Source organism: Pogona vitticeps, chromosome 3 (assembly GCF_051106095.1).
Source record: "Pogona vitticeps strain Pit_001003342236 chromosome 3, PviZW2.1, whole genome shotgun sequence".
Taxonomy (NCBI): Eukaryota; Metazoa; Chordata; class Lepidosauria; order Squamata; family Agamidae; genus Pogona; species Pogona vitticeps.
In genome coordinates, this window is record NC_135785.1 from 83384636 (window position 1) to 83528814 (window position 144179).

Genomic DNA, 144179 nt, shown 5'->3' on the forward strand with positions numbered 1-144179 from the left:
AACAGTCACTCCCATTTTAGGCAGTGTGGGGTCAGGGCTTCAAACAGTAGATTCAGGGACTGTTATTGATTTGTTACTGCATGTTTACTGCTTGAGAGAGGAAAGGATCCCTGAGAAGATTTCTTGAGGAAGACGTCCTTGTCTGCTTTATAGCTGGTACATCCTTCCATGCTAATGAATCTACCCTTTGATAGAAACTTGACTTAGTTTATGTGCCAGCCTATTGTCGGCTGTCTGAAAGCACTAAAGAGTCAGCATTTATGAGCCCATAGAAGTGTCACCATAAGCTATTGCCTTCTTGGTCCCACGTCATTTGCACATTGTGAAGCCTTTGAGAAACACTGAAGGAGACCTTCTTTCCCCAGGTTCAGCTTGTTCCTTTTCCATTATCAAGCAAATTAATCAAAATGTTCTCAGAGTACACAAATGGAATTAGAGCTATTGCAGCTTTAGAGTCATGACTGCAGTTTTACCTGCAGTCTCTTCTAACTCCCGTATGGACCTTTGCTCTTTTACATTCAATGTCTCACTGCACTTCTATACCACAGTATTGATCATTCAGTTATTTCAAATATGTGATGGACAGCCCTTCTCAGTTTGTCCAAAGAATATCAGTCTACCTAAATATAATTACCAACAATTATATTTAAAATCTTGTCTTCTGCCCAGTGGCTTACTCTAAAAGCTTGCCCAGTGTTTCCTTTCATTAATAAATTATAGGGCCAAGCTGTACATGAAGACCATGGATAAGGGACTGTGATGGATCAGGGCCCTAATTTTGTCTCTTATGAGCCATATCCACCCCGTCTGCAATGGGCACACCTACACAATTCAGCAGTAAACAATACAGCAAATACCCACCAAAAGCTTGAATTTAAATTGAGTTTTCCTTGGCTACCCAGAAAAATCAGATGTACAAATCACCACCACATTTTAGTGGAACGGTTTTCAGGGATGGCAAAAGGGCTCTCTCTGTATGTGTGCGCGCATGTGTGCGTGTCTGTGCGTGTGCATGCTCTCTGTGTTTCCTACCTGGCTATAGGAAAACCCAGAGATGTAACTAGGCAAGTGGGACCACCTCCATGTATGTGATTTCCTCTGAAAAGAACATGTATGCTTTAAAAAGAGTGAATAGCGCCAGGAGGTGTTGCTATTTCTTCTCCTAACACTGGCCAGTAGATTGATTGACCTTTACATTTCAGTGCCTTCTAAATTTTGGTGCCCTTGGGCAGAGCCACAGGTGCTCCATCCTAATTACAGTCTTGGATAAGTCATGTGAGACAACATAGTTGACGCTGCAAACGGGGAACACATAGCTGAATATTCTTCTATTTTGAAACACTCTGACTTTATGAGGGTTAAAGAGAATGCCATGTACCTACCAGTTGTTGGGTATTTTTTTCTTTTTAATTAAGGGGACACCAATTAATCTATCAAAGAGTGTGACTGCATTGACCCTTTTGGTGAGGGATGATGTAGTCTAAATAGAATTTTTTGTATACTCGGAATGGGGGAGGACCAATATGACATTTGGCACGATGCTAGTGTCCAAATGACATATCAACCTCAAATGTCCCTCTGACTCCTTCCGCTGTCAATTGAAGACTTCCCCTGCTCCTCCGCTAGATTATTTTTGTCTGTTCTAGATCACCCTTAATCACTTAGATTAAATTTAGGAGTTTTTTATTTGCCTTGTGTTTAGCGCCGATTGAGAAACTGCTCATAGCCACAGTTTCGACTGGTACTTCACACAAAGACAAAGGAAAAAAAATAATCTAAATGATTCAGCATGACATCAGTGATCTAGCAAAGTCAAAATAAATAATTGATCCACCCTAGCAATTACGGTATGTAATGTGGTCACCAAAAAAAAGAGCAAAACAATCCCCCCACACACACACACCAAACAGAGGGACAAATGCCTGTCTGAACGAGCCCTTAGTACGATGACTTGGAGAAGGCACTGCATAATAAACCTCTGAAAGGAGACCTGTATTTGACTTCTGGTGCTTCAAGAATGGCTATAAAAACTTCAAGGAGCGTATAATATTATGGAAGGCAAATTTTGTTTTCTGAATAAAAGAATTAGCCATAACTAAGGTAACTTTAGCTGACATGGATATCACTGACAGGACTTTTTAGGCCATTTTTAAAGTGATGTGTAAAGCGGGAGAGGTCTACTTGTAATTTTTTTCCTATTCTCCGTCTCTTATTCTTTCTGTATCATGTCCTCTAAATCCTAGGTTCCCAACCTTTGTTACTTGGATGTTTTTGAACTGCAACTCCCAGAAACCCCAGCCAGCACAGTTGGTGGTGAAGGCTTCTGGGAGTTGCAGTCCACAACTCCTGAGTAAGCCAAGGTTGAGAACCAGTGCTGATAAATCTGTGGACAAGTATTTTCTTGTATTAATAAGATGTAAGCTACTCCAAGACCCTATTTGAGTAAGAGGCTCAAAGCATTTTGAATAAATAGAGTAAATAAATATTAGCAAGTAGCTTTGGAGAAACCAGAGGGCAAATTGCATAAGGAGAATGATTGTGCTTGGTCTTTCTGACGCAATTCAAGTATTTTCTACTGAGAGCTCCAAGAGGGGAAAAACATGGCATAAGGATTTCACTGGGTGTCTGCTGCATGAAGGATTTGGCCCTCTGTTTTCCCCACTAATGCAGAGTTTTTTTTTGTACTAGTAACAAATCTAAACACTGAGCATGTATTAATGCAGAAGAATTAAGGAACTAGCAGCTTTGCAGGATTATATGAAACAGATGCTACTTCCCAGTTCTGCTAATGGTTGGCTAGGCTGTATCATGTGGGAAACCAAAGAAATGCTTGAAATAACTAGAGAATCGGAGACTTGATGAGGAAATTGCAGTGGCCCTGAAATGGATAAGACAATGTAAATGAGGGCTGGAAGCTGTTGCTAGGCAACACAAGACCTCTACATGAATAGTGAAGGAAACTCGGGAAGCTCGGCCTGCTTCGAGTTTGACGGTTGCAAACCCCAGAGATAGGTGGTCACATGACCCTGTTTAGGCAACAGCTCCCAAAAACTTTGATCTGTTTGTTCCTTTGTTCTTCTGTGAGCACAATGGAAATTGATTGGTCCCAAGGCCCCACAGTGATTGCTTTGGCACCAAAATGCTCTAACCCCGAACCAGTGTGTGCTTTTTATTTTTTTAAAGGGCATAATGGCTGGAGCAAGGGTGAAAAAAAAGGAAAGAGGGTGCTACTGATGGAACAAAATGTGCTCCTCAGTCTGGACATGTAATTTTCCTGTAAGTGCTTCAGGATGTTAAAATGTTTTGTCTGTCTTCTTAGGCTGGATGTAGGTAATTTTGAGCTCTGACCCTGAATGACATTTACTTGGACGTCACTGCCATCCGCCCTCCTCTACATACCCCCCAATATGCTTATGTCAACTGTTGTATCTTTTCCTGAGCATATTGCTTGAAAGCAAGTTTGGTTTTTATACATAAAGGAAGGAAACCTATCACCTACCACCCAAAGGGAAACTGCACCAAGCACTAATACATTCAGTTTGGCCCCAGGTGAGTCTCTGACAGAGCGCCACCCAATAAATCTGTACATCCTTGAGCCCCGCCAAATGTTGGAACTGCATTCGTTGCTCTGCTGGTCAAGGCTGATGGGGAGTTCACACCCATACTACTTGGAGAACAGCACCTTTTTCTCTCTCACTCCCAACATATGACAAGAGACAGATCTCTGCGCTACAAGGACTCTTGTGTTTACAGAGATGGGAACCCACCATTTTCTCTCCACATCAGAGGCACTGCTAAGTACTTGAAAACCTAGCAGTGACCCATCAAGTCTGCATTCTCCATCTTGGGACTTAGTTTAACTGCAGGCTATCTGTCTTAGGTCTGTCCAAATATTTGGACTTTCTTGTGGGTATACCTTTTTTCTGTTACAGGCATAACGAGAGGATAGAGGGGAACTGCGGTGTGTGGGCTGGGTTTTTAAAACTTCTTTTCATAGAAATGACCTTTCAGATGGCTTCCCCTCTCTGATCATTTAAAAGTGGCCAAAAAACAAACAAACAAAAACAAAATCTTCTTGATGTCATCAGGATTCTTCCCTCCCCCTTTTCGTGGCTCATTGCCATGTAATGGAAGGGCCATTTTGTAGGGACACAGCTGGACAGTGGTGGAATACCCTTTCTCTTCCTGCATGCTTCGTTCTCCTTAAAATGTCACTCCCCCTATGACTTCAAGAATGAAAGTAAACAAAGACAGATCTGCACAATGTGTAGAAAGTCTGACCCACACCTTGGTCTTGAGTGAAATCTCCAAGCAAAGAATGGACAGGTCTTCCTGCTAGCACATAATTGTGAAGGTGTGAATTGAGTTGGCTCCACTTCACACTATAGCAGTTGGGATGTATCTTCCAAATCTAATAAGATAGCCAGTTGTAGAGCAATTGTGTGCAAACAAGTCTATCCTGTGCTGCCAGGTGACCTCTGGCTGCTATATTCCTTAGCTTCCTCACTTCTTCAGCTTTCCATCTTCTGAGATTGGTAAACTGAGTTCCTGGCTTGGGGCGGGGGGAATGTGTAGCCTGCATAATTAAATTGTAAACTGCCTGGATAACATTTTAAGCCCTATGGCACAGTATGTACTGTAAGCAACACACACATCTAGTAAGTAGTTGTACATCTACTTATGCACCTGGTCACACGATGGGGAGAAATGGGGGATAGGGAGCCATTGTGTGATTGTCCTTCAGCAAATTATGGCTTTTCCTTTCAGTACTTTGGCTACAGAAGCCAACTGTAGGGGCTTCTGTACTCAGGTCTAGGCTTTACCCAATTTTGTTGGATTTATCTATTGGATTTCTTACAAGAGAAATGCACTGCCATTTGCTGCTTGTGTCTTCAGTGACACCTTGGGTCCCCAGATGTTCTTGGACTGCAACTTCCAGAAGACTTCACCATTAGCCATGCTGGCAAGAGATTCTAGGGGAGTTGCAGGCCTAAAATGTCTGGGGACCCAAGGTTGCGAACTACTGCTAGCTGAAAGACTATCTAGACCATGAGTGATTTTAAAATTAATGAACCGTAAGAAAAGGATCAGGGCCCTTGATGTTGCTTATCTCCTCAAAAGGAACTGGACAAACGCAAGATTGTCCCAGTTCTTACATGTTCATGCTTGTTCTTCTCTGAAATTTTGGAGGGATCGGATATATTTGTAACATCTGTCTTTTTACAACAAGGATCACCAGAACTCCTCCATTGCCTCCACTATTGTGGATTACTGGAGGCTCTTTTGTGTGATATAATTCTCTATATTCTGTACAAGGCAAGCCAGGGACCTACAGTTTGAAAATAGAATATTAAAATAGCTTTCAAAAGTGTGTTAGAAGAACTCATGGAGAAATGTCCACCAGAATGCAACTAAATTCTAACAGAAAATGAATAACAAATGTGTCTATTGATGCATCCACTCCTTCTCAAGCTAGTAATAAGTAAGTATGTCTAAAAACACAGTTGTTCAAATTCATGCCTGGACAAATTTGTAGAAAAATAGATCTTGTTCTTTTTGTTTTGTAAGGTCACATGTAGTTATAATATTCATTCACACATTTTATTTATGCTGAGCTTGAAATCTGATTTTTAAAAAGTAAATTGTTGTTTGCTAGATATTATTGTTTAAATACACCACTGTTATTATTGTTTAAGAATAGTTTATTAGTTACTTGATAAATTTAAATATTAGTTACACTTTTAAAGATTAAAAATATGTTTTTACGTGTAACAAATTGTTCTGTATTCTTACCATCTTTTACAAAATCAGATGGTTGTAGAATGAAAAGTCAATAGATAAATGGAGTAAGGAGACCCATGGATACAAACTACACCAGACAGCTGGATTTTCAAAAGTGCAAGGAATTGCACTTGGACTTTTCTCTATCTTGCTCTGTGGCTGCTTTTGTGAAACACAGAAATGGTGGTGCTGGCAGGGAGGGAGGCAGAATAAAACAAGAAGCATTTCCATCACGGGCTTTCCAGCCTTTTTTTCTGCATTAAACAAGTTGCTTGATTCATTTTGGATTTCTGGAGATTTTATATATAAACACTATCAAGAGTGAAAGAACGCTGTTCAGCTCAAAGTGCTAGAGGCGACGGCTAATTCTCTTGGCTCACAAATGTTTCATTATTGAAAGGAATCCCTAACACAGCAAGATCCTGTATACAATATTAAAGAGCTTTAGAACTAATTTGGCATCTTAAGGCTTTAACCATTCCCTGTCATTGCCCTTCCAGCCCCACTACGTGCCTCACTTGGGGAAGAAGTAGCACTGTACATGATTCCAGGGACAATATTTCATTCTGTTGGTCTCAAGTGTTCCAAAGGTTAATTATGCCTGTACCTTTGCAGGGGGAGAGCATGGGAGGGAAGGCTGGGCCACCCATAACCCAGCCCACTTTCCACTTTGCTGAATAGAGAAAGTGGCCTGATGGGTATGGTGTGATTTTACTCATCAGAGAGCTCGCCTTCCCACAGGACAGGACCCTCCCCTCCTGGCCCTTGTTGTAGTCACATCACATTCCACTTGACTCACAGGCAGTTCTCTGTGTGACAAAGGCCAGGAGAATTCCCAGGGCTGGAGAGCCTTGGGGGGGGGGGCGGGGGTGAGGGTGGAATGGAGCAAGGGGAGCGCACATGCTACGTCAAAAGGCTCAACCAAAGGCCGTATCTAGACATGAATATGTTTCTTGTCAGTGTTCCATTCCGAGATGCTTCTTGCGGTACATTCTGTCCTTGTGAAGTTGAGTTGAGTACAAAAAGGCACGTGCTTGCCATCCATTGCAGAAAGAGAAGAAAAGAAAAAAAAAAGATTTTTAAAAGGGCACATCTATGTCTGTTTAAGATTTTCTGAGTGGAATACATAGGATCAGCAGCTAGAATGAGAAGCCTAGCTCATGCATACTAAGAGTAAGGAAGCATTCTTTTTGGGGAGGGGGACAATAACTCCCAAAATGCCCCGGTAGACCCCTCCACAAAGTAACTTTTCCAAGATATTTCATATTGATCACTGAAGACACAAGCAGCAAATGGCAGTGCATTTATCCTAGAGATGGCAATTCCTGTGATGCAGAGCGGTCTCACTCATGGACCTTCATTTCTGTAGAAGGCAAAAGGAGTTGACATAAAAGTGCTCTATAGAAATGCCTTGAAAGGCCTTCTGTTGCTGGAATGAACGTCATTTTAAATTAATGAGAATGAACACGAATTTTATGTAGAACTCATAGTCTGTGACTTCTAGTCATAATTATGCTCAATTTCAGAACCATAATTAGCCATTTGGGTACCTGGACCAAGCAGCACCTTTTTGCACCCACTCTGCCATTAGCTAGTGGTACAAGCACACACACACACCCATGAAAAAGGAGAAGGAGGATGTTGTGTTTCCTCAAAAGAAAGAGAAAACTCCTGCTTTCCAAAAAGAAAGAAAGAAAAAAAAGGAAGGAAGGAGAATGGGGACATTCCTCTTTAGATTTTGGTGCCCTCTAGATTTTGGTGGCCTGGGGCAAAGACCCATGGCTCCACCTTGGTTAGTGCCCTAGTTAATCTATTTGGACCCAGCAGTTTCTAAAATGCATTGTGTTCAAAATAGTTCGCAAAAACAAATAAATGCAGTAGTTATTACTACAGCTGTAAAACATCACAAGATTACACACACCATCATAATGTTAAAAATGTAAATAAGAATGATGTAATCCACTATTATAGTTAACAATATGGGAAGCCAGTATTAAACAATTTATTAGAATGGATCTAACCATTCTCTCTGCTAGCAGCTACCTTTTAAGGGTTTCTCAGGCTGAGAGTGTTTGGCAAGACAGGTGGAAAGAACCAAGTCTGTCTCACTTCATTGAAAGAACTCCTTAAACCTTTCCTGTCTATAGTAATCTAAATACTGTACAGCAAATAAGTGAATATAATGTGGAGATACAGTTATCCAAATATTAAAAATGGACTTTTTAGAAATAACTTCACAGACCATTCTCCCAATCATACTTGAGAAATCCTTGTGAACAGATGTGAACAGAGTTGTGGGTTGTGTGGTTTTAATTATTAGAAACTGTCTTGTGTCATCACTTAAGAAGTAAGAGATACTGACATTAGGACTTTCACAATGTTACCAACTGGCCAGGTTTGTACAACACTGCGTCAGAGTAGAATTTTTGCCTAGACAGGGGTTCCTTCCAGCTCTGCAGTTCTAAGATGTTGATGGTGATTGTGTATGCCACAGACTTTTAACTGAAAAACGTGTGAGGCCAAGGATAATAGGTTAAAAACAATGGCAGAGAAGAAATAGGCTCAGGTTTCAAGGTGAGCCAAGCTCTCAAAGAGGAAATGACAGGAATATATCTCTAAACCAGTGGTTACCAAATTTGGGTAATCCAGGTGTTTTTAGACTTCATTACCCAGATGTCTTCACCACCCAAAATGTTGGCTTGGGGGGGGTTCTGAAAATTGCAGTCCAAGAACACCTGGGCTACCTTAGGCTGGGAAGCAGTACTCTAAATCAGTGGCCCCCAACCTTTTCTGAATTGCGAACTGGTTGTGCTTGTGGGTGGGATGCTGGGGGCAGTACATGCGGGGGGCAGGAGAGCTGTCTTCATGGCACAGTCCTGCCATAGCCATGGACTGGCACTGTGCTGCAGACTAGGGGTTGGGGACCTCTGCTCTAAATGACTTCTATTAAAATTATATAGAAGACATGAATGCTCAAGCCAAAGACTCATCTCACAGAACAGCCTTCCTGTAGAGAGGCCAGAAAAACTGAATTACCTTCAGCCTTTTGGCTAAGATCAAGTGTAGTATCTGTTCTTATCAGTTTAATATCTGATACGTCCTCTATTTGAGGAAATTGGTACATACTTTCATATGTGGTGGGAATGTGAAAAAGTACAAAGATTTTGGAAACGAATCTTTAAAGAATTAAGTGACACATGTGAAAAAGATATAGAATTTAATCCTGAGATTGCTTTGTTATCAATATTTGAGGATGTGGAATATGATAAGATGACTAAAGAATTGATTACCAATGTATTAACAGCAGCTAGGCTAATAATAGCTAAGCAATGGAAATCAAAATCTGAATTTTGAATGGATGAATGGTATAATGAAATATGGAATATAGCTATAACAGATAAGCTAACTTATCTAAGGAGAGTTGAAAAAGAATAATTTTTATGATATATTGGGTAGATTTTTGGAATATGTGTTAAAAAGAGGAAAAGGGAAAGCTCCAAATCAAGAATCAATGCTGTTTTGGAGAAAGGGACAATAAAAGAAGAAGAAGAATAGATGGAGGAAAAAGATTATTGCAAGAGGTCCCGACTATGGTGGTGGGGAACACAGTCTATTTGTATTTTGGTTTATGTATTTTATGTTTATGTCAATGTTATAGTTAAAATAAAAATATTTAATAAAAATTAAAATAAATGGCTCCTATTAAAATTACATAGAAGACATGAATGCTCAAGCCAAAGACTCGTCTCACAGAACAGTCCTCTTGTAGAGAGGCCAGATAAGCTGAATTACCTTCTTTTGGTTTTAAGCTAAAATGATTTTCTGGAGTTCTTGGCAAGCAAGCATCCTAGAGTGGTTTGCATTTTTGGAAGCAAAGTGCCCCATCTTCTTCCTGTTTGGTCAAATGGCCCATTCATATTCATTGTCCTTGGATTAGCCAAGTGGGAAGATAATGACCCAGGTAAAACATGACTAACAAGGGCCCAGATCACTAGCCAACCTGTTGAGAAACCATATGTGACAAGGTTCAGTCATACTTTTGACAGTTCCTCTTCTTACAAATGAAACAACTAATTAGGAGTTTCATTAAAAACATTTTTATTAACATAACTATTGAGCCCTTCTTTACTTAATATAATGGTTTCATTCAAAGACAACTGAGAGGGTGAACAGTCCCACAATAACATTAAAGGTTTTTTAACTTTATATTCTTTTAATGATACGTTTTCCCGTGTTTCTCGTGTTCTGTTGGTTTCCTCAGAAAACCACTGCATACAGCATAGATGGTCTCGCAGCATGGGTACCGAGACCATTCTCCCTCTGGAGGTTTCTCGTCCAGAGCTGGAATTCTTGGATGATGGACAAATTTCACCAGCCTCTAACTCTTGGGATAAACTAATACTGTCCATTCTTCTGGCTGCAGGTTCTCTATAATGGGTTTTGCTCTTCCTGTTCCGTATGACTTCTCAACACCAATATCTCTATCCTCTCCTTGTATTTTCCCAGGTACTTTAAATAACTTTGGTTCCTCTATATCTTTCTCTTTCCCATCCTCCTCATAAACTGCAACTTTCTCCATTTCGGTGGGTTTGTTACCAACTTCTGTGGTAAGAAAAATATCTACCTTCTGCCTTTCAGGTTTCCCTTCCTCGTCCGTTATCACTACCCCTCTAACGTCTCTCTTGTCTCGCGCCTCTCCCATCTCCTTCTTTTTCCTTCTCTCACGTTCCTACTTCTGTTCCTTCTTTCTCCTCCTTGTGCCTTTCCATCTTTACATATTCTTGACTATCGTGCACATCTCTCTCTTTTCCTATCTCTACCTTTCTTTTTTCCTCTGACTCTCCTATTTCATCCCTCTCGGTCTCCTGTCCTTCCTTTATTTGTACTTTATTTTCTCTAGACAGCTGAGGGGACGGCACACTCCTTCTTGTTCTGCCTTCCACTCACACCATATAAAAGACAAACAGTGGCCATATTAGTGGCTATTAGTTGTTCTGTGAATCACAGAAATGGTGGTGCTTAGTTTCCCACAGCGCCACCAACGTGACCTTGGGATGGATTAAAATAGTAACTTCCAGATCCAGCAACTTCATGTTCTTTGGAGTGCCAGACTGCTGGATAAAGTCACCAAAGGAGCCAGTGACTATAGGTAGGGTCCCACACACGAGACCTTTGCTGTTGAGTCCTTTGAATCTGATGCTGTCCTTACAGAGTCTTGGAAAGAGGCAGTTCTGTTGGACATCCCAAAGACAGCATTTCGTTTTTTATTCTCTCTGTTTGTGTCTTACTCCTCATAACACAGTATATACAGTATACTGAATAGGGCCTGTTGTACACAATTATATACCTGTTTGGAATGAATATACACATGTCTCGGGATCCATTAAAATGTGTGTGTGATATGAACCAGAAGCATGCATGTTTGTAGGTAATGTGACACCAGAGGCCTCAGTCTTTGTAGGTCTCTATAGAATTGCCACAGAAATAACAGAAAGGAAGAGCCCTTAGAAACAATGAATAAAATTGCTCATCACATTTGGTTGACAGGAAAGAGATAACAAGAAGGCCACACAGAAACATGTTTGTAAATGTCAGGGATTTCAAAACGAGCCATTGCCTTGGTCCAAAGACGCACAACGTTAAAATTATATCAGTGTTTTTGCTCCAGCTCTGACTGTGGATTAAAAGCTATTTGATGTTCTGCTCTTTAATGTGATTTGGGTTGAAATGGTTGCTTGCATTTAAGCTACTTTTTAATATGAACTGCAAGACTATGAGCAGCTTTTTCGGGGAAAGCTGTGGGTGTTGCTAGGGCGTATGTGTGGTCCTTTATATGAGGCAGGTTGTGTTTTCATTCCCCCACCCCCACCCTCTTTGCTTCTATTCTTTAGCAACCATCAGCAGATATTTAGGCAAACTGAAGAACCTATTGAACATAAGGCATGATGTCATGCCACCCAGAGAGAGACCAATAAGGACCCTGCTTTGGATCCTCACAAAGAGTGATGTGCATATTGACAACAGTCCTGCAGCCTCTGGCACCGTTCAAGTCAGATTCAGCTGCTGAAATACCTTTGCTACAAAATACTAACCTACATGTTGCAAATGTGGGAACAGTATTATAGACCTGCAAATAATCCCTCCCCCCCAACAGCCTGTGAAAATGAATATTTCCACTACAAAGAGTAGGTCATTTCTTTTAAGAATGAACAAAAGGGAAAAGAAAAGAAAACTTCCTATGACTGTAGCTGAGTGGTACGGGACCTATTCTAAATGGCAAAGTTCCCAGGTTCAGTTCCAGGCCCCTCTCACTATAGCAGCATCAAAAAGCTCTTGTGTGAGACTCTGGAAAGCTGCCATTGGTCAGAGTTTGAGAAAGTTACTTTTTGGACTACCATTTCTCAAATTCTCTAGTCAGAATAGACTAGAAACAGAAAGTTGTAGTCCAGCTTTACTGAACTATGAAAAGTGCCTGGCTAGATTTTAAGTATGGTGTAGTGGATAGTGATAGACTAGGACTCTGGAGAACAGAGTTCGAATCCCCATTTGGCCGTGGAAACCGACTAGGGGAGTGGAACTAGTAAAACCACTCCTTAAAGCCTATTAGGGTTGCTAAAGTTCAGTTCCAGCTTGATAGCACAGAACACACACACTTCTCTTAAGACAGCTTCCTGCATTGATCCCAGGTAAGTTTTTTGCGCTTAAGAATGGATGTGACTCTGCTGCGTACATTTTACTTCCACTCTGGCAGAGACAGAGGGTTCATGAGAGGTTAACCAGAGTCCAGGTGTAGGAAAGCTCAAGCAAAAAGAGAGAAGCAGCTTACTTGAACAAAATCAGAATCAAAACAAGGGAACAAGGCCAAGGGATAAGATGTTACTGTTATTATTACCACTTCCTAATTCCTAAATTCCTGATTAGTATTTACTGTGACACAGACGTATTTCACCTTAACTGCTGGATGGATGTGGACTAGCTCTGCTTATTCAATAGACAGCCCTTCTTCATAAGCTTAGAAAATGCATTCTGTATTTGTTTTCATTCCATTTCACTGGCTGGTTAGCTCAGTGAGTTGTGAACATGGCTATGGAGCCAAGCCAGAGATTTGATTCTCCATTCTGCTTCCCACTGTACCTGTATAGGTTTGGGAAAGCTGCACAGTCATGAAAAGCTCACAGAATGGAATGGTAAACTACTTCTTACTCAGATACCTAGAAAATTCTGAAACAGGTTGCCTTACATTGGAATTGACTTGAAAACATATAATTATAAATTAGAGGAAGTTCATGTGTGATTTCCTGCCTCAAATACCAAAATAATTTGGCTGTGCTTGAGTACTCTGTACCTTTATTAAATAAATTTATTTTGGATGATTTTCTCCTTGGCCCCAGGCAGCAAAGTATCTTGGCCTAGCCTTGTTACAAGTGTCAGCTGAGGTTCAAATTAATTACATTAAAGGAGGAATTGAATGAGAAATTGATGATACTGCAGAGCAGACTGCATAGGAAGACAGCATTTGTGTAGAATCATGCTAGCGAATAAATAAGCATAGTTTTTAAATAGCATTTAGCATTTTATATAGCATTTCCCCTCCTAGGTGCTGAAAGCAAAATGTTCCCACAATGTTAGAAAGAAATCTGTACGCAGGGTGATGCTACAAATCCAGCTATTACAGATTCCCTGTAGTAAGATGAAATGCAGTTTTGCACATGTATTATTTCTAGGGCTATATAGAGATCCTTCCCATACTAGTGCTTTGGTATCTACTAAATTTAGTAGAATAGAGAACACCAGACTGAAATCCACTTCAGGCTGTCATTTTAAGGCGGCCTCTGCATTATTTACTCTCTTGGTGGACAACAAAAGGATGTAACAGCAGCGGAGGGGCAGGGAGAGTGAACGGGTGAAGAGGCGGGGAAGTGAGGGTGGGAAGCATATTAAAATGAGCCCTGAAAACAATACTGATGTGGTAAGTCAGAGCTGGATGCAAAAGACCCTTGCCATAGAAAATCTAATCCTATCAGGAATGCCCAAGATGTTAATTTGCCCATCTTTCATGAGTCATAAATCTACCCCATTGGAAAGCCAGCCTGCCAAATGCCATCACGGAGGGTTGCTTTCAGGCTGGCAACATCAGGGTAGCTGCTTGGATCACGCCTCAGTAAAGACTCATAAAGACTTTTGTGTGGGGAGGGCTTGGGAGCAGCTTCTCACATTTGGCCTCAGCAGAACAGAACAGTGTGAAACGTGGAATGTCTGATTGTCCGGACTGGTGGTCTCTGTTGCAGGGACTTTGGAATACGGAGACATGGGCTTCTCTTTCAATCCAAGCCCTTTAATCAGCCAGCAAAGCTGTCTAGTCTCTAAATAGTTAACACCCTGCAAGAATACTTTGGTCTTCGATATTATCCCCATGTAGAAAACGCTTGTGGTTGAAGAAGAGATTTTCAAAAATGCCATGTAGTTTTTAAACCCAAAGGTTTTGAATAGACTGCAGGTCTAGTTATTTTGCTTTAGCAGCTAAGAATCTTTAAGAAAGCAAACAAGAAACAGAGGCTGCATTTTCCTAAAATTATTGTTCTGTTGAAGGACAATAAAAACCCATTTGACACTAGAGTGGAGCAAGAGAGATACCAAAATCAAATCCACTTACAGTACAGTACTTCCTTTCCCCCTGCCCTGGAAAGTTTAAACTGTCTCTTTATTTTGGGGAGACACAACATTCACTAGTTTTCATTGAAGGGGGCCTATACCCATGCCTTGGGACAATGTGGGTGGGAGACAGTGCTGCTTCTTCCCTGTGACAAAATGGCTAGTTGCAGCTCTGGTTTGACACCTTAAAGGAATCTGTGTCAATAATATGAACAATAGAATAGATCATTGCCCATTTCCTCAAATGAAGAATAGTTACCAGGATTTTGTACATACATTGTACATGCCTGGGTGGATAATGAGGTCAGAGGAAAATGAAATGGAGGAATTGTATTTAAATTCCCTTAACTAAAAATGTTACCACTGGACTTGGTTGTTTTGCAAGCAATATTAACACAGCAACAACTTTGGTCTCCTTCAGTGAAGGTTTGCAGTAAATTGTCTTTGTCACTGAAGCTGAAAGAGCATACCCTGGCTGAGATTACACAATGTGGTTATACACTACTGGATTTATCTTGTGAAAAATCAAGGACTTGTTGATACAGGCTTACTGGAGTGGGCTTGATCAGGCTAAATAGGGTTGCTAGAGGATGAGTTAAGGTCTGACATGCCATTTGGTGTAATCTTAAAATCGCGCATGCACCTCACGTAATTCTATTTGGCCTGGCTCCTTCCTCTTCAAACTTCTCATATTGCAAAGTGGTTTAAGAAGACAGCCATTTTACAAGATTGGGAAATTAAACATTCTTTGTTTAATCTGAGCAAATATTTTTAAATTGTTTTATTTATTTATTTATTTAGCTGCCTAGAGTGGTCCTCACCCGACCAGATAGGCGGGATATAAAATAAATAAATGAATAAACAAACAAACAAACAAATAAATATTTAACTTATATGCCGCCCATACTACTCAAAGGTCTTTGGGCGGCTTACAACAATTTGAATACAATCAAAAGATAAAACAATTAAAATACAATTAAAAATACAGTGCTCTAAAAATTGCTATCAGGACTCACAGTTGATATTAGGGCATTCTTAATGCATCACTTACAAAAAAAATAAAAGAAAAAGTGAAAGCATCTGCTTGGAGCCTACTCAAAGCTGAATCTATCATCAAGTACTTACCGTGGGATATGGTAAATACAAAGAAGAAATTCAAAGAGGAAGGAAAATTGACAGCTTGAAGGCTTGCTCTGGTTCATTTCCAGCAATTGCATATGCTGGAAAATAACTAAAATAGTGATCCCACAGACACCAAAAAAGTAGAAACCCTGACAGAGACCCAGTATGGTGAAGGTAGGAATGTTCTGGGGACAGGCTGCTTTGCTTTAGCAAATACATCATCTGATCAGTATATTCAGATGAACCAGCCAGTCCCCACAATGGACCAAACAGTGGGCTAAATGACCATGTAATCACCCTCCTAGGTCTCAATATTGAACAGGAAGGTTTTGAGGAGAGCCTGGGGGAAAATGATGGTATAGAGAGAGTAATAATAGCTCAATGAATTGGAGCACCTGGCTGTGGAGCTAGGAGTCAGGCATTTGCTCTCCTATGGTATCTTGTAGAACAGACAGTCTGTGCAGCCTGAGGCAAGTTAGGAAGAGACTGGTGAACCATTTTAGGGCCGCCATATCTAAAAACTCCTGAAAAGAGTCACTGTAAGTCAGAATCAACTTGAAGGTGCAAAATTTAATTAATTATAATTCCAGAGTAGTCAAGAGGAAACCATAAATCTAATTCAAACTGTTGGAGATGTTAAAGTTGGGTACAGTACTCATTATGTTGCTCAAGTGTCAAGGGAGTTACATTGTTTTTGCCTCTTCCTTGCTGCTGAGTTAACATGACCAACTCTGAACAGTGCACCACCATCAGCACACCTTTGATGACAGTGAAGAAGAGCCACAGCAGGGTCTCACTGCCACTTTATTATTCATGATCCAAGCAGGGGATGTACCTCATTTCGTTTGCAGCATTTATTTCTTTGATTTATTTTTCTCACAGATTAGGGCCACTGCTGGGTTATACCAAGATAAGGAAAATCATTACTGGAGTAGCCTGATTACCCACACCTAACAGACCAGTCTCAAATAAAGGAGCTTACAAACATTGGCCAAAATCCTCTTACATTGTTACACTGGGATAACACAATCAGCATAAATCTCAGTGGCTAATTGTTGCAAGTTAAGAAGCCAGCATGGCTTCTGCTACAGGGCAACATTAAATGTATATGGTGAGTGGTAATTTGCTGCTGAGATTTATACCAATTGCATTACACTGGTGGCTTTAAGCAATAGGATTTTGACCATTACTTTTAACGGTAACATACTTGTGCTACTTTAAAAAGCAATCTTTTATCATGACTAAGAACGGTTTTAATTTTAAAAACAATTACTAACATTACTATCATGTTCCTTTTACACAAAAATAAGAATACTCAAAATGATCTCAAATTCCTTCAAATATAAAAACTTATAGTAATGATAAATGGTACTTATTCAAAATTGAAACAATGCTGTTACTGTAATGGTAAAGCAAATATGTTGTCTTTTTAAACAAAAGCAATCATTTTTTTTCTAGTCAGTTACTTCCAAGCTTTGAACTAAAATTTCTGCATGTCTTATATGTAATTATGGCTCCTGTTTCAGTTCAAAACACATGTGACTATAACACGAGCGTAGTGGGAGAAAAACTTTTCCCTTTTCCTCAAAGGCCAAAATTTCCACATGCTTAATGAAAGCAAATGTTAATTGTCCAAGGTGTTCACTTACATATTTTGCCTAATAATACCGGAAAAATAGGTTCTAAATACAGATACTAAAATCTACGACATATTTTAAGTGTTTTCACAATATTTCAAAATAAGATACATGTTTGAATGCTGAGGGTCAAATACATGATCCAGGAAGCAGAAGACAGCAGATTTTGCCTGGTAGTGGTGTTTTCTAGACAGACTAACAAGCAAAAACAGGTGCTGGAGGGTGCCAATGAGGTACAGGAGGAGACAAAGGGAGGAAAGAGTACATGTTGTAAACATTTTAAAATTTTAATAAACGGAAATAATTTATTGTCCTTGAGGAAAATTCAGGTCTTCTTATACTTCCAGTTATAGCCCCTTCAGAAACATGCTTGGTTTGCTGTGTTAAATGTCAATAAAACTAGGAAGGGTGCTGGTACTGAATATCCTGCTTCTCCTCACCTATCATTGTTCCTGATCTCCTAAGCAATCTAGAGGTATGCATCCTCTTCCTATTCCATCTTAGGGCTTTTAAAGAATGTGCAAAACAAGGTCACAAGTTGCAAGGACTATATGCACATTACAGTATAGGTTCCAGTTAGAGTGTGTTTGGGGAAGGGAATCTGCAACGCCACATACATATATTCATCCAGTACACAGAGCCCCAGATATCCTTTCAAAAGGGTCTCCTGCTTTTCATGAATGCATAGAGATTAGAATTGGCCTTCTGGCTTTGCACCATACTCTGCTTGTTCACTGAAATGTGTAAGGACTTCTACTCTTTTTGAACAGCACCCAGTTCACTTTGGAAAAGCCCATGTGTGCATTACAACACATGCAAAGAAACAGATTTTACATCTTCTATTGGATGCAAGGGAAGTGGGAAAATAGCGAAACAATTCTCATCCTATCTACAGATGTTCAGGGAACACAACAGGTTGGAAACATATTTCTTTACCCTGTACCTTCCAGAAGAGAGACCAATTGAAGAAGAGACTGGCAAACCATGTCTGATTCCTTTATACCCAGAAAACCTTGGGAGGTCACCATAAGTTGGACTCACCTTGATGGCACATAATTATTTTTATCAGTAAAAATAAATTGAATATTTAGCCTTTATATTTCTTAGCTAGCTTTCAAGATTGTTTTGAGATGAAGAGTAGTGGCATGAATAAAATAACCCTTCTTCACCCATTCTTGATTATAACTCCCAATGCCTGTTTCACATTTTTAATTACATTTTACTATTAGAGTATTAACTCAATTTTTCCAGTGCTTTGCCAGTAGAATTCTGGCAACTTCCAATCAGGTTCCAAGACTGTTAAATTTAGTTTGTGACTCCTACTGAATGCATCTCTCGTTATGTTAACATGTTGGAATCTGGTGCCCCCTAGTGCAAATCTAGCTGCTCAAGTTCTCAGTTTTGGACCAAGAGACTTTTTCCTTCTCGGATGGAGTTTATTTTTGCAAATGTTACAGGTTTCTTCTTTGCTAGCACCATGTCTCTTGTGCTGCACAATGCGAAGTATGTACACTAGGTTTTTTTTTCAAGAAATGAAAGCAGATATTTTCACAAATGTTAGCAATCAATTCGTGTTGAAGCATAATTCCAAATTGCTTCATGAGAATAACACCAAGAAAAAGGAAAATACAGGGTGCATGAAAACCTTGCAGCAATGTCAACGTTACGTTAGGCATCTGGTACAAACCCCAATTTGACAGCTGAAGTATTTCAAAATTTATAATTAGGCTTAAATGGCTGGCTATGCCCATCCCCAGCATTAGAATACTAAAGGAAAGTTAGACAAATCTGGATTTCTAATAAAAGAGGGCCACCCTCTCTAAGCAACATATGCAAATCTTAAAAATCATAAGTTAAACTCCACAAAATGGAAGGAAATCTTCTAAAATAGTTACAATGACTTTACTGGTTGGGTAAAATTCTGTAATAAAAACTTATGCATGTGTAATCTGGATCAGGCACTGGAAGTATTTAATTTAGACAAAATGAAAGCTTCTTAGAAGTCTCCTTAGGGTTACCTTTTGCATTGGAGAAGCCTTTGGGAGCTTCTGGGCATGGGATAAGAGGGCTTTAATAGTAAGCAATTACTGCCATGTTGATAGGACCACAATTGGGAGCCCCAGCAGAACCCTTGAAGCAGTTTTTATTATTAAAAGTTCCCCCTCCCCCCGTTCCAAGAACTTCCTCGGGCAAAAAGAGGAGTCCTGGAAACCTCAGAAACTGAAAAGGGGGGGGGGGATTTGTACACTTTCTATTAGTTTAAATTAAATATTTCCAGTGGCTAATATTTGGGTTACACTGGCATAAATTTGCACCAAAGGGTTTTGCCCACTGACTTGGGCTGCTGAACCAGAAGTATGACAATTGGGAAAAATGGATTCCTCTGAAAAAAAGCTGCAAATGTCTCTTAAGTGTCATTCTCTACCAAGGACCTTGCTACTTGAAAAATTCCGCTCACTTGTTCTGCTTTCATAGTTATTCAACAAACAGTATTATTATTGTTTTATACTCTCAAATACTGTATGAGGTTTTTTAAAATAATGAATAAGTCTTAAGTGTTTGGGGAGAGCAAGGAAATGTCTCCAGCTATGTACTGTATTTTTCTGTGTATAATACGGGTACTGTACATAGTATAAGACCCCACCCTTTCTAACCCAGAATTTCTTTCTTCGCAAAAAATGGAGGGGGAAAGCAGGAATCAAAGGACTTTGATGATTCCTGCTTCCCCCCCTCCACTTTCTTGTGACGAATGAGGAGGGGGGTCCTCAAAATTTAGGGTCTTACTTCCGTGTATAAGACCCTAAATTTTTAATCTAAATATTTTAGGGAGAAGTATCATCTTATACATGAAAATATATGGTATAATGTAGAAAAATGTGGTATGTTCCGTTTAATTTGAAGTCTCCTTTAATAAAAATTGTTGACCCCAAGAATAACAATCTGCTGTATTAATTCAATTTGTAATATGCTGCCAAAAAGATTGTGAATAAAGTTTATTTAGGGTTGAGTGGGATGGAATGTGATACAATACATATAAGATACTTTCAAGATGAGTGAAGCATTAATTGCATGGTAGGCTAGCATCTCACCTCAAATGAACACAATCAAAACCATTATGTTTTTTGCCTTCAGAAAAAGATACCTTGTGGTACCATACCAAATGCTACCAATACCACAATAATTTACATCACACTAAATCATCATTCACAAAGAATGAAATATTTCCAATAATGAAACAAAGTTCTAAACGCTTAAATCAAAGTAATCAGATTTTGCATGAATAACTTGTCCCAATATTCGTCCAAGCCAAGTGAGTGGAAAACATGCAATGAAAGAGTACCATACAAATCAAGACCCCTTTTATTCTACTATACTGTTGACATTGCTTGCAGCAATGACCACATAAAATAATGTCCACTCTTATTTTCTACATGCTTTTATAACTTTCCATAGACAGGCATCACAGGTAACCCAATTATTTAAGATTCAAGTTTTGAATTGCCATAAAGGCCAGAGTTTAAACAGTCTTGGCAATTATTCTAAAATCATAACACGACAATGATCCACAATGAAATTATGGGTCACAGTCCTATACCCTGAAGAATGCCAATCAAAACACTAATTTAAAATTGGACTAATGAAATCGCTTTTGATTTTTATTTACATAATAGTCTTTGAAACAGATGGTTAACCCTGGAAGAAACTGAGTAAGGAAAGCAGATATCAGGAAAGTGTGTAAAGAAGCTGTCTGTGACTTGAAAAGATGTAGCTGCTTCCTTTGCTGTCCTTTCATGAGAGATCTAGACACTGTCTACAAAATGTACATGACTTATAGGTAGGTAACTATATGCACATCCAACAAAAAAAGTGGGAATGTGCAATCAGCATAGACTTCACTCAAGGAGCCCTGCATGCAAAAGGAGGCTTAAATTTTATCTCATATCTTCTCTGCATTTAGCCTTGTAATGCCAGACAGAGAACAGATAGGAGTAGCAGTAGGTAGGTGTTATGTGTGTGCATTGTCTGTTATAAAACATCTTGCCTTCATAAGAAATGCATGCCCAACTGTTTAGCTCTCTATATATATTCAGTTCAAATTTTAAAATTGCTGGGTTTGTCGAGATCTGGAATGTTCTGCCTAGTTTTTTTCGGGAATATATGTGACTTTCAATTTGGTGGAACATTTTTTTCAATACATTTTGGTTATTTAGATAAAATTCAAGTGTATGCTGTTCCTTCTTGACTATGGGGTGCTCCAAACTACTGCACAGAATGAAATGCAGATGGATAAACATAGTGTTTGTATAAGTTGCAGTTCTGAAATATTTATATTACAAAAACAATGTAAATAAATACCAGGCTAGTAGAAAAACTCTTATTTACAGTTTTACAAATGTAACTGTACTTTGTAAATGCAGTGTTTTAAAGAACACAGTATTAGTAAAATGAGTTCCTGTATAGCAATAGTTGTTAGATTCCACTGGCATAGGCTATAGAAAACATAGTTCAAGTTAATACCTGTTTTATAATTTAGTACAGACAAACCCAGTGTCACTGGAATGGTATCTGTTAAAGTGCTGAAAAAGGAAGTTTCAGAATTCTTCTTTAGAAAATTTACTATACATTTATTAAAGCTTTACCATGTTAAACTGTTAGATTTTATTCACATTTTTACCATAATGCCTATGGAGGAGAGATTATTTTTTTCTGCAATTTGAATACTCTTCACTTTAATCTCTACAAAACTTCTGAGGTTCACGCTTCTGTGGTGGCTTCAGGCTTCACAATTTGATAGGTAATCAAATATTCTGGATATGCCTGAAAAATACAAGTTGACTAACTTATTCTTCTATATTATCAAGCAGACATTCATACTTATGAGGGAAAATCATTAGGTAGAGGATGACGAAAAAAAGTATGTACCACTTTTAAAGAAGGTCTTGGGCTGCAACACTGTGCCCACTGAAAGCCCACCTGGTATCAGTGGGAGTGACTTCTGAGTAGACATGTGTAGTAGTATTCAATAACATGTATCTCTCTCATTAAACAACTATAAAAAGCAGGGCATAAAAATCCAAAACAGCTATGTATGGTAAATTCAAATTAAAAAGGAAGCATTTGGGAATTAAAACCAAAAACATACTCCTACCTGCTCTCCTCTGTAGATGACATATTCTGCTAAAGCTAGTCCATTTACACTAGGCCGCCCAGTAACGGAATGGTGTCCTGGAGGAGAATGAGCCATTTTCATTGCACTAAACTGCAGAAAAGACTTGCCCAGTGTAACACGACAAAATAGCAACTGTCTGTATTAAAGGAAATACATTGTTTATTAATAAATATGTCATTTGATATGGCAAATGGTAAACTGAACAAGAGAAGTAATAATGATGATGATAAGTGGTAGCGATGAATGGGGGATCTGTTTCCTAACAGACAGGTAAGTTGTAAGAAGAGTTACAATGTAAGAATACTGTACTATGAAAGATGGTTGTGTAACTCAGGCCCTTTTTATTACTTCTGAAATCGTGAGAGATCAGTATTCTTACTGTGTGGCATAAGTACAAGTATAAATATGTCATATTCACTACCACTTTGTATTCATTTGGCAACTCTCTTCATTTCTCAATAGCAAGTAAATATCAGTTGATACTTATGGGGCATCAAACAAGGGAAGGGTAAGAAGAAATACATTTCTAGCTAGTTGTTTAACTGATGTGGATATTGGATTGAATCTACTTTCTGTGTAAGTCTAAGCTGCTCATACAGCTGGACTTCCTGCTCTCTCCGATTCGCTGCAGCCTCCTATGCCTTTCAAAAAGACTCTCTAAGATCCTATATCAATAGCATAGTACTTCCCTAAATAAATGAATAAATAATAAACTACTACTACCGAATTTTACTGTAATCTGTACCATTACTGGAACTTACCTATGACAGATATAACAAGATCGGTCTTTGTGAATTGGGCAACCTGTGCCACCTCCAATGCCATATACATACTGATTACTTTTGGATGAGTTTTCAGCAAAATAGATTCCAGCTCCAAACATTCCTCCTATGTAAGCATGTCTCTCATCAAAACCTTTATGGATAATTGCATTCACAAAAGGGGAGCCTGCAAGCACAATAAAACAGAAAACATTGCCATGCTGTAGATAAAGGTCTGCCATCTATTCAGAGAATATACTGTTCTGAAAGTTTTACTGTGAAATACAGCAATTCTTACATAATTTAACCTCCTGAAGCAACAGGGCTGCATCCAATCCCCCCTTCCATTTCACTTTTGAGCAACATGGCAAGAGTATTGCATTTCTTATTTTTAAGCTGAATTATGCTCCTCTGTCAGCCTTTTAAAAGCTTCTGGTATTCCTTGCTTTCAAGTGAAAACTGCAGGATGCTTGTGCTGCAGCACTAAACTGGCAATGGCAGTAGCAGCTGCAAAAACTGGTGGCGGGATCACATGCAGCCTGTGGGCCATAAGATCCCCATCAGTCATGCGGCAAGTTCTTCCCTGATGTCTCTTAGCACCTTTCCGAAATACTGGCCATTCATGTTTCATGCTTCTCATCCTTCTTTTTAAGACAATTCCTAGTTAGGTAGTTATGGCTGAATACAGTTCTTTGGACAGTAACCTGTTTGTTCTGAACTGCACATGGAATGATTTATTCTGCATCCAATTCCTTTTCTCCTTGTTTAACAGGGAAGTGGAGAGCCCCACTGCTGTGAATTGAATAATTCTGGGCTCAGGCAATTGTGAGCCACAGATAGAGCAGAGTGAATGTGGAAGTTATAATTCACATATGGCAACAGAACACTGCCTTTTATTTTTTTATTATAACATCTATAACAGAAGGTCTTTAAACATCTTAACCATGGCCTACTGTTTAAGAACTCATGGACAATTCTTTCCTTTCAGGCAACCTTGGTATAAACATGAAAACTCTTTTAACCAGCTACTGTAAACGTATTCTAATTATTAGATGGAACTGAACTTAAAATCTGAGAGTTAGATGTTCAGGTAATATTAAAATAGCAGTAACTGAGATGAGAGAAAAAATGTGGAATACCATGGAACAACATCCTTTCATTAGCATGATTATGATTCTCTTCTGAAACTTCTTTCCTCCTATGAGTATACCTTTCCCAAAGCTTTTTGTTACATACTTTCTGTATCTATAGAAAGAGAGAGAGAGAGAGAGAGAGAAATTCACTATCAGTTCTTCTTCTGTTTTCTGATACCCAATGCATTTCATAGCTGATACCCCCAGATAAAGAGAGGTTACTTACCTGTAACCATAGTTCTTTGAGTGGTCCTCTGTGAATCCACACAAATGGGTTTTACTGCACCAGCACAGGACTCCTCAGAATATTTTAAAGCTTAAAAAGACGTAATTAGTAGGCTGTTGCCCCATGGCGCGCATGCTCAGCCCACCCGAAATACCTCAGTTCCGGAATGTCTGCCGCTGTCAAGGCTCTGACTCCAACACACTCAAGACACTAGGTGACGGACAGCAGGGAGCTTCAACGCCACGCAACCAAGCTGTAGCAATTGCCATAGCTCTCGTGGAATGTGGCTTTTGCACTCTGGCGGAGTCTTTCCTGCCAAGTCATAAGCCAAAGTAATAGCAGAGACAATCCACCTTGAAACTGTCTGCAAAGAGGCAAGAGAGCCTTTTCGTGGGCCATGAAAGCATACAAAGAGTCTAGGAGAAGTGCTAAATTCCTGAGTCCTGGAAATATAAAATGAAAGGCATGACGAACATCGAGGGAGTGGAGCATGTGCTCAACTTCAGAAGAGGGATTTGGAAACAATGTTGGAAGGATTAACGGTTGATTAACATGAAAATCTGAAATCACTTTGGGAAGAAAGGGTACATCTGGATATAATACAACCTTGTCTGGGTAAAATTGAATACAAGGGGCATCAGCTTGAACTGAATATAAGGGGCATTGTTGCTCGACGCGCAGAAGTTATAGCCACAAGGAACAAAGTCTTGATGGAAAGAAGTTTGAGATGCGCAGAGGCCATGGGCTCAAATGGAGGATGAGCAAGTGCACAGAGAACAACCTGGAGAGACCACTGCAGAAGTGGAGGCTATGTAGGTGGGCGCATGTTCCGTGAACATTTTTCAAGTTAGGATGAGAAAATAAACAAGAGGCCTAAGACCCCACAGGCTGATACGAAACTATAGCAGAAATATAAACTTTCAACACTGAATGAGCCAAACCTTGGTCAAACAGATAACAAAGGAACTTGAGAAGGGTGTCCAAGGAAACTGGAACTGTGGGCAATTTCCACGATGCAGCAAATTTGATGAAAGCGTTCCACTTATACGAATTTAATAATTGAGTAGAGGGCTTCCCAGCCCTATCTAGAACTTCAGCCATGGCGGGAGAATTCTCTACACTGTAAGGTAGAGAGTCGAGGTCGGGATGACAAATTCAGCCTTCGTCCTCAGTCAAAAGGGACGGTTAAAGAGGTAATCTCAGGAAGTCGGTAGCCATGGCTCTGAGAGTGGTGAACCATGGTTGTTGAGGCCACCATGGTGCTACTAGAATGTCATTGGAGCTCAGCTGACGGAGCCTGACTATCGTTCGCTGGATGAGAGGAATGGGCAGAAAGAGATAAAGAAAGCTGTCGCCCCAGTCCACCATGAAAGCATCGCCTAGAGAGTTATCTTCTCTTCCTGCTCAAGAGCAGTACCTGTTGCATTTGGAGTTGACCTGAGTGGCGAAGACATCAAGACCTGGTGTTCCCCACTGACTGCAGAGACTAGAGAAAACGGTATAGTCGAGGGTCCACTTGTGGGTTTGATTGGTAAGATGGCTCAGACAGTCTGCAACCTCAATTGTTCTCTGTAGTCACGTGAAGAGCCACAGGAAAGACATGGTGATCGTAACATCATTCCCACAGCTGAATCGCTAAATATAGAAGATTTAAAGAATGAGGGTCACTCTGTTTGTTAATATAATACAGGGTGGTCATATTGTCTGTGATGACCTGGATGCCACAACCTGCTATGAGAAAGTGGGAAGCTCGGAAAGATTTAACGACTGCTAGCAACTCTAGGTGACTGATGTGTAGCAGTCTCTCTGAGCCTGATGAAGCGTGGATCTCGTGATGATTGCAGTGTGCACCCCATCCTATCTGATTGGCATCTGTTGTGACCTGTAATGTGAGCTAGAGAAGCCTGAATGGGTGGCCCACCAGGAGGTGAGGGACAAAGGTCCACCAGGCAAGTTGGTAAGCTAACTCTGGGATCACCAGTAGATGCTTGGAAGGATGGTCTAGCAAAGGGTCGAACTGGGACAGGTACCAAGCCTGTAAGGACCGCATCTTCAGTCATGCGTGTTGGAGTACAGACATAGTTGAAGCCATCAGACCTAGCAGGTGCTGTGTATGCTAAGCGGTGAGTGTGGCACAACGGGGAAAAGGGGCGAATGGCTCGCCTTGAGTATTCTTTCTGAAGGGGGAAATACCCTGGCTGTGATGGATTCGAGATGTGCCCCAATATAATCCATGGTCTGAGATGGCTCGAGATGAGATTTTTTTGAAGTTGACTTGCAGGCCGAGATCTGCCAGGGTCTGAAGAACCAAGGTAGAATCCCTTTGGGCTGCACTGTATGATCTTGCTACTATCACCCAATCATCTATATACGGAAATACTGTGATGTTGTCCAGACGAAGATAAGCAGCCACAGGAGCCATACACTTTGTGAAAGTTCTTGGAGCGATGGACAGCCCGAAGGGTAGGGCACAGAATTGGTAAGCTCTGTCCAAGAAGAGAAAATGAAAATACTTGAAGTGACGTTCGTGGATGGAAGTATGCATCTTGTAGATCTACGACCACAAACCAATCGTCTGGAGAAAGAAGTGGAATAACAGATTCTAGGGCGACCTTGTGAAAACATCTCGGACAGATGTAGGTGTTGAGAAGCTGCAGTCCAGGATGGGGCAAAGGCCTCTATCGCGTTTGGGGACAGCGAAGTAATGAGAATAAAAACCGTTTAGAACATCTTGGGAAGGTACTCGTTGGATAGCATGTGTCTGAATGAGAAGAGAAATTTCGTTCTCTAGGGCAGGTGAGTAAGCTGTATATTGGAGACAACCAAATGGAGGGGTGTCCGTAACGTAAACTCTAATAGGTAATCGTAACATATGACAGCGAGTACCCAAGCGTCCCTGGTAACAATGGACTACTTGTCGAAAAAGGGAGCCAGCTGGGGATGATGTGGACAGTCGGGAATCAGATTTAGAGAAATCAAGTCAAAGATACTGATTATTTCTTCTTGCAGGTCGATGGAAGGCTTGTCTGGAAAGGAGGAGCAGAAGAAGATGACTGAGGAAAGCTGGATCTCTCAGGAGCCGGAGTTGGAGGTTTGTAAGGGCAGTAGGGCTGCTGATATGAATGAATGAATGTGAAAGGCCTACGCCACTGATTACGTTGATATCTGGGTTGTTGAGTTGAATAAGAATGGGCAGTCTTGCGAATTTTATGCAAATTATCCATCACCTCGTTGGTTTTATCGCTGAAGAGGCCGACACCATCAAAGGAAAAACCCTCAATGTGGGTCTTCATCAGTGATCCCTGTGGAATGCAGTCATGCATGCCGAGGGCAATAGCAGAAGCCAAAGACTGAGGCAGCATCAGCCGTATGGCGAGATGCTAAACATTGCTGTTTAGCCAAGGTAGTGGCCTCAAGGTGAGTATTGAGGGCACTGGATCTAGTCTCGTCAGGAGTAGACTGAAGGACCGGAAGGATCTTGTTCCACAGTTGCCTGTGATAGGCCCCCATTGCAGCCTGGTAGTTTGAGACCATCATAATGAAAGATGCCAGAGAATACTGATGACAACCTAGTACGTCCAGCTTTCTCGCTTCCTTGTTAGTAGGAATTACTGAGGACCGATTACCGGCTCAGGACTGATTTGATTGTACTATGATGGAATTAGGCGGAGGATGTTTGACAAGAACGCTGTGTCTATCACGTGCATGCGGTAGTGGTTCTCAACACATCTAGAAATCTGTAGGGATGCACAGTGGTGCCTCGCATAGCGACGATAATCGGTGCAGCAAAAATCGCTGCAAAACAATTTCATCGCTATACAATACTAAAAAGCCCATAGGAATGCATTGAAACCCCTTCAATGCATTCCTATGTGCTTCAGACTCACCTTTAAGCGAAAATCCTCCATACGGCGCCATTTTTGCTGCCCGGTAAGCGAGGAATCCGTCCCAGAAAACAGCAGCCATTTTTTTACCCGGTGGCCATTTTGGAACCGCCGAACAGCTGTTAAAAATCATCACTTTGCGATGACTGGTAAGCGAAACAGGGTACTGATCATCGCAAAGCGATTTTTCCCCATAGGGAACATCGCAAAGTAATCACAAAAAGTTAATCGCTATGCGATTTCATCGTTAAACGGGGCGCCCGTTAAGTGAGGCACCACTGTAGATGGTTTGTCCCATGATTCTTCAACAAAGTCCACATAGCTGGAATGAATGCCAAGTTCAATGGGGGGGATTTATCTTGGTTTATGTGAACAAAGACAAGGCCGTGTTTGGGAGGAGGAGTTTGTTCGATATCAAGCTCCAATGATTTGGCCATGCGAAGGATGAGCTGAGAGTAAGACGTAAAGTCCTCAGATGGGGACGAAGGATGAACATCTGCAACATCCAAATCAGAAGTTGGTAAGTTTGAAGGAGACTCCCTGGAAGCCTCAGAGGGAGGATCATGCTCAGAAACCGGCAAAACAGAAGAATCTCCAGAGATGGAAAGAGTTGTAAAGGAAGAGTGATGACGAGCCCGAGAAGTTGGAACAAGAGGGATTGATGCTGGGAATTGATGGGCAGAGCGAGATCCAGGTAAAGAAGTAGTCGGGTCCAACGTCGAAACCGATTGCACCGTAGAAGTGCTTGAGCGCTTGGATGGGACAGGCTCGTGTCGAGATGGCTTGTGAGATGGAGCTGGATCGTGTCACAGTATTTCAGAGCTAGACAGATTATGTTTAGCAGACTTCTTAGAAACCGGTACCATAGGATTGAGCTCATAACAAGCTTGGTGTTGACTCTGAGGCAGTGACGGTGATGGACAGGACTCAGATAGAACGTAAGCATAATGAATACATTTGGGACACTCGTAATAGTCCTGTTCACATCGTGGATCAAATTTGTCAAAATGGTATCGGCAGTGATCACCGTGCCAACCAAACTCATAAAAAGGGTCTCCATATTCAGAAAGGACATGGTGTTGAGACGGATGCGGGACAAGGATTACTTCCCAATACTGAGAAGATGGGGAGATGTGGTGACGCTTTGCTGCCCTCTTACACAGAGGGGACTGTGAGACTGATGCCTCCGAGTTCGAGAGATGGATGACAGTCGCCCACTCAGTCGAAACACGGTAGAATGGGCCGAGGCCGGGCTGGATATGACATCAGCCTCGGAACGGCCATGACTTGGAGACAAACTCGCAGAACAAATGAAAAAGAAGAGATAACTCACAGGGAAACATCCGTAAATAAAAAACTTGATTAAGTCCGTGATCCAAGAATCGAAAATGTTAAGCATTCCGAAAGATCATTAAAACCGTAAGATCATAAAATCACACAATTGCTCTAGAAGTCGCTACAGGAGTCCGATTTCAGTGGTGGCTAAAAGGAACTGAGGTATTTCGGGCGGGCAGAGCATGCACACCACAGGGCAACATCCTACTAATTACGTCTTTTTAAGCTCTAGAATATTCCGAGGAGTCCTGTGCAGGCACAGTAAAACCCATTTTTGTGCATTCACAGAGGCCACGAAGAACCATGTTTTCTAATAACTTTGTTCTGCTGCTCTAAATGCTTAATAAATTCTCATCAAAACATAACAGTCAACCTTTTATTTGCTCAAACATATTTAAAATAGAAAGAACAATACTTGTAGCAGTGTCTAATATCAATAGGACATTTTTTTTTTTGCATTCTTCAGAATAACATTCCTATATAACCTATACTAAGCTTACTGGAGTGATGTGAAAATTATATGTATCTGGTTATTTTGCTAATTACTAATTGATGGACACAGTAAAAGCCTATTACTGCCATCAGATTGTGCTTTAAGTCTCACTGCTACTAGTTTTCAAATACCGTAACATTCATTAAATCCATTTCCCCATTTGGACAATCCATTCCTTTTTTCTGATACCCATTAACTATAATGGCTTTTCAAGAAACATTGCAAGGAAGGAGTTTCCACTCTCATGTCATATATTTTTAAGAGTCAGAGAAGAATATCTACAAACTGTGAATGAAAAATATATATTCTTCATGGGGTGGACGAGGAAGGGCAAAAGTCAAGGTAAACTAGAAGACACTATTTCAAGCGCTTTACCTGCAATCAAGGTCATAGACAATGAATTCTGAGTGAGTGATCTCTATATATTACCTTTAAGATGTTGTATCTATTGAAAACCCCACCAGCATGCCCACCATCTCTGTGCTCTCGAACAGTACTCTGCATCTGCAGATTAAGTGGAAATATTTTTTTAAAAAACACAATAAATTAAGATCTGCTGAGACTAATCTATGCTCCTATAATACTGTAGATGTTATGATTCTTCTGTCAAACTTTATAAGCTGAATGCAAACAGCCAGCAGCTATGTGATGTGGAAACTATTTCACATGGGGAACTGATTGTGTGCACACACTGACTCTGTGGGACCTGCAATTCACAAGTGGGCAAAATGTACCAACTCCAATATTGTCGGACTGTAACCCAGAACCCTCACCAGCACAGCCAGTGGTAAAAGGGAGCTAAAAGCAGTTGCAGTCCATCCACATCTGGATGGCTGTACTTTGCCCATCCTGCTCAAAACTCATCTTCACATATCATAATCATTAAGCATTATGTTGGTCTTTGCTGAACGGTACTCACAAGGTAACAACATGTGTTCGTCTATCAGTGCATTATTTCAGTTTTGTGCACCTGCATACAGCACCTTTTCTCCTTCCCCTTGAGTCAGGAAGCTTTAATTAACTACAGTGGTGCCTTGCATTGCTACGTTAATTTGTTCCAGTGAAATCGCTGTAGAACGAAAACATCGTAATGCGAAAAGAAAAAACCCATTGAAACGCATTAAAATCCGTTTAATGCGTCCCAAAGGGCTGTAAACTCACCGTCCAGCAAAGATCCTCCATAGGGCGGCCATTTTCGCTGCCTGTGCAGCGAGGAATCTGTCCCAGAAAACAGCGGGGGGCCATTTTGTTTACCCAGTGGCCATTTTGAAGCCACCGATCAGCTGTTGGAAAATCATCGTTTTGCGAAGAATCGGTTCCCGAAGCAGGGAACCGATCATTGCAAAGCGAAATTCCCCCATAGGAAACATCGTTTTGCAACTGCAAAAAGTTCATCGTAATACAGTTTCATTGTTAAACAGGGCAATCGTAAAGCGAGGCACCATTGTATTAATTACTATGACTTTTGAACAAGTCTGGATCTGAAACCATGATTTAAAACTCGTTTCCAAATCCCAGATGGTTTGGAAGCCACTATCTGGGTCCCTGGTTAAGAAGCGATGCAAAGCAACAATCAACTGTAGCTTCCCAGTTTATTTGCACGCTTGTAGAAAGGATGGAAGGAAGTGAAGCAAAAGGCCTGCACATCAGGACTTCTGTATAAATGTGGTTTTGTCTTGGAATTCTTCATATGGTTAAATAAATCAATGCAAATGGGAAGAGGAGCACTGTAGGTGTAAAGTGGAATTAGCCATGGCAGAAAAATGAGTTAAATGAGATTATACTATATAGGAACAGAACTGAAAAATACTAGAGGTAGTTTTCTATGTGGAATACGAACCAAACTATATATACCTCTTCTTCTACTGACTGAAATTCTTTATCATCAAGAGAGAGATCTATAAGGATTGTTCCACTTCCCGAAGTATTGAGAGTTAGGTATGGATTAAGACCTACAAGAAAATACAATGTGATAATTTTAGCAAATATTTAGATGTAGGTATCTCAATTACAAATAATCACAAAACAAGGTGCACTTTTAAAACAGCAGCAACAAAACAAGAAGTGCCTCTTTAGATGTCTCGAGTATATGACTATGTAAGAAAAATAATCTGACACACAAATGTGTGCATAGCCGAAATCCAGCAGTAAAACACAGTTAGAGTAGGCCCAGTGAATTTGAACCAGTAAGGTCTTTGTGTGTCAACACCTATGTAAGTTCCATTGATTCAATGGACCTACTCTACTAGATTTCGGCCTGTATTTATAAACAGCAGAATTTAACATAAGTGGGCAGATCTCCAGAACCTGGGTTGAGAATAAAGTAAACAGAATATAGTGTGGTTCTTGCAAATCTAATACAAAACTCGCAGAACAAATGAAATTCCCTTTGCTACAATTACCAAATTATGTATATATGTACATTATTTAATAATATATGTAGTTGTAACAACATACCTTGTTGTCCTGAAATCAGTCTTTCAACACCCTTAATTATTTTGTGCCTATGGCCATAAGCATTAATTCCAATTTCCTTTAATTCTTTGTGACCCATTTCAACCAGCACATCTAATGTTATCTATTTAAAAAAATATATGAAGTTTTGTATAAATGCCTCACAATTAAATACGTTATGTATATGAAAACATTGCTTCTAAGCACTAACGTGGGGTAGGCGATTTGAGTGGTGCTAGAAGCCACATTTACACATGCAGCACTCCTGAGGTCTATAGCAGACCTGGAAATGGTGTGTGTGCAAAATGGCCTTGAGACCTCTCCTGCACTAAAGAAGTGCTTAAAGAACTAGTTAGCTAGAATTGTCAAGCTAATATCTAGTCTTGTAACTGTCTGCATGTAGAAACTAACAATCACTACTACTACACCAAAACTCTTCTTCCTATTACTGCTAGAACTATTAGAATTTATATTCACCTTCCAAAAGAGAGGGAACTCAATTTACTTCATGCAGTGAAAAACTGCTACATGTAAATATACTTTGCTCATAAAAAAAATCTCCAGTAAAAAGCCAGTACAGCAGGAAAGTAGGGATCCTATTACCATTAATGGTTGGATTAAGAGATCAACCTCAGAACTGAGGAAATGTAAACTGTCTCTATCTCTGCATACATAACTTGAACTAAGCCTGTGGTTGCAAGAACTGTTCAATGTGGAACAGAATAAGAGAAAAGTGTGCACAACTACGACTTCTCTCAAAATAAAAGTCCTCATTTGTTTCCCTAAAAATACTGTACATACATTGTTTCATTCACTGTAGTGACTTACTTGCTCTCTCTCAAATACGTCAATCAGATGTTCAAGTCCAAGATTTCTCACAAATTGATTTATGCTAAAATCTACCCCTGGAACTGAACAGAAAAAAAAATATAGAAGCCAAGTACATACTGACTGAACAAGTGCTTTTACAGGCTTTGCCAATTACATTAATAAAGAGTATCTGTAAGGAACAATTTCATGGATGTATCCAACATCGGGAAGATGCAGCATTTGTTGAAAGAAATAAGCTTAAGTATAAGCTTGTCATAGATGTAATACAAGCAAATCAAAATGCATCTAAATGCAGTCAGCTTAATAAATTTGATTGTAGTTTTATTGTCCACAAATCCAGTTAACAAAGACTAAAAACTACTTCAGAAATAACTCCAAATATGTTTTTGAATGTACATGATACTGTGACTGAAAACCAAAAGTAAATTCAACACATAAACCTTCCAATCCCGTTGAAATTTCAACATATTGCCCAGATGATACATGAGATGTGAAAATGTCACAAACTGAAGATATGATTTCCTAACATATATATTTATGTAGGATTCAATTAGACACATATATTTCACTGAATATATTGCAGCTGAATATCTGAAGTATCTAAAACTCTGTATCTATCTAAAGCTAGACTATACTGAATCGGTGGAAGATAAATTATCAGGTGTGATGACAACGCATGATGGTGCAGTCTTTTACTAGTGATGTATTTTTGAAGTGACTAACCCAATGCAATGGAAAAAACAAGTCTTACCTTCTTTCTTCTCTAAACCGGTGGCTCCCTCAGCACCATTTGTACCAACAACAGAGAGTTCGGGAAAGCTACCAGACAAGTTGTCAGCACTACTAGGAGCGGACAAATTAGATGGGCTGGATGGAATGGAAGACAGTGAATCAGCTGAAGATCCTGTATTCTGAGACACGTTGATAACCTGAGGCTTATAACAAGATGGCAAGGCAGAAGGTGGCATGGCAGCTGTCAATAATGCACTTACGTCATCTGCCTGAAAATTGCAAATAAACAAATAAACATTACTATATAATTAAAATACTCAGAAATGCATTAAATAAGTTGAGTCCTCCAGAGAGAAATGCAAATCTCACAATTGTGCTGCAGAGATAACAGAAAATTTATTTTGTACTCTGCAAATAATATGGTAGAGTATTAAATCCCATGACTCAATGGGACTTCTCAGTAGACAGTGACAGGATTCTACTTCTAAGAACATCCATAAATTCCCATCGTACAGAAGTATATAACCTGTGACATGACAGTAAAACAGTAATCCTGCTTGTTTTTTGGATCCAGATAGATGTATTTATTAATTTCACAGTGAATATATTTCAGATGAATGAAGCTTGTTGCAGTGAAAGTATAGATTCATCTGATGAATTAATCTCATGTACCTGCCACATAAACTTCTGAAAGGCGAAAGATCCTTTATTTAAATTTATTGTAAAACGTCTTTAGTCCAATATGATCAAATACATAGATTTCTACTTTGTTATGGACTATCAAATGTTGCATAATTTTAAAAGATTTTAATTTGGGTTACGGTTATATTTGCACAAGACGTGTGACACAAAACAAATACACCTCAATAAGAACGTGCAGTGGCTTGGTAACTTTTAGGGGAAGTTTCGGGTACGTGGTACATGCAAGAGGTTTATCAAGACCTAGCAGACCAAACATAATTGCCACGTTGCCACTAATTCCCCCCCCCCCCCCATATGCCAGGCTTAAGGTAATGGTACTTTTAGCAAAAGTATTTTTAGTTCAAACAGGGAGGGCATAAAATGACCCAGAACATACTAGGCAGAACACTGAGAGTTAAAGTAAACATAATACAATGACCAGAAATTCCATAATCTGTAGTTTCTTACTTATTCCTTTCAGAACAATATAATTCCAAAAGCCACACCTTAATGGAATTCCTTGTGTCATTTCCACATAATATTGAGGAACTACTGAATTTGTTTTAGCTTATAGCTGAACACAGCAACTGGAAGTTTACAAACTCACAAATCTGATGTCCTGATTAGTAGCCAGGAACTGAAGCTTAATACAGACGTCTCAAAAAATCCCATCACTTACGGTGACTAGGTCTAATGGCGCTTGTCCTTCCTGGTTTTTCAGAGTAGGATCAGCTCCATGTGCCAATAATAAGGCACAAAGCTGTGTCCTTCCTTTCTGGGCTGCTTCATGCAAAGGTGTGAAAGCCCATTTGTCCGTAGCATTTACACACGCATTATACTTTATTAGTAAAGCTGCTACATCTACATGCTGGAAAATAAAATACATTTATGTAGTGGAACCCTCAGGGAAAAAGGAAATCTTCCTTTTGGACTTCCTAAACAATGAATGTTCCAAAATACACTCAAATTAAAGTGAATAGGGCAGTTCAGAACACAAAAGTGTACTATACAATTTTAACCTACATTTATTATTTTGCTTAGTACTATAAACTATCTGGTTGGTATCTGGGAAAAGCCAGCTTCCACCAAACCATCACAGAATAAATTGCGAGCTCGTATGGAAATGAAGGCACTACTTTTCTATGTCTTCTCACAACCTCCTTCTTCATGCAAGGTTATTTTTCTACCATTATGGGAACAAAAATGGGCAAGGCTAGTCAACCTCTACACCTTCAAACAGAATGTGAAAATCAATACTGAGATACCCTTCAATAACTTTTTTTAAAAATAAGAGCCTTACATTTGTAATAGCACTTGAATCATTTACAAATAATTCTTTTAACATACAAAATGCAGTATGTATGTCATGGCTAGTGAAGTGGTGGCCTGATAGTTATTTGAAGGCTCTTGGAATCTTTGACTAACACCCATCAGTACAGATGAAAGACACAGTGAAAGAGAAGAACCAATAATGGAAGCAGAAAGTCCTACTGAAGACAAATCTCTGCAGAAAACTGGAGAAGAGTGATAAGGCTGTATCTTCCAAGGCATCAACAAACACATATACTTTTCTAGGGGTTACAAGAGCAAATACAGCTTGAAGACCAAACTAAGGTCATTACATTTTATCCTCCATTAAATTAATGAAAACAAAAAGTCATTACTAATTTAATTAACAATGAAGGAGGACTAACTTTTGTCTGAATCCCATTCCAAGATGATATATTATTTATGTGCAGTGTTAAGAGAACAGTGGGTTCAATTATGAAGAATAGCCTCAGGTTGCCTAAACAACAAGCAAAACTTCAATACAGTGGTGCCTCGCTTAGCGATTGCTCCGTTTAACAACGAAATCGCTTAGCGACGACTTTTTCGTAGCGTTTTTGCGCTTCGTTTAATGATGGTCCCTATGGGCGATTTTTGCTTAGCAATAGTGGGACCATGCTTCGCATAGTGATTACATTTTGGGTCCCTTGTTTCGCTTAGCGATGATTTAAACAGCCTGGGGGTCGTGCTTAGCTTAAATGGCATTTTAACGGTCGCTGTTTTGCAATGTGACTGCCTCCAGGGTGTTTTTCCCTGTTGTTGTTTTCTTTCAAATTTAAACAGTCAATACCCAGGATGCATTGTGCCTTGTGGGGGGAAGGTTTAAAAATCCTTCCCCAATGCATCCTGTGCTATTTTACACATGGAGTTCCAGGGCTGACTTGGTGAGGAGCAACTTTGGTCTGTTCTGGAGAACTTGGCCAGCAGAAGGTAAGTTTGCATTTGTACTCCTGTGTGGGTGGTGGGTTTTATTGCATAAGTCCTCCAGGTATTTATATTTTCTTATTTTTGGATACAGTAAATTGCAAGGGGTTTTTTTGTGCATGCCTTTTCCTTAATTTTCCTGCTGTTCTATGCATGCATGGTTCTTGGATTTGGAATTTTAGATTTAAAACCTGCAATTAAAAATTTTACTGGCTGTTTTTCTTCTGGGTTGGGAGGGGGGGAAATGTTCCATGAGTCTCATTTTAATTTTCCTGCTCTTCTGTGCATGCATGGTTCTTGGATTGGGGTTTTAAATTTAAAAATTTTACTGGCTGTTTTTCTTCTGGGTTGGGGGGGGAATGTTCCATGAGTCTCATTTTAATTTTCCTGCTCTTCTGTGCATGCATGGTTCTTGGATTGGGGATTTAAATTTAAAACCTGAATTTAAAAATTTTAAAGGCTGTTTTTGTTCTGGGTTGGGGGGGAAATGTTCCATGAGTTTCATTTTAAATGGTTTTTCCTGGGAGAATTTGGATCTGCTATTGCATTCATTCTGTTTGGGAGAAGTGTGCAGAAATGTGATTTAAAATTTTGGGTATCCTGCAGGGGAAACTTAGGGGCTACAGTAGCTTCTGTTGTGGGGGTTTGAATGAAAAAGTCTGATGCCAAGTTTGATTTTTTTTACTGTAGTCATTCCTTTCTGTCGTGTGGTGTGGCTTTTGGTGGACTTTTCCAGAACATCTGGGACAGCAAGAGGTAGGTCTGCATTTCTTCTCCTGTGGTTTTTTTTTCTTAGCTTGTGCTGGGGGGTGTAGTTATGCTAACTCTAATTTTTCTCAAAATTTCTTTGGTCAGGGATCCTCCTGTGGTGTGGTGTGGCCTGCAGTGGAGTTTGCTCCTTCAGGGACAGCAGGAGGTAATTTTTTCTCCTGTTTTTCTTCTTACCTTGTGCTGGGGGGTGTAGTTATGCTAACTCTAATTTTTCTCAAAATTTCTTCGGTCAGGGATCCTCCTGTGGCGTGGTGTGGCCTGCAGTGTAGTTCTTCATAGCTTCTGGGACATCAAAAGGTAGGTCTGAATTTTTTTTTTCCTTAGCTTGTGCTGGGTTTTTTTATGCCACTTGTTTGTCCAGGGCAGTTTTGGCCAGGTGTGGGAAGGTGAAGTGGATGTAAAGCACTGACTTTTTTTTTTTAATGTAGCAACAGCTGACATGGGTCCCAAGAAGCCTGCTTCTGCCGAGGTCGGCAAGCCGACCAGGGAGAAAATGACCCTGGAGATGAAAAAGGAGATCCTCCGGAGGTACGATGGAGGCAAGCGCATTGCAGACATCGCCAGGGAGTACGGCAGGAATCCATCGACCATCGGCACCATTGTAGCGATGAGGGAGAAGATCCTTGCCACGGATGCAGCGAAGGGTGTCACCAGGATCGCAAAGAAACGGCCAGCTGTCCTGGAGGAGGTGGAGAAGCTCCTTGTCCTCTGGATGCAAGAGAAGCAGCATGCAGGGGACACAGTGACTGAGGCTGTCATCTGTGAGAAGGCCAGAGCCTTGTATGCGGACCTCATGGAGCAGCAGCCCGGAACCTCAGCCGAGCCAGAAGAGTTCAAGGCAAGCAGAGGCTGGTTTGAACGCTTCAAAACCAGATTCAGCATCCACAGCATGGTGAGGCACAGAGAGGCTGCCAGCTCAGATGTTACTGCAGCTGAGGACTTTGCTGTGGAGTTCCTGGAGGTCGTGATGACAGAGGGGTACTGTCCAGATCAGGTCTTCAACTGTGACGAGACTGGCCTGTTTTGGAAGAGGATGCCCAAAAGGACCCTCCTGACACAAGAGGAGAGCAAGCTGCCTGGCCACAAGCCCATGAAGGACCATCTGACCCTCCTCTTCTGCGCCAACACCAGCGGGGACATGAAGATTAAGCCCTTGCTGGTGTACCACTCTGAGAATCCATGGGCTTTCAAGAAGCACAAGGTGGACAAAGCCTGGCTGAGGGTGATGTGGTGATCCAATGCCAAGGCTTGGGTCACACACGTCCTCTTTGTGGACTGGGTCAATCACATTTTTGGCCCAGCTGTCAAGAGGTACCTGCTGGACAACGGCCTGCCACTGAAGGCCCTGCTCCTGAGGGACAATGCTCCTGCCCATCCTCCAGACCTTGAGGACGACTTGTTGGAGGAGTTCAACTTCATCAAGATTATATTCCCGCCGCCTAATACCACCCCGGTATTCCAGCCGATGGATCAGCAGGTCATCACCAACTTTAAGAAAAGGTACACAAAGGAGCTTTTCCGGCGCTGCTTTGAGGTGACCAATGCCACCAGCCTCAACCTGCATGATTTCTGGAGGGAGGGGTTTGACATCGTCACCTGTCTGAAGTTGATCGCCACAGCCTGTGACGGGATCAGCCAGAGGAACCTGAACTCTGCTTGGCACAACCTCTGGCCAGACTGTGTGGCGACTGGTGTTTCTGTGCCTGCACCAGAGTCCACAGTGATACAGGACATTGTGGCCTTGGGGAGGAACATGGGCCTCGAGGTCACAGAGGAGGACATTACTGAACTGGTGGAGGGCCACGACCAGGATCTGTCCACCCAGGAGCTGGTCGAGATGCAGGCACTGGCTATGGAGGAGCAGGAAGAAGACTCAGAGGAGGAACATCTGTCCACCAGCGACCTGAAGAAGTTCTTGCACTGCTGGCAGTTTGTGCAGACTGTAGCACAGCGGCAGCACCCGGACACGGCTGTGGCACATCAATGTTCCAACACCTATGATGAAAGGGTCATATCCCTTCAGAGGGATGCTCAAAAGGATGCAGAGGCAGCTGACCATGGAGAGGTTCCTCACGAAGAGGCCAAGACAGGAAGAGGAACCTTCTCCTTCCACCAATGGTGCCCAGTTGCCTTCTTCCTCCCCCTCGTCCTCCTAGAAGACTGCTGCTTGCTGTGATGTGGGGACAGTTCTGTGTGCCTCCAGGTTCCTGCATTGAACACTGGTCCTGGTGGTTTAGAGACTTCAGCCTCACTTGTTCAGTTTTAAAATGTTAAATCTAAAAAGTTTCTGTACTGTTGGTTTCTGTATGTTTATGCAGTTCCTGAAAATTTTCTGTATGTTTCTGCACTTTATGAAGAGTTTTGTACGATCCAATGTTCCTGCCTCATGTTTGCTGTTTTTAAAATGTTTTTCTAAGTTAAAGTTTATAAACTTAAAGTTCCTGCCTCATGTCTGCTGTTTTTAAATGTTTTTCTGTTATTTATAAAGTTAAAGTTTACTGTTTAAAATGTTTCAAATCATAAAGTGCACTTAATAAACCCTTTGTTAACCAAATTTGACTTTGTTCTGACTCTTTTTTAATTTATTGTTGTATTTCCCCCCCCACTGAGATGCACTGAATAGGTTTCAATGCATTTCAATTGGGGAACTGCGTTTCGCTTAGTGATGTTTCCTATGGTGATTTTCACTTAAGGATGGCAATTTGTTCCTATTGGAACGGATTATCTGGTTTTCAATGCATTTCAATGGGAAACTGCGTTTCGCTTAGCGATGAAATCGCTTAGCAGCGATTTTTTTTGAATGAATTAACATTGCTAAGCGAGGCACCACTGTATTATTCTGTTATACAAACGTGCACTCTTGAAAAATCACCTTATTTTCATCAGAGCAAATCTGGCTATCTTCAAACAACATTTCATAAAGATCCTATATGGGACAGCAAGGCATGCTCTTTTTCACCTCTTTTTTGGTAACCCTCATATAAACTGGCTCATTATGATGTCAGTAGGGCGGATAGGATAGAGTGGGACAGTTTCCTGCCTACAGCGACCCGACCACTTCACGGTTAGGCAGGAAGGAGATTTCCAGCTTCTACTCCCATGTTCTTAAATATTTGTTGCTTCTGTAGATAATCCTTCACTATATATATTAAAAATCAAAAGCACACAGTAGCACACCAAGTGCTATGACTGATTGATTCAGTTATATCTTACATTTTCTCCAAGGAGCTCAAAATGTCATTCTTCTGCCCATTTTTATATCTGTGACAGCTTTCAACTCATGACTGGTATGTCAATCAGTGAACTTTATGACTTAGTGGAAATTTCAAATTAAACTTCCCATCCTAAGACCAACACTGTGATCACACATCACACTGATAACATTCCTAGAGATGTCCTCCTCACCACACTGTGAAACAATCACAGACGTTTGCACAAACTTTAGCTAATGTAATTTGTTGTAGAAGCTTAAAAACAAAAACAACATATTTGTTATATAATACCAGTCAATGTTTTGATAATTTTGATTGACTTTGCCTAGTGTTTTTGAACAACTACCACCACCACCACTACCACCTTTGAACTGTAGAGCTGGAAGAGACCCTATGGATCATTGAGCCCAGTACAGTGGTGCTCCGCACAGCGAGGTTAATCCGTTCCGGATTAACCTTCGCTGTGGGAAACATCGCACTACGGAACACAAAAAGGCATTGGAACGCATTAAACAGCGTTTAATGCGTTCCAATGCCATAGAATACTCACCGTTGTGCAATGTTTCCCAGGGGCCGGCAGCCATTTTCGCGCCCTCCCCTCGCACAACGAGGGCGCCAAAATGGCTGCTATCAGCTGTCCGGCGGGTCCAAAATGGTTGCGTGCAGCCATTTCGGGGCTTCCACAGCGTTTTCGTGCGCTCCCCTTGCTTACCAAGGGCACGAAAACGCTGCGCCCCGGCCCCTTTCGGCTGTTCCGGCGGCCATTTTGAAGCCGCGGAACAGCTGATCGGCGGGTCGCAAAGCGAAGGTCGGTAAGTGAGCAGCTTACCGACCTTTGTTCTGCCATTTCCGCCTATACGGGCACCGTTTTGCGATCGCATTTGCGATCGCAAAAACGGCCTTGTAGAGCGAATTCATCGCTCTACGGGGCGCCCGTTGTGCGAGGCACCACTGTACCTCTCAAAGAGGCACAGTGGGGAACTGAACTCCTAACGTCTGGCTCCACAACCAGAGACCTAAGCCACTGAGCTATCCAGTAGTTTTACTGTATCAATAAGTTCAACAGATATCATGAGACATTCTTTTCTTTTGGATGGCCACAAAAGATATTAGAGACAACAAAACTGGTCTGCTTACAAACCCTCATATATAATCAGTAACTTGAGGACTATATTTAGGAAAAGCAAGACAAGAGTAATTGATCAAAATTTTAAAAAGCAAGTCCTTTCTTTAAGGACTTGCCAAAATTAAACATGCAGATTGACATATTACTATTTTTTTAATTCGAAACCAAGCTCTGAAAAAAAGATGCTATTTTCATAAACATTATAAGGGATCACATGCCATGTTTGTGTTATATTTCTCCTTACTTTGGAGAAATTTGGAGTGGGATTCATACACTTCTATGCTCACCGTGGGGAAAAGTACAGATCCAGTCCTGCATTTAGATAGATATTTGTGGCCTGTTCGATTGCTCATCTCTCCCAACTGTAAACAAAACAAGAGGAACCTGGCAGCAGAAGGCCCATTTCTCTTCCTAAACAGATCTATTAAAATGACTGCAATGAGAGTTTCATGTACTTAACACTCCAGTGTTGGGAAGCCATGTCCACGACATGGAACTTCTATTTCAAAAGTTGTATTACACCAAGAAAAAGAGGCTTTGTGACTTACCCCATACGATGCTGCATTGTGTAGGGGAATCAGACCTCCTTTGTCCTGTGCATTTACATCAGCTCCATGCTGTAACAGGTATTCAGCAACTTCCAGGTTGTTGTATCCAGCTAGAATATAGCAAGAATAAATATTTTAAATGGATTATTATGAGGCATCTGAAAAATAATTACTACAAAAGCTGCTACAAAATTTCTTTCCAGCTTTTACGGACCATGAACATCTGAGTTTTTCTAAACTGAGGAGTTCCCCAAAATTAATGCATGCAGACAACTGTAACTAATTGGGATTGTTCAGTGGCAGAGCACATGCTTGTATACAGAAATTTCTAGGATCAACCCTTTGACTTGCCAGAAGAGATGCCTCAAGTAAGCAGAGGCAGGAAATACTTCTGTTAAATACTCTGAGAAGCTGCAACCTATTAGAGTAGACCATACTAGACTAGATGGACTAGTGTTCTGCCTCAGTGCAAGACAGCTTCACATTACTCCATGAGGCATTTTTATAAAGTGTACAAGGCTCTAATACACCAGAAAACAGACTTGTACAATTAGACAGGTGCTATTTATTGCTGTTAGAACTATTTAGACAGGACTTCATCAACACTGCAAGAAGTTGATAACCTAGTAATGATTTAACAAGAATACTATAGTTTACAAAAACTCAACAGAAACTGTAGCTGTACATCAGGACAACTCCATGACAATTGCCGCTGACATTTTAAAACACTAACCTGCTAAGTGTAATGGAGTGGAATGTCGGCCTTGTGTATCACGACAATTTACATTATCAGGAGAACACAATTTCTTCACACGAGCCAAACAGCCCTTCTTTGCAGCATCAAGCAAAGCTGCATCTCCTCTAAGGAGATCTTGAATATCAGTGTCACCATCTTTAACGAGATCTAATGGGGTATTCCCATCTCTGTTCTTCTTTGTTGGGTCAGCTCCATGCTAGATTAACAAGAAACCAGAAAGAAATGTACACATTTCCATAATTCATAAAAACACATGTAGAAATTACACCTAACATATTGTTATTGACCTAATGGTTTTTGGTTTACAACATTTCATAAGGATACATCTAGAAACACATGTAGTATGTGTATGATTGACAATGTAATGATTATTATTATATCAGCTACTGGTGAAGTTAGCTATGCCTAATTGAGGGAACGCCAAGTACATTTTGGCTGCACAGTTGAACACATGGCCATGCATGCAACCAAGAAACACCCTAACAGCTCATCAGCCATAATTTGCTGCAGCAAGTTCTATAAATCTTAAGCAAATACCAATAGGTTTCTGGTATCAAAGATTAATCCTAAAATCTAAATTCAGCTACAGTCTCAACTCCAGTAGACTGATTGGCCAGAATCCTGTTTACATTATGTGAAAACAATCTCACGCTTAAATAAATTTGTCAGGTGTTATGCTCAAACAACACAGACTAAGCAATTCTATTGTGCAAGTCACGTGGTTCCTGTCATACTGTAACTGATTACACAATGCATCTATGCTTTGTGAAGAGTGTGTCTGCCTTGGTGCAATTACAACTATCACTTGTGTAACCATCATTAAATTAAGCATAAGTATTCAAAAGGATTCTGGCTATTAAATCAACAGAATTCATATCAGTATTGATATTACAAATCTCGCTCCTTCAGTACATCTACTCTAGTTGGACAAACACTTGAATTTCTCTTATGTAGCTTACCATACACTGTCTGAAATCCTGTTATTAGTGTAAGCCTAATCCTAACTCTCTGTCCATTCCTCCCTGGTAAACAAAGCATCCCTGCCATGATAGTTGGGTATGTGAGTGCCCCCAAGAATCACAGTACTGCCACTCTGTTTACCAGAAAGGAATGGATGGATAATTAAAATCTGGCTTCTGCTATAAACAGGATTTCAGACATTTTAAAATATTGCAAGTGGGGAAAAAAGTAAAGAAAACACTGATACACGCCACTGCTTTCCAAGTGACATACCTGCAGCAGAAGCTTACAAATTTCGTATTTTCCTTTTGCAGCAGCTTCATGTAAAGGAGTAAACTTCCACAAATCAGCCACATTGACAACTGCACCATGTTTAACAAGTAGTTCAGCCACTTCATAGTGTCCATAAGAACAAGCATTGTGCAAAGGAACAAGGCCACTGGAAATAGTAAAGAAATATTTGTCAGTGAATGATACAGTTGGTGCTTGCATTATTCAGTAAGCAATTTTTTAAAAATTTGAACATTGTCCTGCCAGAATTTTTTTTGAATTAGTTATGCGGACCTAACTACAGTGGGATAAACTGAAGCAATGAATTACTGCTACTTACCGTGTTTCCACCCAAATAAGCAGGGTTGTATATTAATTTTTGCTCCAAAAATGCATTAGGACTTATTTTCAGGGATGTTTTATTTTTTTCATGTACAACATTCTACATATTCAAATACAGTCATGTCAACTTCTTCTGCTTGCTGTACAATGGTGGGGGCGGGCTTTCACTTAAGTGGGGCTTATTTTTAGGGTAGGGCTTATATTACGAGCATCCTGAAAAATCATATTAGGGCTTATTTTCAGGTTAGGTCTTATTTTCAGGGAAACAGGGTAGTAGGTTGCTGATTGAATCTGTCACTGTGGGCCAGCTCATGAGCCTGATAGCCAAAGAAGGATATAGTAAGTGACTTGTTAACTAGTGGCAATATGCCACCACAATTTGCACCAGCATACTTACAATGGCTTAACTAACCAAGACTATGGCCTCCATGGTTGTAAAATTCTTTTAATTTAAAAAAGATGACCAGAAATCAGTAAACAAATGTCTTTCAGAAGATGTAAGGAGAAATGAAGTGCATGAAGAACTATATGTTAGTATAGAAATGGACTGAAACTTTAAGATGCACAACACACCGTTCACAAAATCAATAGTGATCAGCCATCACAAGTTACATTGTGCACTTTCTAGTAATGGCATCAGTCAAAAGTCACTACAATTGCCCAAGTACTGTACACAGTGAGAACACTTATAAGGGTTATTAAGCATGGAGATAAGGCCGAGGGACACAGGAAGAAAGATAACTCTCCATTCCACTTTTTGTCAGCACCCAGCTTATGCATTAAAATATATCTGCATCCAATTAATTTGTTCTTCTATCAATGAAAGAGACCACTGTGTGCACAACTAATCCCCTACACAAAAATGCTTGTTGTTAACAGAAGTGTGTCAAATAGTTTACATTTATAGGTAAGGATTAGCTACCGAAATATATGCTTCCTCAAATATATACAGTGGTGCCTTGCTTAACGGGCACTCCGTTTAGCGACGAAATCACTTAGCGATGACTTTTCGGAGCGTTTTTACGCTTTGTTTAGCGATGGTCCCTATGGGCGGTTTTCGCTTAGCGATGGTTGGGACCATGCTTTGCATAGCAATTAAATTTTGGGTCCCCTGTTTCGCTTAACGATGGTTTAAACAGCCTCATGTTTGCTGTTTTTTAAATGTTTTTCTGTTATTTATAAAGTTAAAGTTTACTGTGTAAAATGTTTGAAATCATAAAGGGCACTTGATAAACCCTTTGTTAACCAAATTTGACTTTGTTCTGACTATTTTTTGATTTGTTTTATTTTTTTCCCCATTGAGATGCATTGAATAGGTTTCAATGCATTTCAGTTGGGGAACCGCGTTTCGCTTAGCAAAGTTTCCTATGGTGATTTTCCCTTAAGGACGGCAATTTGTTCCTATTAGAACGGATTATCTGGTTTTCAATGTATTTCAATGAGAAACCGCGTTTCGCTTAGCGATGAAATCGCTTAGCAGAGATTTTTTCGGAATGAATTAACATCGCTAAGTGAGGCACCACTGTACCTGGAATATCTAAGAATGCAGAAAAATTTAGATGTCAATATTCAGTTCTCATATCAACAACAGTGAATAAAAAAATCTTGATACACAGTATCAAAACACGCACAAAAGCAGAACCTACAGAACAGTATTTACCCTTTGTCTTTCGCATGAACATCAGCACCATGCTGCAGAAGGTATTCAACCACAGACACTCTGTTGTATCCTGCAGCAAAGTGAAGTGGTGTGGATTGACGTCCTTCAATATCCCGACAATTCACACTCTGAACGGTACATAACTTCTATGGAACATAATAGTTAAGACACATATTTGGAGCACAAAGATCAACAAACAAGTAGTACAAGTTATTATATTTTGTGTGAAGAAGAGACAAGGCATTGCTTCTTGATAAACGCTTAATGAAATTTCAATGTGTTACTTCCTCAGTGAGAAGATTTTACTTTGTGGGGGGGAGGTTTTAGCATCTCTCTCTTTCTCTCTCCTGGCTTATCCTGAGCTGTCATGCTCTTCTTAAAAGTCCAAGTATCCATAATCCTCCTCTAAAAACTAGGGATGGGGGGGGGGGGAGAATTAATTTGGGAGATAACAGATCTCTTTATGAGATCAAGTTGGGGACATGGTTTCAAAATTATTTCACTATAACAATAAATGCAATAGATTTCAGTGGTACCACATTTTTAAAGATACATAAAACACACACAAAACTAGCATTATTGGAATTAATGTTTTCAAATGAGAAAGAGCAGAAGTCAAGCTGAAATACCACAGTCAAGCTAGATACTGAAGGATATCCACGGTATCCCAGCAGCTTTGTTGCCCTCCCAATAACATTATGCATCAGAAATCAATGTTGCAAGTTTGCCTCACAGAAGTACCAGATACTGACTGAAATTCTGTTGCACAGCTCCATGTACTCAAAAGAAATGACATCAGCAGTGGAAAATCACCACTGAGAAATGACAAATTATTACAGATTGAAGGCAATTTGGGGTGCCTGTGACTCATACATAATCACTGAAGTCGTGTGCGCCCTAAAATCACTGAAAGAAGTCTTTGATCAGCAATGATTTGCTGCTAATATTATATGTGATGTACAGTGGCGCCTCGCTTAGCGATGTTAATCCGTGGAGCAAAAATCGCTCCTAAGCGATTTCATCGCTAAGTGATATTAAAAAGCCCATAGAAACGCATTAAAAGCCATTAATGTGTTCCTATGGGCTTAAAAACTAACCTTAAGCGAAAATCCTCCATAGGGGCGGCCATTTTCGGTGCCTTTAAAGTGAAGCAACACAGTGGGCAGCCATTTTGTTTACCCGGCGGCCATTTTGGAACCGCCGATCAGCTGTGCGAAAATGGGGGCTTTGCGATGATTGTTTCCCTGCGATCATCACAAAGAGAATTTTCCCCATAGGGAACATCGCAAAGCGATCGCTTTTGTAATCGCAAAAAAATCGTCACAAAGCTATTTCTTTGTTAAACGGAGCGATCGCTATGCGAGGCACCACTGCACATACATGTGGAGCTGCACAACTGGATTTAAAGATATAGACAGCTTGGAGCCAAATTAACCCTCTACAGCAGGGAAGGAGAATTGCTAGACCAGACATTCTCTCTCTGGTCCACAGCTCCCTCCTCAGCTGGTACAACAATCCTTCTTCCAGTATCTTTGCAGTGAAAGGCAACCTTCTTCTACTAGTTCATCAAGGAAACAGCTTTTATCTCAGATGAGCCATTAGAGATAAGAACAGAGATGCCTTGCTTTAGCTGGAAAAAGGCACACTACGTCTGAGCAGAAAAACGATAACTCCTCTTTAGCTGACCAGGTAAAATAATTAGATGAATCATGTGTTCATGTGAGAACTGAGCAGGCACAGAGAGACACACAATGAATACTGTGGATATCTTTTTTCAAAGCAAGAAAAAATACAGAAACATATTCTCTCTTACTTTTACCATGTCCATATCTCCTGCCTTTGCAGCTTCCAATAACTGTCGATCTGCTTCTGAATTGCCTAAAGGGACACCTTCTGTAAAAACAAAAGTACAGTATAATTCTGTACAAGTTTATATAGCAAACTGCAGCATTAAGAGTAAGCTATAGGACAGAGAAATACCAGTTTAGGTTCTCAAATCTACAAAACATCCCTAGGCAATACCTGTGTCTACAAGCTGACTCAATGTACCAATTCTACCAGCAGTCTAGGCTCACATTTAGAATACCAAAAAGCTATAGAACTAGTAGGAAGGATCAATACAATAATGGAGCAGGCTAATGTTCTTGCTTTCAAAACCATGTAAAAGTGAAAAAACCCTCCTACCATTAACAGTGCATAAGGATCAAGGAAGGCCAAACATTTCCATCTAGTCTAAAAATATCATTAATTCACTATGATTTTTTTCCTGCTTTGGAGTTCCTTCAGAACTTTCCTCAACAACAGAATTCTATAGTCGCAAGGAATTACAGTGGTGCCTCGATTTACGAACGTCCCAACTTATGACCATTTTGAGTTACGACCAACTCCGGCTGCAAAGTTTTGCTTCTACTTGCGGCTGAAACTTCCAGTTGCGAACACAAAAAGGCAGGGGGAAAAAGCGGGAAATTCAAATTGCTAACCGTTGGTAGGCGAAGAGGCATTTCCGATGGGTCTTACACGCTCTGCTTGCTTTTTTGCTTTGCTTTCTTTGCTTTTCCAATGGGTCTTGCACACTTCGCTTGCTTTTCTTCCCCCCTCTTCGGCCGGAAGGAATTAATCGCGTTTCCGATGGGTCTTCCTGTGATTTTTTTCTTCAGCCGGAACGGATTGATTGCATTTCAATGCATTCCCATGGGAAATGGTGCTTCGACATACAACCATTTCAAGTTATGACCAGAGTTCCGGAACCAATTAAGTTCGTAAGTCGAGGCATCACTGTACTGTTTCACAACAAGGTTTTCAGTCATTTTATTTTACAAGAACAGTTGTTCAATTTCAACAATGATACTCTTTAAGCTGCTGAAGTGGACAACAGAAAATGTAGAAAACTAGAAAGAAAAGAAAATACTCAAGTATTACCTTGTAATAATTGCTGGATACTTTCATTTCCCATCTGAGAAGCAGTGAAACCCTGCAGTGATACAATTGATGGATCACAGCCAGAGCTCAACAACAACCGGCAAGTCTGCAGATGGCCACAATGTGCTGCTCTGTGCAGAGATGTCTGACCAAGGTTATCCAAAGCATTGACCTGAAGATTACAATAGAATCCTCACAATGTTATTCCATAAAGAAAGGTAAAAGCAAACACAGAACTATTTTGTAATTGGAATTAAAATGCCCAGTATTACTTTCCACAATTTTCAGCTCCTACACATCTTAAAAAAACTCAAACATTTTAATGTATTCGTGAAGGCTTTTATGGCCGGGATCTAATGGTTGTTGTCAGTTTTTCGGGCTCTTTGGCCGTGTTCTGAATGTTTTTTTTCCTAACGTTTCGCCAGTCTCTGTGGCCGGCATCTTCAGAGGACAGCACTCTGTGCTCTGGTGTAGTTGGCTTGGGAGTGGAGTATTACTGTCCACAGAGTGCTGTCCTCTGAAGATGCCGGCCACAGAGACTGGTGAAACGTTAGGAAGAACAACCTTTAGAACACAGCCAAAGAGCCCAAAAAACCCACAACAACCATCAAACATTTTAATTTGTTATTTTAAGTATTACAAGAAATGAAAACAAAATCAAAAGTAATTTATTACATACAAGGTACATACAAGTTGGTACATATCTTTTCCATTTTTTAAACAGGCTAGTTCAGGAGGGTATTCTAACTATGAGGTTCCTCTTATATCTATTCTCAGCTTGAATTTTTATCTTTGACTTATAGGTGAGTCCCATATACAGGTTCTTCTAATTATAAAATCCAAAAAATTATAATGATTAAATCTTCCCACACACAAAAAAGGGCAACACATGGAGGGAATTAACAGGGATGAGGAAGGAATTTGATTTTTTTGTCAATCACTTCATATTTAATATTTTGCAAAAATGGACTGACAGTGTCTTTCACTGTGGACAACAAAAGAAATATACTGTAAAGGGAAAAACGTTTGCCTCAGTCTCCAATCCTAATTGGTAACGAGGTACCTACATATGAGCCTAAGTCAGTGTCTCAGCAGGTAAGCAGCATAATATAGCTCCCCCACTTTTTTCTCTCCCCTCTTCTTTTCCCCTCCCTCTTTTCTTCCATCCCCTCCGAGATTAGTTGATGCCATCTGCTTTTTTTGGGGGGGGGGTATTACTATCAGTTTTAATATTTCTATTTTACAGGTTGTAACCCACTCAGATACCAAAATGCATATTAATGGAATCCTTTTTTATTTTTGGCACTTGAATGTTATTAAGTTGACAGAGGGCTGGAAGAGTCTTTTCATCTAATGTGGGGTTATATACAGAAAAAAGAATTGGGACAGCTGATCTGTACATCTCTTAAATAAACCACTGCAACTGTCTAGGGGCCTTCTTAGTTTTAAATTTTTTTTTCAAGATAGGGAATTGCTATTATCAGGGCAAAGCTACACTAGAACAGCTTTGTTCAGAATTTGTTTATTCCATTTGAGTTTTCAAAATTCCCCCTTGGGAGTTTTGATAAATATGATATATGTTTGTGACCTTCCTTTGAAAGCCAAGAGTCTAACTAAATTCACAGAAATTTTGAAGTTGGAATTTCTATGTTAAGATTTGAACTCCCCACTGTACCTCCTTGATAGGGGCTGGACTTAATGATCCACAGGATCTCTTCCAGTTCGGTAGTTCTAGGATAAGATTTCTTAAATTAGAATTTAATTCATTGGCTAGTAAGTTGTATGTTCTTTTCTATCTCAGTCAAATTAAGTAATTTAATGTATCCACAAAGGCTTGCATGGCCAGGATCTAATGGTTGTTGTGGGTTTTTCAGGCTCTTTGGCCGTGTTCTGAGAGTTGTTCTTCCTAATGTTTTACCAGTCTCTATGGCCGGCATCTTCAGAGGACAGCACTCTGTGCTCTGGTGTAGTTTGTTTGCGAGTGGAGTAAAACTCAACTCCCAAGACAACTACACCAGAGCACAGAGTGCTGTCCTCTGAAGATGCCAGCCACAGAGACTGGCAAAACATTAGGAAGAACAACATTCAGAACACAGCCAAAGAGCCCGAAAAACCCAGAACAACCACAAGTAATTTAAATTTATTCCTACTTAAATTCAATTTATATAGACACTTCTGACATATTTCTTTTTGTATTTATCTTCAGTGTTTCCCCGAAAATAAGACAGGTTCTTATATTAATTTTTGCTCCAAAAAGGGGCTTATTTTCACGGGATGTTTTATTTTTTCCATATACAACAATCTACATTTATTCAAATACAGTCATGTTATCTTCTGGTAGCTGCACAACGCTGCACAATGGTGGAGGGCGGGGTTTCACTTCACTGGGGCTTATTTTTGGGGTAGTGCTTATATTATGAGCATCCTGAAAAACCATACTTGAGTTTATTTTCAGGTTAGGTCTTATTTTCGAGGAAACAGGGTTTTAGTCCCTTAATCTGATTCAGGACTCGTTTCTTGCCAAGTGCACACATTTCTTAAGAAAACTAAATGCTCTGATACATTTACCACTTAATTTGGCCTTAAGAGAATCTCACAGCACATGTACATCAACATCAGGGATATCAATTTCAGACAGAACAGGATCAGGGATCCTCCTTCTTTTAAATTTTTTTTTTATCTGGTTAGGAAGAGCATCGACCAGGAAAATGGTGGCCTGAACATCCAAAGGGCACAGTCTGGCCAAGACAAGAATGAAATTGGATGTGATTGATCTGTCTCTATCAGCTCATGTCTCACTGAATCAGAGATAAGAATACAGTCAAGACAAGAGCATAAATTGTGCCTGTGTGGAAAAAAGGTAGTTGCAGTCTCTCAAATGAAGTTTCCTCCATGAATCTCAGAGACCAAATTATGAAAAAGTAGCATGTAAAGGGGAGGTAAACAGAGACTGCTATTGCAAAACCTGGGCAGAGGTGAGTAAATAGCTGAAACATAATGCTGTTTAGGTCTGAATAGCTTTTTTTTTCTGAATTTAAGGACAGACCACTGGAAAAGAAGTAAGACAGAACCAGCAGCTGAGTGCTACAATTGTTTGAATCTTCCATGAAACCTCCAAGTTGGGTGAGACTGATTCAGGCTTTTAAAAAAAAGTCTGACTCTCTATGTAGTGTTTTATTGCCAAATTCAGTGAAGAAAATAAGCTGTCAGGGGAGCCTCAGTAACACTTGACACCATCCTTTCTTACAATAATGGTGCAAGACTGAGATATTTCCTGCATTGGAAGGTCACTGGGTACAGACACAGTAGTGGAAAATCTAGGGGGGGTTCTCTAGAACACAGCTTCTCTCGTGGCTATACACAAGAATCTGATTGTGAGATTTACAGAACCTGCCCTTATTAAGAGATGGAGTGGGTGTGATCACAGATGACACCATATTCTGTCAAATGAAGAATGAAAAAAAAGGTTAACAATACAAATACGTTCTCCATCTCTTGCCACAGACTCCAAACCCTGCTTCCCTCTAATATTCATTTCTCAATTCTGGTTTTCTAAAGATTCCAATGTGTAAATCAGGAGTGCACTGCAAAATAGCAGAGAATGGAATGTTAGTGGCAAATACCTGTCTCTACTGCCAGATATGTCCTGTTTCTTATGCCCCCAATTCTGTCAAAAACTACATCCATTTTGTTTTTAAGGTAGGCAGATGAGGAAAACCATTCTTATATTTTGTTAAAGCCATTTTATTTGGTCAATTTAACTGCTGGTTTGGCAGTTCATGTCTGTTCTGCAGATGGCTGCACAGCTGATCCATGGTTTGGTGCCCGTCCCCTATGGCGGGCACCCACTCAGAGGCAAGCGCCCTGGCTTCCTTGCCCCACCTCCTCTGGGTGCTGCCTCAGAGTGGGCTCTCACCAGAGGGGGCAGGGCCCTGAACTGTGGATCAACTGTATGGCTGTTAGCCACACCACACAAACTGCCAGTTCATGCCCATTCTCCAATCAATTACTTTACCTAACTAGTCAGTTTCACATGGAAGGTGCTCTCTGTAGCCCTTCTGCGCATTATTACCACCTGGACTGACCTTCAGAGGACACACTTGAGAGTGAAATAAGAGAAATAAAAATGGCTCTAACTGGTCATTTTTGTTGACCATGGATTCCTAATTCATTTTCTATTTTCACAAGTATTTAATTTTTCACTAAATAGACAACTACGCCCATTTATAGAAAAAAAAAATCCATACCTTTGCTTCATGTTTCACAACTATTTCAATAACATCATTGTGTGCTTTTTCTGATGCCACATGGAGAGGTGTTAAGAAACTTTGAAAGAACAAGATAAGTGGTCCAAGTTATTTCTTTTTCATCTCATTTCCTTAAGCTGACCCATCTAAATCTAGTCTTGTTAGATGTTATCTAGCTTGATGAGATTTCCCCCCCCCCGCCAACCCAAACATACTCTTTATAATGTATCCCAGCAATCTGAAGCAGGTTTTGGAAAGTGAAGTGAGGGAGAATCATACTTCCCTCTCAGTTTTGCTGATGTAAGTCATTCCATCAGCAGAACAACTCTACTAGATCCTGTGCATTATTGGCAATTAGTACGAGTCAAGGAGATGCAGGTTGAAATGCCTGTCTAAGGCTCCTTGAGTGGCCTTAATCAAATAACTCAGGATAAAACTGGATGGCAAAACAATGTGTGTTGCTCTGGCTTTCCAGGAAGACAGATAGATGGGACAAGAAAGGAAATGAAGTGAAAGCTAACTCACTCTTTTGTCTTTTCATTAATGTTGGCTCCTTTTCTTAGAAGCAGCTCACAAACTTGCTTTCTTTTGGGATATGGAGATGCAGCAGCACAATGCTATTGAAACAATATAACCATTTCATTGTAGTCAATCATTATTGCTGTAGTAATAGATATAGTACATGAACTTAACCCCAACACTTTAATGTAGCAGAATAATTCCTGCAACACTACACTATTCCTTGAAAACAATGTGCATTTTAAATAGGATTAATTTTTAAAGATTCAACAAAAAAGTAGATACAGCTGGTATTTCATATTCGGAAGAGTAAATCTCTTAACTTTCCACAGAATTTTTCAAATTCTGTCAGCCTCTCTCCTTCTCTGTTATTCTCAAATACAAAGTGCAAAACGTATTTTCTTTCAGGAAGCTTTTCATGCACTGAAACAAATCATGCCTCTTTTTTGTAGTATTTAATGCTTCAATTAACTGTTAGATGTATGTCCTCTATTTTAACAATATAGCAACATATTTTTATCCCCTTCTTACACAGCTTTCTATGAAACACTTAAAAGGTTTATGGCAGGGTAGGTGACTGCTAAACAGCAGAGGGTCATTCTCAGACTTTGGTGGGCAGCACTCATTTATTCCTTAACACAGGAAGTGACCAAGAGCAGTGAGGTGGGTCAACTGTGCTCCCTGCAGGCTTCTGGGGGTTCAACTGACCCTTTTACAACAAAATAAAAATTGTTTGGTGTCAGGTTGAGAGCACACTGTAGTATTGTCAACTGTACTTTTATTTCTCTAAGGGAAGTGTAAATAAATTGACAAGAATACAATGTCTAGAACAGAATGGCTTAAGTTAAAACAATCTGCCTACTAAGATCAATTTTCTAAAAAATAACATTATTCCAACTTCTTAATTTAGCAATGAAAAAACCTGAATTTGTAATATCCTCAATAAATTACCAAAGCAGTTTCATGAGTCTGGGGATGTCTGAAGTTTACAATCTCAAGAGAAAGGTGTTTTTTTACACGAGCAACATCTGATTCCCTTGCAGCCTGTAGCAATGAGTGACCTTTGAATTCATCTAGAAGAGAACACATATTTTAATGGAATATGAATCTCAAACATTATGACATTTTTGTTTCTTTCAAACTACTGTTAAAACAAGCATACACATACAATTTTCAGGAAGCATATTGCACAAATCACATGACAAGCCAGTGGTTGAACACACCAAGATTCCCAGCAGTGACTTGTTAAATGCCTGCTAGAAGCAAGTCAAACTTATGTCATTTGCCTTCTGCCTGTGCAACAAAGTAATGGGATGTTGGGGTAGAAAGCAAGGATAGAAATTTAATATATAAATAGAATGTCCTTTGTACTCACATGCCAATCGCTCTTTTAACTGAGGTGTTGGAGCCAAGTCAATTGTACTTTTATTGTGGCAGTTCAACAGTGTAGGATCAGCACCATAGCTTAGCAAGAGAGAACATACTTCCACTCTATTCTTTGAAGCAGCTTCATGCAGAGGAGTGAACTGCCACAGATCCATTGCATTTACACATGCACCATGCTAGGAGACGAAAGAGAAACATACAAAATTTCTTCCTGGATTATAATAAAACTGATTTAACACATGGAAGGTACTGTCCATTTAATTCTGCATCAGAAAACAATCTATGCTAGTCTAACCAAACATAGAAACTGAACTCAGGGTAACTAAGTGCATTTCTGCAACTTCCCTTTCTTCACCCAAGGTCACCGTTAAAGATCATAACTAAAACATGTTTGGCAGGGAACTTGCAGTCCTAATGTGATGACACCATAGCTCCCAAAGTCTACAGGCTTCATCCTGTAGCAAGCAACCACATCCTGCTTCTCCCTGTTACAGCTCTCTACATTCCAACTATTGATATTTGTTCACAAAACCTCTAAAAGATACTTTTACAAAAAACATTGCTTGAAACAAAGACAGAAGGACACAAAGAATGCATTTTGCAGTTTCACAAGGACAAAATTAGTTAATTCAACATTTTACTCAACAAATTGTTTTCCTTAAATTTTGGTCACATTAATCTAAAACAGACTCCGTAGTGAGCAGTTTACCTACATTTCTGACTGTTTTCAAAGTCAAAAGTCTAACATCAATTTTGAATTACCCGTTTTTCATTTTTAAGTAGAAAACACAACAATGCCTTCCCCTTAAAATTGCCACATAATTAAAAAAACCCAACAACACTAACCTTTACTAGAAGCTCTGTTACTTCATAGTGACCATAGGAACAAGCATTATGAAGAGGTACAAGATCTCTAAAGAACAAATAAATCCAGCAATTAAGTACATAACAACTGTGAAAAAGGATTCAACTCTTCACACTAAACAATAATTATTCATCCTCAGTATCACAACAGAAAACTACTTATCTTACAAAATAGAAAACCACACATTGTGTGTTTTTAATTTATCAACACACTGCTGTGGAAAGATCTATTACAGTAATGAGGTCCTACCAGAGTAAATGAATAATTTGACTGCTTGTTTTTTATCTTGGGAATTTTAATCAAGTTAATCTGATTACAAATGAAAAAGCTGACACTAGAGACAGCTTGGAACATAGTAAAAATTGGGTACTTGTTTTTAATCAACCTATGATTTAAGATGATATGCTGTAGAATTAACTCAGGAAATCTTGAGTGACCTCCCTGTCCCAAACATTATCGATTTCTACAACATTCTAATCAAACAAAGCACAATATGCTGGAAGAAAGAATCCAAGTGTTACTAGTGCAAGTTAATGTCCTAACCTGCCTTTATGGTTGATCCAAAATAGTCATTTAATCACATAATTAAGAATTTGGTTTCTAAAGATACAATAAAAATGGCCTGTTCTTGGAATCAAGTATTACAAATTGAAACATTCTCATTTCTGACACAAAACATGTATTTTGATCAAATTTCCAGATTACATTACCACCTAACAATTACTCACCCCTTATCCTTCGCATGCACGTCTGCTCCATGCTGTAAAAGAAGCTGCACAATCTTAACACGGTTATAACCAGCAGCTAGGTGTAGAGGAGTTGACTAGAAATAAAATAAACGAACAGAACATTTAACAAATATGTTCATTCTGTGTTATCTATAGCAAAACAGATATGAGACTAAGGGTTTTCCTTGAAAGTTTATGACTGGTATGATGCTACCTATTGGGTTTTGTATTTCTTTTCTCATGTTTTTTAATATTTCAACAAGTATGTATGACTGCCATAAGAATTTACAGAGGGTGCAAGTAGTCACAAAGGGTACAGCAAATACTTCCCCAGACAGAAGGATCCCTCAGTTTGCAACAAGTGAAATCCAGATACAACTCATAGTATTAACAGTTTTTTCCATCAACTGCAAGACTAATTTGATCACTGCAAATCAGGGAAAGGATTGTATCTCATGCTTCTACACAAACTAAGGGCAAAAATTACTACACTCTGTTCTGAAGAACAATAGTTACATATACAAATCTAAAAGGGAGTATGTAATTATAAGAGGCTTTTTAAAATTTGTGTCACTTTCAGACACAAAGGTCATGTTGTTGTTGTTTCAATGTATACACAGTGGTGCCTCGCATAACGTTTTTAATTGGTTCCCAAAAAAAAACCTTATGCGAAAAAAACTTTATGCGAAACACCATTTCCCATAGGAATGCATTGGAAACCGGCTAATCCATTCCAATAGGCACGGATTGGCGTCCTTAAGCGAAAAAAACCATAGGAAACATTGTTAAACGATACAATGTTTCCTCCATTGGAATGTATTGAAGCCGACTCAATACATTTCAATGGCTTTGCGAAGTCAATTTTTGCAAATTTAAGTGTGTCATAAAAGGGTCAAAATGGTTTTAAATGCTTGGATTAGCTTCTGCACCCTCTAAAACGGATGCAAAAGTTAATTTGGCTTTGAACTGACTTTTCGTTAATTTATGGTGAATTTTTTCCCCCCAACTTTTGACAGCTGTCAAAATCTGACAGCTCCATTGTTTCCTATGGGGGAGAAGAAAATTCACAAAAAATTAACGAAAAGTCAGATCAACGCCAAATTAAGTATGCACACATTTTAGAAGGTGCACTAACAATTCCAAGCATTTAAAACCGTTTTTCAACATGTTAAGACACTTTTGTAATTGAAAAAATGAACATCGTTAAGTGAAGCAGGGGACCTAAAACCAAAAACGTTAAGCGAAGCATGGTCCCAAAATCGCTATGTGAAAATCGCCCATAGGGAAAAACGTTATACGAAGCACAATCTGACTCTGAAAAAATAAACGTTAAGCGAAAAAAACGTTAAACGAAGCAAACGTTATGCAAGGCAACACTGTACTGCCTCACAGGACTAAAGCGCTCTCTGGGCAGTTTACAACATAATGATGCAAACAATGCTTAGCTCCTCCTCCATATGAATAGCATCTCACACACCTGTTTTTTCACATAATGAATAAGTAACTGGCAAATTTAAACAGTGCATATCTTCTATATAAGATTCCTTAGTGACATAATTGCTAACTGGATTTCAAAACAATTCTATCACATAATATTAGATTGTGAATATTTCTGAGTACAAATATAATTTGAGCAACAACCATAAACAACTTTAAACCAAACCAAAACACAATAGTAAAAATGATTTAATGTAATGCCTTTCATCTGAACATTTAAAAGTATATAATGCTTTTCATCTGAACATTTAAAAATGTTTATGTTTAAATAAAAATACCTTTCTGCCATCACTTGCATGACAATTGACATTTAATGGTGTGAGAAGAGCCATTAATTTTTCCTCATTTCCACTCCTAAAAAAAATTACATTCATGAACATTATGCAGTCACATTTCTTTATGGTCTATGCAACATTACAAAGCTATTACGGACACCTACGCTGCTGGTACTAAAATTAAAACTTTGGGGTGGATTTTATTAGGGCAATCATAATTAATTATCAAGCAACAACTGACCTAGTACAGTAGTACTTTCTAATATGATAATTAAGCTGCAATTCTGTATACAATTACTTAGAAGAATAGAACTCAACTCAGTTGGGCCTGCTTCTAAATAGACAAGCATGAGACTGCACTCTAAAGAAGGAACAAAGGTTCTTTTAGCAAACATTTAACAAAAAAGAAAAAAGCGGTGTGGTCCATGCACACAACTCAAAGACAAGGGAGGGGTGATATGTTTACAGATCACTAAAATCTCACAAACAGAAGATACTTATTGACTCCTGGAGTCTTCATCAGGCTGGGCATGAATGAGCTGGAAGTGGTGCAGAAAAGCTCTAAAAGTTACAAAATTGACTAATGTTTACCTAATAGTGGTTACTGAACTTCTTTTAATTGCATACCTTTAGGTACCTTTTCTAATCCAAAAAATGATTGTTTAAAAGATCTCTCCAAACTAGTTTTTGAGAATAGGATTCCAATCTTAAAGAGCCGCTATCTTCATATGTAGCAATGGAATATACTTGGAAATCACAAACCTCATATCAGGGAATTCAGGTTACCACAAAAGGCTAATTACACTGCTTGAGCTTCTGCCTTCCAATTACCTAACACTTCAGAAATAATTAAAAATGCAATAATCTCATGCAACTGTCCCCATGCAAGGAAAAGCAGAAAGTGGAAGTGTGCTTGTGGCCCCAGCCAGGTATGCACTAGTCTCATTTAGCCACTAGGTGTTTACAGATTGGCATATACATCTAAACTGAGAAAATGTGGATGTCAGCAACATAGCCTCTGCTGCCACCTTCTCCATAAGGAGAACACCTGAACGCGTTTCATTGTACGTACATAGAACTAGAATATAAACTCTTACTGGAAATGGATTCAGGTATGATGATTCTGAAATCTCAGTGTCCGACCACTTCTTATGTATATAAAGTTTATCATTTGAGTCTGACATTAGGGTCATGGAAACAGCTTTTTAGCCTTTCATTGCACTTGCCAAAATAATCACTCTTATGCATATGATCCCTCAAGATCTTGGAGCTTATTTTGTCTCTTTTTTCCCCAGGCCTGAAAGTTCTGAGATAGTCTTACTTCTCTAATTCCTGCTTACCTGGCACTTTCCAAGAGTTCATCTTTCTTGTATTCACCTGAAAATTAATAAATAAAAGATTAGGATTTTACACTTCAACATAAATCCAGGTGCAAAAATCTTTCAGAATCTCTAGAGTGACAAAGTCTTACATCTGAAAATAATCATATACAGTGGTGCCTGGCTAGACGATGATAATGCGTTCCACTGAAATCGATGTTAAGCGAAATCATTGTCTAACGAAAAGCATTTCCCCATTGGAATGCATTGAAACCTGTTTAATGCGTTCCAATGGGGAAGAATCGTCGTTGTCTAGCGAAGATCGGCCATAGGAAAGCCACTTTGCGAACTGCCGATCAGCTGTTTAAATCGCTGTCTTGCGAAGCTTAGGTCCCGAAAACACCTGTTTTGTGAGCGCGGAGGAAGCTGTCAAAATCGTCGTCTAGTGAATATCGGTTTGCGAAGCAGGGACCAAACATTGTCCAGTGAAATTCCCCCATAGGAATCACTGTTTTGCGAATCGCTATAGCAATCGCAAAAAGTCAATGTCTAGCTAAAAAATTGTCATGCGGGGTAACTGTCTAGCAAGGCACCACTGTACAAATTCTTTTTAATGAAGTTAGAAGCTGCTAAGTATTCAGAGAAAACTAGAAAACTTGTAAATTACACACAAGTACATTTTATGTCCATGTATATGAACTCTATTATGTTGGTATTAAAGGAATTACCGTATTTTTCGTTCCATAAGACGCACCTTTCCATAAGACGCACCAATTTTTTAGGAGAAGAAAACAGGAAAATATAATCTTCTTCGCTCCATAAGACGCACAGACTTTCCACCCCCCTGTTTTGTGGGGGAAAAGTGTGTCTTATGGTGAGAAAAATATGGTAATTACTGACTTTGCCCAAACACCTATTTTCCAAATATTACCTATTGCTACATAATGACAGGATAAACAAGCTCTTTCTACTGCTTTCCTTTTTCTTTCTTTCTTTCTTTCTTTCTTTTTTGAATGACAACAAATGAGTAAGTTATTTCTTTAAATGCTTGATGATCCACCTCTAAAGTGTTCATTTTTTTCCATAGCAAGCTTCCTCATATCATTATTCTTCCAGGCATCATGCTGTCTTGGCCTTTTACATTATTACAAAGAGTGTTTGTTTCAAAATGGGCTCCCCTAGACAGCTTACTGGCTGTATGTTCGAGTACCTGGCTGTGGAGCCAAGATCAAGAGTTGGATTCTCCACTGCATTTCCCAGGATAAAAGCCAGTATGTGTGGCTTTCGGCAAGGTGCACAGTCCCAGAGCAATCCCAGAAGAAGGGACTGGTAAACTACTTTCTGAGTTCTGTATTCCCTGAAAACTTTGAGAAGGGTTGCTATGAGTTGGAATTCACTTCTTTGTACTATACAGTGGGCAAAATCCTATTCCTTAACGCTGTACTAAATAAACCCCAATTGGGCACTGGAGACGTTTAATTTAAAGTAATTAAAAGTTTCTTATCACCCTCCTTTTAGGTTTTGAGGCTCCCTAGGGTTCCCTTTTGCTTTTTTTGGGGGGGAGGGAGTCTTTAATAGTAAACATTTGCTGTCAGATTACTGCTGGCAGGATCGGGATTACTACCAGTAATCTAGCAGCATTTTTTATTATTATTAAAGGCTCTCTCCTGTCCCTAGGCTCCCAAAGGCTTGTCCCAGGCAAAAGGGGGCGTTAAGGAGCTGAAAACCTAAAAGAAGAGGAATACAGTGGTGCCTCGCATAACGTTTTTAATTGGTTCCAAAAAAAAAAACCTTATGCGAAAAAAACTTTATGCGAAACACCATTTCCCATAGAGATGCATTGGAAACCGGTTAATCCGTTCCAATAGGCACGGATTGCCGTCCTTAAGCGAAAAAACCCATAGGAAACATTGTTAAACGATACAATGTATCCTCCATTGGAATGTATTGTAGCTGACTCAATAGGTTTCAATGGCTTTGCGAAGTCAATTTTTGCAAAATTAAGTGTGTCATAAAAGGGTCAAAAATGGTTTTAAATGCTTGGATTAGCTTCTGCACCCTCTAAAACGGATGCAAAAGTTAATTTGGCTTTGATCTGACTTTTCGTTAATTAATGGTGAATTTTTTTCCCCCAACTTTTGACAGCTGTCAAAATCTGACAGCTCCATTATTTCCTATGGGGGAAGAAAAAATTCACAAAAAATTAATGAAGACTCAGCAACTGTTCTAAATTCTTGGGTTCGTTAGAGGACCCCCTAGGTTGTGTGCAAACCTGATTTGGCTTTGATCTGAACTTTCGTTAATTTTTTGTAAATTGTTTTCTCCCCCATAGGAAAGCATGGAGCTGTCAGATTTTGACAGGTCCATTGGTTCCTATGGGCCAAAAAACAAAAATTCACAAAAAATTAACGAAACGACAGATCAAAGCCAAATCAGGTTTGCACATGACTTAAGGGGTCCTCTAACGAATCCAAGCATTTAGAACCGTTTTGGACCCTTCTAAGACACTTTTTAAATTGAAAACAAAAAAAACGTTAAGCGAAGCAGGGGACCTAAAACCAAAAACGTTAAGCGAAGCATGGTCCCAAAAACGCTATGCGAAAATCGCCCATAGGGAAAAACGTTATACGAAGCACAATCTGCCTCTGAAAAAATAAACGTTAAGCGAAAAAAACGTTAAACGAAGCAAACGTTAAGCGAGGCACCACTGTACTTTAAATTAAATGCTTCCAAAGTTACATTAAAAGAAACATGTAGCTTCTTATTACCTTGAGTGCCAATGTCCTATGAGAGAAAGTTTCTCCAACTTCCCATACTTATATAACATGATGGCTATCTCAGTCTTTTCAGAGCCCAAGGAAAACAACAGCAGCAGTTGTTAGCCAGAGCAAATTTAAATCTTATGAATCACAAGATGGTCCAACTACCTGTAAGTACTGCTTTCGCAGAAGGATCTGCTAAGTCTAATGCTGTTCTCCCATCAGTATTGCGGATAGTTGGATCAGCACCATGCTGTAACAGTACTGCAATGAGAAAGAACAATGATACTTAAAATTTTTCAACAGAATTCTACTTTGAGGACTAGGAAGAGAACATAGTCCAACAAGGCATGGTACAATTTCTCATTCATCTGAATGCCTCCTCACACCAATCAGACAATATAACAATTTAATATTATAATAACTTTAATCCATCGTAAGAATTTGATGCAAAACATTAAATATTGCATGAGAAATATGTGCATGTTTTGTAAAGCAGTTCTCTACAGAATAGGACTGGAAAAGAACTACAGGGGATTATAATTGTAGCACTGACTGCTGGAACAAAACAGAGACAGAAATCACATTGAGAACATACATCTTTTCCCACAATTTTCAAGTTATCTTTCAAAGATGAGTACACTCTACAGTCCCACATGCATTCTGTTCCTCCCACTTATTTGGTGCATGTATAACAGAACACAACAGGAAAAAAATGTCTCATCTTCCTCTGGGTTCATCTCTATGAACCAGAGATCTTCCAAGTAATTTCTGCAAGCTCTTAATGCTTCCTCACTGGAGACCAGGGCCAGAAAGATAAAACTGGATGGGGACGTTATTCTAAATAATGGTTGAAATCCTGTCACTTAGCATAGTAAGTAGGGTCATTGAATCACTTAGGATTTGGTCAGTGAACACCCCCATAAGTTCCACTGACTTGATGGGCAAATATCTTTAATCTTTACAAATGATGTTTTAGACACACACATGTGGACCATGTCCTAGGAAAATCTGGACACTTTTCATATTTGTAATTACCTTGTCAGCTTCCCATGACTGGAAACAAAAAAACCTGGATTAGTTCACAATATATATGACAAAGAACACTTTGACTAATTGAAGACTTTTATCAATTCTTGACTGTAGTTTAGGAAATTTTAATCAAGGTGACATACGCTTCTTGTGCCCAGAAGAAAACCTTGTATGATCTTTAATTAAAAGACAGATTTGTAGATCAACTTATATAATAAATCCTGATAAAAGGCTTGTCAGTATTTACCTATGCAAACATCAATTTTTCCCTTAATGGCGGCTTCATGAAGAGGAGTGTAGCTCCAATTGTCCCGTGCATTAGGATCTGCACCATGGCGCAGGAGAAGATTCACTACTTCAGCATGACCAAAAGAGCAAGCATTATGAAGTGGGATGAGGCCTCCATCATCTCGTGCATGAACATTAGCACCACTCTGAAGCAAATACTCCACTACATCCCTCCGACCAAAACCTGAAACAAACAGGTAGCTTGATATAATAACTAATAAAAAGAAAATAGCTACAAAAAAAATCAACATTTGAACTTACAAACTCCTTCTGATATGCCTCTGATATGCAACTAAATCTTGGATCTGCTACTGGCTTAATAAACTAACTTCTGGTAAGAGGTACAACATATTTTTCACACTGAAAATTTCCAGGTTTTTGAAGCCACAGGCAAAAGCTCCTGTACCATTTCACCCCAGAAATAAACAGAAATTAGGACAGAAATTGAAGTAATGGCCTATTATGTATTTATACTGGTGAAACTCTACTGGCATTAATTTTACTGGCAAATTACTGCAAGTTAAAAAGCAAGTATAGGCATTCACTGTTGCAAACCAGGCAACTCAGTGCACGACAGTGAAGACTGACACTGATGACTAATAATAATTGGCCCAGTCTGCTTCTAGGCATTGCTTGGGGACACTCACAAACCCCCTCACATGGAAAAGACTAATAGCTCTTTACTTATTATTTAATTACTAAGTAAGAATTATTAATAAGACATGGGTGATAGTGAAAGCAATGTACCTCTGATAATTACAGGCAAACGGCATCTTGCAGGCTTTCATATGTTTACATGCATAGAAATATGTTTTACCACACAAAGGTTCAGCACTTTTAAAAAGGGGGAACTGCCCACTGCAGCACAGGTTAAGGGCCTGATTCCATAGCATGTTGAGATGGGGATGGTGGTTTAGGTTAAACTGATCCATGCAGCTTAAATGTCTTGGACTAGCCTTACTATGGGCAGCCCTATTTCTTCTAGAGTTCTCTATTGGCTGACAGGTTGATATACCAGCATACAGTGGGGTCTCGACTTACGAACAGCTTGACATACGAACGTTTCGACTTACGAACCGCTCTCATAGGAATATATGGACTCGACTTACGAACTTAAATTCGAGTTACGAACTCTTTCCCCCCCCCTTTTTTAAAGCTAAGTCATCTTAGGTTAAAAGGAAAAAAATATCCCCCTCTAGTGGCAGAAGGCGGAATAGCAGCTTCCCATTAGTTTCTATGGACAAAAAGAGCAGATACGGATTAAATGGTTTTCAATGCATTCCTATGGGAAATGCAGATTCGACTTAAGAACTTGCCTTCCAATACGGATTAAGTTCATAAGTCGAGACCCCACTGTATCTTGGTTGTCTGTTGGGTGGATTAAAATTGATGATTTTTTAAAATTAAAAATGTTTTTATTTAAATTGGATTTTTTATTTAAGTCAAATTTATTTTAATGAAATGTTTTTGGAGGAAAAATCTATCTAAATATAGTTTTGTTTAAGATACATTATAGTTCAGCATGAAATAGAACTCAGTTACCGGTATGTAGCGTAAAGCTGTATAGTCATGTAATATTCACATTTTTTGTAAATTAATTCAATTAAATCCAAGTTACCCAAGCTGAGATAACATGTACTTTTTCACAGTAAAAATGGTATAAATGAACAAAGTTCAGCAAAAGACCTTAATCACATTGTTGTTCTGCAAATCTATGTACAAACATGTACTCTTTCATAGCTACCAGCAAGAATGAGTCTTTACATACTGCTTAGTGATTTAAATCATGTTTTAAATTGTGATTTAAATCAACCAGATTTAAATCAAATCCACCCTGGTTGTCTGCCAGTGGAAAAATTAAGGGGACAAGGAGTTTGAATTTAAAACAGAAAATAAGTTGCAAACAAATGCAGGAATTCATTATTTGGATTTGAGACATTGTTTTCACAATCAGCATTTTCAGGAAACATGCTCAAATAATTGTCAAACATTTTTAAATCACCTATTTTATAAGATGAAATGAACAACTCCATGTAGGACTATACAGCATACATAATCATCCTTCCTTCAAATAGTTTCCACCTCTCAAAAAGAAACAAATGTCTATCTCAAACTAAAATAACATAATTTAAATTATACATATTAAACTGAATGTCTCTGCAGTACAGTGACCACAATCACCCAATACTGGAGTCCACTTCATACAGTTTCAATAGCACTTAGAAACCATTTTGTAAGAATTAACAGCACACCACACAAATATTAAAAACAAACAAACCCTACCTTACAAAGCATTTCATTTATTAGTATAAAAGGAACAATAGGTCCTTTTATAGGAGTTATCATCTCATTATTTTTCCCATCTTGAACTATATTATTACTGCTGTTTTTTATTTTATTATACTGTTTTTATTTTATCTATTGTTAGATGGGCGGGGTATTAAATCAATCAATCAATCAATCAATCAATCCTCCCTTTCCATTTTTTGATAATTGAGAAATGTACATACTGGAAAAGTCTGTCCTTCCATCAATCTTGCCTAGCCTTTCCCTCAAGCCTCCAAATCCCAATTCATTACAGCTCAGCTTGAGCTTCAATTAGCTGAACTCAGACATCACTGAACAAAAATGGCACTACATACCACTAGATTCATCAGTGGTCCTGACTTTTACTGAAACAGTGGTGGGCAAAGTACTGTACTCATTCACTGGGTTTATATTTAATGCTCCATCAGTTTGTGGCTAATCAGAATTTGGCTTGTGGTAGTGTTGTAACCCATCATAACCCTTAATTATAAGCCATATGGTTTTGGTTTTGGCTGGTTATGAACTCTGGCTTGTTTAAATAATGGTTTGTCATGCCTAAACCCAGAACAATGATTTGTGAACCTGGCTAGTTTCTCTAACTGTTCAATCTTGAAACAGGAGCTGGTAAAAGGAATTGGAGAAAAACATAAAAGAAGTGGGAAGAACAAACTGCTTTGTTCAGTCACATGCAGACCAATAAAAACAAACCACGGCTAACATAAACCACAGCTTAATGTAATGGACAAACATGGCCATTCTTTTCTTCTACTACGTAAAACACATAATAACTACAAGATAAGAGGGTATGCAAGACCCAGGCTAGGTAGAAAGTGTGAGTAGTTTGTATAGTTCAGCCATACCTGCATCTCAAAACAAAACATTCAAAACATTTTATGCTGTGGGAATCATTACAATAATCTTGAAAAGAAAACCAGTATTACCCCCAAACTGTGAATAGGCACAGTCTCAGAATTTTTGCTTGTTTTCATGGATAACCCAAAAACTGGGATTCTTTGCCTCTAACAGGGCAGCTCTGCTGATGGGCATCTCAGCAATAAAATAGCAGAACAAATCTCAGCTTTCTTTCAATGCTGAAGCTAGACAGGGGATGAGATCCAATGTATAACTGCTAACTGATTACCACACTATTACAAGACCAAGATGAAAACAAGTGCAGCTCAAGCTTATTAGACGGTGGCATCACACTTGCCACAACAAATGGAAACCTGGAATCCTGCAGATAGAATTCTGGCACACCCAAGTCTGCCACATGAAATCTGAACTGCAGACTTCATACCTCACCTCTGAAGTAATCACACTAGCCAATAATCCAGTAATTTGTTTTTCCATTTATAATGGAGACTAATAAACACTATAATCTATAATGGTAAACAAAATTCATGGACACAGGCAAACCTAAATACATACACGTCTGACCATGGCTAGCTGGCCATCCAACTTCCATCATCTCTCATCCTTGGTTACCAAGAGTAGGGTGCTGCATCCAACAAGCACCTCAAGGACCACTGCCCTCCCGTGACAATGTTTACACGCAAATACTCAAGAACACAATGGGCACACACAAAGCATTTTCAAAGCAACCACATTAAGATACTGTATTTAGAAAGAATGATCCAACACGCAGGACAAATGTCTAATAAAATGCCGTGTACCCTTTGTTATCTAAACAGGAGATATAATGCCTCGTGAGGTTTTAAGACCTTCGCAACGACTGCACCAACCACTCATCTATAGACAATAGACAACGCGCATGAGGCATTCAACAGGAGGCTTTTGTCACGACTTAATGATTTTTAAGTCTTTAGACAGGCTCACAAAACGTAAGGGAAACGATATGGGGAGCCTCAGCTTCCCCCCCCCCCAAGTGGGAACCGCCTGTGGATCCCTCTGTGTCCATTTAAGCACAACCCCGAGGCGAGCGACCCAATACCATCTCCCGATCCTGACGACCCAGTCGCTCTCGGCAAAACCAAGGCGTTGCTCTCCTCTCTCCTCCTCCCCCCCTCCCCGAATTTCGGTTCCTTCAACTTCTGGCCTAATGGGAACAAAACCCGTTCCTCCTGGAAGGAAAGGATGCCGCCCCGGCTCTCTTGGGGCCTTATAAACCCCGCCACCCAGCCCACCGAGGGGGGGCAGCGGCGCCAGACGAAGGGGTCGGTCCAGGGGCCGCTCCCGCCGGCTCCCCGCTCCGTACCTGCGGCGAAATGGAGGGGGCTGGACTTCCTGCCCGCCGTGTCCCTGCCGTTCACATTCTCGGGCCTCACCAGCCGCTTGACCCGCTCCACGTCGCCGTTCCGGCAGGCTTCGAAGAGCTCGCGGGCCGGCTCGCTCGCGGCGGCGGCGGCTGCTCCCGCTCCCCCGCCGCCGCCGCCGCACGACGACGACGACCGCAGCGCTTCCCCCAACGGACCCGCCGCCGCCGCTATCCCGCCTCCGCTGCCGCCCGCGCCCCGCCGCCCAGCCATCCCGGGAGAGCCCAAACTCCTCCGCCGGGCCCTGGGCCCGCCCTCATGCAGCGCCCGACGGCCGCCCTCGCGGCCCCGAAGGGTCTCCTGCCTGAGGGAGGGAAGCGCGGCAGGGAAGAGGGCGGCCGCTGAGGGGAGGCCAGCGCCAGCGCCAACGAAGGCCAAAGCGGCCCAGAGAGGCCGGGGCGGCCGAGGTGCGCGCGCAGGGAGGAGGGGGGCCCGAAAAGGTGTAGTAGGCTGATCGCTGAGCATGCGCGATGGGAGTGGAAGGGGGCGAGAGATGGACGGAGCGCAGAAGGATGGGGAGGCGAAGCGTGTTTCTGTCTGCGTGCCTAGGGATGTTCTCTGGATGACCACGCCGCGGGTCTTGAGTGGCTCGCAATGCGATCCTATACACTCCCGGGAATTAATTCCCATTTAGCTCACTGAGGTTTCTAAACGGACTTGTCGGTAGGATTGCACAATAAGCCTGTACTCGCCTACCTGCGAGGAAGTCCGATTCAGTTCAGTGGAGGTCGGGAGGGACTCCTGAGAAGAGTTTGGTGGCTTAGGCGCGCCTCTTAAGATCATAGGAACCGGCTGGCATGAGCTGTCCGTGCGAGGGGCAGAAATGCGATGTTCGGGATCGCATACCTGCTTGAAGACGTAAGATGAAAAGAGTTCGGAGACTGTACCTCTGAGCTCCTGGAGACTTGCATAGAATCCCTCTATTGCAAACATATCAAGTGTTTGTTAACTCTGGTGTTTATAAGAAATAAAAGATTTCGATGTTGCGTTGCTCCATTTAAAAACGCCAAGAATTCAAAATGCTTATTTACAAAGACCAACATTCACATTTATGTACAGTATTGTTATAGAGCAGCAGGACACTTCTGTGTTATGGCAACCTATGAATTGCTGATGTTCAAAAGGCCTTGTCATTAACTGTTCTTGTAGACATTAAGACCACAGTTTTCTTTATTTTCTTTTATGTGTTAAATATTTTCTGCTCCTAGAGTGTACAGTACATGGTTGCATAGATACGGAGTTAAATATATGGCTGTGAGGTTTGAAATTGGGAGTATGATTTCCTGACTTTGCAAGGCAAGAGCCAGCCTGTGTAGCCTTGGGCAAGCTGAGCGACCCCAGAAGAAGGCAATAGTAAATCACTTCTGTTTACTCTATATTTAGAAAACCCTGGAAAGGACTGCCATGAGTCAAATTAATTCAACATTGTGTAATTATTATTACTTACTCTTTTCCTGTGCTCATTAGTTTATCTACCATTGTTGACTTTTCAGTGAGCTTTCTAATTATATGTCATTTTAGCTTCTAGAGAGAGCTCAGGCTTCTTTTTCAAATCTTTGATACCCCTAAAACTATCCTTCAGTATCAGATTTCAAATAATATTTTTTTCTGTAAATTGTTTTTATTGTTCAGCTTCCACATCTATACATAGAACTCTGTGAATACTGTGGTGGGGATAATTTTGACATTGTTGTCTAGCAACAAAACCTTATACTTGAGGATCCTACCTTAATTCCAGTATAGCTACCCTTCCAAGCAATTTCCATTTTGATTGATTAAAGACAACAGGATTAAAGATAATCTTTGACAAGTTTTTCTTCTAGTAATTGACTGGTATCCTTCTGGTGTTTGAGTAAGTTTTGTGTGATAGCTGATTGATAAGGTGCTTGGGTACATGGGTTGCATCCCTAGTCATCCCTAGTTACACTCAGTTGTTTAATTGAGACATGCCCTGGCACATTGGCAGTTGCCTACAGTTAGCTGTGCTAAGTAACTCGTATATTACACAGATATTCTAGCCATTACGTATATCTTCTTACCTGTCAACTGTAATAATTTTTCACACTTTCTTCATTAATCTTAATCACCACCAATTTAAAATGGTTTTTTTGCCAGTGATATATCATTGGTATATCTTAAATATTGCTTCCACCATTTTCCACTTTTCCATCTGATTCTAATCCAGCATTTTCTAGGATATACTCTGCAGATAGGTTGAACAGATAAGGAAATGAAATGCTCTTTATTCTGCCATCTTTGCCAATTGGAAACCATTCTGTTCCTCCATATTCTGTCCTAATAGTAGTCTTTTATCCAGAATATGAGTATAGTGTATATATCAAGACAATCACATGTTGAGATACATCCATTTCTTTTATGTGTTCTGTAGGTTTAGATGGTCATAGGTTTTGCTGTAACCTCTACACCACCTTTTACATAGAACTGAAACCAAAGGAAGATGTTCTTCTCATTCTAGGGGACTGGAATGCTAAAATAGGGAGTCAAGAGATAAAAGGAACAACAGGTAAGTTTGGCCTTGGAGTTCAAAACGAAGCAGGGCAAAGGCTAATAGAGTTTTGTCAAGAGAACAAACTGGTCATCACAAACACTTTTTTCCAACAACACAAGAGGCGACTCTACACATGGACATCACCAGATGGGCAGTACCGAAATCAGATTGATTATGTTCTCTGCAGCCAAAGATGGAGAAGCTCTGTACAGTCAGCAAAAACAAGACCTGGAGCTGATTGTGGCTCTGATCATCAGCTTCTTATAGCAAAACTCAAGTGTAAACTGAAGAAAGTAGGAAAAACTACTGGACTAGTCAGGTATAATCTAAACCAAATCCCTTATGAATACACAGTGGAAGTGAAGAACAGATTTAAGGAACTCGATTTTGGTGGACAGAGTGCCTGAAGAACTATGGATGGAGGCTCGTAACTTTGTGCAGGAGGCAGCAACAAAAACCATCCCAAAGAAAAGGAAATGCAAGAAAGCAAAGTGGCTGTCCAACGAGGCCTTAGAAATAGGAGAGAAGAGAAGGGAAACAAAATGCAAGGGAGAGAGGGAAAGTTACAGAAAATTGAATGCAGACTTCCAAAGAATAGCAAGAGACAAGAGGGCCTTCTTAAATGAACAGTGCAAAGAAATAGAGAAAAAGAATAGAAAGGAAAAAACCAGAGATCTGTCCAAGAAAATTTGAAATATTAAAGGAACATTTTGTGCAAAGATGGACATGATGAAGGACAAAAATGGTAGGGACCTAACAGAAGCAGAAGACATTAAGAAGAGGTGGCAAGAATACACAGAAAAATTATACCAGAAAGGTCTGGATGTCCTGGACAACCCAGATAGTGTTGTTGCTAAGCTTGAGCCAGACATCCTGGAGAGTGAAGTCAATTGGGCCTTAGAAAGCATGGCTAACAACAAGGTCAGTGGAGGTGATGGCATTCCAGTTGAACTGTTCAAAATCTTAAAAGATCACGCTGTTAAGGTGCTACACTCAATATGCCACCAAGTTTGGAAAACTCAGCAGTGGCCAGAGGATTAGAAAAGATCAGTCTTCATCCCAATCCCAAAGAAGGGCAGTGCCAAAGAATGCTCCAACTACAGTACAATTGCACTCATTTCACACCCTAGCAAGGTTATGCTTCAAATCCTACAAGGTAGGCTTTAGCAGTACGTGGACTGAGAACTCCCAGAAGCACACGCTGGATTTCAAAGGGGCAGAGAAACTCAAGACCAAATTGCTAATATGCTCTGGATTATGGAGAAAGCCAGAGAATTCCAATAGAACATCTACTTCTGCTTCATTGACTACGCAAAAGCCTTTGACTGTGTGGAACACAGCAAACTATGGCAAGTTCTTAAAGAAATGGGAGTGCTTGACTACCTTATCTATCTCCTGAGAAATCTATATAAGGGACAGGAAGCAACAGTTGGAACTGGATATGGAACAACTGATTGGTTCAAAATTGGGAAAGGAGTACGACAAAGCTGTATATTGTCTCCTTGCTTATTTAACTTATATGCAGAACACATCATGCGAAAGGCAAGACTGGATGAACCCCAAACTGGAATTAAGATTGCCGAAAGAAATATCAACAGCCTCAGATATACAGATGATACCACTCTGATGGCAGAAAATGAGGAGGAATTAAAAAACCTTGTAATGAGGGTGAAAGAGGAGAGTGCCAAAAATATTCTGAAACTCAACACCAAAAAACCTAAGATCATGGCCACTGGCCCCATCACCTCTTGGCAAATCGAAGGGGAAGATATGGAGGCAGTGACAGATTATACTTTCTTGGGCTTCATGATCACTGCAGATGGTGACAGCAGCCACGAAATTAAAAGACGCCTGCTTCTTGGGAGGAAAGTGATGACAAATCTAGACAGCATCTTAAAAAGCAGAGACATCACCTTGCAGACAAAGGTCTGCATAGTCAAAGCTATGGTTTTTCCAGTAGCAATGTATGGAAGTGAGAGTGGGGCCATAAAGAAGGCTGACTGCCAAAGAATTGATGCTTTTGAATTGTGGTGCTGGAGGAGACTCTTGTGGGTCCCCTGGACTGCAAAGAGAACAAACCTATCCATTTTGAAGGAAATCAGCCCTGAGTGCTCACTGGAAGGACAGATCCTGAAGCTGAGGCTCCAATACTTTGGCCATCTCATGAGAAGAGAAGACTCCCTGGAAAAGCCCCTGATGTTTGGAAAGTGCGAAGGCAAGAGGAGAAGGGGACAACAGAGGATGAGATGGTTGGATACTGTCATCAAGCCACCAACATGAATTTGACCCAACTCTGGGAGGCAGTGGAAGACAGGAGGGCCTGGCGTGCTCTGGTCCATGGGGTCACAAAGAGTCGGACATAACTTAATGACTAAACAACAACAATACACACAAATAGATTTTCTTCTAAAATTCTTTGGTGTACTTTAGTAGTCAACATATATTTGCAATATGATGGCACTGTGGGCTAAACCGCAGAAGCCTGTGCTGCAGGGTCAGAAGACTAGCAGTCGTAAGATCGAATCCACGCAACGGAGTGAGCTCCCGTTGCTTTGTCCCAGCTCCTCGCCAACCTAGCAGTTCGAAAGCATGCAAATACGAGTAGATAAATAGATACCACCACCTCGGTGGGAATGTAAAAACGGCGTTCCCTGGTCATGCTGGCCACGTGGCAACGGAAACTGTCTTCGGACAAGTGCTGGCTCTATGGCTTGAAAACGGGATGAGCACCGCCCCCTAGAGTCGGACATGACTGGACTAAAAATGTCAAGGGAAACCTTTACCTTCTGAATCCAGCTTAAATGTCTGGGGTTTGTTGCTCCATGGGGTTTGTTGCTCCATATATGGTAAAAGTCTTGTGAAATCTTGAGCTTAAATTTGCTTGCATGGGAAATTAATACTATGGTCTAATAGATATGGTATTCTTGGATGTATTCTTTCTTTGGCATTGGAATGTATGTTGAACTTTTCCAGTCTTTGAGCCATTGTTTATTTTCATGTATATATTAGCATACTATTGTTAGATTCAGCACTGATAGATTCAGTTTCTGTATCTTGAAATTGTTCTATTATTATTTCTTCTAATCTGGTGATTCACTGCTGCCAATTCTTTGAGAGCAGTTCACTTTTTAAAACCACAGATTCTTCTTTGAGGGAATCTGTAGTCCTTGCTTTTTCTCTGCATAGTTCTTCAGTATATTGCTTCCACCTTCTCTTTCTTTTGTTCTGATCTGGTAATAAATCTCCCTCTTGATCTTTCAGCATTCCTAATCATGATTTAAATTTATCTTTGATCTCTTGGATTTTATGAGAGGAATATTTTGTTTCTCTCTTATTTGTTTCCTTGTTTTTGCAATGATGTTTATAATGCATAATGGTTCTCTTTGTCTCTGTGTACAAGTTCCTTAAAAGTTGTATTTTGGAATTTAACTCCCAACATCTGGCTCTGCAGCCAGATACAGTACCTAACTCACTGAGCTGTCCTAGCCTTCCTGTATAGGATGCTTTACATTCTGGGAGTTTCAGGAAATTCACAAATTCTGCATTGAATTACAGCCTAGGTGGAGGAGAGGAGAAGGAGATTTGAGTTAGGATGCAGCCCTGTTGCTTAGTATTGTAAAACACACTAGAGTAGGCCCATTGAATCAATAGAAATTTAGTTTCAGCTTTGTAAATTCAATTGATTCAAATGGCCCTACTTGAACTGCAACTTTCTGTACTAAAGTAAATCGCAGTTAGAATAGGCCCATTTGAATCAGTGGAAATGAATGGAGGAGTTGATTCAACTAAACCCCATTGATTCAATGAGCCTACTCCAGTGCAGTTTAGTACACTAAACCAGTAATCTCCAACCTTTTCCAAACCGCTGACCAGTTGGGGAGGCGGGGCACCTCCCGCGTATGTGGGTGGATGTGGTGTGCTCAAGCACATCGACATGTGCGCGTGGGTGTGGTGTGCCCGCAGGTGGGTGTGGTGCATTCACACACATGTGCAGATGGGCGAGGCACCCATGCAGGTGGGTAGGGCACCCGTGCATGCGTGCGGATGGGTGAGGCACCCGTGCATTCGTGTGGGTAGGCGGGCTGTGTGTGCATGTGGGCATGGGAGGGAGTGCATTGGGGAGGCTGGAGATCTGTCTCCAGAGCCTGGTCCTGAGAAGGCCATTGACTGGCAGTGGGCCGCGGACTGGGGGGTTGGGTACCCCTGCACTAAACAACAGGATTTTGGCCAGTGCCATGCACACTTTTGAGGTGATTATATAAATATATGTAACACTTATAAATATAGAGCCTCTGTGAAATAAGCAGGTTCATAAATACAGGCAATAAAGCTCTGTCTAGAGCAGCCTCCACAGACTGTACCTCAGTTTCAGTTATATATTTTTCCTCTCCCTCCCTTTCTTCAGCTGTTAGTTGCTGTTCCACTCATAATCCACTCCCACACAGAGGCCTGGCCTCAGGCGACCGGCCACAGTCATCCAGTTTCTCTTGTCAGAACTCCGGTTCCCATTAAGTGACCATTTAGATAAAACCGGCAGTGATAGCCCCATGCATGGTAATTAGGTGACTCGGTTCTCTGTATAAAATAGTCCTGAGGTCCATTTATTTTCCCCACACAGCTATTCGAGCTTTCAAAGTTGATTTGGCAAAGAAAATGGTTACACATGTGACCTACTCTTACACAATTAAAGCAGACCTGGGCAAAGTGTGGCCCTCCAGATGTTGCTGAACTGCAAATCCCAACATTCCTCACTGTGTGGGCTAGGCCCAACTCTCCTCACTATTGGCTGTGTGGGCTAGGAATTATGGGAGTTGCAGTTCAACAACATCTGGAGGGCCACATTTTGCCCACCCCTGAATTAAAGGCTCAACTAAAGGCTTCGACTTCAGTGACACTGGTATGTGCACTTCTAAGTATCTGTATGTAGAAATGATACCTAGTGTGGTGTAGACAACAGAGTGACAGACTAGGACTTTTCAAGACTTGGATTCAAATCCCTGCTGGGCCATGGAATCTCACAGGGGGCGAAGGAAAGAGGTAAAATTACTTCTTAAATATCTCACTTACTTTCAAAGCTCTTTTGGGGTCGCTATAAATTGGTTCTGACCCGACAGCGCATAAGAAAAGACTATGTAGAAATAAGAACTGCTGAACTGAAAACGACTTGTTAGGTAACTATGTATATAGGATCGCTGCCATCCATGAGTATGTGTGTGTTCTGTGCAATCAAGTCAGGATCGACTTATAGCAACCTTAAGAGGGCTTTCAAGGTAAGTGAGATAGTTAAGGAGTGTTTTTGCCAGTTCTACTTTCCCCAGTCAGTTTCCATGGCTGAGAAGGGATCTGAGCTCTGTTCTCCAGAGTCCTAGTCAGTCACTCTTTTCTGCTACACCACCCTGGGGAATTGCAGCCATCCATGAAGAACCATTTACATGGCAACTGTACTTGAAGGTCTGGTTTGCTTTATATATTTCATCACAGACTAGACCCCAAATGTCTACTCTTTCCACTGAGGGCTTTGTGTGACGTTTACTAAGCTTCTACACAATTGATTAATGATGCCCCCAGGATCCAAGCTTGGGTGTGGCTACTGGATGCATATCATAGACATGGAAATTCCCTTCAAACACAGCTGGCTGTCACAACGGACCCGTGGTGGTATGAAGGATTCTTGCTGCATTGCATCATGCAAGCGCTCCCTATAGGAAATTCCTCCACCACCAGTGCAACACCAGATACCAGTGTTTGTGTCAGGTTTGTGGGTCCACACGGCCATGCATGGAACAGAGTGACGTATCTCCATATATTTTATCAGAGATTGGAAGAGTTCCTCGTTTTCTTGTCTTTTTCTTTTAAAGTTGTAATCCTAAAGCATAATTGTTCCAAACTGAACTCTTGTTGTTCAGATAATATCCGTTGAGGGTTTGCAGTCGTTCTGCCCTCTTCCCATCCTTCCTGGCTTTCCTCAGACACCCAACAGTTCCTGGGTATCAGTCTGCATTTTGAGCCTACTTCATTTCTCATTAAGCCGTTTGGGGTGTTTTTATTTTTAAAAAAATCTCTTTTGGTTTTCCTCACTATTTTGTATTTGTGAAAGGCAAAAAATGGGCATACTCCTCTCCAGATCTAGGTGGAATAAGTCTTTTAATTTCTCCATTAGAGTTCATGAGCAGCTTCTTTTTCATCCAAATATTGCCTCAGGGAGTTGTAGTCCAAAATCACAGTCTGCTTATGTCTACTTCATACAATTGATTCTCTTTCTCTCTTCCGAGCTCTGTCAACAGTCTGTTCCTTTTCATTACTGTGGACTTATTTTATTACTTCTCATCTCCCTGTGGCTTTCCCTCTAATATAGCCAGTATCCTGGTCTGTGTTTATGCACATGGAGCTCCAATTGTGGAAGCTGGCATGGTAATCTCTCATGTGCAACAACACACACAAAAGGCACTTCCATCAGATTTCCACTGCAACATTCAAGTTGGAGCTGTGCATGCATTAATACTGAACAGGATAGTGACCATCTGTATTTTTTTAGATTCTACAAACATTTTATTCTCTAAGTCTGCTAATAGTTCCTTCTTATTCATAAGTGGTGGAGGCTTTCTTCCACATAATGCAAGCTTGGGAGACCTGAAATTATTATGTTTATTGTAAAAGCAAAGTCGTCAGTGTCCATCAGAGTCAGCTGTGGTGATATCACAGCAGGGGCACCTGTCCCTCAGGTGTAAGTCTGCTCCCTTACGGTTTGGTTTCCAGGTTTGGGGTCTTCCAAGGTCCCAGGTCGCCAGCCATTCCATCCCATGTTCTGTTATCCATCTGGCCCTTTCCTTCCTTTGTCTCGCCACCTCCCCGTTCTCCTCTCGAATCTTCCGTCCCCACGCTCTTTCCTTTACTCTCCAGTAAGAGGGTCTTTGAATGGAAACTCCCCTCCTCCATTTTTCAGCTTCCTCCCATGAGGCTATTAACCTCTCCCATTGGTGGGTCCAGGGATTCTCCTCCCAGATCCACTCCCAGCTCAAAGTGAATGCCTTCTCTCTTTTCTTCTCTTCCACACTTCCTGCCTCTCTTGCCTCTTTTCCCTTTACATACCTTGTCTTCCCACCTTGCCTTTCCCACCTTGCCTGATGAACCAATCACTGCCCTCTCTGTTCCCACCCTTTCAAACTCAACTGTCCTATTTCTTCCTCCTCCCATACCTCCTTTCACCAGAGCACTCTCCCTCTTTTCCTCTGCTTTTGTTCTAGGGGTTTCCTCTAAATCTAAATCTCTTGCTTGTGCCTGTCTTCCCTTCAGGGCCTCTTTCTCTTTCTTCTTGTAGAGTGGGCCCTCGGGCAGAGAAGCTTTCAGATCTGACCCCCCCCCCAGGCTCACACACAGATGGAGGCACTGGACCCATCTAATGACCAAAGGAGCTAAGATCAGGGAAAGCAAAGCTTAGAAAAGTTACTTTTTTGAACTAGAACTTTCAAAATGCCCCAGCATGACAAGTCTGTAAAAGCTTTCTTGGTTTTCCTGCAACAAATAAAGCTGTCCCTGTCCCCTGGAATTAGTCCCCAAAAGATCTTTTTCTCATCTCTGTGAGAAAAAGGGCTTGGTGGATAGACATGGCAGAATTAATTAGGGGCAAATAGGTAAATAGAAGATGAGTGGTAGATTGCCCTATAATTCATTTGGAAGTACTGTACAAATATTCCTGTTCTCTGTATAAATTTACATACTTTGTTTTAAAGGTGATTAATAAATTACATGATAAGCGTGCAGTTGGGTTTAGTCCTGTCCCACATAGGATTAAAACTAAAACAATGACATTAAAATTAGGTTTCTTAAAAAAAAAATACAGTGATAACATTTGCCATCAAAATTGTGGCTGTTTCTTATCTATTACTTTTTATCTGAAGTGTTTTTAATCACGCTTTTCCATCGAAAGAAATGCTCAAACTGGTTTACAATCCAGTCCATATTAATGACATATAAATTAATCAACAATTTAAAAAGAGTGAGAAAAGATGGAAAATGGAAAATCCTCAATATAAATATCTTTTTAAAAAGAAAGCTGCTCATGAACATGTACAATAGTAATTTTTGCATATGGAGCCCTTCTGTATAGTGAAAGTGTTACAAATATTAATTAAACTTTGTTTCTTGCTTAGCGATAATGTAACCATTTTAAAAGGCCCTTCCAGGTCTGTATAACCTTCTGTGTACATGTTGACCAAAGTGTAATCATCTATGGAATGTTAATGATAATGTGCAATTTAGAGTTTAATTTAGCAACTACACAGTGTACAATGTAGAGGTTAATTTAGGAAGGAAATTGTGGTTTATGATTTGTCCTGTTTTTCTATACCTTGGAATGTGTGAATAGTAAGATAAATCTTGAGATAACAGAAACTGTTTCTTTTAATTGAAACTGGTTTTAAAATTAAGTAATAAGCTATACCTAACTAAATGTATTTAAAAGAGAATTTGCATGAAGACCATGTTAGCATGATGATAATGATGATGGTGATTACTGTGCATTGTTAAATCAATTCTGCCTTATGGCAACCCTTTTTAGAAGTTTCTGGAGAGCAAATACTCAGAAGTGGTTTAACCTTCCCTTCTTCTGGGGACGCCCTGGGACTGTGCAGCTTACCCAAGGCCACACAGGCTGGCTCTTCTCCTGGGACATACAGTAGTAGAGAATCAAACTCCCAGCCTCTGGATTCTCAGTCAGATACCTAACTCACTGAACTATCCAGCCAGCTCTTCCATAGTTATCATATTATACCATACTGTTTTTAGTTTTATGCTAAATATGCTTTGTGTACAACAGTAAAAGGGGGGGTATAGGAAGAAGTTGTATTACCTATTATACAATAACTGTAAACACTGTGCATTTGGGAGGTTGCCATGTTATCTCCCCTGCAGAAACTAACAGTAGGAACTGTGCTATTTTTTTCTTCCCAGCACACTTTTTGTTACAGTGTTCATTCAAGTTGCAGTACAATCTCTTAAGCCTGTCCGCGATTCTGAAGCCTCTACTTGTGCCTTTACCCAGATAATTGTGGGATGAAAATTGTGCTCCCACTACCTCTAGACAGGAATAGTTGTTGGTGGAACCTGTGTGATCCTGAGATACATTTTTTTAAGGAGACACTTTTGTGTTGTACACAAACTGTTCCACCTCGGGTGTCAGTACTTGTCTCTTGAAGCAGCAGTCTGAGATACAGTATGACTGAACGTGGGTCCTTTGGCGATCCAAAGACCCAGGTGAGTCCAAGGTGTTGTATTGCTCTTAGGTTTGCTTATTTATAAAATGGTTTGGTTCTTTAAAAATATTCTCATCTCAAGGTTTTTAGTAAAGAATTTTTTCCGCTGAATATTGATGTCTGCTACATTACTGCTTTTAAAAACCAGGAAAAGACCTGATGAGGGTAAGAAACATTTTGGTTTAAAGTGCAAGGTTATGGCTAAAGCCATACCTAACTAAATTTAGGAAATTTAGTCAATAGATTAATATCTTCTTCATTGAAAACATTGGTACCTTGCTTTACTCTTCTGTTAGCTCAATTTGCATTTCAAGTATATACTATTAGATCATAATCCCAGTAGCAGCTCTGCTCCCTATAAAGCATGTCATTGGTGGCGTGGAAGAGCTGAAATGAAACTCAGGCACAGATTATTTTCAAGGAGGGGAAATCCCTTCTTGTCTTCAGATGAGCATGAAAAAAAGCACATCAGTGTGCCCATTTAATGGGGTTGTTATAGCTTGAAGTACTGTATATATTTTTTACTTTAAACCCATTTCCCCCTCCTTAGAAAGACATAATATAATAATATTATTATTGTAATAATATATAATATTATAATAGCGTGCGGCTAGGGGGAAAAAGATAGCAGTTTTGCAGAGGAAGCAACACCACAAGGGCAGCAATCTACAAATGAATGGCAGCTGAATATTTCTTAGACTAAAACTCCTAATGCTGAAGGACTCTGATGCAATAATTCATTAAAAGGGAGTGAGCCTACATATGAGACACTGTATGCCTAGTGTTCAGCACTGCATTTACGTTTGATAATTATAATTGCATGATCATGTTTCATAGATTTAAAGCTCTGAAAACAGTTTGGACACCAGAGGGCAGAAGAACACAAAGAACAAAGTGCCACGTCTAATTCAGACTCCTTGCCAGAGCTAGGGTAAGCATGAAGCATTAGGATGAATTGATTTCCACACTGCTTCTAGAATGAACAAGCCTGCAGTGTCCTTTTTGAGGGCGGCCAGAATTGTGCACAACATTCCAAATATGGCTGAATCGTAGATTTGTGTAAGAGCATTACAATACTGTGAAGGTTGTTGTTTTTGACTTAGATAACACCTCACAGTGCTAGAACACTCTCTGAGTGGTTTACAACATAAGTATGCAAACAACAACTCTCCCCCCCCCCCCAGCAGGCTGGATATTTTTATGGACATCGGAAGGATGGAAGGCTAAGTCAGCCTTGACCTGGATACCTGAACCTGTTGGGATCTAACTCAGGTCATGAACAAGAGCTTGACTGCAGCGCCATGGGGCGATATGTGATTCTTTTCCTAATAAACCTAGCGCACCTGCATTGGCTCCCTGTTTGCTTCTGTGGCAAATTCAAAGCATTAGCATTGACTTATAATGGTTTGAGACCCTGATATCTGTTGGAGCATCTCTCCTTAAGATCTTATACCCATGCCACCCATTTTCAAGCTTCCATGCTGTGAGTGGCTACCTGAGCGAGTCCCAGAAAATGGCAACTAGAAACTAGCCTTCTTGGTGGTGGCTGCAAGGCTGTGGAATACCTTACCTGTAGCTATATCTGTGAAGATTCTCAGTCACCCAGGTGTGGTTATCTGGAAGTTGAGTCATGGCGACTGGACTTCTTTCTTGTTAGGTTGAAATGTTTCACTACTCATCCAAGTAGCTTCTTCAATCTCCTACCAACTCTCCTCAGACTGAAGAAGCTACTTGGACGAGTAGCGAAACATTTCAACCTAACAAGAAAGAAGTCCAGTTGCCATGATACAACTTCCAGACTTACCTGTAGATGTGCACCAGGCTCCCTCCATCTTGACCTTTAGAACGCTTGTGCAGCCTGTGTTTAAAAGAGACTTTAAAGAGTATCCTCCCCTTGCAGGGGACCTGCTGATTTATTGTTTAATGTCATAATTTTTAGTTGTATGATTACTTTTACAGCTGTAACCATTGTGGGTTCCTTGTAGGAATTGTTTGGTGTTTTGGTGGGTGTGGGGTGGGAGGGGTTAGGAAATTAATTGTAAATGAACAGAGTAGTGACTTGCCACTACATTGTAACCAATGAATAAACAAATAAACCCTAGTTTGGAATTAGTCTTTTTTTTATAGCAGTTACCCACTGAGTCGACTTTTTCAATGTGCTATTTACCATAACCCCAACATTTCTTCCTGGATTAGTCACTGCCATTTCAAACCCTATCAGCAGGTACATGATCACTTTATGCTTAATTTACAATTAATGTCATTAGTCATTTTGTGACCCAATCACCCAGTTTGGGGATGTCTCTTTGGAGTCCTCCCAAATTCACATATGGTGTTGCCATCCTAAATAAGGAGTCATTTGCAGAATTAGTCATTTTATTGATTCTAATTCCAGATAATTTATGAACAATCTACATAGTAGAAGAGCAAAACTGCACTTTGGGAGGCTCTGCTGAGACTAGTTTCAGCCTTGCATCATCTATCGATCTGTCGATCTATCCTGCCCAACTAGTTATTCTGAAACAAATCAGAATAACACATACAAACCCAATAACACTCACATAATCAATAAATATGAGACATAATAACAAAAGATAAATGTGATCAGGTTCTTCGAAAACTGGTGGCGGTTCCCTCATTTTGGCAGGAATGAGAGACGGAGACGATTTTAAAAATTGAACATGTTCAACTTTATTCGCATCAACTTCGGCATCAACTAAATAAAATGGGTCAAAACAACTCAATTCGGGTAAAGTCTTATAACTGCGGATCTTAGCATCTGGCGTGAACAAGTCACTCCTTACATCGGGGCCAGGCCAAAACGCTCCCGATTGGTCACCACCCTCAAGGGGGTAGTCCTTACAGCACATACTGTCCCGCAACAGGGGTGTCTTGCCCAGTCCCCTTCGAGAGGTGGATTGTTGAAAGAGGGACTGGGACGAATCACCTTTCTCCCTCCACCTTGGTTGCAGGGGTAGACCACCATTGTCCATTCTAGTGGTATAACCCCCTTGCCCTCTTGTTTCAGAATGCCTGGATCCGGGAGCAATCTTCCACCAGTCTTCAGGTTGGGGAATTCCTTTGACAGATTGCAAAACTTATCAGAAATGACTGCTCTTTCTTCAGTGTGAACCGCACAGTCTCTTGTACTGTACGTCTCTATGTCTGGTCCGTTTCCACCTTAAACTCCTGCGCCTTGTCCCACTCTTTTATAACCTCCTCTCACACTATCAAATCTTGCTCCTCCCCTTTATTTTCTGCTAGACATACTTCTAACGCCTTCTTCTCCCTCTCTTCTTCCTCTATCTCTATCAACACTTTCTCTGCACATCCGTACGTCTCCTCCTATGTACTTTTGTTTGAGGACGACACACTAGCCTCCTGTCCTTCACAATAAAATGCCTAGTTAAAAATATACTAAAATATTAATGTTAAATATTAAATATTAAATACAATAAAGGCAGTGAGAACAGGACAGTACATGGATGGGAGGGGGAAGACCCATTGATCGGCAAGATTACTCTGGAGTAAGGCCAAACAAGGCCTGTTAGAAAAGCCAGATCCCAATTTGTCTCTTGAAACCAAGGAGAGAAGGGGCTAATCATGATGGAACAGAACAGCCTGAGCACATCTTGTTCCATTTCTCAGTTTGAAGATCCGAGGTAGACCCACTCGTGTCCATGGGGGTGAGGACAGGGGAACAAATCCTCAATGTGGGCAGGCCTCTAGCCTTGTGCAACAGGTACCTTGTGTTACAGGGATGATGCCATTTGTTGCTTTGCATAGGCAATCACCTGCCTGTGAACCTACAGAGTTTATAACCACAGAGTACAAATCTGAAGCTACTTGTCAGGTCAGAAAGTGCAGTATTGCTGTCAGATAAGAAATATAACTCTCTGGGGACCTAGTTGTTGAATAGGTGTTTAAGGAATATAACAGAGACCTCAGCCCATCTTATTCCGCTTCTCAATTTGAAGACTCTGGACACATGATGAGAGGGTCCTAACCAATCATAGCTTTTTCCATGAGATGATCCTCCAGATTTCTTGCAGTAGAAGATTCCCTTTCACTCCTGGCCTCTCTCTTTACCAGGATGTCCATTCTAAGTGATGTAGAGGGAACACCAAGTCAAGGTCAGAAAAGCAGACATGGGGGGGGGGAGAGCTCTATGCACAAAAGTTTCCCAGGACCCCAGATTTTTGGTTTTGTTAGCCCTGGAATGTCATTGTTTCTAGTACACAACATACTAATTATACAGGTTTCACTGAAGTATTTGCTTCCAAATAGAATAAAATAAAATAATCCTTCCTGTTTGAGCTCCCACAGATTTCACTCTCAGGACTTAAAGAAAATTTAGGGAAAACAAAAATAGGTGAGGGAGATGTTAAATTATAAAGACAAGCTTTTCTGCTAAGGAGAGGGGAGAATGCCAAAATGAAGATAAGTTTTTACCCAACAGACTTTTTTTACAGAGTAGACTTTGTGAGAATATGAATATTTAATATGCGTGATGTTTTTACTGCCTGGGTTTTAATCAGGAAAAGGACATGGAAATAGAACAAGAAAACAACTGAGTTTTAAAAAGCAGTAGTGCTATGACTGCAGCTGGCTACACATAAAAAGGCTAAATGTCAACTCAGGACAAAGCTTAAGATAGGCAATTCCTCAATAATTTAGACCACCTCTTCATGGAACAGCTAGGTTCAAAGCAATAGAAAAGGTGATCGCTATGATCAGTTTACACAATACACTATAGTAATACTGTAATTAGTAACAGCAGGCTCACAAAGCAGAAATGATCTAATGTTGGTACATTTAGCACCTCATTTATCTGGGAGCTTTAAAGGCATGGAAACACTGGGTTGGGAATGACATGTGTGTGAGAAAAAAGACCTTCCAAATCTAATATTGATGTAACTAAAGATTTTGAATACCTTGGTTCAATCATCAATCCAAAATGGAGGCTGCGGCCAAGAAATCAGAAGAACATGGACACTTGGAAGGATAGCAGTGAAGGTGGACCGAAAAGAAAGCTGACATGAGAAGAACTCATTGGTTTGAAATGTGGTGCTGGAGGAGAGCTTTATGGATACCCTGGATTGCCAGAAAGGTGAACAAGTGGGTCCTGGATCAATTCATTAAATGTTACGTTTTGCCAGCTTTCTTCCTGATTGATTGATTGAAATTTCTAAACCATCCACCTGGCCAATGGCCATTCTGGGCAGTGTAAAACAGTAGTGTTTGATTGGCAGATAAGAGAGAAGGTGACTTGGGGGATAGTTTTCCCTCCCTCTACAGTAAAGGCCTCTAAGTTTAAACTAACTAGCTCTAGTGTCAGAATCTGCTCTTTTCATTCTGCCTGACTAGTCTTCTGGGAGTATTCTTTGGCTAAAGAGTGGGATAAAGCTCCTTTAAAAATTAAAAATGTTTCTTCTAAGAAAAGCTGTGTTCGGTGCAGCTTCTTCCCATGTATGTGGAGAATTCATCCTAAAGGGTCTAGACTGTCAGGTCAGTGATTCTGATGCCTAAACATCTCCCTAAGAACCTTATAGATCACCGTGGTGCCTCGCATAGCGACAATAATTGGTGCAGCCATTTGCCAGGTGGATGGTTTAGAAATTTCAATCAATCAATCAGGAAAAAAGCTGGCAAAACGTAACATTTAATGAATTGATCCAGGACCCACTTGTTCACCTTTCTGGCAATCCAGGGTATCCATAAAGCTCTCCTCCAGCACCACATTTCAAACCAATGAGTTCTTCTCATGTCAGCTTTCTTTTCAGTCCACCTTCACTGCTATCCTTCCAAGTGTCCATGTTCTTCTGATTTCTTGGCTGCTATGCGATTTTAAAAAGCCCATAGGAATGCATTGAAACCCCTTCAATGCGTTCCTATGGGCTTCAGACTTACCTTTAAACGAAAATCCTCCATACGGCGGTCATTTTTGCTGCCCAGTAAGTGAGGAATCCGTCCCAAAAAACAGCGGGCGGCCATTTTTTTACCCGGCGGCCATTTTAGAACCGCCAATCAACTGTTAAAAAAATCATCGCTTTGTGATGATCGGTAAGTGAAATAGGGTACCGATCATCGCAAAGTGATTTTTGCCCATTTAAAACATTGCAATGCGATCGCTTTTGCGATCGCAAAATCTTCATCGCTATGCAATTTCATCGTTAAACGGAGCGCCCGTTAAGCGAGGCACCACTGTATTCCCGTGTTCATTTATTCCCCCCAAATGGGTTACAGTAATTCCTGAATGAAAGCAACACAATCATTTCCAACCATATCAACATTCATCTGAGTATCTTTTCATGGTTGCATTCATTCCAGGTAACTTCAGCTTGTCTAATTCTATAAACTTTATTTCTTTACCTTGCTTCTATGTTCCATAAGCAAATAAATCATTCAAAAAATAATAATTTAAAATGTATTTAAAATACAGTTATGAGAAACTTTGGAGACACAAATGTTTAAACAGGAATGTATCCTTGAGACTTGTGAAATGCTCCAGAACTGATTGCCATCAAAAATGTCTGCAACTATGAGAAGTTGCAAGCAAAGTTAGATTAAAAAACAAAGCTTAAGTTCTTGGCAGAATCTATATCATGTTATAATTCTGTTTCAAAATTTTAATATCTTACAGTCTAAAAATGCAAGAGCTCATAGCTTAAAAAGGCACATTAAAAATGGAATGCATCTCTAAAAATATCAAAGTTGTTAAAATTAAAAATCTATGAAAGTAAAATATATTACTTAGCCTTTTAGCATATATAGACACACATGAAAATTAGTCTCAGTGCTCATCCAGCCAAAGCAGTTTGAATCTATGAATGAAAATCTATGTTGCTTGGCTTGCTGGCTTCTGGAAATGAGACCTGCTGCTGCATTACTACTGTATATGACTGTTGGGGGTGTCTGGTATGTGTGGCGTGGTGTGAAATCTTGCAATGATGACTTGAATGTTGCTGTTTGTGTGTCTTAGCTTCCTATATTTATAGGTATTTCAATTGTTTTCCTTTCCCTTCAAACTGTAAACAATATCTTTTTGCAGGATCCTGGAGATCTAGGGGCTTGGAGTACTCATAATTTTTTTAAAATAGGAAATTGTATTGTCCCTGCAGTCCCTATAACTCCAAAGGGCTTGTAACTCCAAATCTGGCAAGTTGCTACTATGACAATAAAGTTTTTGTAAAGGCTGGAGGAACAATAGTCTGTAGCATAAATCATTTGATGCACCAACATCCTGGAATAACAGAACATTGTAACACAAAGGTATTGGAACTATAAAGAGTGCAAATTACATGCACTACCACCATATTAACACATCGCAACATAAACACTTTCACTTGTCAGGAATGTTATGTAGAGTGACTGCTTGGCTGGAGGACTGTCTAATTGTTTTTCACTGGCTATACTAAACTACTGTTCAAGCCTCAATTCCAAAAGCACTTTCATTTTCAGGGCTACTTTTTCTACACACACACCCTTAATTATTTTAACTTTCTATACACACAAAATTTCACATCTTAACAAGAACATAATCCCAGGCATACATACCTGCACAGTACTAAATCTGATGCATTTCAATGTGGCTTAATTCTAAGTACACACATACACATGCATATATTGTATGCAGTCACTGAAAGTTCCACTATGGGAGGAAAAGTTCCACTACTACTCACTCCATATGCATATCATGACAAATCATGGTGTGATTAGCTAAAGTCTGGCATGCTTTGATGTGCAAACTCATTTATGCTAACAAGCCATGATTTGCTAACCAGCTACAATTCACTGTCTAAACTTACATCATGTCTGTTTGCACGGTTTTGCTTATTTTTTAAAAGCATTGCTTACCACAACTCCTGAACCTACAAATTTGTCTCATTCCCTAGCTTGCTTCCCCAGTTCCATATTGTAAAAGAACAGCTGACAAACAGGACAGGAAAGAAACAATCCACAAATAGGGATGATAGACAATTGTTTGTTGTCCTGTGCAATTGACTTGAGAAAGAAACCATGGTTAACACGGAAAATAGCTTATTGTGATGTGTGAATGTAACTTGTATGCAATCTATGGCTTGTTGTTCAGTGATTTCATTTCCCATGGTTCAAATATGTTTTTTTTTTCTAGCTTGAACTGAGCTACATGAGCCGGAGGTGGTGGGGAATTGTTATGAGAGTCCAAGAACATGGACTTGAGATGTCGTGACAAGCTGTTCCTTCTTTTCCTAGTGCTTGGCTTTGAAGTGTATCTCTTAGAACACAATCTGTGCTCTTTACTTCTGCCCACAAACTCGGGAGTGGCAAAGCATAATAACTGGAGAGAAGGCAACAACACAAACTCAAAGAGTCCTCAAATCAACAATTTAAACCCTCAAGAAACTTTCGCCCTCAGAAGAAGTTGTATGCCTATTTGTGCACCAGCTGATCCCATGTAGCAACAGCCAATTTTTTCCTATCTCGACCCACACAGATGGTTTTGTGCCATGTTCCTTTCCAAGAAAATAGAGCAAATGCTTAACATTAGTACTTGAAAAGCTTAGCTTGAAACCAATGACAAATTAATGCAAAAGAAGTACCCAAGCAAGTGTTCCTCATAGTTAATGCAACCATGCTGTTGAAAAGCTGTATTTCTGTGGACTTTGGTGTTGCTGAGTCTTATTTTCTGCTAAATTCTTGAGAAATCTATATTGTTGTAGTTTGGGAAATGGGGTAAGGGTTATGAATAGAGATGGGTATGAACTGAATTATGAACTGGAAAAATAGTTCATGGATCCTTTCATTTTGGCAAAATTTTCATTTTGCCAAAATGAAATGAAATGCCGAACTTCAGGCGCCAGGCCTGCTATCTCTGCCATGCGCCAGTCTATCAGCTTGACAGGCAGGCACATGCGAAGAGACAGCTGGCTCAGCTCCCTGAAGGGAAGCTGGGCCGCTATCTCTGAAGATGGTGGTGGCAGAGAAGGAAAGGAGGGGACAGCATGACCAGGTGGGGGGCAGCAGGGGAAAGCATAAAGGGAGCGGAGGTGTTAGGTTCCCCTCCCCCTAGGCACAAACTGGAAAAATGGACTATGGGTAGCCTTGAACCAGCCCAATTGGGCACTTTCCCGGTTTGTGGCCATTTCTAGTCATGAATCTTCACAGTCAAGGATAGCTGTCATCAGGTAATGGGGTGACAAATGGCTGCTTTGCAATTCAGGAAGCATTCCTGATCCCTTGTCAGTTTGTGAAGGAAAAAAGGCCGTTTTGTCCATCTCATGCTCATGAGAAGTGTAATTCTTAACTCTTTTTCATTTTAAAAAAATTCTTACTATTAAAACTCAAAATTAAGTTGTATCCTATACCAGTGCCAATGACCCTGAAGAAACTGAGGAGGGGGGTGGGGATGAATGAAAACATACAGAAGTAAATTGGAGTAAATAGATCAGCCCCCTAATAAACCCCTATTTTAAGGCTCATATAAGGCAGAATCCAGAGCGAAACTGGAGAAAAAGGCTTCATTCATCTTGAGTCTATTTTACAGAGGACCTTCCTTGTGTAGCAAGTCCAAGAAAAACTTGGAAAAAGAATTCCAAGTTCTGCTTATATCTGAGCGAAGACTTCTCCTCTGTGAGACACAAAACAAGAAGGACTTTGTGAGAGACCCTCCTGCCCGCCACCCTACTATAGGCACCAACTGCGTCTGTTTGGTTAAGAGTGCAAGAAAATGTATAAAATACATAAAGGACCCCAATATTTGCCAGCAGGGGCCCACCATGAATCATGGGCTGCCATATCACACAGACCCAAATTCTGTCACCAGCTAAGGCATGGTATTAGAATATTAATCTGAATAATCATTCATTGTCACTTCTATCTAGTATCCATGGAAAAGCTACTGTGCATTTTAAAAAAAGTAGTTATCCTATCAGGAATTCTGCTATTATAAATATGAAGTTGAGGTTGTTATCAGTAGATGATTGACTCTTGCCAGAAAGAATGAGATGATTGTTCCAAGATGCTTCACATAGCTGGACGGCTCAGATTTCACGATTAAGGCATATATGAAAATGGAGGAAAGACTGGCTAAAAGAAAACAAAATCTTATTTAGTACGATCCTTCTTCCAGAACTCATTACCTCAAACCACACTGAGTATTCAAAATGGCAAAAAAGAGAGAGCATTGTTGTCTTTTTGTGTGTGTTTGTTAATACACTTGTCTTGCTTTTCAATTACACCAGCTCCTTCACTGTGTTATCTACTTTTTATTATGGACACTCACTCATGTTTTCCTCCAGTTATATTTTATGGTATCATGCATTCCCATGGAAACCATGCTCTGGTCAAGAAGTGGCAAAAATGCTGGCAGGAATTAATGGCTTCACAAATAAGAAGGCAGCTGCTTCACAGTTGTTGTTGTTGTTGTTTGGAGGGTTAGAAACTTGCAAAGATAGATGGATGGAGCCTATTCAAGTGCTATGGCCTACTTTGGTTAGATTGTAAAAACCACACCCCCGTGTTTAGTGCAAAACCACACATGCATGCTTCAAAAGGCACAGGAAGTGCATTAATGCCTGTCAGAAACAAAACGGTCATTACCGGGTAGAAGTTCTGGTGCTATAGAGGGCCCCATTTTCCCCTTGCAGTCCATATTACAGAAAGGAAGCCTTCCCTAACAGTGTTCAAGTGTCTCTGAAGTCTGCATGCTCACCTACATTTGGGAGATAAGAAAAAAAAAATCCCACAGATCAGTGTGTCATCTTGTACATATTCATTGCCTGTTTCAGCACTCCAGTTCTGCTTAAAATATTACATACTTTTACCATGTAATGTTGCAAGCTTAGAATATCATGGAATTGGGCCTTTGGCCCATGTGAAAGATGAGTACCTGGTACATAGAACAAACAATGTTCTGTATATATTGTACTAAATAAAAAATTATTAAAGGTATATATTTCTTTGGAACAGAAACAGCACTGTTATATTGTCTTTGTAGTACTTATTTTATTTTTGTTATATACTGTATAAGCAATACAGGGGAAGCAAATGAACAATTTACACTTCATCAGCCTACGACACTAAATTCTACTGACACTTTAAGTGGGTAGAAACTTCCGGCTTTTTCTCTGCCACTCCTTAATTACTGAATATTATTTTTAGCAGGAAGATACCCTAAGTCATTTAAAGAACCCCAAATGTCAGATTCACTTGCAAGCTGGGAATGCGATTTACAGACTAAAGCTCTTTTTATTTTACCTGTACAGCAAGCTTCTTTTGCAAGAAATGAATAAATAAACAAACCATTAGGCATTGGCTAAGCTGACATGAACATATAAACATTTTAGTCCATTTTGAAAAATTGTTTTTAAAAAAGTCAGGAAGTTGCGTGGGTTGATGACAGAAAGAGGCTGGGATTACAAGTTTGTCAAATGATTCTTTGTAGAGTCCGAACAACAACATTTTGTCTTGGTCCAGAAAAAAACGCAATGCTGATGTGGCTACACGCCATGCAGTATATTTTGCAAACTCGCAGGCCAGTATGCTCCATGCTGAGAGTGAACCAGACTGGAAACTGCATGCAGTTGTCAAGAATGAAGCTCTTTTTTTGCAGGATCACCTTGAATGCAATTGTTTATATTTTAAATATTTTCAAAAACATGAAGGGCATGGTCTATTTGCATCAGAGATACAGCAACTGTGTAGACATGGTACTGATAGGGTTGTTCCAGAATATAAGATACAAGCAACCATTTTCCATTCTCCCCAGAAGGCCATGATCCTTTCTGTTGGTAGGTGACAGAAGAAGAAAATTTATTTATTTAAAATATTTTTACCCTGCCTTTCTCATCAAAAAAGATTCAAGGCAGCTTAGATCATTGAAAGAAAATATTTAAAGCTGGAAATAATGAGTATAAAGCTTACATGATTAAAAGACAATATTAAAGCTAAAAACAATAAGTATACAAATATTTAAAAGGAACAAATACCACTCTGAGAAATGTTAAACACAAGTAGTACTAAAAACCCAGTCAAAGTAGTAAAGCATAACAATCCATCTAAAAATCACACTCAGGTTGCTGGTCATAGAGGGAAAGCTTGCCTGAAGAGAAAGGTCTTTGCCTGCTTGCAGAAGGACAGCAAATATGGGGCCAGCCTGGCTTCCTGTGGGATGGAGTTCCAAAGTCTAGGAGCAGCAACAGGGAAGGCCCTCTCCTGTGTCCCCATCAGGAGCACCTGTGAAGGTGGTGGGACTGAGAGGAAGGTCTCTGAGGGATCTATTGGGTTCCTTCATACATTGGCACTACAATTATCTGTAAGAGTGACCTGCTGTATTTAGAAGTCATCCTAGAATGCAGAATATTTTGAATAGCTAGGTACTTCCTTATACCACCAGGATACAGATTGCAGAAGAAATGGGACAGTGAGACTACATGGGCTGTTTAGCCTGCTGTTGGGCTGGGGAGCTGTTAAGGATGGTGATCAGGCAATGCCTTTGTTAGAATGCACCAGAGCGTTCTTACCTGCACCTTTCTCGGCCCTATTAAGGAGCTTCAACTCTTATGATGCAAGTAGCATCATTCTAGTTTGGACTGGTTCCAGTACATGTGATCTCTAGGATCAATCCAAGGCGAACCTTCCTCTTTCAATATGCCAATATCACGAAGTGGCTTAATAAGCAAGCCTCTTCAGGATATTGGCAAATTAATAACTTCCTCTGATTTGCAGAGGAACTGTATGTAGTCTACTGCAGATGCAGTACATCGGTTAAATAAATAAATAAATAAACCCTTTTCCTTTGCCTAGCTTTAAAAGACCAGTTGAGAAATCATACTCTGTTGGCTTTAGCTGCAGGCATTTTCTTGACTAGCCCTTTAAGAGAAGGCAAAGAAAAAAAAATTAATAACAGATGCAGCACATCAGCAATAGTCTATATACAGTAAATATATATATATATATTTTGCCCACCTTTCCTATCACCTGCCCATAGGGGAAGGTATTCATTTGCTAATATCTTAAAGGGGCTCACTTATTAAGCCACTTCATGATATTGGCAGGAAGCCATTTCTATGTGAACGGTCAGGCTTGATTAGATCATTCCCAAGCAGCTCACACTTGCTTGCTCCCTGCTGCTAGTGTAGCTGTGTCCTAACTTGGCTGTGAGGCCAATAGGTATTTGATCTTTTTCTCTGAAGTGTTTCGGTGCAAGGCAGTCATTCGAAGAATCACTAAGAGACCTGTAAAAATTAGTGTCTGAGTTTGCTTCTCTTCCTCTTCTTTCCTAGTTCCTTTTTCCTTTCATGTTATGTCCTTTAGACTATAAGCCACAGGCAGCGAACATCTTGATTATTAATCTATGTAAAGACTCTGAAGATTTTAGGCATTTGAAAAAAATAACTAGGAAGAAGCATAGATAGGGTGGTCAGTTCTAAGGAAAAAGTCCCCCTCCCCCCATTTGATTATGCATGGAACCTTGTGGGCACCTACCCATGTTTAAAAAAAAACCTTTTCAGGAAAGGTCTGTGGAAAGGAAAACATCAGCTGCTGCTCATGCTTTTTGTGTGTATACCGTCTCCAAGGAAATGAATCCGAAAGAAATCCAAAGTAAGAAAATATTAACCTGGAAGGAGTCCCAATTCAGAACAATGTCTTTTTCTCCTGTACTATTGTTTGTTCCTAGTGATTAAAATATGAATTGAACCTGCAAAGAGTAACATTTATGGAAGGTTAGTGAAGGTCACCCGCCTCCATTAAAAATACAAAGGGAGAGTTGACCACCACAACAGGAACACAAACCGCAGAGGAAGTACGTTTGTTTTAATACTGTACAATTTAATGTGGGTATTCAGTTTTATCCTAAACAAAAGCTTTCCATTTTGGCAGTTCATTGAAACATAGCTTAAAGAAATAAAAACAGTTGTGTGCCTTTACTTTGAATTTGCCCACTGTCCCTTTAAAGCAAGAAGTGCCAACAGTAAAGTGATGGAACACAGCCTCTCTATTTATAAACAGAACAAGTACATTACTGGCACTAAGGTCCGGTAACAGACTGGCGACCTTGTATCACCCTGTTGGTTTGTCTTCCTCACTCATCCGTAAGTAACCTCTTTTAGGGGACTCACTTTCCTTGCACTGCAAGTCTGCCAATAGAGATTTGATAGACACCTGTCTGCAGGTAATATAAAGAGGTCGTCTGCTTGTTCTCTGTTTCCAGATTGATGTCAAGCCATAAACTTTATGACCTGGCAATCAGACTAAATATGTGGAGGAAGAATGAAGTACATGCTCTCAAATAAAGTAACATGATGGCATTAACCTATAAAGAATCTTTGTAAATGATCCATGGAGGAGCAGGGTGGTAATCACATGCAAAAACTCTTAGGTCACCCTGAAAATCAAGTCCACAATCGGAATCGTTCAGCTATAAATGTTCTTTATATGTTAAGACAAACTGTGCAATCAGGACTGACAACATGGTTCCTTCAAAATAAGGAGGGCTATATTTTGTACCACATGTCAGTGGCTCAAAAATTGTGATTTTCTTTAAAGGAACAAATTGTAGCTATTTTAATTACCATTAACTATTAAGGAGCTCCATGGTTACTTTTTTACATTGCAGCTATAATAGTAAAATGACCTACATTTTTAGAGGACCTGGAACAGTAATTAATTCCTTTTTAGAAGTTACCTTCTAGGGTCTAGTTACTACACAGATATATTTGTGGGAATCTCAGCTTTCCATAGGTGCATCTTTTGATGAATTTCATATTAGACTTTGTGACATGTTCGCATAACCCTGCTTTGCATTAGGTTATACTCAGTGTTCAGATATCTTTCATTTCATACCAGTGTTCAGAAATGTTTGATTTTGTAATGTTTGTGGCTGCAGTATCTGACCATGTGGTTTGTAGCAGCTTTGCAGAAATTCGACCCCACATGTCCACTCTAGCCTGTGGGGCACAGCAATTTGGCCTGCAAGGCATTTCTCCATAAGAACATCCCCTTAGACCAATCCTCTTATAAAGATGGATTGGCTTGAAAGCAAAGGGTGCTGCTTATACTACCCTATAGCACTTAAAGCAGTCTTCGGGATGTTTACAATTTAATGCACACTGCATGTTGCCCACCCAGCAAGCTGGGCACTCAGTTTACTAACCTTGGAAGGCTGAGTCAACCTCAAGATGGCTACCTGTGCCCATTGCGATGGAACTCAAGTTGCAGGCAGAGTCTTCACTGCAGCACCATAGTTGAACCAGTGTGCCATGAGGTGCCACCATCTTGAAGGACCTCATTTTCAAGGTATCTTCTTAAAGGGCCGCACCCATCGCTGCCCTTCCCCAATCTGGATGGTGAGCTTCAGGTTTACCTGTTGCTTCAAAGATCTCCTCCTCAAGAACCAGTGGTGGGAGAATTTACCTGCCATCATCTTCGCCAAACAAGTATGGGTGGATATGTCAAAGACTTAACTAGTGTCTCAAAGATTCTGCCGAAATCTATTTGTGGTTTCCCACTAAATATACCTCTGCTTTAACTTTCTTTAACCATTCTGTTATCCATTTATATGTCTTACACAGTACCAGTCCATGGAAAAGGGCATAGACACCTGGGGAGGGGGCAGACAGGGGAGTATGCTTTGTTGAGCATCCTAATGCTCTAATAAAATGCTTAGAAATATCAGCAGCTGGAAAGTGAACTGGAAAGGCCTGCTTAGTCCTTCTGCCCAATCTAAGGAGACTGACAGCATAGCCTAGAGAAAAATGTATGTATAATATTATATAACTTGAACTTTAATTTATTGTACGGTCAAAGACCCAAAAATACAAGGATAAAAACATTACATAAAATATACAAAATAAGTTAGATATCAAAAGATAGCAGGAATATAAAACTTGAATCATACATATATCTTAACACAACACTTTACGGATTCTTAAAACTGAGAATAAAAACTTAGCCACTAACTGTGATATTAATTGGTTCTCTCCGGACAGCAGAAACTTAAGGTAGTCTGCGGGAGGTATACTAATGCATTTACACATTATTGGGTAGAGGTAATGGGTACGTTCAGACTTATATAAACTACATTCTAGAATGGTGTGTGCCAGAGACTCAACTGTTTCTTCCCCACAGGGGCATATCCTTTCTCCATAAGGAATGTTATTAAACCGCCCTTTTAACAAGGCTGAGGGAAAGCAATTGAACCTAGCCCTTGAGAAGGCAAAACGATACCTTGGTACATTGATTTGATATAGATAATTTGGTAACTTGGGAAAGTTAAAATTTATACCAAAGTACGTTGGTGAGCAGGTCCTGTCTGCACCTGCTAATGAGTACTGAAGATCTATGTCTTTAATGCGTTGCACAAGCATTGTCTTGATGTTGTCGTAAGGCTGACTCAGGAAGAAGTCCATAGAGAAGCCTAAGAGATGTAATTTATTAGTAAATCCCTTGTGCCATGAGCTGGTAAAGACATCTTTTTGTAAATAGTGTATATACCCACTGGTTATGGGAGCATATACCACCTTCAACCAGAATCGGAATGCATGCAACCAGGCTTGACATTCCACCGATTGAAGGCCAGCCTCCAAACGCAAAGCAGCTGAAGAGCAACATCTTGGCATAGCGAATAGGATTCGCCTAGAGAAAAATGTATGTATAATATTATATATAATACATACCTGGTTGTCATGATAATGACGGTGTAATTGTTTTGTGATTCTGACACAGAAGATACATGATCTGGACTAGAAAGTCTTCTTAGGGTAACCTTATCTCAAATATCAGACTTAAAAGGACATGGTCACATTTGAAGATAAAAAAGTAGGGATGTTATATATGCAAATTATTGATTCAAGAGGAACAAAAATGCAAAGTTTAAAAACTTTGGAAGGAAGCAGGTAAAAAAGAATCTACCAAAATGTATCCTTCAAAGGCTGTGGGGAAAAATAGACGTGCACTAACAGATTGGTGAATATCAGTCTCAGAGAAAGCTAGCCCTAAAATCAATCAAACCAACTAACAAACCATAAATCGCCCAAACAAGGATTCCCCTGCCTTGAACCATTTCCTTCCTTTGTTCAGATTCCAAGCTCTCATTTTCACACAACAATTCCATTTGAAGTCAGGCTCAATATCTCCTTAACCCGCCAGCCTGAAGGGAAGGAGCATGGGTCTTTAATGGCTCCTTTTACAACATCTTTGGCCTCTGGAATTTCTGCCTTGGGTCTTTTACGAGCTCTGGGTCATCTGTGCAGCCTGGTGCATAGCAAGTCTTCCTTTCAGAATCCACTGGTGTTGTCTGCTGGAGCTCAGCAGCTTTCCTTCCTCTCCACATAACTAAGAGCATTCAGTGCTGCTTGCTGCCAATGAAATGCTTTTCAATGCCTCTTACAACACCCACTTGCAGCACAGAGAACATCCCAACCAACTACCCCCTCAATTCTGTATTGACGTAAAACATCCCATGTGACATCCTTATCACCTAAACTTAAAATATAGAGAGACACAGAAATGGAAATATGAGGAAAGAATATGGTAGTACCCCAGAATCCCCTATGTCAAGTATCACATTCCGTAAGGCCAGTTCTCTGCCACTGATCATAAAGTGATATTTGTTTGCATATGTTGAAGGCAGTGGGAAAAGAGGAACACCAATTATGAGATGTACTGACTGTGTAAAGGAAGAGATGCCCTTGAGTTTTCAGGAGCTGATCTGAGCGATTAATGATAGGACATTTTGGAGTTCAGCCATTAATAGGGTAACTAAGTTGGAGGCACGTAACTTCATGGTACATTACCACGATAATTTTTGTTCTGTTAAGTAGAAGGGTCACCATAAGCCAAAATTGATCTGGTGGCACATAATCGTACTATGACTACGACTATGACAACAACAACAACAACAACAACAACAACAACAACAACAACAACAACAACAACAACAACAACAACAACAACAACAACAACAACAACAACTGCTAATACTCCTAATTTATTTATCCAGAAATAAAGAGGCTTACAAGGCACAGAAGCTGCACAAAGACTTAGCATCAGAAATTGCACATGAACTCCTTCCTGCCTTTGGTTTCTGATCCTTAAACATGCGCAGACATAATCTGGAGGGAAGCCAAATAATGGCCAGCCAATGGTCCTACAGTTGTTGTTGGATGGCAACTCTCATCACACCTCATCTTTGGCTATGCTGACGGGGGATTATGGGAATTGCAGACCAATACCTGAAGAGCCACGAGTTGGTCATGTCAGCTAAAGGAGCCAGAAGCCTACCTAAGAAAAGAAGGATGAATGAAGGAATGAATGAGTAATCCAGAATTCTCAAAAGGTTTCATTCTGTATGAACCATACCAAAGTCCATCCTTACTGCAGTCACTGATCTACATCTGGTATTTTGAAAAGATGCATCATGCTTTTCTGCCATCAGATTCCAAAATACAAAGCATGCTATAAATATAGTGATGACAGAATGAATGGAGATTCAAAGATAAGAAGCTAAAGAAATCCACCTTGATATATGTCTGTCTGCCTGTCTGTGTTAAATTCTGCTCAGTTTCTATTTTCTTTCTTGTTATGTTGAATGTCTTGCTGGCTTCAAGGAAGGTTTCCATTTATCACTTGTAGAAATCTACAAAGCCAAATGTTAGAAATTCCAAATGTGTGAATTGCATTTTATTATGCAAATCTAGTGTCTGCAGATCCCCACTATTTATTTGTAATGCAAAAGGTGGTTCCTTCCTGCACATAGTCTCACATCCACAGTACTTACCTGTGTATGTGAGGGAGACGGTCTGAAGGACCCATTGCTTCATATCCTGCTGCAACTGAGCTAAGGTTCAAGCACTCCCTTCTCTCATGCAACTCAAACCTCCCTAAGGGCATTTTGCAAAGAATACAAGCCCAAGGATTAACAAGTAGCTATTAATTCTCCCTCCATCCTCCTTTTCATATGCATAAACAGAGAATTCTCAGTGTGAAAAAGCCAAGGTGGTCTTTAAGGAATATCTCTCTCTCTCTCTCTCTCTCTCTCACACACTCTCTCTCTCTCTCTCTCTCTCTCTCTCTCTCTCTCTCTCTCTCTCTCTCTCTCTCTCTCTCTCTCTCTCTCTCTCTCACACACACACACACACACACACACACACACACACACACACACACACACACACACACACACACACACACACAATATTTTTGTATTACTAGTCTGGAGAAGATTTTAGTTAAATCCAAAACCCTGCATACTTTTGTTGTATGTTGGTTGTTCCTAATAAATATATTGCCATGCTGTGGAGTGCTGTTTTGTTCAGAATTGGGATTTTTTGTTTTTTTGCCTGCTCTCAAAAAAGGTTCTGTATCAAATCACACATTATTTTAAAAGTAAATTGCACAGATGGACATAGACTTTATTTCCCTAATCCAGCACTCTCAACACTGACATTTCCACAAAATTCAGAATATGTTTATCAGTGGCACTACACAAGAGAGAAACACACTCACTCAGGAACGAGACTGCTATTTAAGAAGGGATAGGAAGCTGTTCATGGCTAATGAAAACCTTTCAAAGATTCCTTTCTGTTTCTACAAACACTACCAGAATATATATTGAAAAGCAAATTTTCAACCTTCTTGACTGCTGAAAAGAAAGAAATATATATATTTCTGTTTCCACAGACACTACCAGAACATATATATATTCTGGCAGTGTCTGTGGTTTTCTTTTCGGCAGTCAAGAAGGTTGAAAATTTGCTTTTAAATAAAAAGAATGAGACAGAAAAGAAAGCTCCAGTTTTCAGGAAGTCACATGCTGATGATAAGTAATGAGAGAGCATGATGGACTCCCTAGAACCAGCTTCAAGTGACCTCAACCTTAGCTGCTACATGCCTGGAAACTTGAAAAGGGAAGGATGGAATTCAGACTGAGGGACAAAAACAAGGCTGGTAGGATTTTTCCTTCTATGCAGTGCCTGTGCAGTAAATAAGTTTTTCCAGCAGGAAAAAGAAAGCTGATTTGTTTAAGAAAGGACACACACAACAGATTTCTCATTCTCAGTCCATCCAATACTTTAAAACTTGTGGCCCTCCAAATGTTGCTGAGTACAAGCTCCCCCATCATCCCTCACTGGAGATGCTAGTTAGCACTGATGGAAGTTACATTCAGAGTGCCATGAGTTCCCCACACCAGTTTGCGACATGGGTACAAGGCCAGCTCAAAACCGCTGTCTAAGCCTGTGGCTAAATATGTTACTTTATGTATCAGTGGGATAGGCATCTGGATGCAAAGCCAGAAGTGGGGAATTTGAACTCCCCACTATGTCTCCTATAAAAAGAGGCAGCCTGTGTGGCCTTGGGCAAGCTGCACAGTCCCAGGACACCCACAGAAAAAAGAACTAGTAAATGACTTCTGAGTACTCTCTACCTCAGAGAACCCTGAAAAAAAGGGTTGCCATGTGTCAGAGTTGACTTGATGATGCACTCAGTCAGACTGAGACTGAACCCGGACAAGACGGAGGTCCTGAGGGTGGGTGGCCCCTCCATTGGTAGTTTGGGAAACTCCCTCTCTTTGGGGGGTGACTCTCACCGCAAATAGTGAGGTTCGCAGTTTGGGGGTCCATCTAGATCCGGCGCTCACTTTGGAAACCCAGGTGGCATCAGTGGTCCACTCCACCTATTTCCATCTGTGGCGGATTGCCCAGCTGCGTCCCTATCTAAAAACCTTTTCTGAATAGTTTTATCCCAGAGCTATAAGTGCACTTAATAATGAGTTTAAAGACCACCAGTAGTGAATAGTTGGACAGTGTTACTTAGCCTGTGGTGTAAATGTTTGTACTCTTAGTGGAGGATTTTTAGTGGATGGGAATGTTTGGGGAATTTTTATGTGCGTGCATGTGGGTCTGGTCTCTGGGTGTCTGTGTGAATTTCATTGCTTGGATATACCATGAATGAATACTTTATTACGGTCAAAGACCAGTAAAACCAAATCAATATAAAATAGATACATATAATTATAGTTTGGTAAAATCAGTCAGGGTAATACAATTCCATTAAAACATGATACTTACAATGACAATAAATTGATTTGAGATTTGAGATTGATGTTGGAGCACTCACCACTTTGGTCCATGTGCTTAGATTAGGCATCCTTCAATCTCGCAAGACTATGGTAACGTGCTCTGAATGGAGGACTTGGAACAGCATCTAGTATGGCTGAGAAGGCCAATTTGAGAGTGACAATCCCTTCCACACTGAAGACAAATACAATCTGTCCCCTGTCCAGCTCCCAGCGCTTGTAATCCATGTGTTTGTAATCTCGAGATTAGACTACTGCAACAAACTCTATGTGGGGCTACCTTTGAGATTGATGCAGAAGCTTCAAATGGTGCAGAATGCAGCAGCCAGACTTCTCAGTGGGACAAGAAGATATCAGCATATTTCCCCCACTCTGGCTGCCTTGCATTGGCTGCCCGTTCGTTTCCGCATTGATTTCAAAGTGTTAATGATGACATACAAAGCCCTAAATGGTTTAGGACCTCCATATCTAGCAGAACGCCTTTTCCCACCTAGATCTACCGGAATCACTCGTTCTAGCCAGGAGGGGCAGCTGAGGGGCCTAACGCCGAGGGAGGCCCAGAGAGAAGGAACAAGAAACTGGGCCTTCTCAGCAGTGGCCCCTCGCCTTTGGAACAGTCTGCCCCCAGAGATCTGTCTGGCTCCCTCACTGGGTGTTTTTAAGAGCAAACTGAAGACCTGGCTCTTTAGGCAGGCTTTCCCTCCTGTCATTACTTGAATATTTTTTTCCCTCATCTTGAACTATATTACTATTGTTTTTTTTATTTTATTATAATGTTTTTATTCTGTTTATTATTGTTAGCCGCCGAGAGTAGACTTCAGTCTAGATGGGCGGGGTATAAAATAAATACATAAATTATAAGTCTTAAAGATGCCATAATATTTTGTTTTCACTGAAAGGATAGCAAATTCTTATTTATATAGTTAAAAAAAAACATAAATGTTGCAGCCTCTTAAGGAATAACAAATTTATTTCAGTGTGAGCTTTTGTAAATTAGAGTACACTTCTTCCAATGCACGGAGCACAAAACCTGAGTGACTGGTTTGCATGCAGTTTACATGCTGCAGGATTGCAAGTGTGACTAAGGGTGTGACTGCACTGGGATCGGAGCAATTTGGTTTTGCTACAAGTTGATTCGCATCTTGTATTATGTTGCTGTGGAATGATTTGGGAGTACACCATTCATACTGGATGCAATTTGCATTCCAGCCCACAGCTCGCTTTCCTTCTTCTGGTCCTGCCTCTTCAGTTCTCTAGATGCAGACTAGAATGTATGACTACAACCTCCTTCAGCTGTTTTCTTCTCAAATATTTTTTGCAATTCTGTTCTTCTATAATGGGCCATTTGGGATATGTGACACAGTATCCCAGGAAGGTTAAATGCTCTGACACTGACTTCTGTGTTTTACTGTTTCTGGTACTAGATTTGTGTCTGTTTATTCTCCTGCAAAGAGATTTTATGAAGAATGCTCGAGGCACTGCTGTCAGAGGATGGCACATATCACGTTAGCAGACCAACAAGCAAAGGAGCACCTGACAACATAAAGAACAGTGCTGGAACCTGTAACAGTACTGCCAGAGTGGGTGCAGGGATACACCTGGCACTGACATTAGTAACAGGGTCTTGTCCCTGTGTCTGGACTCATGTTGTTTTGCATGTTAAGTGTAAGTAACTATGGTTGGGGGTACTGGTTGTACATCAGCATAGGCCTGCCACCTAAAATATGGGAGAGGGAAATATCTCTGTCTAGAATGCAGCTCACGGATGATACATGTGAATGGTTTCAAGTAGAGATTGTAAGTGACAGAACCCCACACTGAAATAAACTTGTTGGTTTTAAAGGGGCAGTAATAGTTTTGCTTTTGTTGCTGCGGACATAACCCAATATGGCTACCTCTCTCACAACTGCTATCCTTTTAGGACACACAAAATCTGTTGCCTGAGAAAGCTGCCTCATCTTCTTAATGACAGGATCAGCTCGAAAGGTGCTCCATATTCCGCCACTGTCTGCCACTGGAGTCACGCACAAGCAGCCGCTCCCCTGAAAGGGAGCGGCTGTGGGTAGTTGCCTAGATTAATGATGTGGCCAGTGCTTTGCTCAAAAACACCATTGAATGAGTCAGCTGAAAACTGCTCCAGACAGATGGGTGACAGCCAGCATTCAGAACTTTTTATACATAATCTACTGTCCTGGATTGCATGTTGAGGCTGAAATAAGAAAAGTATGAAAGAAGCAAGCAAGCAAACAAACAAAAAGGACAGCAGGAATGCAGTCTGAGAAATTTATTTATGGCCTGCAGGGGTCTTGAAATGGTAGCACTCTACTTTTGTAATCAAATAATTTTAGACATATGTCCTTCTGAGTAAGCCGGCTGTTCTTACCTTACACAATCTGGCACTTTCCAGATGTGTTGGACATGAAGGAATTTGTGGCAATTATGTTAGCAGAGTGTAGCCAGCTGTCAGCATATGTAGCTACTAACTGGGAGTAATCAATCAGGATGCTGACAGAAAAACACAATGTTTATTGTTCCAATAAGTCAATAGTAAAATAGGATAAAACCAAGATATGAATACAGACATCCCTAGAGATTTGTGAAGGTATGCTGGAGCTCAACATGAAGTCATAATCGAAGTGTGCCCTCAATTTCAGATAGAAGAGAAAAAAGAAACTATTTTCATGAAGAGGGGATTGGCCTAAGGTGAAATGACATGAGGACAACAATTGACACTTACGCACACACCCCAACCCAACCCCAAACAAAAACTGAGAGAGGATACGTTCCATCTCTCCATCACTCTCCCACACAAGCTACAGTACTTTAAATATATATATATATCTGTGCTTGTTTTAACCGGACTCTAGCACCCACTTTCTCCAGTCAGCATGGCTGAGGTTAGGCGTCGTAGGCTCACCCATCTGCAGAACACACTCACATGGAAAACTTTAATAATGATACCTCTTAGGAGCTCCCCTCCCACCAATGGTAACAGCAGATGAGAGGCAGTCTGTGACTGCAGTCTTCTTATTACTGGTTCATTAAATACACAGCACCACAAAACACTGCTGGCTCAGGGAGAAAGAGAATGTGCAATCTATTAGTAATCTCCATTAATATTAATCATAAAATGAAAACCACTGAAGAGAGAATGCACTGCACTAAGGACACTTATTATCTTCCAGATACTATGTAAGTTCTCAGTCTAGCTTCAGTTGACTCTTTTGATGGTTTGATCTAGTCTAAATTTAATCTCCAGCTTTTCTGATATGAATATTTCCATGTTTTCGTTTGTTTCTGTGCCCAGCTAGCAGGAGGCATATGGTTCCACAGTGGGGAATTCACAGAGGGAGTGTGTTAGCTATAAAATTATTCTGTATCTGCAGAATAAATTATTCTGTATCTGCAGAGCTGAAACATGGCATCACCACACCTCAAGCTGATTCTTCAACAGTGCGTTCCTCCTCATAAAACTTTCACTGCAGGTCCTGCAACCTTCACATCTTTCCAGGATGATTTTTTGGGACTTTTCTCTTTCCCCCTCACCCTTTTAATCTGCAATACCCAGCCTGAGGAAAATTTCTGGAGGACTTGAAAGCTTGCCTTTTGATGACACTTTAGTGGTCCAATAAAGATATTATCCAACCCTACTTTTGGGATCACAAAAGACCATAATAGACTTCTCGCTGTAGGGATGGCCAGCTGTTCATGAGAAACATATCCAGCCAACTCCTGCAGTAGCAATCACAGTCTGATCTGCAGAAATCCTCAAAGGATGCTTTCCTCCAGAGGTGGAACAGTGACAGCAGCTGCTACGGCTTGTATATGAACCCTGTGCTCATGAAGGTAATGCAAAAAATGAGAGGCAGGAGAGTTGTTCCATCAGACTTGTTCAGCCTGGCATAGGACACCTCAAAGAAGAAGAGATGTATGAAGGATGGATAAAGCACAGTCCTTTAGATGTTGTTGGACTGCAGTCTCTAGCAGTCCAACCAAGCAGATCCTCCAACAAGGGACGATGGGAACTGCAGACCAACAACATCTGGAGGACCACACTTTGCCCACCCTTCAGATAGAGCAGTGGTTCTCAACTTTGGGTTCCCAGATGTTCTTGGACTAAAACTCCAAGAAACCTTCGCCACTAGCTGTGCTGCCCCAAATTTCTGGGAGTTGTAGTCCAAGAACAGTTGGGGACCCAAGACTGGGAAATAGTGAGCTACAGGCTCTAGACTAGTTTTTCCCAAACTGGTGCCTCCATGCTCCCAAGATCTGGGAGGCACCAGGTGTGGGAAGGCTGTGTTAGACCCTTGAGAAAGACAAAGAACAGCACCTCTTTTGCACTCCTCTATGCTGATGCAATACATCATACTGAATAGTGTTCACAGACTCACCATTTAAGATTTAACCTTTTTAGAACTGCAAACACTACCAGTGCCTCTTATATCTTCTATTTATGTGAAATGAATGAAGACACTTGACAGCTGTTTACTCAGTTGGGTTGGAGACGACCAGCTGTTTGCCTCTCCTCATTTTTCTCCCTCCTCTAGGATAGCTATATTGTATCAAGAAACCAAAGAAATATAAACTTGCTTAGCAGCCTAATTTACATCCCATGCTTTGCTCCAGGAAAAAAGTCAGCTGACCTAGATTTTCTTCACTCTGACACACCGATCCTCAGGGCCCAATGGTGATTATTCAGAAATATGATACAGCGGTTTCAGGAGGTCTGACTGCTAGGTAAGAACTACTTAAGAGAGTACTGTAGCCTTAATGGCTCCAGCAATACACAAACTCAAAGTCTCATAACACAGACATCTGTTTCAATTCAGTGAACCAGAATATGGGAGTGAACTTGAGCCGGACTGGAAGGCAGAAGACTGGAAAAGCTGCTGCAGGGTGTCTAGGCACAAAGGTTTCCCACACTCCTCCGCCTTTAAAAAATAAATGAAAAAAATTGGCAAATGCAGTTTTCACAAAGATAAGAAAAGTTGCAAAATAAGCAAACAAATGGACTGATTAAATCATTGCAGGATCTAATCTAAAATATGCAAAGATATGGTATTCTGGCCTTTTAATTGTTTCTGCTCTGAAAAGCTATAGAACTTAGTAGGGGGAAATGTTTTTAGTGCTATCTATATTTTTATCCCACCTTCTTAACCACAGGAAAAAGTTTACTACAGCTAGAGAAAAAGTTAGACAGCAGCTTTTCAGAGCAAGGCGTGCTAAGGGTAGGCAAGAAGCTTTAGTCAAAACATTCTCCATCAAATCCTTCTTTTTGTGAGCACCCTGCCCCGCTCTAGACATAACTGGGGAACTCCTATAATCTCTTATACAGTAACGGGCTATGTAGTCTAGGGCAGATGGAAGTTGTTGTCCAACAAAATCTAGATGGCCATAAGTCACTCATCTATGATTTAAGACGGTCTCTTAGGCTTTAAACCTATATACATGGAATGCTATGTTGGAATAAGTCCCACTGAACCCAATATGGCTTACTGAGTAGGTGTGTCTAGAACTACACTGTCAATGTACTTTTCTGGAAAATATGACAAAACTATGACAAACAACCCACCTCCCCCTCTGTGTCCTGTCTCTCCAATGCCCGGCATGTATGCAGTAGATAAAGGTTCTCAAATGGCAATCTGTAAGCCTGTTGTGATTTACAAGCTCTTTTCAGGTAGTGTGCAAATAGGCTGAAGAACAACTGAAAATATCTCTATGTAGTTGTGCACTTCTGGGTTTTACGCTGTTTACTGGAGCTGCTCTGGGCAGCCATCCTGCTAATAGGCTTTGTTAGTTAGTTTGCTTTCACTGTCCACCATGTTTTGCATTTCCAGAGGCCAAATGGGCCAGCCCAAAGGCAGCTCAATTGAAGCCACCTTCTGCTACAGCTTAAAGCAGTGGTTCTTAACCTTGGGTTACTCAGGTGTTTTTGGACTGTAACTCCCAGAAGCCTTTGCCATCAGCTGTGCTGGCTGGGGTTTCTGGGAGTTGCAGTTCAAAAACATCTGAGTAACCCAAGGTTCAGAACCACTGGCCTAAAGAAGTGGAAAGTATTGAGCAACAATTGCCTCAGACTCTACAGCATTTCTTGCCTATATCCCAAACCAAGACAGGGTCATACCTTTTGTGGACCACTAAAATATTAAAAATAAGGTAAAGGTAAAGGTTCCCCTTGACAATTTTTGTCCAGTCGTGTTCGACTGTAGGGGGTGGTGCTCATCCCCGTTTCCAAGTCATAGAGCCAGCGTTTTGTCCGAAGACAATCTTCCGTGGTCACATGGTCAGTGCGACTTAGGCACGGAACGCTGTTACCTTCCCACCGAGGTGGTCCCTATTTATCTACTCACATTTGCATGCTTTCGAACCGCTAGGTTGGCGGGAGCTGGGACAAGCGACAGGCGCTCACTCCGTCGCGTGGATTCGATCTTACGACTGCTGGTCTTCTGACCCTTGCAGCACAGGCTTCTGCGGTTTAGCTCGCAGCGCCACCACGTCCCAAATAAGCAAGGTTTAAAATCCAGCAGGATGCAAGATTTCAAGTTTAGCTGGGCATTGTAGAACTTGATTGAGGAAATGGTGGCGAGAAACAGAGAAGTTTTAAAAACATCATTGGGCTTTTAATACATTGCTCCCTTCAACAACACTGGGGTTAATGGTGCTGGACCCTATGTAGTTCAAAATCCTTGTAACTACAAAGCATAAGCAGTTGATTAACACAGAGACACACTTCTCCTCACCCTGCCATGTAGAGCCACTGTGACAGGAGAACCTTGCTGTGGCTAATTGTGGCTAACTGAGGAGATTCCAGGATGTGTCTCCCTTGTGTGTCTGCTCAGGAGCCTGATTCTGCAACTGAGATATGTCCTTGCACCTTGTCAATTAGCAAGTTATGTAGGCCTTCTGTGAGCACCAACAGGATTCTGGCTCATGTCTGTGTTACTTACCTAACCAAGGCTTATTAATTACTGCTGTTAGAATTTTTTTTATTTTGCTGATCAGTAAAATCTCACCGCTCTATTTACATGTCTCACCACTCATCCCAATATCCATTTGGGTGTTTAAGAGTCTACTGTGTGGGGCAACACTCCACAAATTCGATCACATAGATTGTAGCTCCTGAATATTTATGATGATTATGATGATTATGATATAAAACAATACCTTTTATTGTACCCAGAATAATTCATGCCATTGTACAGTGGTACCTCGACTTACGAACTTAGTCCGTATTGGAACGGCATTCGTACATTGAAAAGTTCGTAAGTTGAGGCAAGATTTCCCATAGGAGTGCATTGAAAACCATTTAATCCATTCAGGCTGTTTTTCCTTCGTATATCAAAATGCTGTTTGTAAGCACAGGCATTAGTTCCCATAGGAACTAATGCAAAGCTGGTTAATCCATACTCTACCACTAGTGGTTCAGGTGTCTATGAATGCAAGCCTTGATTTCTCTCAGTTTGAGAGAGAGCCCTAGTTGTGTTCTTTCATTTTCATTGGGGCCCAAGGCACTGAATTTGCTGCCGACTTACTAGACACGCAGAGAAGCTTCCTGTATTCTTGCTTTGATGGGCAAAAGCCTGACCTGTGCTAAGATGTGCATGTGATGTTATCACTCACAAGACCTCTTTCTAGTGTGCCATTCATAACTGTTATACTGAGAATACATCTTTCCATGACTGTTGTTTGCAGTGGTACTAAAGGCTTGATCCAGAATCACACTCTGTGGGCAGCGAGGGGGGGGGCAGACCTGTGCTTGCTTACCCAGCAATATGTTCCATTCAGCTCATTTGGACTCTGAGGAGACATGTTTAGGTTTCCAAATGTCTAGCAACAAAGCAAGTTCTTCCAGCAAATGGGTCAATATGAATTGACCTAAAATATAGGGCCCGAGGAACAAGACAATTGGGCCACCTGCCTGCAACATCAGCTATAATGAAAATATAGGCATGCAAAGCACAGCCACTGGTATTAATTTATTGTCCAGACTCTTATTAATAATTGGTAGGCTTTTCCTTACTTTCCACACTTAATCATGATGTACTAAGAGTCATAAAAAGTAGTGTTATGTAGGGATTTAGCTTGTCCACTGGAAGTCTAAAATTGAGGGGAGAACAGGAGCACCCCTGCAACGCTTTCAATGGCTCTATGCCTCCTCCTCCACACCTTCGTCATCTTTAAAATATTTAGAATTAAGTGTGCTTTCCTCCTTTATCAGTTATTTTCTATTATGCTCTCTTTCATTGTTGTTGTTGCCTGCGTATTTCATTTTAATTCAAAACTAGCACCGGTGCTCCTCCTTGCATGATTTAGGAGCCCTCAAATCTCTCGGGCTTCCCGCTGCTTCTTCCTTCTCATCTACCGAGGCGTGCCTGTTCTTGGCTCATCCTCCCATGGACCCATCCAGTGACCCAGTCTTCCTCTCAAGCTGTCATGATTCTTTTTCCTCCTCCCGAATTCCCAACAATCACCCTTTCTCTTTCTCTCTTCTCTTTCTTTTCTCTCTCACCTCACTTTCCCCACTTGCAGGTCTATCCTGGGGCTAATTCAGATTTTCACTCTGCTCACTCGTCTCCCACCAGGCCGCAAGGTGTTTTCTCTTTTTCAACATTTGGAAGAGTTCTGTTGTAGCCATGTCCAGGATGATGGTTTCTACTCACCTGAGGATGATCAGGGGACTGGAAACCAAGCCCTATGAGGAAATGCTGAAAGAGCTGAAAATGTTTAGTCTTGAGAAAAGGGGACTGAGGGCAGATATGAAAGCACTTTTCAACTTCTTGAAAGGCAGTTGTGCTGAGAAGAGGCAGGATCTGTTCTCACTCATCCCAGACTGCAAAACACATGATAAAAGGCCCAAATTACAGGAAGCCGGGTTTAGGCTGAATATAGAGAAAAACTTCTTAACTGGTAGAGCGGTATGACATTGGAACCAGTTACCTTGGCAGGTGTTGAGTGCACCCATGTCGGAGGCATTCAAGAGAAAATTGGTCAACCTTGTGTCAGATCTGCTTTGACTTGGATGACAGCATTGAGCAGGGAGTTGGACCCCATGGCCTTGTTCGCTCCTTCCAACTCAATTATTTTACGATACTTTGATTCTATGAATTCCACCATCCCATGTATCACATTTTGCAATGAGAGGAAGTAGAACATTATTAATGTTTTATTCTAGAGATGTTAACACTGAATATGCTTATATTATTAATATTATATTGGGAGGCTTTGGGAATTTCAACTCCTTAAGAACATAAGAACGTATAAGAAGAGCCCCACTGGATCAGGCCAAGGGCCCATCTAGTCCAGCTCCCTGTATCTCAGAGTGGCCCCACCAGGCGCCTCTTGCAGCACACGAGACAACTAGATAATACCATCTCCTGCAGTTGGTATTTGGAGGTACCTCCCTTTTAAGCCTGGAGATTATACATCCCTGTCATGGCTTGTAACCTGTGATGGACTTTCCCTCCAGGAATCTGTCCAATCCCCTTTTAAAGCCATCTAGGCCAGATGCCATCACTACATCCTGTGGCAAGGAGTTCTACAGGCTAACAACACGCTGGGTCATGAAATACTTACTTTTGTCTGTTTTCACTCTCCCAGCACTCAATTGGAATGGATGTCCCTTGGTTCTGGTATTGCGTGAGAGGCACAAGAGTTTCCCTCTATCCACTCCATTCATCTTCTGCATAATTTTATAGTGTATTCCCCTTCTTGTGTCAGCAGGTGTGTGAGTTCAGCTGGCTGTGACTTGATTTCAGTATTTTGGTAAGGAAGCAATTTGTACGGGTATGCGTAACACACTATGTATGTACAAATGTTGACACGGGGAGTGGTTTTGGAACTAGAAAACACAGTTTCTGAATCAGAAAGCATAGTTGAAACCCCATATCTGCGGGGGGCTAGTTACAAGCTCCCCCATGGATACTGAAAACTGTGGAGAATAGCAAACACTATAATGATAATAACTAGCATGGTAAAAGAGCAAAATCCAAGAATATGTATTTTCACCTATATCACCAGAACTGGCCAACCAACGGAGCCAGAGACCATGCTATGTATTCTTCAACAATAACAATACCTAGTATGATCTCGAGATCCCTGTAGTGGCCAGTTTGGGTAAATACATGGTGAAAATATGTTTTTTTTAATTTTTTTCTTTTTCTTTTAATTGTTTTCAAAATAAGTGAAACCGTGGATACTGATCCAACGGATACAGGGGCCCTACTGTATGTCCAGCCTGAGAGAAACTGATGTCTACCCAACTGTCTGCAGTACTTTTGCAGTAATGTGCTCAATGCTGAAAGGGAGACAGAAAGGAAGCACTTTCTATTTATAGACATTTTAATTGAAATCCTATTGAAACTTGCATAAGATATGAGTAACTACCTGCAGCTGATTGATGCAGTGCTGGGGTACATCTTGATTGCACAAATCAGGCACATGACCAGGCATGTGACCCAGACACTCCTTGGCACCTTTCAATTAGCCAGGGCACGCTACTCAAACCTTATGCAAATACCAGTATGCAGCCACCTACGTATAATAGGTGCCAGGCATCCATAACCAAAGGCCACCTAAAGCTCATGATGGCACCAGCAATGGAGAATGTGACCGGAGCAACTTAGTTCAGAGGTTGGCAGCAAGTCTGGCATGCAGGAAGTTGCAGGTTCAGTTCCTGACAGCCACGCTTCAAAAGGTGCTGGAAAAGAAATTTACAGGAACAAATGCCCCAATAAAAACAGTAAACAAAAGCAACACCAAAAACACGTTCAAAGCAATAAGGCGCAACAGTTCATTCATCCCAACCCAGGCAGCCAGACTATAAGGGAAAGCTTGCCGGAAGAGAAACGTCTTTGCTGGCTTGTGGAAGAATAGCAAAGATGGGGCAAATCTGCCTTCAAGTGGGAGGGAGTTCCAAAGGCTGGGAGAGTCTTTGAAACACAGCTGCATCTTTGATAGCACAGGGATGGTGTTAAAATACTCGTATTTCAAACACTTAGGTTTTTTTTTTCTTAACAGGCTCCTTATAATATCTTTTTCATGGTGAGGGCAAGAAAAAATGTCCAAAAATGGGCAAAACAACAACAACAAAACCCACACACAAAAAATCCAACCAACCCAAAAGGGTCAAAGGTTGAATTGTGTGACTGTGCCCATCCTTATTAATTTATTACTTTCATTTCCCCCCCCCCCCCCAAGCTCAGGGCTTAGGAAAGTTCCTTTCGGTGCAAATACTGGAAGATAACTTTTTGGAGCACCAGCCTAGAATCCTCTCAGAAGGCGGGAGATATAACAATCAGAGGGATTGGTGACAGGGGATATATTTATAGGCCATTAAAATATATATAAATCATATATATATATATATATGATTTATAAATCATGCATTTTGCATGATGTATATAAATCATGCAAAATGCAAGCTTTTGTGGGTGAATCACATGATCAGAGGGACTGTTGACATCATCTTCAGGACTCAGCCAATCCCGAGGGTGCTGCTGCCATGGGAACTCAACCCCATTCACCTGGGTCTATGTGACCTCACAGGGGCCCCACCTCTCTGCTGGCAGATAAAAGGAGCTTGCTGGGCAGGACAGCAGACCCGAAGGTAGGCCAGTTGCCAGAGGGCAGTCTGGCAGAGGGAGCGGCAGTGGCTGGAGGGGACCCAGCCCTTCTGCCCAAGGCAAGTCCTCTGGTGAAAGCAGATGAACTTGCTAAGTGGGCTTGCGAGTTAACAGCTTGAGGCTAGCGGAGATCCGTGGCTTGAAGCTGACTGATGTCGGCGATGGACCAGGGGAAAGTCGGTGGACGTTGGCAGACAGAAGCTGATGGAATCTCCCTGTGGAAGCTGGCTGAGGCCGCAAGGTGGAGGCTGGCAGAGGTTGGTGGATGAAGCTGGGGGATGTCAGCCTCCTAAAACCAGCTGGTGGATGCTTGGTGGTTATCGGTGGATGGAAGCCATGTGTGTGTGTGAATGGCTGGTGGAGTGAAGGTATGTGTATCTTGGGGGGTGGCTGGTGTGTGAATGAAGGTGTGTGTGAATGGGCTGGCTGGCATTCCGTGGGGATGTCGCAGGGGCGTGAGTGTGACCCAAAGATTTGGGAGCAGGTGGAGGCTGGCTTCAGAAGCAGAGTGGAAGAGATGAATGGGTGGATATTCCTGGTGGAAGCCAGTGGATGCTGGCAGGCGGAACTTTGGGATGAAGTTGCCAGAGCATTGGTCGGTGGATACCTGGGTTGAAGCCAGTTGATGGCAGTGGATGAGCTCGCCCCTTAGTTGTTTTTTTCTCTGTCTTTCTCTTGCAGGGCCCGAAGCGTCCTCTTCCCCAGAGGGATGCGAGGGACCAGAAAGCAGGCGTCCTGCTGGAGCTGAACCAGGCCATTGTCTCTGCTGAGGATACCCATTTAGCCTCTTTTTCCAAAAGCAATAAAAGAATTTTTCCGGAATGGTTTTGAAGTGCTGTCTTGTTTGTCAGGGGCTGTCACGGGATTATCTTCCCCATCCCCTCATTATATTTGGGGCCCAATGCCTGGGGTGGGTGTTTCTGAATTCATTCTGTGGGGCCTTGCGATGTCACAGGAATTGGGAACATAATATTTCTCCATGCATGTTTGAGGGAGTGAGCTGGGCATCGTGGGTTCCCTGTTTGAGCTACTAAGCAAGTATATTACGTGTCGTGTCGGACAGACGCAGTAAGCCAGTGGGCCCTGGTGCCATTCAGAGAGGGTTGGAGTTGGGTACCCAACACTATGGCCACCCTGTAACAATAAATGAGACTCACTCCTTCCCTTCCACCACTGCTCCTCACATTTGTTTGCCTGGCCTGGAGATTCAGGGGAGCCCAGCCATTTCCTGGCACAGCAGCTCATTCTCTGAGACCTGGCAAGCCTCATCTTCATCATCAACACCATGAGCACTCCATGGACAGCTCCTTGTGGAGTACAAGTGGGGAGAAAATATGTCACTTCAAAGAAGCTTACAGTCCAATCTCTCACAACAGTGCCACAACCAAGGAAATGTAGATGGACAATAATTTGGAGATGAGCGTACATTAAAATTTATGTGGATCCATGCCATGAATAGATGGCAAAAATACACTGGTACTGCAAAATCTGCTGCTTGATGGTAGATGAACTTAGGTCAAACAAAGGGCAGGGAAGGTTTTTTTTTTTATTCGTAAGTCAAGGCTCCGTTCACAAGTCGAAGCACCATTTTGTGGACGGAGCCGTTTGTAACTCGAAATGTTCGCAAGTTAAGACGTTTGTAAGTCGAGGTACCACTGTACTAAGGAGGAGAAAAGAAGAGGACTTGAATGAGTTTTGCATTCAACAGTATTCACCTAAGGAAAAAAGTACCTGTTGTCTAAAAGTAGCACAAAACACAAACTGCACACCTCTAATAAGAAGTAATAGAGCAAAATCACTTTCATTGTATTTACTTGTATATATGTTCTGGCTTTTCCACAATTTCTCCCCCCCCCCCCCCAGGTTCCTCTCACCACTAAATTTCTGACCACCAAATATTAATGTCAAATAAAGCTTACTAGCCTCTTTTGCTCTTTCTGAAATAATCTGATGCAGAGTTACAGTTGCCTTTTTCAGCAGTGCTTCTAAGTGCCTCACTGACACTGTAATTCATGCAACTGCAAAGCAAGTGGCTTAAAAGTTACTGTCCTGGACTGTCAACTCCCAGAACCCCTTAGTCATCATGGCAATGAAAGTCATAGTCCAAAACCGTGCCTCTTCTAAGCTTTCTCCAAAAGATACGAAACCTGGGAATGCTGCTCCTGGAATTTCCTATCATGCCTTTGAAAGTAGGAGCCTCAGGAGAACATGAACAGGGCTTTGGAGGGAGGAAATGGCAAGCCTATGCAAAGCTGGTTCAACGCTGCTCCCCCCTAAGCACATTTTGCCTATGGATGAGGTCCATTAAGCACAGCAGTAAACTTCCTGCATGATACCCGGCAGCCAGTAGTTTGAAGCCGTCCAGAAGACCCTGCTTCCAAATAGGGAGGTTTATAGTCTCAGAACTGGTGTGCAGGTTTGTAGTTCTCTGGACTACATCTCCCAGAGCTGCCTGGATATTTCTCGGAGTCATAATCCAGAAAAAAAACCCTGCACACACCAGAGATTCCAGCAGTTGAGACTGGAAGAGAATGCCAACTGCTGCAGAGCTTGCAACTTAAAACAACAGTGAAATAAGGCTCTTGCACCTACTTCATTCACAAACTGGTAAAAGAGCTGTGTAGGGTCCTGGCTCTTACCTTTGTTCTATTCAGAACATGGAAACATTTTGGGGGGAAACTCCCAGAATACCACAGCCATCCATGTGACTGTGGAATTCTGTCCTGCATTTCCAACATGCCAATTTTGTTCTGTTTTCCTTGCTGGGCCCAAAATAACTGCAGAATGGGCAGAAATTAACTGCATCAGCTTTGTCAACATGATGATATGAGAACTCCACCTACTGAACTGCTGCCTGTCATCAAGCTCCTACGAAACTCTTAACATATTATTCCAGAAAACTTATTTTTTTCTTGAGTAAAGAAACACCTGCCTGGTGAAATCCACCTTACCAAGAACTTTTGGACCTTACACAGAAGAGTAACTTTCCTGGCAAAATCCATCTTGCCATGAACTTCTGGTCTTTAAATTTGGTCCACGCCTGACATAGTGGATGATCTTGATTCACCACTAAACTTAGCAGATTGTATGGTGATTTTTCTGTGTGTGGTCTATAAAGGTATCGCCTACTCTTGCATTTTTTTATTTTTGCAACGGCTCCTTTTTGATGCCACTGAGAACGCAATCTCCTCTGGGATCTGAAAAGCCTGGAGTCGACTATCACTGAGAATTTAAGCGAAACATACGGGAATTCGTCGATGCAAGAGGACTTTTCTGGAACGAGCGGCCCAGGCATGAACAAATTACCAGGTAATCTTAGGCACTGGAAGGTCGCCCCACTCCTTTCAATGGGGCTTAGCTCCCATAGAAATGAGTAAGCGGGGGACGGATCGCGTCTCTTCGGAGTAGGAAAACGATCCCCGTCCCTCCGTCCGGATTTAGGCTGTTTGGAAAAGCGAGGAGGAGAGCGCGCTCACACGATCCCTTGACCGGGTTTCCTCGCCATAGACCCCCCCCCGGAGGGCCGGCAGGGCTGACCTGGCGCCGAGCCCGGCGGGTGGAGGGGGGGCGCGCAGGTCGGTCCCACCGGGACCGCAGGAGCGGCTCCCCCTTCCCTACCAGGCAGCCCACCTTCTGCCCGCCGAGCGATCACGTTTCCCCAGTGCGGGGCAGCCCGGCGCTGATTTGCTCGGCAGGCGCCTGGCCTGCGCCCGGATTGGTCGCCGCGGCGCTTTCACGTGCAAAAGACAGCGCCGCGTTTGATAAGCAGCCCGAGCGGGGTGGGGTGTTCAGCGACTCCTTTGGCAGGCGAGGGGTTTGCGGTGCAGGCTGCGGGTGTGTGAGCTGCAGGGAGGCAGAAAAGAAACGCCCTAGAAAGCCTTGGGTCGGGAAGAACTTTCCCTCCATCTGAATGCTCCGCTCTCTGGGTTTTGTGGGGTCTGTGTAACGCAGTTGTAGCAGGTAAGCTTCATGAGGGAGGTGTTTTTTTTTTAAAGGCGATAACCTTTTGCAGGTGGACCAAGCAACAGCATTGCAATCATGCCCTCTTTTCCTTCGGAGCTGAAGTTGGGGCGAACTTACTCCCCAGCAAGCACGCGAAGGAACCGAGGGGAGGGCGGTTTCAGACGACCTCCTTTGTCGTTTCCTTGGTCCGTCCTTGAGTGGAAGTTGTGCGGTGGCTGAAACAGCAGTGCGGATCCTTGCGGTATAAAAATGAGAGACGGGGTGTGTGCGTGCGCGCTAAGCGATTGCCTGGAATGTATTCTGACTAAGCATTTTTTTTTAAAAAAAGACTATTTCTGTCTCTCCCATTCCGAAATTCGGAGTCGAACGTTTCTTTAAAAAGGTTTGTGATTTGTCCGTTCTCTGATCTCTTGCCGCCTAACGATTTTTTTTTAGCATAATTGCTGTAATTTCCACATAGTAAAAAACTTCCAGGCGAAGTTCCTTTTGAAAGTAAGTTCTTCCATGAATGTTCTCGAGCTCTTTAATCCGTGGAGAGTGAGGAAAAAAAAGAATATGGAAAAGGATTGCCTAGCTGTGTGCTTATTTCTCCTTTTTCTGCTGCTGCTTTCAGCTGAGTCAGAATTGGAGTTTTGATGTACTGGCAATGATAATAATACTGTATCATTCTTTTAAACGTTCTCTCCCTAAAGCCAGGAGTGCAAAGTATAGTATTTGCATTACTTTAAAACTCCCATAAAAAACTAATTGGCAGCAAGAGAGTTAATTGAGGGGGGAACAGGATCATTACTGCTGGCTTAATTAACTGAATGAATGCAGAGAGATATGCAGAACCACAGATTAATTTCAGTTAATTTAAGGATTTGGATTTTTCCAGAAACCAGTAAATAATACCTTAAATTGGATGAAAACAATAAGGGTAAATATTTATGTCCAGGAGAGGAAAAACAAAATCCATAGCAGAACAGTACCTTTATTAGATTAACAAAAAGATCACAAAAGTGTGCCAGCTTTTGTTTGTTCTCAGAACACTTTGCCAGGTAGGTGGTACCAAAAAACACACAATCAAAAACTAAGCATCTGGCTTCTTTCTGGAACTTTCCTTATTCTGCCTCCATCGCATTTGTGCAACATCTAGCCTGACAAGTGCTCGAAAATTCAAAAAGCACATAGACATCATTTGGCATTTTTGTAAATCCCAATGATAGATGTAATATTAAAGTTATTGAACACATTACACAAATGACATGTCAGCATTGTACAAGAATTGTATCAGTACTGTGCTGCGCGTACAGTCCATAAAAGGTAAACAGACATGTTCCTTAGTAGCCTTATAAATGTTGGTAAATCCCTCTTATTTTTAGCATAGGATTTGCATTCTTGGTGCTTGTACATTTTTGGGAGCAGTGTTTACTTTCCTAAATGTGTCAGTACAAGTATCTACATTATTTTGTCTCTTGAATTTATGTTAAAACAGGTGCAAGGCATTTACATAGGTATAAAGCAGGCATGAAAAAAAAAGCACAGTGGTTTCAAAATACTGTTGAAGGTCTTTGAGTGATACGTTCCTATTTCTTCAGCACTGCTTCTGGCTGCTAGTCACAGTTCTGGTTAATCTTGCTTCTGACTGAATTATTTAAGGCTGCCAGCCAGCAAGTAATGAATTATGAAGGAGGGTGAGTGGGGTCAGTGAGCGTTTTTCTGATGGGGGAGGGAAAAAACAATCCTAACCTTTCTGTCTGTGTTTACATTGCAGAATGATACAAGTTCTAGATCCAAGGCCTCTACCCAGTTCCATCATGCCTGTAGATGTGGCCATGAGAATATGCTTGGCCCGTTCCCCACCTCTGAAGAGTTTTCTCAATCCACTTGATGAATACCAAAGAAGAAACTTTGTCCACCGATTCAAACCTCTCAGACCATGCCTTAATGTGAAGCGTGAAACTGAGTCCCCGAACAGTGACTGGAAGCACTCAGCCAGTCGAGCTAAGAAGAGGGTTGTCTTTGCAGACTCTAAAGGCTTTTCTCTGACTGCAATCCATGTCTTCTCCGAATTCCAGGAAAATCCAGCATGGGATCTTCAGTTTGACTTGTTAGATCTCGAAGACATAACTGCTGGCCTGAAGCTACATGAAGAACAGAACTTAATTCTAGGTTTCACACCACCTTCGGCTGACTACTTGGACTTCCGGAACCACCTACAGAAGAACTTGGTGTGTCTTGAAAACTGCACCCTCCAAGAACGAGCTGTGTCAGGAACTGTGAAAGTGAAAAATGTCAGTTTTGAGAAGAAGGTGTGCATACGGATCACCTACGATTCATGGAAAACCTATTCTAACATTGATTGTGTCTATATGAACAATGTGTATGGCGACTCAGACAATGACACCTTCTCTTTTGCAATTGACTTGCCTCCCGCCATTCCTACAGAACAAAAGATAGAGTTTTGTGTGTACTACCAAACAGGTGACAACATCTTCTGGGACAATAATGATGGGCAGAACTACAAGATTGTTCATGCAGAATGGAAATCTGATGGTGTCCAAGCACCGGCATCTCCCAAGAAAGAGTGTGTGGTTCTTAAGCCTTCAAGAAAAGCACACAAAACTGGCTGTGAGCAACAACTTGGGAGCCCTCGGATAACAAGTGGCCTCTTCCCTGAATGGCAAAGTTGGGGCAGAATGGAAACCTCCTCTCCCTATTGGTGAAGGAGATAAACCATAGAAGCATCTGCTGTCAGCAGCTGAACTTGGGCCATCTTTGGCTTCATAATGTGCAGCAGAAACAATCAACTAGGAAGCATTTGTGGACTGCTTACCAAGGAAGGAAGGAAGGAATGCTAAATGTATATTTTTAAGAACAAGCCAGCCACAACTTGAGACTTGGCACAATAGTAATTCAATGAGAATATCACCTCATGTGAAACTGGCATATATGTTCAACATATGTGATTTGTATGCGCTGCTATTCACTTGCCTTAATGGAAGAAGGGTGAAAGAGACATCAGAGGGAAGAACACTGTGTAGGGTGCTTTTTTGGGAAGCTGTGATTGTGTGAGGTATGTTGAATAAGTAGTTCCCAAGAAAAAAGATCTTTGTTCCTGTTGTAAGTTGTAGTGGAGACTCTGAGGGATATGGAACTATGAGTCCTTACACCTGAACCGAGGATGGGCAAATACTGTCCATAATATAATGGAGTGAATATAATTCTGGTGTGGAAGTATCTTTTTTTCCCAGCAGGAATGAAGTGGAAAGGAAGCGAAAGAGCATTGAAAGGGGAAAGAGGTATGATGGACTGTACTACAAGGAGGTGTGAAGTCTGGAGGAATCTGACCTTCAAAATGCCAAAAATTATTTTAGGGGGCTGTAGAGCATAATAAGATACACAATGCTTTGTTCCCACAAATTAGAGGTGGCACCGTTTGGATCCCAAGGGAGAGAAGTCTTCGAGGTTTTATGACGGGCAAGAGATCAGGAGTTGCAGCTTCCTTGGTTTTGAGGGGGTTACGGAGTTCGACCTGCTACATTTCCTTTCAGTCTGGCTTGGGTGTGTGTGGAGGGGGTGAGAGAAAGTGTGAAAAGAACGAGGGGGTTGGGAACTTTGTATATAAATAGGCCCTGCATACTTGTAGGCTTGGTTTGAAGAATCTGTCTTTCAATGTGCTGTACAAATGGCAACCACATTTCACAGCAGCTTTCCATCCTGTGTACACAAAGGCTATGCTTTCAATTCCATAGGGAGATCATGCTATTCCTTTCAAGAGAGAGAGAGAGAGAGAGACTTAGAAAATGCCTTAAATCTGTAGACGTTGACTACTGATCTTGCCTTGTTAAAGTAGACACAAATTATCATGCTTGTTACAGAGTTTAGTTGTATTTCCAGACTCCTAAAATGAGCTCTTCACAGAAGTAAAACAGACCCGAGAAATTATAGTCCTTCATATTGAAGGGGTGATAATGTAGCTGAACTTCTCAAGCTAATCCATTCAAATGACAAGAGTATGCATCTTGCACATAAATAGAAATAGTTTTCTATTCACTTTCTCATACCTCATTTTTCTTCGGTAGCTTTTACAGATGCAGAAAGCTTTGTTTTTTAAAAAAATTATATTAATCTCCAGATAATATCATATTTGTTGTAAATAATAGCGTGTGACTGTAGTTTTGGCACAGGGCTGTATAGGATGAAGCCAGTCTGATTGGGGGTATGTATGCACCTCTTGTATTCATCAACCTGTTTTTAAGTGGTGTGGGCAATGGAAAATGCAAATCAAATGCCTATGTATGTTACACTAAAATTGAGATGGAATTTGTATTGTAAAATTAATGGGAATAGCTTCTTTCACCTGTTTCCCTGACTACTTTATCGCACTACTGTGTAAAATAACTCACTTCAGTAATAAATTGTGTTTTGATAGTTGTGGCACATTTCTTGTTGAACTTCAGGTGTGGCTTAGTGGTGATGGTGAATTGCTGAACCATAGCAAATCCCAAGGATATTTTGCAACCTGGTGCTGGCCTTGTTTAATTATCTTATCCCTAACCAGTCATCTGCCTGTGTGTTGGTAAAGAAGGAATGGTTAGAAGATACTTAGCACTCCTGGAATACCAGCTGACACGCTGACACCTACAGGACATGTTGCATCTATGAATTTAACACATGCTGGATTCCATATTTATAACAGGCCTGCTAGAATCAGTGGAAATCAGGTTAGTCACCAGTGTGAGTCTCAATGGTATAAGTAGGCTTCCTCTAAATAAGAGTAAGGCTGTATCCATCCCATCTCTTAGACCCAAAATGAATGGCAGAATTGGACTACATTGAGCAGTACAACCCATAGTCCGACATGTTTGGATTGCACCAAGCTGAGAATGTTGTTGTTTAGTTGTTAACTCATGCCCGACTCTTAGTGATCCCATGGACCAGAGCACGTCAGGCCCTCCTGTCTTCCATTGCCTCCCGGAATTGGGTCAAATTCATGTTGGTAGCTTCGATGACACTGTCCATCCATCTCGTCCTCTGTTGTCCCCTTCTCTTGCCCTCACAGTTTCCCAACATCAGGGTCTTTTCCAGGGAGTCTTCTCATGAGATTGCCAAAGTATTAGAGCCTCAACTTCAGGATCTGTCCTTTCAGTGAGCACTCAGGGTTGATTTCCTTCAAAACAGGTAGGTTTGATCTCCTTGCAGTCCAGGGAACGCTCAAGAGTCTCCTCCAGCACCACAATTCAAAAGCATCAATACTTTGGCGGTCAGCCCTCTTTAGGGTCCAGCTCTCACTTCCATGCATCGCTACTGGAAAAACCATAGCTTTGACTATGTGGACCTTTGTCGGCAAGGTGAGGTCTCTGCTTTTTAAGATGCTGTCTAGGTTTGTCATCACTTTCCTCTCAAGAAGCAGGCGTCTTAATTTCGTGGCTGCTGTCTCCATTTGCAGTGATCATGGAGCCCAGGAAGGTAAACTCTGTCACTGCCCCCATAGCTTCCCCTTCTATTTGCAAGGAGGTGATGGGGCCAGTGGCCATGATCTTAGTTTTTTTGATGTCAAGCTTCAGACCATTTTTGGCGCTCTCTTTCACCCTCATTAAGAGGTTCTTTAATTCCTCCTCACTTTCTGCCATCAAAGTGGTATCATCTGTATATTTGAGGTTGTTGATATTTCTTTCGGGAATCTTAATTCCAGTTTGGGATTCATCCAGTTCAGTCTTTCGCATGATGTATACTGCATATAAGTTAAATAAGCAGGGAGAGTATATACAACCCTGTCATACTACTTTCCCAATTTTGAACCAAACAGTTGTTCCATATCCAGTTCTAACTGTTGCTTCCTGTCCCACATATAGATTTCTCAGGAGATAGATAAGATGGTAAGGCACTCCCATTTTTTTTAAGGACTTGCCATAGTTTGTTGTGGTCCACACAGTCAAAGGCTTTTGCATAGTCAATGAAGCAGAAGTAGATGTTTTTCTGGAACTCTCTGGCTTTCTCCATAATCCAGCGCATGTTAGCAAATTGGTCTCGAGTTCCTCTGCCCCTTCGAAATCCAGCTTGTACTTCTGGGAGTTCTTGGTCCACATAATGCTGAAGCCTACCTTGGAGGATTTTGAGCATAACCTTGCTAGCGTGTGAAATGAGTGCAATTGTACGGTAATTGGAGCATTCTTTGGTACTGCCCTTCTTTGGGATTGGGATGTAGACTGATCTTTTCCAATCCTCTGGCTACTGCTCAGTTTTCCAAACTTGCTGGCATATTGAGTGTAGCACCTTAACAGCATCATTTTAAAAAGATTTTAAATAGTTCAACTGGAATTCCATCACCTCCACTGGCCTTGTTGTTAGCCATGCTTTCTAAGGCCCACTTGACTTCACTCTCCAGGATGTCTGGCTCAAGGTCAGAACCATACTATCTGGGTTGTCCAGGGACATCCAGACCTTTCTGGTATAATTCCTCTGTGTATTCTTGCCACCTCTTAATGCTTTCTGCTTCTGTGAGGTCCATACCATTTTTGTCCTTTATCATGTCCATCTTTGCATAAAATGTTCCTTTAATAGCTCCAATTTTCTTTAACAGATCTCTGGTTTTTCCCTTTCTCTTATTGTCCTCTATATCTTTGAACTGTTTATTTAAGAACTGTTTATTTAAGAAGTCCCTCTTGTCTCTCCTTGCTATTCTTTGGAAATCTGCATTCCATTTTCTGTAACTTTCCCTATCAGAGTGCTGTCCTCTGAAGATGCCGGCCACAGAGACTGGCGAAACGTTAGGAAGAACAACCTTCAGAACACGGCCAAAGAGCCCGAAAAACCCACAACAACCATTTCCCTATCTTTTCTTTGGCGTGGTTTTTGTTGCTGCCTCCTGCACAGTGCTATGAGCCTCCATCCATAGTTCTTCAGGCACTTTGTTCACCAAATCGAGTTCCTTAAATCTGTTCTTCACTTCTAATGTGTATTCATAAGGGATTTGGTTTAAATTATACCTGACTAGCCCAGTGGTTACTTTCTTCAGTTTAAGCTTGAATTTTGCTATAAGAAGGTGATGATTGGAGCCACAATCAGCTCCAAGTCTTGTTTTTGCTGACTGTATAGAGCGTCTCCGTCTTTGGCTGCAGAGAACATAATCTGATTTTGGTATTGCCCATTTGGTGATGTCCATGTGTAAAGTTGCCTCTTGTGCTATTGGAAAAGTGTATTTGTGATGACCAGCTTGTTCTCTTGACAAACTTACCTGTTGTTCCTTTTATCTCTTGACTCCCTGCTTTATCATTTCAGCCCCATATAATGAGAAGAACATCTTTCTTTGGTGTCAGTTCTAGAAGGTGTTGTAAGTCTTCATAGAATTTCAATTTCGCCCTTGTCAGTATCGGTGGTTGGTGCTTAAACCTGGATGACTGTGATATTGAGAGGTCTGCCTTGGATTCAAATTGAAATCATCCTATCATTTTGGAGATTGTATCCCAGTACAGCTTTTCCCACTCTTTTGTTGACTGTAAGGGCTACTCCATTTCTTCTACGGGATTCTTGCCCACAATAGTAGATATGATAATTATCTGAATTGAATCCACCCATTCCTGTCCATTTTAGTTCACTGACGTCCAGGAAGTCAATGTTTATTCTTGCCATCTCCTATTTGACCACATCCAGGTCACCATGGTTCATAGATCTTACATTCCAGGTACCTGTGCAATATTTTTCTTTGCAGCATTGGACTTTCCTTTCACTTCCAGGTGCATCCACAGCTGAGTGTCCTTTCGGCTTTGGCCCAACCACTTCATTAGCTCTGGAGCTACTTGTACTTGTCCTCCTACCATGTTGGGCGCCTTCTGACCTGAGGGGCTCATCTTCCAGCGTCATATATAAGCTGAGAATAGCTATATTCAAATCTTATTTAATTTGTCCCCACTCTGGGTTCTTTTCAGATGGACAGATGATGTGACATGGTGTTTGTGGGGTGTCATAAAGCTATTATCCACAGACTTTGTGTATGTGGCATCCTGGGCCTGGTTTGCACTGATGCATATCTGTACCCTTCCCTTTACAACTACAAACAAGGATTATTGCTTTACATACAGATCAGTCCCTATTACACAGTCCACTTTTTCTTCTCAGTGTTTAGTTTCAGCAGACTAATTCTGATATCTTTGGCTGCTGAGCCCATTTTCCAAATAATACAGAACTATTTTAGATATGGCACTGGGGCAAAGAACCTTGGTTGGTATCTTGGGAGGGGATGCTTCTCAGTTAAAAGCTTACACCTTTCCCCTAGAACCATATTTTTTTAGTACTATCTCATACATTGATTCATTAAAGTATTTCTATCCCGCCTTCTTGGTCAAAGACTTCAAAAACAGCTGTGCGTTTGATAGCAAAGCCTCAGTTTCTGATAATGTAGCAACAAAATCAATCACAAGTCCCTCAAGTGACGGTATGGTGTGGGAAAAACCTTATGCAGAGCTAGTGATATAAGGAGTCTTTGCTGAAGGATTTTCTTGTAGTGCTGGGCTTATAGAGAGACTATAGTTGGAGGAGATCATATTTATTTATTTACAAGATTTTTTTAGCCACACCATTACCAATGGTTTCTGGGCGGCGTACAATAATATTAAAACTTTAAAAGCATTAAAATAGGCAATAATAAGTGGGATTCTTGGTGTTTCTGGATAGCAAGGATGAAAAATATCAGGCTGGAACCCTTGAGAACCTGTGCCTCTCAGAACAAATGATTAGGCCAAACAGGTCTCTGGTCTAGTAGAAGGCAGTTCTGTCTGTAGACATAAATCCAGTTTTCAGGATTCTATTTAGTAGCTTCTGTAAAAATTGGAAATCCAGGAACCACAATAGAACAAGGAGTAGCAAATACGGTGCGGGCCAAAAGAGGCACAGATATTATGCTTTGAAGTAAAGTACATTGTCGATTTCAGGAAGGCTTAGCCAGAGATGTGTATGACAACAAAGAGCCTAGTGACACTTTGATGAGGTTCGACTGGCAAAAGCTGAAGAGGGCTGCAGTTCTTGCAAGTAAGCTACAGCTTATAGATAGAATCACAGAACTTCTTAAGCTTAAAGAGCTGCTCAAATCTCACTTGATAGGCCTCCAATTAAAGTGGACCTGTTGAATTAATTGCTGAGTGGTGAGTCAATACTGAGGTAAATTCTGTTGATTTAATGGGTCTACTCTGGCTGGGAACTGCCCAGTGGGATTCTATCCCCTTATTGTATTGAATTTTAATTGTTGTAAGCTGCCCAGAGACCTTTGGGTAGAGTGGGCGGCATATAAATTAAATAAAATAAATAAATAAAATAAATAAATATCTTTCATTGTTTTGGATGTGACAGGTTAACACAGAACCTGACTGAAACTGGCTGTAACAGTTGCAGCTAATGGCATATAATAGTTTCTATATTTTAATAGGTGCAGCTCGCAGATTGTAAGATGTCTGTCCCCTGCAGTATCTAGAGCAGGAAAGCCATGTGCTATGCAGAGACTTGCAACCTCATTTGAACTGTACTTAGGTTTGGCTTACGTGCAGAGCTCTGAGGGCTTCTGTCCTTCCTGTTTCTATTCTGCTTTGTCAACATATGAGTGCACTGAGAGAAACTTCTGGTGACAATGAAAAAAGGAGGCATTGCTCACTGGTAATGTAAAGCAAAAAGCTAAGTGTACTGGTTACACAGTATACTGCCCATAGCACTTAAAGCACTCTCTGGATAGTTTACGATTTAATTATGCAAGCTACACATTGTCCTCCCCCAATGACCTGGGTACTCAACTTACTGACCTCAGAAGGATGGATGGCTGAGTTAACCTTGAGCCAGCTACCTGAGCCCTTCAGGATTGAACTCAAGCCATGAGCAGAGTCTTTGACTGCAGTTTAAAAACTAAAAACATGAGGCTTGCATGCATGATTTGCATTCAGAAGGTGTGAGGTTTAATCCTCTGCACCTCCAAAAGAATCTCAGCTATGTTGCAGGGTTTTGAATTTTGGTTAATATTCTCTAGCTCCGCAGCAGAAGTGCGGGGACTTACAGACCAGGATTAGCTTCAAGTCTCTCTCTTCAAGCTTCAAGAGCAGACCACCCCTTATTGTCTCATTGCCTGGTACTTAATAGTCTCAGTAACTCACTCTGAGAAATTGGTAAGAGAAAGAGTAAAAGGTTTCCATTTACTCACAAATCTGAACAGATCAAAAACAGCATACTGTAGGAAAAAAATGACTGCTTGCAGACTTTCAGCAATAGGCCTTAACAGACTCAAAGCCAGCTTCTAGCAGGCTCCATTCTACATTCTCAGCTAGTAACAGCATACTACGAACTGCCAGCAGACTGAAAAGGAGGGGGGGGACTGTTAATAGGAGTGCATGGCTGTCTTCAAAATCAGAGGCAAAGAAGGAAGAATTGGTTGCTGCTGGATTAATTGACAGTCACCCCAGCCCAGAAAGGTCTCTCCCAGCCAGGCCTACTGAAGGCAGCATACGGGGTTGAAATAACTCCAAAAAGCTATCAGTTTTGGGAAGCACACCTTTGAGTTCCACACTTTCTTCTTTTCTGTGGACAGCCATGAGCTGAACTGGCAATATAATTTTGTCTCAACACTGTTGATGGGATACTGTCCCCCATTAAACATGAAGAGGTGAGCTAGTTGACTATACAGTGGTGCCTCGCTTAGCGATCGTTCTGTTGAGCGACGAAATTACTTAGCGATGGAGTTTAAGCGATCGCAAAAGCGATCGCTTAGCGATGGTCCCTATGGGAAAAATTTGCTTTGCGATGATCGCAGGGAAGCGATCATCGCAAAGCCGCTGTTTACGGCCAGCTGATCAGCGGTTTCAAAATGGCCACCGGGTAAACAGAATGGCCGCCCGCTGTGTGTCCTCGCTTTAGAGGCACTGAAAATGGCTGCCCCTATGGAGGATTTTCGCTTAAGGTTAGTTTTGAAGCCTATAGGAACACATTAATGGCATTTTAATGCATTTCCATGGGTTTTTTTATTCCGTTTAGCGATGAAATCGCTTAGCAATGTTTTTTCCTGCACGGATTAATGTCGCTAAGCGAGGCACCACTGTACAGGGGGAGTGGTTCAGCAGGCACAGTTTTATCTTTCAAGAGAAGGCAATGGCTGGAGGGCTGTCCTGCTTCCCAGCAACTGCTATTTGAGCTCTTGGAAAGATGTTGGCAGTCACAGGAGATATACTGGGCAAAATCTGACTCAGTATACAAAATTCTATGTGTATTTGTAGTTTTTAGAATATATTCATAGGAAAGCAGGGGACTGAGGGCCAGCAGTACCTTCTCCTTCATCTGTTCAGACTTTCTTCCCTTTGCGTCTCCAGAGGCCACTGATATACAACTTCCATCTTATATACTCAGCACAGCCAGGCGTTAGAGATAATGGGAGGTCTAACTGAACAGCCTGAACAGACCTTTCAGTGTCTCCAAAAGTCAAAAAAAGTCAAATCTCTCTACAGAATACTTTGGCATTGTTTACCACCAAGGCCACAGAACAGTTCTGTAGAACACGAAAGCTTACCCACTATTTTGTAAACATTGAATTGGCTTGCCAGTGGTGTGGCACTAAATATACAAACACCAACCCTTATTATTATTATTATTTTTCTGAATGAGAAGAGATACTGAACCCATTATGATTCCCACTCCCAAATTACGCAGACATTGCTGGGCGTCCTCATGCATTGTCTTTATTGTCACATGCTCCAGCCAAAATAAATCATGTGCATGTAAAACTTAACATCTGGGAAAAATAACCAAGAGTCTTTTGGCCCCTGAAGACTAACAAATTTGTCATGGCATAAGCTTTCATGTTTATATGTATTAGAAACATGGAATGTTACCTTGACTTGGCAGAGGCACACACGAATTCTGCTGAAGGGAAAAAAATGTTAGTGAGCTCAGAGGGGAAATAAAGGGAAGAATTTCAGACTATGATCACTGTGTAAAATAAAGTAACCATGTCACTTCAAAGGGCTAACAGTGCAAACCACTGTAATTAAATGGGACAACTCTTTTTAATGGCACAGATGTAATAATTCAGGCTGTATTTATTTGATATGCATCTTCAACGTACTTGTGAGTCACTGAAGACTTACGTATCATTGGTCTCATACACTTCTCTTCCTATGCTTTACCTGTAGGAAGTGTGTGAATTTTACACAGCATAACTCTTTCTTCCTGCAACTGCAAATCTTATTTAAATTTCACCACACGAGGTGAAACTGAGCTGGTACCAAAGATGTGTTGAAGCGGCTCTCAAATCTTATTGGCTTGAACTGCGCAGTCAAAGTAGAACAATCAATCACACTCAATTTAAAACAGACTGAAGTTTATCCTCGGTCTTGGATGCTTCCATAGACCTCAAATGTATTTATACCTAATTAGGAAATCTTGCCACCAAGGATGTTTTAGTTCTAAGATGTAAAAACTAGTGCAAGATAAGAAATGCAGAATTACTGGTGTACTTGGTGAGAGCTTTGGTGTGTTCCAAGACAGAAGGCATGGCCAGCTCCCTTGGCAAGAGAAGGTGCATGAAGGTGATGGGGCACTTCTCATAATGCACCAGGTGGGAGGCCTCCACCGTGATGTGGCCACAAATGTTGTTGATTAAGGAAGTCATGATGCTCATAACCCTAGGGGGAAAAAATTGCCGGTGTAGGATTGAACTTGCATCAGCACTTTGTAGACATAAATGGAGAAACTCTCCTCCGAGTTCTTGTGCTTCTTATCTCTCTTCTTCTATGTTTTGGTGACAACTTTCTTAAAGCCCTTTTAAAAAGCCACTTATAAAAAATGCTGAACTTCCTGGATCAGGATTAAGAGACCAGCTATTCAAAGCAAGAGTCAAGAAAAAGTAATGAGAAATGCCCCCATGAGATATATATTTTTTTGTCAGTGCTACATTTAGTTCCCTTCTGGTCATGTTTCTGTCCATGACTGTCTTCCTCATTCTCTCTGTCACCTGTTGCAGAGCCTCTCAGAGATCAAGAGAAGCCTCAGTTACTTCCTTTTTAAAAACAAGGTTCTTGGTATATTAAAAATGAAGGGGGTAAAAGCCAGAACAAGATTACAAAAATTGTGGTATATTTTCCATGCTCATGTTGAACAAATTAATGTCTTTTAACTCCCTCCCTCTCTCTCCCTCTCTCTCCCTCCCTCTCTGTCCCTCTGTCTCTCTGACACATCTTCTTTCAGTCTTGTCAATGTAATCTCTGACTTGATGCATAACTTCATGTGAAGATAACATCAAAATTCTAAATCTGAGCTCTCTGTAAATGTGAGGCCTGGGCCAAATAGTCTTCCTGATCCAACCACAAGAAAGAATTTCCACAACGTCTGAACTGCTATGATTTTGAAGAAGAACAGTTTTGAAGACTGCAACAGCAGCAGAACACTAGAGTATCAGAATGGACAATTCAACAGACACACTACTTTCTTTTTCCCTCCCTCTCCCTGCCACCCCCCCCTCACCTATTTGGATTTAGAAGGGCAGCAGGGAAGGAATGAGAAAAAATGAACAGGTGGCCCCTGGATCGATCTATCGATCTATCTATCTATCTATCTATCTATCTATCTATCTATCTATCTATCTATCTATCTATCTATCTATCTATCTATCTATCTATCTATCTGTCTGTCTGTCCGTCCGTCCGTCCGTCCGTCCGTCCGTCCGTCCGTCCGTCCGTCCGTCCGTCCGTCCGTCCGTCCGTCCGTCCGTCCGTCCGTCCGTCCGTCCGTCCGTCCGTCCGTCCGTCCGTCCGTCCGTCCGTCTATCTATCTATCTATCTATCTATCTATCTATCTATCTATCTATCTATCTATCTATCTATCTATCTATCTATCTATCTATCTATCTATCTATCTATCTATCTATCTAAAATATTTTTTACCCTGCCTTTCTCCTTAAAAAGGACCCAAGGCAGCTTACATCCTTGAAAGACAATATTAAAAGCTGAAAACAATGAGAATACAACAGTGCTTTACATAATTAAAAGGCAGTATTTAAAGCTAAGAATGTGTATAAAGAGGTAGCTTACATCATTAAAAGACAATATTAAAGCTAAAACAATAAGTATGCAAATACTAAAGAGGAAAAAAATAAATAACACTCTGAGAAGATGATAAACACAAATAGTACTAAAGACCCAGTCCATCTACTGTAAAAGTCACTCATATAGCCATGTAGCCCGTCATTCATGTAGGAAGTCACTGAAGTAACAAATCAAGCTTGGAGGTAAAAATGAGAAAACAGTCCTACTTTGGGCATGTCATGAGAAGGCAAGTTTCTCTGGAAAAGACAATAATGCTGGGAAAGATAGCAGGAAAAGAGAAAGACCTAGTATGTATTGACCCCTAAAGGAACCCCATTGCTCTTGAATTTCCAAGAGCTGAACAGGTTGTTGGAGACATAACGTGTTGGAGATCTCTCTTTCGTAAGGTCTCCATAAATTGGAGGCAATTTGCCGTCATGTAACAACAACAAACTTTGGACAGAATTACTTTTTGGAGAATACTTCCATCATACTTGGAGAATACTTTCTCCCACTATTATTATGACCAGGGTAACTGGTGAATTCTGGGGCACTGTTGTTCAAAAAAGCCATTTTTCTCAGCTCTGTCAGAACGCTGTTGAATTCTGAGGAACTTTTTTCACTGTGGGTCGCAAAGGGTCTCTCGCCAGGCAAATGCTGTGTGCTTTGATAACATCCCTTGGTTTTGTTCATGGTTACATTATGTGATAGGCCAATCCAGTGAACCAACGTGAAATGTTTGTTGGCATGGCAAGCAGACAGAACAAAGGCCTTCCTAACAGCATTAGCTTTTAGGAAAGGTATTATTACACTGAAACACATTGACAGTATGGCACTTTTAATCTGTTGGACTTCAACTGCATAAAGCCCAAATGTTCTTTTGTTGAAAAATGATTAAAGAGTGCACGCTATATAGTGCATTTTCTCTGCACTTTACTGGAAAGTTGCTAACAGCTATGACATTTAACTATCTACAGTGCCCTCCTGGCTCTCTCAACAGTCCCTACCTTTCCCTACGACTTTTGTTTGTTTGCCCAATGCCTTTGAATTCCTTGGGGCAAAGCTGTTAACAAAATTGCTCTCATGGATTTAAAAATCCGCACAACCATAAGAACTTCTCTGAGGGGGCCTCTCAGACAGAAATAATCTCCCAAAGTTTTTCTGTTTTATTTTGGTGCTGGCTTTTGAAAGAGAGAGTTATGCTATTTGTCTGTGCATGCTTTGAGGCTTTGGGACTGCTGGGCCATTTACCACAGAATTAAAATAAGCTTGTGACAGGTCTTCCATTGAAGCAGAAACATGACAGGGAATTAGATGAAGGCTAGTATAGACTTCTATGTGTTTTTCAACCCTTGTTTTTTTTTTCTTTGCATAGTTTTGAGGGAGCGCATATAGGCCATGCCATTTGAGTAAGCTTCATCTAGTCCACATATTGAAAAAAGAACAGACGTAGTCTTTAATGACAGGGTGACAGAAGACAGCTAGAAATAGTAGACTTAAAGATGCATTTGAGAGATTCTACCCCAGATTTGGACAACACTGGATATGATTACCTCATGCCATACCTCCCTCCCTGTGCTATCACAGAAAAATGTGAGGCCTCTGGCTAGCTAGGAAGGAAGACAGAGGAAAGTACTGCTTGCTGTGCAAAATTATATCCCCTCCTCTATAAAAAAGTGTTCCAGTTTTTTTTTTCACTGCCAGAGTCTGCTTACTTTATTTTCTTTAACTAAATTTTGTTATGTCCAGTCAGACTGAAGAAAAGGTCTTTGTGTGTAAGTATATATCTGTAATTTTAATTGTATTTTAGTTGTTTTATCTTTTTATCTTTTTCTTATATTTAAATTGTTATAAGCTGCCCAGAGACCTTTGGGTTGTGTGGGTGGCATATAAGTTAAATAAATAAATAAATAAATAAATAAATAAATAAATAAATAAATAAATAAATAAATAAATAAATAAATAAAGGCTAGGGTTTTAAAACCGCTTCTTACTAAGTACTGTAAATAATAGCTATATTATGATTAATTGATTAGTCAGTAGATCAGTCAGTTGGTTGGTTATATGTTATCCCATACATTTAATGAAACCAAGGTAGCATCCCCTTCCCTCACTGGTTTATCCTCACAGCAACTCTGTTGTTAGATGCTGACAAGGTGCTTCTGATTTATTGAGACCCTATGAACTAGTGACATCCAGAATGTTTTGTCTTTAACAGACCTGCAGTATACACATCACGGCTTTCTTTACCAATTCAATCCATCTCATAACTGCTCCTCCTCTTCTCTTGGTGCCTTTAACTTTTCCTATAGCATTATTGTCTTTTCTAGGGAGTCATCTTCTCATGATACAGCCAAAGTACTATAGCCTCAGTTTAGTCATCTAGAACCCACTTATTTCTGTTTCTGACAGTCCATGGTATCCATAAAGCTCTCCTCCAAGATTATACTTCAAATGAATGCGTTTTTTCCTTGTCAGCTTTCTTCGTTGTCTAGCTTTCACAGCCATACATAGTAATTGGAAATACCACAGTAATGTTAGATTGATATTTATTTATTAATTTTGTTCAGAATCATCCAGTAAAGTAAGGGGTGGCTGGTAGTTTGAATCAGGCCATAATCTCACAGACTATATGCTATGCCACACTGACTTACAAAGATACATTTGCCCCAGAAAATAAACACCTCTATAACATTCTATTTTCTTCACCCCATAGATCACCTCACTGTTGGTCTAGAACTGTGGTTCTCAACCTTGGGTTACCCAAGGTGTTCTTGGACTACAACTCCCAGAAACCCTGGCCAGCACAGCAGGTGGTGAAGGCTTCTGGGAGTTGCAGTACAAGAACACCTGGGTTACCAAAGGTTGAGAACGACTGGTCTAGGATATTCTGACGCTGTAACAGTAATTTGTATTTCCACATGTGGCAGTGGTGGTGGTGGTGGTGGTGGTGGTGAGAAAAGACAGAGAGAGCACGTGAGGCAGCCATTCATAACTATAGAGTGGAAGAGATGTCACACTGCGTCCTCAAGAGACCTTGTATAGGTTTTCTCCATGTTTGAGAGAAAAAGTGCATTTGTTGGCATGATGAAGGATTCAAAGCACTGCCAAACACAGGGAAAGACAGATTCTCCCATATGGGAAAATGGAAGGAAGTGGGAATTGCAGGTGTCTCTAGATCAATGACAGGTGGGCTATTTCTAAAGTATCTCCTGTGAATGTATGAGTGGATCACCTGAGTTATGTCAGCAAAGGGGAAACTCCTGCTGAAAGTCTGGATTCAGGCCACAGGTTTCCCTATCTAGCCCAAGAACTGAATCCACAAGCCTCTTTTTCCATCCAGCAATGTACAGGGAAGCCCATTTGATTAATCATTGGTTATGAGAACCAGAACGTTTCCCCTTGGTTCTGATAGGATGACGCATGAGAATTTCAAGATACGCTGTAGTGATGGGCTAGGATTCAAGAGATCTGGGTCTGAATCGCTGCTCAGCCACGGAAACCGCTCTTTAAATACCTGTAAAGGTTCCCCTTGACAATTTTTGTCCAGTCGTGTTCGACTCTAGGGGGCGGTGCTCATTCCCGTTTCCAAGCCGTAGAGCCAGTGTTTGTCCGAAGACAATCTTCCGTGGTCACATGGCCAGTGTGACTTAGACACGGAAGGCTGTTACCTTCCCACCAAGGTGGTCCCTATTTATCTACTCACATTTACATGCTTTCGAACTGCTAGGCTGGCAAGGAGCTGGGACAAAGTGGCGGGAGCTCTCTCCGTCGCGTGGATTCGATCTTACGACTGCTGGTCTTCTGACCCTGCAGCACACAAAGGCTTCTGCGGTTTAACCTGCAGTGCCACCACGTCTCCATTTAAATACCTGACTTGCCTTGAAAAACCTATTAGGGTTGCTAGAACTCAGACGGAATTTGACAGCACATAACACACATGGGAAATTCAGATATATACTGTCCATTTTATTTTCCTTGGTATGATAAGGATTATCTGTCTCCTAAAGTGTCCAGGAAAATCTCAGGATAGGTTATGAGATGGATAACACGTTTAAAACATAATTTCCATGAACAATTCAGGTGGGGTGGGGGAACCAAAAGGTAAGAAATGCAGCAGAAGTTACCTGACCCTTCCGAGCAAGCAGCAGGAAAGCATGCAGTTGCTTTCATTTTTTAATTTTCAACTTTAAAATTATCTTTAGCCCTCATCCTCTAATAAAAAATGTAGGTGTTTTCAGCCCACTGTGTATTTTTGTTAACCAAGCATGCGGCTTGCTTAATTCCATTTGAGTCATGAGGTACATTTGGTCCTTGTGGGCAATTTGTTTTAAAACAGTGCGACTCTGCCTTCCTTCCAGTACAGCTGAGTTTGGCCCCATGCCTTTGAGTTTCATTCCCTAAGACAACATTCAGCAAGCAGCCACTTCTGATGCCACAAGCCATAATTAATCCTGCCCCCTGCCTCATTCCTTTTCTCCCTAAGTGAGAGATTCATTCATCTAATGGCTTAAATTAAGTGCTTTTATACTGTCATAAATTGGCAATATGCATCGCATGAGACAGAACAATGAGAGAGCATAGACAAGAGTCCCTGGATGGACGCCACAGGGTTGTATTTAATACCCACCACCAGTGCCACTCTTCCCACGCTGATTGCCAAACACTTCCTCCAGCTCTCTCTCTCTCTGTCACACACACACACACACACACACACACACACACACAGAGAGAGAGAGAGAGAGAAAAGAAAGAAAGAAAGAAAGAAAGAAAGAAAGAAAGAAAGGGGAGAAATAAAAAAAAACAGATATATTTATATATTTAAATATATATAAAAGAGGCAGTTATAACTCAGTGCACCTCATCAGTTCAAACTGTCATGTTACAATGGGCATGACAAAATTGAAACAGCTTTTCAGCTAAACTGGAAGCCGATAATTCTGGGGGACTCTGAAATAAATCCCACTGTGTGAACTGCAACTATAAGTTTAAAACTCAAAACTGCGAATGATTTGAAAATTAAGTGCCTGAGAGAGAGAAGCCAAACTTTGTCCTTTCTGGCATTTAGCTTCCTTTCTCCTCTCATATTCTCTTTTCCCTGTATCAGCTAAAATTAATGTTGCTCCCTGATATAGGTGGGTGGCATAGGGTCCCTTAGAAGAGCGCTGCAGTTCTAAAATGATTGTAGATTATAATTAACTTAAGTTAAGGTTATATTATATTATAGATTATTTTTATATTTCCTGGTGATCACCTACTTTACTGTACCTCTAAGAGTGAAGGCAAATTACATCTATTGTGGAGAGAAGATAACTTTTAAAGTACCTTGCAGGATAGCTTAGTGGTTTAGGCATCTGGCTATGGTTGGGAGTTCAGTTCCACGCTATGCCTCCTTGACAGGGGCTGGACTCGATGATCCATAGGGTCCCTTCCAGCTCTGCAGTTTATTATTATTATTATTGACTCCAAGATAACTTGGACCCAAAACCCCAAACCTAGCACCTTGAATTCTGCTTAGAAATCAATGTAGTGTAAACCCTTTAAACACCACATTCTCTGTTCTCTGTTGGCACGGTAACCTGAACTTCCTGAAATTTCTGGAGTCTTTTTAAGGACCATCTTACACAGAGTACAATGCAATAATCTAGTCCCCATGGCACAAGTTACAATGAGTAGACCCCCTTAAGTCAGAAAGCTTCACCATTTTAAAACCAGCCGAAGCTTGTAAAAGTTACCTCTGGCTAAAGCCGCACCCTAATAAATCAACAGAAAAGACCAATGAAGCTTCCCAAGATCTCCAAGCTGGAATTCTTGCCTCTCAGGGGAGTGTGATCACATCAGAAGCCAGTTGTGGCATCCACATATCCTCTAACATCCTTCAGCCTCAGCTTGTGTGACACTGAGAGAGATAAATGGTGGATGTCTCCCCTCCACTGACTCTACTTTTCAGCAGTCCCTTCTGACTTTCCTAGCAGGTCCCAAGGAAGCAGAGCATGAACTGTTCAGAGCACCTTGTTTTTCTTCCCTGCCAGCAACTTTTGGCTCTCAGATGCTTGCTTCTCAAAGAATTAGCAGCTGCAAGAAGAACAGTGAAACCCTCTCATGCTGAGCCCCCTCTTCAACAATATGCTCCACAGTCCCAAAGCTCCATGTCTCATACCTTACCATACTTCCTCAATCACCGATAATGCCAAATTTTAATTGGTGTTACACAATGGAAGTGATTTGCATGCTTTTTCCTTTCTTCCCGTTGCACTAGAGGACTCAGAACAGTGATTTCTGGTTTGTTTTAATAAAATCTCATTTAGTGAGGGCATACATATGGTGCAAAGCCACACCACCTATGTAGTTTGCAAACATATGCCAAGAAAGAAAGAAAGAAAGAAAGAAAGAAAGAAAGAAAGAAAGAAAGAAAGAAAGAAAGAAAGAAAGAAAGAAAGAAAGAAAGAAAGAAAGAAAGAAAGAAAGATTAAATAACCTGCCTGCTTCATCATCAAGTAACTTGAACATTGACAGTGATGGTACATGTACACTACCTGTTTCAATTGTTTCGCTTGCTTCCTTTTCTTCTGTCTGAAACTGTCCCCTATATAGAGAAACAATTTTTTTTTAAAAAAGTCTAGCTGTCCAGGACAGGAAAGGGATTATTAATAGTCAGTCAGTGCATAGAATAGCAGTTCTTGACCTGGGCTAACAGGAGAGCTTTCAAGCAGAATTTGTAACTGGAGTAGCAACATTCCATTAAGACTTTCCTGAGTTCTTACAAGGGCAACTAACAGAAGGGGGACTGTAGAATTTTATAACAGATTAGCGGCCCCACCTTTCACTGGAACTCAACAGGCCATAGTCCAATATTTGCTTTCCCTAAGTCGTCTTCTTCCCCTGCCCCTTAACAGGTGTTAGGTTCTTGATATCAGTGTCTCCTGGTACAGAAATGTCACCTAAGATGGAGGTTTCAGGTGGTGGTGTAAATCCAGGGATAGGCAACCAGTGCTCCATCATGGTTTGGGCTGCAAATGCCACAAATGAAGTCAAGATGGCCAATGATGAGGGACTCTGGGAATTGTGGTTCAAAACATCAGGAAGACTTTGGGGATGCCACATCCCAGTGGTCCCAGTTTACATGGCGACCACGTTCTACCCTCTGTCTCCTGAGGGAACTCTGTCCAGTGTTGGGCTACAGAGAAGAACTGGTCCAATAACTGACATACCCTGAAAATGGTTGGGATGAAAGGCACATCCTTTGTTCCTTTATCTTTCTGGATGACAGGATACGTCAAGTACACAGCAGGATGAGAGTAAGAAGCACAACGGAGCTTTCAAAGTGGCCCATGTTTCAGGGCCTGTATTAAGCGTTTGGAATGGGTATATCAGGATCTCAATATTGCACTCTTTACACTCTCACAGTGATAACAGTTTCCACAGCCCAGCTGGGACATTTTTCCATTACACAGCCAGCCATCTATTAAAGATAAGCATTCCAACTTATTTTTACTCCAAGAAATACCAAGATGACTTTTCTGCCATCAGAGACTTTTTGAGAACCTCTTCACATGTGGTGTTATCTTTTTGCCTCTCTGCACAGATATCTGTGACACATTCTTTCCTGGCATTCATTGCTTATGCAGGTCTACTACTCTTGGCCCTTCAGAGGTCTTCTTAAAGGGCTCCACACATTTTCCCTTGCTGCACCATAGGCCTGGAGCCACACTCCAGAATGTGTGTGAGATCACGTCTTTTATTTTCCTTAAGTCACTCCTTGAAACTAGCTTCATACAGGGAATGTTTGCACCCTCCTCCTAGTGGCTGTATTTTCTTCTATGAAAGCCAATCAGAGCTGCAACTAGCGATGTGTTGACTCCCAAGGTGCAAAGACCTGCTACCCACTGCACCACATGGCTTCTCCTGCTCCTCTTTTGGAGGGGAGATGGGGCTGCCCTACAAGGATGCTGGTGCAGCAGTCTTCTCCTTCTTGGATATGGGATGCACTCCATAGCTGCACTAGTCCTGATCGTTGTCTGGAGGGCACAGGGTGGGTGTGGTGCCATGATATCCTGTTTTCTTTCTTTTAAAATACAAACATACTCCTTCTTTTTGGGACATGCCACAATGGCATCATGTGCACGTGGTTGGCATATAGCGCTGTGCCTCAAGCAGCAGGAGAGCCCAGACCTTGTGCAGAGCTCCCCTTGAAGACGTCACCGCTGTTAATCTCTCTGACATTCCTCAGTCAATTCATCTCAGATTTGGTGCTCTCCAGATTTTGGTACCTTGGGGCTACTGCTCTTAGTTACTGCTCTGCTTGTAATTAATATAACCACATATTCATACGCTTCTGCTCACAGCTTGAGTTTGATCCCAACAGGTTCCGGCTGTTGGCTCAAGGTTGATTCCGCCTTCTTATCCTTTCAAGTTCAGTAAAATAAGCACCCAACTTGCTGGGGGCAAAGTGTTCCTTGAATCATTATGTCGTCAACAGCTCAGGGAGTGCTTTAGCACTATGGGATGGTATATAAATTGAAACAACAACATGGGAAGCTGCTTTATAATCAGATCATGAGCCCGTATAAGCCTATACTGTCAGCTCTACTGGCAGAGATTCTCTGTGATTTCAAGCAGCATTATTTTCCACCCCTGCCTGGAATTCTCTGGTATACTAACCAGGGTTGACTGCTTAACATCCCAAATCAAATTCTATCAGGGTGTTTAAGGGAGTATGGTGGTGTCTGAACGTGCTCCCCAGATCTGTTTTCCCATGTCTCCACTTCCTCTTTCTTTGATTTCTTTGGTTCTGGTTTAGCTTGTAAGCACCTTGTGGTAGAGAGCTGGGCTGGCTTTACCTTGAAGCAAGGTGGAAGTCATCATCTCAGATGGCAGATATTAAGGTGTATCAGCAAGGCCCTAGAACAGAAAGCAGTGTGCTAACTGTCTGGACCCTGGACCCTATTTTCCCATGAAGCATTCGAAGCACATGCTGATTCTAAGTGTATCTATTTAGGAATGAGCCTCAGTGCAATAGCTTCCAAGACTGCAAAGCAGAGACCTTGATCCCTGATCAGAGAGAACAGCAAGAGAAGATTGCCAGGAGGACAGGACGCCGCTGCAGGCTACCTCTTGCTTAACAGTAAGGGCAGATGCAACAGCCACAGTGAGAAACAAGATGGTGGACTAGATACTCATGCTGATGCAGCATTGGTTCCTCTTGGGTTCTTATTAACTACACGGACAATAAAGATCTCCACTCTGACTGCCAGGTGCAACACTCATGGTTCTCCTGGTTTAAGAGTTGTAAGGGCAGAAATCAAAATCCTTCTGCTTCAGGATAAAGTGCTAAAACAGAGAGGCTGGAAGTGCCACTGGTATGTATTATCTCCTTTGCTCTTCATGCTTGTAAGGGAAAGGCTCTGGACTTGCATTCAAGAAGTTTCATTGGCATTATAGAGTCACCTGTCGTGGACAGATTTGATGAAAACCCCATAAATATCTCTTGTACCCAGTGGAATCAACCGACTGAAAAAATTCATAGTACCAGTTATTCCATGAATGCTTTCATTAAAATCTACAAAGCCTAACTGTGTGACAACACTATGAGATGGTTTGTATTAGTAATGGGTTGAGGTTGCAGTTTGAAGCTACGCTGTGGGGTTGGCTATCAGTTGCTGCAAATCAAATTAAACCCGATGAAACCAAGGCTTCGTTAAAGGCTTGGTCTGTGCATGTTTGCCTCTGTTTTGGCACTTTGGAAAAGAGAAAGAAAAGGAACAGTAAATGTACTCATCCTGATCTAAGCAGGGGAGCAGAGGCTTCCCCACACGGATCCCCTCACTGACAGGAGGTTGTTTTAAAAGGAAGGAAAGCAGACACCGAGACTCCCAAATGTTAATGGCTGCTGGATTTATTCTCAGCCCTGTGCTGAGTGTCTCTGAGAGGAGCCAGTGTGGAATGTCGAGCCCCTTTCCAGCCAAGTTCTCAGTGGATCATACAATGGCAGCAGCCAAGGCGATAAAGCACTTGGACCAGTTCCAGTTACTATAAGTAGAAAACAATGTCACGAGAGCAGGAGCTCATTAGATCTCTAAAGTTTCATGAGCTCAGCAACTTTTCATCAGGCAGGAGCTAAGAGTTCTTGTGACTGAAATTTATGCAGTAGGTCTAAACCGGGAGGCTTAAGCAATGACAGCCCAGTTTTCTTGTCAGTCAGAAATAGATATGAATTCCTTTCTTTCACCATGTTGACGCCCCACCACCCACATTGGGATCTTTACTGAAATGCAAAGAAAGCACAGCTGATATCATCATGATCGCCTGCACAGTTCTTCCAGACACCGTTCAAAATCCTTCATGGCTGTAGCTGTGTTAGTCTGTACTAGCATGTCAGTCAGTCAAAAACGAAACAAACATGAAAAACAACAACAACAACAAAGAAGACAAAATTGCTGTGGCACCTTAAAGACTAACTGTTATATTTTAATACGAGCTTTTATGGACAAGTCCACTTCTTCAGACGGAAGGACGTCCATGAAAGCTCACATTAAAATATAGCAAGTTTGCTTTTGAGGAGCCACAACGTTCAAATCCTTAATGCACATTCATCATCTTTCCTTATAAGAGTAGCGGGCATGAGTAACCTACGAGCAGTCCTCAGGTCCTTCCCTACAGCCCTCAAGGGTGCCACAGGACAGGAGTCCTACCAGTGGGTGAAACGGCAGGGCCTAGACTGGAGTGCTGGTTGCTCAAGGAGTGTATTTTCCACATACTTGCTTTCCCAACACAGTCAGGGAGAAGAGGGCAAGTTTAACGTGTATCAGTCCTCACAGTGGTCCTGACGATCTTTGTTGGGAGAAAGAAAGGTTTAGCTTTGCTCCCATCCCAGCAATACTAGGATGGCAACAAAGGTAAATCTCCCTCTCCCATCCTAATAATCACTGGAAGGAAGGCAGTTTTAATACTGCCTGCACCAAGTTGTTCTGCTTGATATTTCTCTCAGCTGAGAAGCTAAAGCCAGATCTTAACTCTTCATTTGCCACCGCACAGTTTGTTCATTTTAACAAACCCTTGAACTCCAAGTGTTAATCACGCCTTTTCTGTAACATTTTGATGCTTAGTTAGGCATCCTTCAGTCTCGAAAGACTATGGCAGCGTGCTCTGTATGGAGGGCTTGGAACAGCACCTAGTGTGGCTGAGAAGGCCAATTCGAGAGTGACAGTCCCTTCCACACTGAAGACAAATCCAGTCTGTCCCCTGTCCGGCTCCCTGGTTTTGCTGCTTTTGTGACTTCCTCTTTGCCTCGGCCTGCTGGGCAAGGGTCTCTTCAAATTGGGAGAGGCCGTGATGCACTGCCTGCCTCCAGGCTGAACGCTCAGATGTCAGGGTTTCCCATCTGTTGAGGTCTATTCCTAAGGCCTTCAGATCTCGCTTGCAGATGTCCTTGTATCGCAGTTGTGGTCTCCCTCTGGGGCGCTTTCCCTGCACTAATTCTCCATAGAGGAGATCCTTTGGAATCCGACCATCAGCCATTCTCACGACGTGCCCAAGCCAACGTAGACGTCGCTGTTTCAGTAATGTATTCATGCTGAAAATTCCAGCTTGTTCTAGGACTGCTCTGTTTTTGATGCTTATGCATTTTGCATATGTATGATCTCTGGAAAACGATATCCTTGAATTTAGGCGCACTCCTATCGCTAAGGCGCTTTCTCTATCCACAGAGAATATATCAGAGAGCATCCTCTACCAGAAGTTTGTGTAGCTTCCCTATGGCCATATGGGACTCCTGCCTCTTCTGCCAAGTACACCCTAATGTGTCAGGGCAGACCAGGTCAACACGAGGCAGAGGAATCCTTGATTCAAAGTACAGTGTAAATGATCTGGTTGAGATGTGCCATGTGAGGAGAGCAGTGGTGGCCAAGCACGGAAAGAGCCTGAGAAGTGAGGGCAAAACCAGCCTCCAACAAGTGCTGCCGTGCGCAAGAGAAAGTATCGTTCATACCGATTTTCATAAAACTCTAGTGGCAGGCCGGTCATATACCTTTTTCTGTTCAGACAGAAAAGCTGTCATTTTTGCTCATGCCACCTGCAGCTCACACTTAGCAACCAATACATTATTTTCTAAAGAGGTTAATTTTAAGAGTCCTCATCCATATAATCCCACAGCGCAAACTTTACTCAGATTTAGGCATGCCATACAGTACCTGTTTATCTCACCTTTTTTCAAGCCTTTATGTAAACGAACAATGTCTCTAGCCCTTATAGAAGCCGAGATACAAGAAAAACTGGCACAAGACAAAAATAAGTAGTCACTTTTTAGCCAAATGGTTTGCAAGAAATGGACCTTTCAGACTGATTAACCCACAAGTGGCACCATCAGTCGTTTGACAGTCATCTGTTTACAATTTAAAGACTCGTCCTCTCACACTTCATGGGTAAATGTTGAAGTTTTGGGAAAACTGGCTCATGGTGGCTTGCAGACAGCTGAACTCAGGTTTGTAGATCTGCCTGCAAACAGTGCATAAATAGCAATGAATGAAGCCATAGGAATGGGAGGA

The 144179-nt window shown here is 41.0% G+C and overlaps 2 protein-coding genes, 1 long non-coding RNA gene and 1 pseudogene across 8 annotated transcripts; 3 read left to right on the forward strand and 1 right to left on the reverse strand.

The window, feature by feature from the left end:
• The first annotated feature begins 8813 nt into the window (after positions 1-8813).
• Positions 8814-8961, forward strand: LOC140706223 (U2 spliceosomal RNA; annotated as a pseudogene).
• Positions 8962-20170: 11209 nt separating this feature from the next.
• TNKS2 (tankyrase 2) lies at positions 20171-69942 on the reverse strand. Of its 4 annotated transcripts, none has more exons than XM_078391331.1 (27): positions 69899-69942; positions 64582-64806; positions 63471-63566; positions 60565-60601; positions 59228-59303; positions 57453-57547; positions 56706-56772; positions 55849-56035; positions 55425-55546; positions 54480-54571; positions 53955-54033; positions 49708-49879; positions 48602-48681; positions 46789-46934; positions 44790-44955; positions 43533-43752; positions 42800-42909; positions 35572-35760; positions 34231-34480; positions 33477-33559; positions 32652-32772; positions 32049-32146; positions 30624-30698; positions 24263-24368; positions 23124-23310; positions 22342-22498; positions 20171-22010 (listed from the first exon to the last, which is right to left on the reverse strand). In XM_078391331.1, exons 5-27 carry the CDS (start codon positions 59279-59281, stop codon positions 21948-21950), a joined length of 2919 nt encoding a protein of 972 aa, XP_078247457.1. In that variant the 5' UTR covers positions 59282-59303; positions 60565-60601; positions 63471-63566; positions 64582-64806; positions 69899-69942; the 3' UTR covers positions 20171-21947. The 4 variants fall into 4 exon arrangements, with proteins under 4 accessions (XP_078247457.1, XP_020658845.3, XP_072851405.1 ...); XM_020803186.3 differs by lacking the exon at positions 69899-69942 and adding an exon at positions 69145-69620; XM_072995304.2 differs by lacking the exon at positions 69899-69942 and adding an exon at positions 66625-67325.
• Positions 69943-100487: 30545 nt separating this feature from the next.
• On the forward strand, positions 100488-107591 carry LOC144588416 (uncharacterized). Its single transcript, XR_013543971.1, has 2 exons — positions 100488-100891; positions 103445-107591. It is a non-coding gene; the product is annotated as an uncharacterized LOC144588416 (long non-coding RNA).
• Positions 107592-117401: 9810 nt separating this feature from the next.
• Positions 117402-122020, forward strand: PPP1R3C (protein phosphatase 1 regulatory subunit 3C). 3 transcript variants are annotated; one of them, XM_020803217.3, is made up of 2 exons: positions 117402-117986; positions 119361-122020. In XM_020803217.3, the coding sequence occupies exon 2, from the start codon at positions 119362-119364 to the stop codon at positions 120310-120312; it is 951 nt and encodes a 316-aa protein (XP_020658876.3). In that variant the 5' UTR covers positions 117402-117986; position 119361; the 3' UTR covers positions 120313-122020. The 3 variants fall into 3 exon arrangements, with proteins under 3 accessions (XP_020658876.3, XP_020658874.1, XP_072851403.1); XM_020803215.3 differs by having other exon boundaries at positions 117402-117601; XM_072995302.2 differs by having other exon boundaries at positions 117424-118909.
• Positions 122021-144179: the final 22159 nt, after the last annotated feature.

What these genes read in the sequence shown, in the direction of transcription:
- TNKS2 (XM_020803186.3), bottom strand. Translation starts at nt 69,415, where the DNA reads ATGGCTGGGCGGCGGGGCGCGGGCGGCAGCGGAGGCGGGATAGCGGCG. An exon ending in TAACAGAGCTTCTAGTAAAG is followed by an intron (nt 56,036 to 56,705) that starts GTTAGTGTTGTT and finishes TTCGTCTCCTAG; the next exon opens with CATGGTGCATGTGTAAATGC. An exon ending in ACTGATTTCAGGACAACAAG is followed by an intron (nt 32,147 to 32,651) that starts GTATGTTGTTAC and finishes ATTTTCTTGTAG; the next exon opens with GTCTTAATCCATACCTAACT.
- PPP1R3C (XM_020803217.3), top strand. Translation starts at nt 119,362, where the DNA reads ATGATACAAGTTCTAGATCCAAGGCCTCTACCCAGTTCCATCATGCCT.